This window comes from Conger conger, chromosome 10 (assembly GCF_963514075.1).
Source record: "Conger conger chromosome 10, fConCon1.1, whole genome shotgun sequence".
Lineage (NCBI taxonomy): Eukaryota > Metazoa > Chordata > Actinopteri > Anguilliformes > Congridae > Conger > Conger conger.
The window spans coordinates 32,304,179-32,443,920 of record NC_083769.1 but is presented as its reverse complement, the minus strand read 5'-3'; the positions used below and the strand labels follow the sequence as shown (position 1 = coordinate 32,443,920).

Genomic DNA, 139,742 nt, shown 5'->3' with positions numbered 1-139,742 from the left:
CTTGAAAATGTAGCTTTTATTTATTGTCAATCTTATATCTTTTACATTTTTAGGTAACCTAATGGCCAACCAACAGGATATTTGTATTCTAATTATGTTTTTATATCATGGTTGAACACTTAGATTAAATGAGTGAACCCTTTGAAGAAATATATTACTCACTTTTCCCTGCTTGTAAGTTTCATAACAGAGTTCCCTGTGTGCCTGGAGAAACTGCAGGTTGAAACATATTTGGATTTCTAGAGTATTTCTGATCTCTCTCTCTCTCACACACACACACACACACACACACACACACACAGTCTTCTTTGACTTATAAAGCATTGTCTCAGTTCTTCAAGGAATTATTTAGAGCACCACTAAGGTTAGCCAACAGTCAACAATGCATTCTCAAATTGCACCCCTTGGAACAACTTGTACAGGTAGAAAACATCCTACCAATACCAATACTTATTACATATTATAGGTTACTTTGGTTGTGAAATCAATATCTATTTCATTTGAGTTATACCATAAACCCTTTCAGTCCCAAGAGTGTCATATGACACCCAAGCATGCCTACCGTAAAATCCCATGCCATATGGCTTTTCAACCAATCAAAATTAGTGCTATACTACTGTTTTGAGCCCCTATTAAAACCCTACTAAACTCAACCAAAGAAAACCACCTTGGGATTTGTGTGGAGCCACTTCATATTGGGCTTGTGTCTGAAAGGGTTAAAGGGAATACACTTGTTTTAACTTTTGTAATAAAATCATAGGATATGCAGTGGGCATGTTCCATTCAGTGACTGAGGTTATTTGATTTAGTTCACTATAATGATTTGTTGTCTGTGTAATTTATTGATACATTTATCTATTGTAGCCTATTGGTGGTCAGTGTGCTGACATGCCTTGGCAAAATGCAGTTGGGTCAAGTTTACCATCTGTTTAAAAAACTATCTTACATAACTTTGTAGAATCTGTCCATGGCACTTTTTATTTTATAATGATGATGATGATGATGATGATTATAATAATAATATTATTATAAATTAATATGCTCTCCACCATGTGACCTGTATGGATTTAAGCATATGTTATCCTCCGGTTCAGCACAAAGACACTCCATTCCATGATTAGTTAATTAGTTGAATAATGATTTTAAAAATAAAAACTTCTTTATGCGAGTTAAATGTTATATAGCTGCTCTCATTTTCAATGCATTTCCTACTGCTTCTGACAAATCCTATCATGCCCCTGTACAACATTTAAAAATACTGCAGCATCATGTCCATGGTGAGTGTTGCTTGAAAACATCACTGTCAATCACCACTGTCAATCATCGTCTGTGCTTAATTAATGCAATTCATCAACTTGGATTATTGAAGTGGTGCAAATGGGATAATTGTTTGAGAGGCACGGCAGAGAGACTTTAGCAACCTCTAGCTGCTGGAGGACTGAAGTACAATGCAAGAAAACAAGGGGAGATCAACCGGTTGCCCTACCTATAATCAATTACAAGATCAGGGCTATTCCCAGGGGGATAATCCATTTGTCCAATTCCCAGGGGGATAATCCACAAGCTCACATTCCTCTAGTGGGCAGTATCCAGTCCTGCTAAATGAGCATGATATACTTGACAGATCCTAGATCATTAACATTATTAGATAACATGCATTTCAAATAACTGAAATTGTTACATCCTGCTGAAATACTGAGAAAGTGGATTAACACTTCTTGTGAATTAAGAATTTCTAAAGTAACAGTACATTTTAGAAAGTCTGTTCTCCTGCTGAAAGCCCAGGGAAATATAACATTATTTTCACTCATACTATACATTTCTTGCAAATTTTTAGTAAAAAAAACCAAAAACAAAAAACTTCTGCTGCTGTAGAATCCACTTAGTTATGATGCATTGTGCGTTGAAAGATGCTCTTCTGCATACCACTGTCGTAATATATGGTCATTTGCGTTACTGTCACCTTCCTGTCATCTTTGACCAGTCTGGCCATTCTCCTCTGATGTCCCTCTTTAACAAGGTGTTTCTGTCTGCAGGACTGCTGCTCACTGGATTTTTTTGTTTGTTTTTTGCACCATTCTTTGCAAACTCTAGAGATTAGTGTGTGCGAAAATCTAAAAGAGCCTAAAAGAGATCAGCAGTTTTTGAGATACTCAAAGCACCCTGTCTGCCACCAACAATCATTCCATGGTCAAAGCCACTAAGATCCCATTTTTTCCCCATTCTGATGGTTGTTGTGAACATTAACTGAAGCTTCTGACCCGTGTCTACATGATTGCATGTACTGCACTGCTGCCACACAATTGGCTGATTAGATAATCAAATGAAAAGTAGGTGGAATACATTTCAATATTTTTTTTATTAATGTTTACTAATGTTCCTAATGTTTTTACTAATGTTTTTTTTCTTCTTTTTTTTTAACTTAATATCTATATTTTTGTTTTGCTAAAATGGGATATGATATTGGCATCTCCTGTGAAATAATAGGCTTTATTCTCTCACAATAAACCTTGTTGTTTAGGAGACAGGCATTGAATTTCCAGTAGCCTGATCTCTATTACAACATTTTGATGTTTCAGATATGATCCAAAGATACAATGTCTGTGAGATGGGCAGCAGAAATATTGGACTTTGAGACTTTATGTCTTAAAGCATCGATGATTAACCAATAATCTATCCTGGATTTGACAGAGGGATCAGGTTTGAACCAAGAGTATTGCTTCTGTGGTGAATTAGCTTCATGATCTAAGAGGTTTAAATATTCAGCGGTTATCAACACTATCTGTAGTTGCGAACAACTCCCTTTGGCATTAGGAAAAAAGAGCGACCCCTGTTGAGTGCACAGTAACTTGTGCGATTTCCCCCCATCAGTTCCTCGTTCGCTAGTCACTATTTCCTGGAACGTCACGAATGACACGTGTATTCAAGATGGTGGCCGCGATGGTAAGTGTAAACGAAAAAAGCTCCTTTTATTTGTCCTCTTTCGCTAATAATTTGTTTGTATTGTGTTATATATTACTTATTAAGTAATTTACCTCTAGGTCAAAATCAAGTTAATTGAAGGTGCTCAGATGCTATTTTTATGTTGTCCTTTGACGACTTGGGGAGTCATTTTTTGCGACGGAGCTTTAACGTCAGCTAATAATATATTGCTAGCTAATTGTACCTCTTCAATAATTCCGGGTTAGTTCGTATTCTATGCAGCTAGATCACAAGTTTGTCAATTCACAATGATTTGTAGATTAGCAGCTATATGATATTTGGTTGAACTTGTGTATATATGTTTGTACTACTGCCGACTTAATTGCAGCTCATTTTATGCTAGCAGACGTTGGCTAGCTTGCTAGCTAAACCTTAAGATGGCCAGTTGTGCAGTGTCTGCTACTGTGGTCGTCAAATGCTGCAGTGTTTAGTTTAGGTAACAGTATGCCGTGGATGGCTGTTTATCTGTCCGATTATCCATTATAATTGTTTTAAGGTAGTGAGCTATCTAAATCTTTATTTCCAGCTGATGGCTAACTAGCTAGCTGTTGGCTAAGTTTGATGAGTTACGGTGCAGATAGGAAGCTAACCTTAGCTACTCCCTTTCTTCCTAGACGTTACGTTTTGTTTGAAAGTTGCAAGCTTGCTCAAATTGTGACACTGCCAGGTCATCTGCCAGGTTAGGTGTCTGGAAACGAGCACACGTTCTCCGAGAGTGACAAATTAAGGAGCAATCAAATACTTCTCAATTAGTAGTTGTCCTAAATAGTGTTTCCAGTTAGTACGGATCCATTTTCAGGAGCAAATGTTCCTCAAATTGGAACACTGTAGAGCCCAGTGTGAACCGCACATGATGTATTTGTGCGTCCAGATGTCATGGTTCAATATTAATATTCGTGTTTAAAAAAAAATATATATATATATTAAACTGATTTACTGCAATCCCATTAAAGGCAGCCAGCAAGCAAGCTAATTTCCGACTAATACTAGTGACTAGCGAGCAGGTTAGCTGGTGAGTGTGTTCTATAATAGCTTCCAAGCAAGCTAGCAAGTCCATGTACTTATTTACCTGAGTCGCATCTTAATGTCTACAGCAGATGTAAACGGAAATGTTAAGGACTAAGGTTGCATTCCCTCGAATAACAGGGCACGCACTCATCCCATCCCACTCTACTGATGACTAGGTTGTATCAGCGTGACAAATAATGTTTTAGGAATGGGAATGCTGAATGGAAAACTGAATCCTCTTGTGCTGGTGTTGTCAAGCTAGTAATGTGTGATTGTCATATGTGACACAAAGTCACACTCTACATTGCAGTGCTGAATGGATCAGGCAATGGAACCACAAGGTCCAAGTGCCACAATAGGGTATCTAGACCGAAATGGCATTAGAAACACTGCATTTCTTTGACCACTCATCTTCATGAACTAGATAATACCTAGCTATTTGTCTTTTTACTCGAGGGCTAACTGTAGACCATTGTACTTGCATGGCTTTAAGTGGTGCTTATAGTCCACCCACAGTACACTGATTTCTGCCTTACTCTACACAATGTTCAAGCCAGAGTACACATTCACTCAGGGATAAGGCATTTTCTTCAATTTACAGAAAGAGGCCAGAATGCAACAATTAAGCAACAAATCTAGATTGTTGGCAATTAAGAAAATGATGCACAATTATAATTTTGTTTACATTGAAAACCTGCATGACTAAAATGCAGGAGATAAATAACTGGTTGTGGAATATTCATGACTCTACAAATGGGTAAACATACATAAATGCTATTTATTCAGACCTCAGTCTGACCTGCTAGGAAAAAAAAAAAGGTATAAGAATATTTTAAAGGTATAAGTTTAGAAAATGTTGGTTTATGGCTTCTTTCTAAAAAGATAAATAATTGCAGTTTGTATTTATAGACTAGTTTATAAACACTTGTGCTCTAGACATTGCAAACATGGCTAATAAATACAGTGCTTTGACTTTTTTCTTATGTTTTCATGCACTGTGAGCAAGGTAACTCATAATTCAATATTTAAATTTTTAATCAAGGAGTGAATGCCTGTTTCTCATTTGCCCCCTTTCTTTTCTGGTATTTTGAGCTTGTTCCCTTGGCCTGTTTTGTTCTGAGGAAAATGGCTTGCATAAAATAGCTCATGGAGAATTTGTATGGTCAGATTTTAATTTGGGTCTAAAGTTGAAATGTGGATACTCTGCTTCACAATAATTGTTAGAATTACAGTGGATTTAGTCTTCAGTATTCAGACCCCATCACTTTTGCAGACTTTATTGTGTTTAAAAGGATAAAATTGCCATTTTTGCCCATCAATCTACACTCAGTAACTCATAATGACAGTGAAAACATGTCTTTAGAAATCTTTTCAAATGTATTACAAATCAAAAACTGAAAAATTTAATTTACAAAAGTATTCAGCCCCTTTTCTGCGGCACTCCAAATTGTGGTCAGGTACATCCTGTTTGCTTTAATTATCCTTGATGTGTCCAGAAATAGATTGGAGTCCACCTGTGGCAAACTGAATTGATTCGACATGGTTTACAAAGGCACACATCTGTGTATATAAGGTCCCGCAATTCACACTGCATGTCAGAACCAAAACAAAGCCATGAAGTTCAAGTAACTTTCTGAAGACCTCCGCAATAAAATTGAGGGTGAGGTATAGATCAGTGCAGGGGTATAAAACCATTTCTAAAGAGTTGAGTGTTCCCAGGAACTCAGTGGCCACAATAACTGTGGAAAAAGTTTGGAACCAAATGGAAGAAGATTGGAACCATCAAGACTAGAGTTGGCTTCTGGCCAAACTGAGTAGCCAGGCAAGAAGGGCATTGGTGAGGGAGCTGACCAGGAACCAAACAGTCACTCTAATAGAGCTTTGGAAGTCCATGGGAGAACCTGCCTGAAGGATGACTTTCTCCACAGCTCTCCATCAATCAGGCCTTTATGCTAGACAGAAGCCTGAGTAAAAGGCATATGACAGCCTACTTGGAGTTTGCTAAATGGCATTTAAAGGACTCAGAGCATGATGAAAAAGATTCTCTGGAGATGGCAAATCCCATCTGATGGAGCTTGCGAGGGTCTGAAAAAATATATAAATGCAAGATTTAAATTTTAGATTTGGAAAAAAGGCCAAAAAACGTGTTTTCGTTTGTCATTATGGGGTATTGAGTGTAGATTGATGGGCAAAATGGCAATGTTATCCATTTAAAATGAAATCTACAACACAATAAAGTCTGAAGCCACTGTAGACCCAACTTGTCTGACCAGTATTCTGTCAACTGTGATGGCTTGGGAAATGTGTTAATGCAGCTTTGAAAAATGTCACCTAACCTGATTATGATGTGTAAAAGTGAAATGGGGAGCTGTATGAAAAGATAAAGCCGACATTGTTTGCCCAAGGATTGATGCATTGCTGGTAATATGCATTGTTCGGGCACTTGCTTGATTATTAACCTTGTGGACACTAATAAACCGTATTTACATTAATTGCTTATGAAATTTGCATTTTCTCTGATATGACAGTCTAATAATATGTCTGACTGTACATTTAGTCATCACTAAAGCAAATCTATTTTACCAGTAGGCTATTTTATTTCTTTGTGCAGAAATTACAACTGACTAGATGCGACCTTTTTGGTGTTGATTACATCCATGTCCATGGACACACTGCAAGTAGACTGAGATTGTGTGCACGTTTATGCATTTCAGGAGACGTGGGGCCTCTTGCTGCTGTCCGTGCTGCATGTGGCCCAGCCTTTTTATGTGCCTGGAGTTGCTCCCATCAATTTTCACGAGAATGACCTGGTGGAGATCAAGGTAAGGGATAGGTGACGTGACCAGAGGTGACCATAGGCTTGTTGCTTTGTAATTCTTATCACAGTTCCATTACATAGCAAAGCAAGGACTGCCTGGATATACAAGTCACTCTCTGACCATTCTTCTGTTGGCAGGGTGTGGTTAAGGAAGCCAGCTTGTCTACTCCCTCACTCTAGTGTCACCAAGCCTGTTTCTTCACTCAGATGTTGAATTGAAATAATGCCCTTTGGCATTTTAACTAAGTTAACATTGTTTTGCCCATGTTTACTGAAAGAGGGCATGTACAGTTAGAAAAATGACAAGAATGTCAGTTATCTTGTGCATTGTAGAGCCTCACATTTTTCTAAAGTAGTTATATTTCTGACATTGCTCGTGAGTGATCTTTAACCTTCGTTGACTATGAATAGGCAGTGAAGCTGACCAGCTCACGGACCCAGCTGCCCTATGAGTATTACTCCTTGCCGTTCTGTCAGCCCGATAAGGTGGTCTACAAGGGTGAGAACTTGGGTGAGTATTCCTGCCCTCGCAAACATATTTTAGGAGCACAAATTTGACAATAAATCCTGATAACTGCAATAAAAACATTCATTGAGCAGTGAAACCTGTATTTGTCTGATGGGAGAACAAGAGTCTCCATACCTGGGCAACTTTACAGGGGCTAGCCCGAAAAAACAAGATTAAGAGTACGGCCACATTTACTCTAATACATCCGCCTTGGTATCCTTTTCATGAATTTTCTCTTTGTGCGTTTGTGTGTACAATGTGTAGGAGAGGTACTCCGGGGTGACCGCATTGTGAACACTCCGTACTCGGTCCTGATGAACCAGAAGCGAGCGTGTGAGGTGGTCTGTGAGAAGCCCAACAAGCCCCTCCGGCTCAGCGTGGAGAAGAGCAAGCTGATGGCCGAGCGAATCCAGGAGGAGTACTATGTGCATCTGTGAGTTTGCTTCTGGATCTGAGCCTGCATTCAATCAACTAATCAAACAGTTAGTCATCTACTTAACCAGTCAATCATTCAATTAAATGGCCAGGAATAGTGAAAGATTGCAGAAAATCATTTGGGGAAAGTTTTTACATTGGCTGTAGACTGTTATGGGATCGACAGACTGAATCAAAATGATAGTGATAATGCATAACTCGCCGAACTGCAAACTTTGCCACAGGATTGCCGACAACCTCCCGGTGGCCACACGACTGGTATTCTCCCCAAACCAGGCGGGGGGTGATGAGGAGCAGAAGAAAGACACGCCGCCCGATGTGCAGTTTGAGCACGGCTACAGGCTTGGCTTCACTGACAACAACAAGGTACCAGCTCCCATCGTACTCACTCACTCCACAAAACTGAACATTGCTTTACACAAGTACCTCAGGTTCTTCTGTGCAGTAATGGGCCCCAGGGTAGTTATATGGCCAGCTGGTGAATTATAGATGGGGGGGGGTGGGGGGGGGGTGTAAATGTTTCTTTGGTATGAAAGCTCTTTGAAAAAAAAAAAAAAAAAGGTGGTTTAGTCATGGTTCCGTAGCTCTGGGTATACACAACAGCCCAGGCTATGCACTGCCTGATGGTGTTTGACTCTCTTCATCCCTCAGTTCTACCTCCACAACCACCTCACCTTCATCCTGTACTACCACAAGGAGATAGTGGAGCAGGGCGAGGAGCACACCTTCAGAGTGGTGCGGTTTGAAGTGGTTCCCCAGAGTGTGAAGGTCGAGGGTGAGTTAAGACCTCTTCTATAGATGTGTCTCTTGCTATAATGGTCTCCTTAAGTTAAAGGGGTTGTAGTTTACTTGTAGTGGCATACTCATTTCCTGATCTGTGTACTGTTGGAGAATGACTCCTAACATTCCACGCTTATCCCATCAGATACTCTGTGCCTCCTATAACAAATCACTGGGGTGATGAGATCATAGCTCAGTGTGCAGTAAGGCTAAATGTGGTGTGTACACATTTTTATGTGTGTCCTCACAAACCTGTTCCAGAGTTTATTGTCCCTGAAAATGTGCACATACTTGTGTCACAGTACAATCTTAGTGCGGTTGCACTGACAGATGGCACATGTATGTGCTCTAACAGAAAGGCCTTTTAACATTTTAGGGATTTAGCAGATGCACTTATCCAGATCGACTTTCTGAAGTACCAGGTTAAGTACCTGGCTTAGTGGTACTGCTGCAGTGCCTCACCCATAGCCTGATTGATTCTCTAGCCATTATGCTACACTACAGCACACGTGGGCCCCAGTCTTTGGCGCTTCTGTAGTGGTGCTGAGATGAAGATGAGCCCCTGTCTCTCACAGACCTGAAGGCGAATGAGAAGGGTCTGTGTGACCTGCCAGACGCCAGCGCCTCTGCACCCCAGGAGATCGACCCCAGCAAAGAGAACGATGTGCTCTTCACCTACTCCGTCCATTGGAAGGTGAGATGAGAGCGTGGTGGAGTACAGTCCTGCACAGGACAGGTTTATTTGGCCTGGGTTTAACCACATTTACCCCTGCTCTGTGACCTTTCCACCCCTGCCTGCCTGGTGTCACCGTTTCTCCCATTCCTACCCACACCAGTACTGCTTTCCTCAGTCCGACCCAGGCCTGCACTGGTTTGTGATATAAGCATGGATAAATTTGTATGTTATGAATGCATTCATTTACATGACAAATAAAGGCTTCTACAGGTCAGTCTACCAACTCCAGACAGGTGGTTTACAGTAATTAAATGATGAAATAACGGCCCTACTCCTCTGAATGTATAAATATTAAATAGTCACAGGTTTTTAATTGGTATGCTCTAACAAATAATGAATGAATGCACCTGTAGGAGTTTAAAGTATTACATTGGGAAATATATCCACTTTGCAAAGCAGTGCCAATAAGGAAGGGCCAAAGTTAAGTGGTCATTGCTTGGTATTCAACATTGTGTGATATTTAATGATGCCTCCTCAAATGCTGTAGGAGAGCGAAGTGAAGTGGGCATCACGCTGGGACACCTACCTCACCATGAGCGACGTGCAGATCCACTGGTTCTCCATTGTCAACTCTGTGGTTGTGGTCTTCTTCCTGTCAGGTAATTCCCCAGCTTCCTTATGTCAATCCCCCAGGCAATGCATCACTACCAGAGCTACTCTACACACGTAGGCAGGTGAAATGAAGCGTAAAGGTGGATTGGTAAAATATTTGAAAAAAACTACCCACCCCCCAGCCATTTTGATTCCTGTTTGTGGAGAATGTAAAAAGTGCTGTTTTTTACCGTCCATTCTGCATTTTCTTTTCTGTGTTCCTGAATCTGTAGGCATTCTGAGTATGATCATCATCAGGACCCTGAGAAAGGACATTGCTAACTACAATAGAGAGGACGACATCGTAAGTGGCTCGCTTTAACTCTACAGAAAGTATGAGCAGGAAACCTTTATTGACGACGGGGGTCATCCGTTTCACGATGTTAAGCAAACCTTTTTTTATTTTTTTTATTAGCTCTATAATGGAGGTTTTTAAAGAAATATGCACCAAAGCTGAAAACTGAAGTATGTGACATCTAGAAAGAGGAAGGCATCCTCATGTCTGTCTGTGTCTGTGCTTGTCCCTGGCAGGAGGACACCATGGAGGAGTCCGGATGGAAGAACGTCCATGGAGATGTGTTCCGCCCCCCTCAGTATCCCATGATCCTCAGCTCCCTGCTTGGCTCTGGCATACAGCTCTTCTGCATGATCCTCATTGTCATCTGTGAGTTTTCTGACTGCATACTTATTGGAGTGTGATGAAAACATCAAATTGGTAGTAGTTTGTGTGGCACACTGGTGTAGTGATTAGCACTGTTGTCTTGCAAGAAGGATTTTTTCCACTCATTCTCTACGAGGATTTATCTTCACAGTCACGCTAAGTAATATAGTGGAGATTTGTTGCCATAAATTCTCAGAACTACACCCAGGTGGCCATGGCCATCCCCTGAGCTGTGCATGCCTGTTTTGGAAGCCATTTTGTATGAAATTGAATGTTTGACTTATCTTATGACTGAGTTTCTGTGTACCTCTTTCTGACAGTTGTGGCCATGCTGGGAATGCTGTCTCCTTCAAGCCGTGGTGCTCTGATGACCACAGCCTGCTTCCTGTTCATGTTCATGGGGTAAGTCTCACTGCCACATTGCGGCATGAGCAGTATTCTGCTCCAGACTGTTTCATTCCACTTGTTAGATCCAGGAACAATGCAAATATCAACCTTCCCAAGCACTGACCCTTGGTCTGTTCTAGTGTGTTTATAGTAGCTGGAATTACAATTTAGTTGGATAAAGTAGCCTAATTCTGGATCTTTGTTTTGGACAGCAATAACCCAAACTAGTCTTCTGTTCGGACTAGTTCTTTTCTCTCAGCCCTGTGCTGTAAATGTGGATTTTTTAAAAACCTGTTCTAGAGCATATCTCTCTTTTAGTGGAGTTATTTGAGAGTGTCTCAGGCTCAGTTTACCAGAAGTGTTAAACCCACAGATGTAATGGTAGGTGATAAGCCTGGTATTCCTTGGTAGTTCATTGCGCTGTAGAGTGGCTGATAAAGCATGTCTGTGCATGCTCTTTTCTCCCTGCAGTGTGTTTGGGGGTTACTTCGCTGGCAGGCTGTACCGCACTCTGAAAGGCCACCGGTGGAAGAAGGGAGCATTTTGTGTGAGTGTGGCAGAGGGTTTTCTCCAAAGAGCTGGGGGGTGGGTCAGGTTATACATTTTTCACATTGTCCATGCCAGGCTAAGGTGAGCCGGAGTCACTCAAAGTTGGGTCAAAGTTGGGTCACCTCAGCTTGCTTTCTTTTCACACTGTCCATCAGCACATCCCGGCTGAGGCGCTACAGTGAGTACACTTTTGATGGCGTGGTTAAATCAATATTTAGCAAAGGTAGATCAAACACTGCAGTTATATATATATATATGTTGTTAACACGCAGCTATATGCTTCAAACAAGTAAAGGTACAGAGCTAACATTACACATAAATGATCCAGTATTAGCCACTATTAGTTATTCTGGGTATGTAGTTATTCACCTTTATATTATTTTATATTACATTACAGTCATTTAGCAGACGCTCTTATCCAGAGCGAGGAACAATTTGGTGCAAATTGAACCCAGGGTCAAGTGCATTGAGGACCCTAGAGGAAAGTATAGTGAAAAGTAGTTGAAATACTTTAAATTAGTTTACTAGCGAGCTAGCTAGTTACTGATTGTGCTAAGCATTGCTGTAACAGGTTTGGGCATAGCCATCTGCTTGATTAGTTTGTGAAGTTGTTTACAGTGAAGTTGCTTGTGCTTAATGTAAATGTAGCTCAATCTGGCTTGCTTAGTGAGCTTGCTAGTTCGGTCCTACTGGTTTCTCTAGTTAGATTACATGTGATCTGAAGTGGTCTGAACGCTAATGTCCAAGGACAGCCGAAAATCCTTGTTTAATTCTGGCCCGCCATTCTTCGCCTACATTTAACTAACATTACTCAATGCCTCTGTTTCTGAACCTTACTGTTATTTAATCTAACACAGTGGATAGCACAGCATACCATTTTAGCTAGCTCTAGACTACAGCTGTAGCGAACTATCTGAACTGGTGGTATTTCACAAAGTTGGTTTGCTGCACTGAATAAATCTGTAACAGCTTTTTACTTCCATGCTCCTGATTTGGGAGAGTTCAGGGTTTTGTTCAGTGCAGTTATCTAGCTATCCCCCTAATCCCGCTTTGCAAAATACCCCCTGAATGCTCCTGTTGGCTGATTGTTATCAAGCCTATACAATGATAGATTGTTGCTTCTATGGCAACAAAATGGCAGCAGCATGTCTATTATGTCATTCTAATCCTAGAATGAGGTTTGGCTTTGGGTAAGTTTTATGTCTTCACATTTGAAGTTCTCCTGATATCCTAAACAAACTATATTTATTGAATTGTTGTATTTGTGTGCATGTGCATTGTGTCCTATTCCAATGGGGAAAACTGTTGGAATAGGTTACAATGTGACTGTTGTAGCATTTGACTTTGACTCTGTTTTTACGCTTGAGTGCATTTTATTCTGTTCTCCCAGGCTGTACAGTAATTTAGGACTCCATTTTGACTCTTTGTTTTGTGTGCTGGTGTATGTGTTTTCCTGCAGACGGCCACCCTCTACCCCGCTGTGGTCTTTAAAATCTGCTTCATTCTAAACTGCTTCATCTGGGGAGAGCATTCCTCTGGCGCGGTAAGCACAGCGCCATTAATGACTGTAGTCTTGGCTCGCATCTTCAGTGGTGCTGCTGGTATTTACAGTAACCTCAATAGCTAGTGTGTGGGAGTAGTGGCGTTGCTGTTAGAACGCTTGACTGAGACCAGTGGGGTGTGTCACTACTGCGGTAAACCTGACACGGTACGTAATTAGAATTGTGAGCTTTGTTAGGCACCTCATGGAAGGGTGAGTGACGCATTCTAGAAATCAGTAGCATTTTCCCTCCATTCAGAAACAACAGTGGTCATTAATAGGCGATACTGACAAGCTATAATTTTAACATAAAAGCATAAAGCTATTGCCGTATTATTCTGGCTGTTTTCATTTGTCCAGTTCTTTGAGTTCAAATGGTCGGTGCACAACAGTCAGCATGTCAGCAGTTACATCGATGGGGTGCCAGGGTTAGCTAAACAGCTTATTCACTCCTGTAGTTCCATGGCAGATGAACAAAATTTATACAGTGCTTATAATGTCATGATGAAAAACATTCACCTCTGGGTGTTGGTAGGTCTAGTTCTGTGCTCCTGTTTGATGTTGCGGTGTGTGACTGGTGTCCTCTAGGTGCCGTTTGCAACCATGGTGGCACTGCTCTGCATGTGGTTCGGCATCTCCATGCCCCTGGTCTACCTTGGCTACTATTTTGGATTCCGCAAGCAGCCCTATGACAACCCTGTCCGTACCAACCAGATCCCTCGGCAGGTCCCAGAACAGCGCTGGTATATGAACAAGTTTGTTGGGTGAGTGGCTGTGCTCCCTTGTGAATCACCCCCTCCCGAATATTCACCGCTCAATATGTTCGGATTTCTGTTCTGAAAGCGACCTTTCAACTGTTTGTGTCAATCACAATGCGTGTTCACATGTAATAGGTTCTATTGGGGATATTATTTGTAAAATAAATTAAAATAATAACCAAAATTGTTTAGTACAATGAACAGTGTTGTGAATTCACTGACATCACTGATTTGCTATCAAAGCGCACAATCTATGCTGTCACAGATTGAGGGCAGTAGTTTATAAAACATAAACATCTCAACCTTTCACAGAGTTCTTTTACAAGGTTATTAATTTCCAAGTGAAGCTTTGAAAAATAAGTGATATTATTTAATTATGGACAAGAAATATTTTAGGGCTTTATAACATGAAATATTGTCCTTTTCCAGCAAAGGTTACAAAGTGTTCTTTTCTTAACTTCTTTTGTTGTTGTTTTTGAGCAGAATCCTGATGGCGGGGATCCTCCCATTTGGCGCCATGTTCATCGAGCTCTTCTTTATCTTCAGTGTGAGTGTCCACGCCGTCCTTGGTGACGGAGATCCTGAAAGGTCATGGCTCCCGCCAGTCCAGCTTTTAAATCAGGAATGGCTGCAGTCACAAGGACAGCTTCTGTTGCTTGGTGTATTTAAGTCTGTTATTTGTCTATATCTCCTGGTGTTGTGTATCAGGTTCAAAATTATTATAGCAAGTAAGGCTCTAGCAATCAAAATTATTAAATCAATGGTGTGTTATCAGCAGTGACTGGCTTTTTTTGAGCTCAGAGACTTGACATAGTGAGCAAAGTATTTTGATTGGTTCACACTAGCTAGTGATTGAAGGCTAGTTATACCCTTTGTTTTACTATTTAAATATTGTGGACACAAGTTTGTTTCCTAGATAAATTAGGTGCTACATATCTGCCTTTGAATGAGTAATTTTGAAGAACTCAAACAATTAGTTTATCAGGACTAATGAAGTTAATATGCTTTTTCTTGGCAGTTTTGATGCTTAGTCTGAAGTGGTACGGTGGTACGGTATGAATGTTGTGTGAATTAATGTTATGAATTTTCCTTCCAGGCCATATGGGAAAATCAGTTCTACTACCTGTTTGGCTTCTTGTTCCTGGTCTTCATCATCCTCGTGGTGTCCTGTTCCCAGATCAGCATCGTCATGGTCTACTTCCAGCTGTGTGCAGAGGTGAGTGGAACTGTAGAACACAATTACATTCATACTAACATTGTATTAGAGACAATGTGATATACAGTCATTTTGATATGGCATTTGCCATTTTGGAAATTGTAAATTATGTGCTGACTGAAACACTAAACACATCCGGTAATACTGACTTTGTGTTCTGCAAGCAACTTGATATGCATCCAGGGGAGGTAAAACGTTTGTTAAAAAAATAAATGAATAAAACACAGATAACTTTAGTCTTATTGTTTAATAGGGCCTATATTTAGTCAATTAGTAAGTAGAGTAGCTATTCAGCTATGTAGCTATGAATAAAGTGAATGTCTTTCTCTGTCTCTCTCTCTAATAGGATTACCGATGGTGGTGGCGAACCTTCCTTGTCTCAGGCGGTTCTGCCTTCTATGTACTCGTATATGCCATATTCTACTTTGTCAACAAGGTAACATCTCATGTGCCCATGAATTTCAAATATATCTGCACTAATTTGTACATGCAAACATATATTTTTGGCTGAATCCTAACTCATTCTAATTGAGTTTTGAGCTCCAAACTATCCAGAACATTGACATGACATTCTACCAAAATATGCTGTTGTATGCGCATCCAGTGGTACAACATTTTTATTTTATTTTTATGTCGCCTTAATTAAACCAGGAATACCTCATTGTGATAGAAATATCTTTTACCCCATCAACAAGATGGTTGCCAAGCAAGCATGAAATAGGGAGTGGGTCCATATTAAAACAAAAAATAAAGACTAGCGCAAAGGTTAAAAGACTCAGCATACTCAGTCACTGAGTCATGCACTACATTGTTAAATCAGCAATTTAAATGAATTTGTCTAGTTTTAATATTTTTGAACACTATTGCCAATGATAAGGTGCAGAATAATTGACACCCACCTTTCCAAATTCAGTAGAGGGATTTGAAAAAGCAACACATCCCTCGAGCAGAGGTGATGACTGTGAATTTCTAGTAAGCAGACGGTTGTTATGCAAAACAAAGACGAGATGCTATCTCAGCAGCGGTGACCTTACTTTAATGAGCCTTTGCTATTGTTGGTCAGTGTTTGCATCTAGGAATTTCAGTATGTGATGCATCTCTTGGAAATGGCAATACCTTAAAGGATCAGTCGGTAATTTGAAACCCTATCTAGTCCACATGAGAACTGCAGTCCCATCCCAAGTGGTTGCCGGGTTCTCTCTCTTGCGCTATTAGGGACTAGGGTGTCTCCCCTGTCCATTAAACAGTGTGCATTGCTCTGAGCTCTATGTGCTCCACTGTCTCTTATTTCAGGCTCGTCCCTGTCAAGTTGTCCACGTACGGAGTCTCATACATGTACATACATATTGCCAAAGCATGAAAAATGCACAAACAGAATAAACATTAAGGCTGTCAGAATTGCAGAATAGGCTTCCTGGCCTAGGTGTGACAATGAACTATGATTCAGAAACTAATATTGAAGTAGATTAATTGGGCTAGATTTGGGTAAGTCTTGGGACATATATATTCGATTTTGCCATGTGCTCCACAATTTTACAGTAGATTTGCAGTCAATTCACATGTGGTTAAAGAGCTAATGTTAACAACTGTCAACAATGGCTTCACCTCTCTCTCTCTCTCTCTCTCTCTCTCTCTCTCTCTCTCTCTCTCTCTCTCTCTCTCTCTCTCTCTCTCTCTCTCTCTCTCTCTCTCTCTCTCTCTCTCTCTCTCTCTCTCTCTCTCTCTCTCTCTCTCTCTCTCTCTCTCTCTCTCTCTCTCTCTCTCTCTCTCTCTCTCTCACTCAGTTGGACATTGTAGAGTTCATCCCATCGCTGCTGTATTTTGGATACACAGCCCTCATGGTCCTGTCATTCTGGCTCCTGACTGGGACGATCGGGTTTTATGCTGCGTACATGTTCATACGGAAGATCTATGCTGCCGTCAAAATCGACTGAGATGCTGGAAGGCGACGAGGGGTTGTCTTTTTTCCCTTTTTAAAAAATATCTTTTTATGTTTTGTTTTTTTTTGTTTGTTTTTTTTTGTTTTGTTTTTTGCAAGCACTGATTTTTGTGTGGGAGGAGCGTGGGGGATAGGCGTTAAGGAGGACCCCTGGCGGGAGAAGATGGACATGAACACTACACGGCTCCAAATTATCTTCAGTCGGGAAATAACAAGAAACAAGCTCCTCCTAGACTAGTTCACAGTGTTCAGCAAACCAAGGGCCAAAGCTTGTGCGATGAGATTTTCCTTTTTCCCTATTTTTAATGATGATTTTGGAATTTGGCGGGGCAGGTTTTTGGAGCCGTAACATTTGACATCCATGCAGTTTCACATCTGTTGTACCTGTTGATATTTTTCTTTTTTGTTACAGGGAATATGTATGTAAAGACTTTGGAGTGAGGGGCACTAGGCACTGTATCTATGGACACGATAGTATGATAATGTACATGAAAATGATGAAGAGCTAGTATTTGTCCGAGGAGCAGTAAATGATGAATAATACTGTATTTAAGCCCAACCCTCTGAAGATCTGCCCCAGCATCAGGCCTCTGTGTCAGTGAGCTTTCACCTGTCAAGACTAAATAGGGCTCTGTCATTTCATTGGGTGGGGAAAAGAACCTGTTGATATCCTTTTGTCTATTTGTCCGTTTACTTTCTGCTCCTTTTCTGAACAAATTTACTGAAAGAGGCCCCAAGGCCATGCTATACCAGCTGAACATGTTCTACTGGGCAGTGCTATTTCATAAAGAATCTTCACTCAAGTGGCTGTATGAATCCTCACAATTTGCTTTAAAAAAAAAAAATTGATGCAATGCTGAATTTAGATGCTGATAATGTTTTTATTTTATTTTTAACAAGCCTGGCGGCTTTCTCTCATTTTGTACTTTTGTTAATTGTTGCATACAGAACATTGATATGTAATTATTGATAAACATACTTCATTCTGTGGGTGGATGAAGGATGGCCCTTTGGACTGTCTTTAAGATAAACCAGCATACACATGTTTCCGGTAAACATGTAAAATGATGCTCTGGGTACATCAGGTGGTCGACATTGTGATTTTTATCAGTACCATTAGTACAAGCTGGGATGTAATACAGAGAAGTATACTATTCATAGCTATCACTCACTCTTGCTGGTATTATAAATAGTGACATGGATACTGATTGTTAGATCAACAACTAATGCCAAAAAATGAATGGACTGGCTGCTCTAATATTCTGGTGCAGACATGCATGTTGTTTTCAGCTTTGTATGCTGTTATTCAGAGCTCATGGTAAAGGCTAACATCAAGTAGCACAGCATTATTTGTAGAACCAAGAGTATTGTAGTATTATGAGGTGTACTTTTTAAAGTTTTTGATATAACTTATTTTTTTCTTTTTTTTAGTCTTAGCAGGTGCAACATCAAGGCAAGTTGGTAATCAGTTGGGCACGAATCTATGTACCTGATATGCCAGAATTGGTTTCATAGGCATAATGACTCAGAACCTTGATAGAACCAATATGCCAGTTTTGTTTGCATCAACCTGTTCTGCACAGTGCACAATCAAACATTTGATTAATTTACATTATCATTACTGTTAAACATATTTGTGTTGCCTTTTTTAAGGATGGCGTTGCATAGTTCAACAGTACATTGTAAGATAAAATGTGAATAGTTTATGCTCAGATTTTTCAGGAGAGCTTATCCTGGACCGAAATGTCATTTCTTCCTTCTACTTTTCTGAAGTAATTTCTGAATGATTGTTGGTGTGAAGAACCATCTGGATTTTTTCCATGCAGAAGCAGGCAAAAGTATACTGTAATTCCTGTCAATTATCCCTGCAGCTATTCTGGGTTGAGCCCATTCTAAATATGGGGCTTGTTGCTTACTTTTTGTACATGACTACATTACTCGGTTGGCCGACTTTGTTTCTTTACATCTTTACATTATTTGTTTGCCATTTGTTTTCTAATCCTTCTCCAATGTTTAAACCTCCATGTTCTTTCAATCTTGTACTCAAAATAAGTTGAGTAAGTGTAATTGAGAGGGGAAGCTCAGAGCTAGTCAGTGCATCTTCCATCTGTGATGTGGTAACACCTTCAGTAAATGTCTTATCAGATGCACACCTGCTGCATTAACTGTAGGAATTGAGAATGGATGTGGGCATTGTGTGGAAAGGTGTGCCCATGGTGACCCAGCTCTAGATGGGTCTGTCCAACCCCCCAAAAAATATCCTCTGGGGGAAAAAAGAAATCAATAAAAATATGTCTTGGCACAAGTGTCATTCTAGCCCATTGTAGCCCCGAAGCAGTCCCTTCTTTGTGCATCTGAAAAGTTAGGCCTTTTCAGAGCAATTCCCCTTTTTAGAAGATCATTAGTTGTCAGCCTGTAACAGCCTCAGCAGGCTTTTCCACACTGCTAGGAATGCTGGGTCCATCTGCAGGTGGCGTAGCCTTTTATCAGAGTGGGTTGTGCTCCTGATGAGCCTGTCTTCCAGGTGCTCATTGTGGAATTCTTTCTGCATGGTTTCTGAGGTATGGCCAGGCAGAGACTTTTTAACCTGTCAATCAGGTTAAATCTAGGTGTGCGTCCTTTGAAATGCAAAAAGGCCATCTGACAGTTGGCAGGAGGCAAAGAGGGACTTTCAAGACAACCTGAAACGGCAGCCTTTTGTGGTTACATTTTTGGGCATGGCCTATTTTGGTGAAAGTTGAAAACCACTACTGGGGTGCCTAGGTTGGGGTTGGCGAAAGGCAGGGCAAATCGGTAGCAGAGATTTCAGAACACGCTGCTTCAGAAGCCCTTGTTCTAGCCTCCAAACATGTTTGTAGAACTTTGATCAAGCAACAGCATCTGGGCCAAATAATACGACGACAAACATAATTTCTACAGATGTACTTTTCCTGCCCTGTATGTATGTTTGTGTGTATGGGTGTGCGTGTGTACTGTATGTGTGCATTTCTGTATATAATGCTTTGTGTTGTTGCATTTAAACTCTTCCTAGGCTCTGTATGTTCACAATCATGTCGTCCTTTATGGCAGACCGCATGTTTTTAATCTTTTTTTTTTTTTTGTTCTTAATTCAAAGAATGTCCAGTTATATGATGTATGAAACAATAAAAGTGCCCATAAATTCAATTTTGAAATGCTATCACCTTGGTTTCCAATCACAGTATTTAGTATGCTTGTCACTGAGCAGACTTCAGGGGTAAAAACGCTAGTTAATGGTGGACCAGTCGTGTGTATACAGGGTTGAGGGTCAGTGGTACTTTGATGTAAGCATGCAGTAGTGTGAGTGACTGGCTTATGTCCAGTTAAAATTCCCCCCACCAGTTTGGACAAATTTGGAACAAAATGGAAGCAACCTGGCATGTTCGTCATTGCCTCCTCCTTCTCCTCCCTAAAAATAATCGCTTTATTTTTAAACTACATCATAATGCAACTATTCATAATGTAAATGTAGCTGTGAGTGGAATGGGATGGAATAGGGCCATAGTACGTGTCACTAAGTATAGGTTGGCAATGTTGTAGTGTAATTGGAGGCATTTGCAAACCCAGCTGTCTGTGCTTTTTATCACTTTAGAGCATATCTAGCCCACAGCAATTTCTTTTCATTTGCAGGCTGTTGTTTTTCCTGCCTTTAGGAATGTAGACTACTATTTTCAATCTGATTGGGGCTGGACATTTATTTCAGCTTTGGGTGTGACATTTAAACGATGAAGAAGTATGAAACCGTGGGTTTGTCTTTTAATCATTTAACATGACACATTACAAGTCAAAAAGTACATTGTACTGTACAATAAGTAAATAGGTTTGTTGTAATGTCTTTTCTTTGGATCAACCAATATACACATCTGTCATTTTACATTGCAGCAACTGATTGCATGTGAAATGTGTCACAAGAAAGGCAGACAATTTGTAACTGAAGCATTTTTGTACAATTCTCCCTGTAGTCAAACTCCATGCTATATAAAATAGTGTAGGATGAATTCAAATATTCCTTTTATGTTTATTTCACCTTCTTTGCAGGTGCCGGTAATAAGAGAATACTAAAAATAAAATGTCTATGACTAAACAAGATACATAAAGAGCTTGGAATGCAGGACTTACATTTAGCTAAAATATATGAAACTACATGTGGATTTTGTCTTTACTAGACAGTACCCAGTTTCTCATCATAAAGCAACAAAAATGTATTTCATCAGATTTATATCTTCCTGGATGTATTTATTCCCTTAACTTTGTGTCTTGTACCTACTAGCACAGAAACATGTACTAGTATAGTACATTTGAGGATAAGTGCAGCACTAGTAGGTACAAAGGAGGTAAAATCAGACAGAACCATGACAAGGTGTAGCTACAGTTAGTTACAGCTCAGTCAAACCACAGATGGCCAAGAGCAGGAACGGGCTCAATAAACATGATTGACGATTTCACTACAGTGCTGCTGGAAGGTTACGTCCCCAGGTCTGTGTATTTAAACCATGTCAGGACTTCATTTCCGATCAGACCAATGAAAAATGAGATGCTCTGCCTGTTAAAATGCCCTGTCCCCGAGAGCTACACACGCTTTTCCCATCCCCATGAAGGAGAGCCGCATGTGAGATTCAATGGCATCCCACGCCAAATCACACTGGTGCCCATCTGTTACGACCCAAACTGTCTCACAGTGTCAAGCTATGGCCCGCTCTGGTCTTATTCTGAAGGGCATCTCCACTTGACTGAAGCTGGAGGATGTCACAGGTGCTATTTAAGTAGTTATTCCACTTAAATAACAGTACACTTTTAAGTTTCACTTAACTTCATCAGCACTGGAGACAACCAGGAGAGATCCTTGGTGCTTTTGTACCATTGACTGGACAAAGCATATCTCAGTGTGCAAAGTTAGCTCAGCAAAGGCTACCTGACCTGCATTCAGTTAGCATTACTTGCCACACAGCCCTTGCCTGACACATCAAGACAACCTAAAAGTGCTTTCAAAATAAAAACTATATATATGCAGTGTTATATTTCAGCTCAACCTGTAACCAAAAACTATTGTTTTTAACGAGAAAAAAAAATCGAATCAAATTGGATTTGAATCCAATAATATAGTTTGTTCTGTTTTTACAGAAAATGGTTCTGGAATTTTTGCTTCCAGTTTCTAATGCTTTAGACTGCAGGAGTTCTAAAGGCATGAGTTATATCTGATCGGAGATGGGCACATTTTGGCAACACACCCTAGAGTTTGAAGAGCTGTAACAATGCTGCTGTAGTTCTTTTTTCTGCTTTTCTTAAATTCACAAAATGGAAAATTGAGAAAAGCAGCCTTCTTCTCCAGGAAGGGGGCATGTACGATATTAGTCAGTCTATCAAAAATACTGTTATTCTTAAAAAAAGAAAAACATACACAAAGATTAATAAAATCTACACATCCAACTAATGGCACTTACATGTACATGATCAAGTACAAAATTAAAAACATACAAACAAACAAGGCTGAATTAAAAGGAAAAAAATACTCTTTTTAAAGGTTTGAAAGTGCTAGAATTCAGATAAGCTCACAGAAACCCGGAGAGAAAAAACTGAAGAGATGACAAGAGCCTTTTTTTTTCTTTCTTAAAATGAATCTGCTCAGAAAATTCACACTAAATGTATCAGTTAAAATCAATGTGATAATTTAAATTGAAATGGTTTGACTTTTACATGACTAATTTTTAAAATGCATCTGGTCACCCACTGCCTTCCTTGTCTCCAAAGGGAAAGACAAAATTTCTGGTTTAATATAATATGGTTTTGGGAATAATTTGAAAATTAAATTAAGGGAAATGTGTTTTGTCAGATTTGCAATGCAGTGAGCATCATTGCATTACATTGCATTGCAACATTTAACAGATACTCTTATCCAAAATACATGCATTTTTTTCTGACATAAAACTGTAACCATGGATCAGATTTTTAGTTTTCCCCCTCACAATAGTCATTGGCAGTGAAGGTTGGGGTCAGATGATCCTGGACCAGAAAAAATGACCTTAAACAACAGATGAGAGAAGTTTTATAAATGTAACCATCTGTCAAAATAATTTCCCAGGTTTTCAGTTACAAATAGACCATTTATGATTATTTAAAACTGACTGATTCAAGCTCAAACTGTAACATACTACAAAGAGAACAGGGAAGACAATTATTTGTATCCATTGGTAAATACCGTTGGTGACCTAAAATTTCACATGTACAGTATCAATATCAAATGTTTGTCATAATATTTGAATAAGCAATTGTGCAAATTGTAGTTCCTTCTCCCCAGGTTTTTGGTAAGAAAAATAAAATGAGGTGATGTGTTGTGTTGTTTCGAGGTCCTGTTTCAATAACAGAAAAATATTTCATATGACAACAAAAATAATAAGCAATATCCCTACTGGGTGTCCCATACTTTGAATGTCAAAGACCACACTGATGGCATTTTGTCCTGGATATTGTAATAATTTGCAATGCCTATAACCTTTATTCTATGTTTAATCTAAGAAGCAGCCATACACATTATAGAAAACAGGAAAAGAATGTATAAATGAGTATTGCTGGGCACAATTGCTTTGACCTAGCAGTTTGAAATAGTTTATAGTGGTCTACAGTTACTGAGAACCATAGCTTGAAGCAGCAGCTGAAATGTACTGTGAAATATTTCTCATCTTTCATAGACTACATGCAGTTTCACAACACAAACAAAGAGGGAAGTGGTTCAGCAAATGGTCTACTCTTTTAGTTTTAGCATTTTGAAGGTGAATCGATGTGTTGTGCACACATAATGTAGTCAAACCGACTCATGTTGTGGGAATAGTTGTGGAAATAGCTTTTTGGACTTTCCCTTTCTCTTTTTTAAAAAGTACTTTAAAAGCAATAAACCATCATTGACAATCCAAACTGTCAACCAGGAAAAGGCTTTAGATGGTGAAGTAAAGGTTTTTAGTGTAGTGTCTTATGTGAGTTAGCGGCCTGAGGAGAAGTGTGGAACTGCCAATGGTGGCTGCCATTTTGTGGTTCTGGATAACTGAACACACTCTGTTTGTGGTGAATTTGATGTCTGTACACAAGTACTGAACCGAGCTAGGGATACACAGCTGTCCACATTCTCTTAGCAAGGGCTTTGTTTGGTTTGATATGACACCATGCACTACAATTTAGAACTCAAATCAAAAACTTACATTTTCTTCCCACAACATAAGTCAGCAATGACTTGCCATAGTATTTTTCTTTCTTTTTTAATTAACCCTGTTGATATCAAAAACGAACTTATTGTGGTGCTCTAGTTCTGACAGCAAAGTTGTGGAGGATATTAACAAGGTTCAACTGACCTTTGTAAAAATAATCATCTCCAGAGTATAATTGTTTTCTGTTAAAATAGAGGTATAATTACTTTGAATTTGTTTCACATGAGAACTTCAAGGTGAAATTATGTCCAAGGCTAACATAGGGCAAAAAATATATTCTGATACTGCTGAGGTTTTCATGTTGTGAGAAAGTTGCGAATTCTTTATCTGTTTTTTGCATGTATGGATGTCTTATGTCCTTTAATAGAGGCAGAGTATAATGTAAAACACTAAGCCCTTTCTAATTTGGTATGTTGCCATATTTTACTTCTGTCTGTCTACAGTTGAGGTTCTTGGTTTTTCTTTCTCACATACATGAAAGGGGAAAATAACATAAAATAATTCTAATAGAGAAAGCTAATACTTCATCCATGTTTTGATCAATAAAATGCAAGATACACACACATGTAAACCTGCCAGACAATAAGAAAACCATCAGCAATTTGTTTTTTTAATAATCTATCTATCTACCATACACTTTACTGAAATAAAAGCAATTATAATATATATTTTTGATGTATTTTGTACACTGCAAAAATATTCTTATACAAGTTTTAATTGTCATTGTTATTTTTGTTTACTATTCACATATGTCAGGGTTATTATTACCATGAATTTCTAGAAAAAATAAACTGCCTAAGATATATATGATTCTTCTCAAGATTTTTAACACAAAGCGGGTTGGAGCAGAAGCTCTCTCACTGCCTCAAGACGACCCATCAAAATGAGTGCCAGAAGGAAGATGGCGTAAAGGATAAAAACCAAATCACTTTATGGGAGCATTAGGGCTATAGGCCTCTTTCGGTTTCCCTTCCATGTTAAAAAGTTGCTAGTCTTGTTTATTTGGTTTGGTCATGTTTGTTGTTAATTGGTTTGGCTGGGGAATCACAGGGGAAGGGCTTGCCACACAAGTTTTTGGAGTTGCTCATCCAACTCCAACAGGTGAAGTGCCATCTGCTGAAAAAAGTGCTTTACTTAACAAAGCCACATTCTGTCTCATTTTCCCAGGACTGCCATATCACACTGGATGACAGCAGAGAAACTGACATTAATATAGTTTTTTTTCTATTAAAATAATTTATCCTCTCTCGTTCGCTCTCTGTAACATGCACTTCTGCAAACATGTTCATTAATGTCACTTCATTGACTAAACTGTATTCAGTGTTGCAATGTTTTGCAATGATATAGCTTCAGAAAAATGGCAAAATGTTCTCTCTGTGTCAGCCAAACAGCAGAATAGAAAACAGAGACTTGGACACTTCACACTATTACTGTGGCATCTTTGCGTGCATGTCAGATTTTAAAGGACTCTTTTGCTCCTTCGTGTATCTTTCAGATCTCAATAGAGTAATACCTGTTACCATATGAACAATCCTCAAATGTGTCTTACAAGAACAGACACGTTTGCTTTTTGTTTCTTATACTTTCTATAATTTGGTTTAAACAAAAACATTGTTAGGTTCTAATGATAAAGAGAAGCACTGCTCTTTTTATGCATGGTTGAGTCTTGTCTGTCTGTGAGATACTCTAACGTGACTCTTCCCTTTCAAGTGTGACCTTTGGGCTCGATGTGATTACTTCACTCCTACACTCATTTTTCACTCTTTTCTGTGAGTTTGTGTTCAAGAATAATTACTTCAAGATCTTACTGGTAAGAGAGAAAGGAGAGACAATGTAGCTGGTTACATCTCACATTTGGAAAAGCAAAAGTATCGTAATCCACTTCAAGCTAGTCTTTCTGAATAATAACACAGATTATCTTCTCTAAATTAATCTTTGTAATTTTTTTATCAATATTATTACTTTATAAAGACTGCAGTACCATGCCTTCTGGCTCATTGATGCTGCCTCTAACTACAGAAACGGGAAGGGTTGGAGAAAGGGGGGTTAACAAAAAAACAATAGCTAAAGTATTGAACGCAAGCCTAAATAAAAGCTTCTTAGTCTTTTTTTTTTATAATAAAGGGTTTTAGCTTCCTCCGGGCTCAATCAAAAGCTTTTGTGCGCTTTAATTAAGGCTTCTAAGTGTTCAAGTGTTTTGACCCCTGACCCTTGAACCCTGGACCCTGGGCGGCAGGGCAGAGTGGGGGGCGGCCCTCACTGGAAGGCCTGGTGGAAGCGAGGCAGGGTGGTCGTGCTGAGGCTGGTGCTGAACACTGGAGGGAGCGAGTGCAGGGGCCCCAGGCTGAGGCCCCCGCTGGAGCCCGGGAGCTCCTGAGGTTGCGGTTGCAAAGAGGTAAGAGGCGCTGCGTGGGGCTCGGCTGTGTGGGAGGATGAGGAGGATGAGGAGGAGGAGTACCCCATCACCAGGCCACTGGCGCTCATGGGGGGGTTGTACGGGGGCAGGTTGAGAGGCAGGAAACCCAGCAGGTGGGAGAAGTCCATGTTAGCAGCACACAGAGACTCAGCAATGACGGCTGGGCTCTTGGACAGGAGGTGCTCCCCACAAAGGTCATCCTGCAGGGCCTGAGTGTGCTCCAGCCCCTCCTTAGGCGAGGAGGTGCCGTGGGGCTCCACCGGGGGCGGCACCGGCAGGCCACTCTGCAGATCCATCAGGAAGCTCTCCATCTCCACCTTCAGGGGCTTCTCCAGCAGGTATGAGGTAGATCCGAGCTGGTACTTGGGCGGTGGCGGGGGGTGCTGCTGCTGCTGTGGAGGCTGCTGGAGGGATGGGGGAGAGTGGTGGTGGTGATGGTGGGGGTGGGGATGGTGGAGGGGGGAGGGGGACTCCATGTGGCAGCCCATTCCCATGGCTGCAGACAGCGACCCGGACACCAGGGAGTGATGGGACACCCCTGAGTTGGACATAGCCTGCAGGTGAGGGTTGTACATGCCCATGGGGAAGGCACCGGGGAAGGGCTTGCCCATCAGGGAGTCCTTGGAGGGGCCCATACACATCATGGGGCTGAGCTCTTCCTTTATGGGGCAGGGCGGGGAGCCGGACCCCAGCAGACCCAGCATGTCCGGCGGCTCGGTCTTGATCTTCAGCAGCTCCTGCGAGTGGCTCTTCTTCACGTGCCGGGTCAGGTGGTCCTTGCGGCCGAAGCGCTGGGCGCAGTACTGGCACAGGAAGTCCTTGCGGCCGGTGTGCACCACCATGTGACGCCGTACATCCTTGCGTGTGTAGAAGCGGCGGTCGCAGTGGTCACAGGGGTGCTTCTTCTCCTTGGCCCCGCCGGAGGACTTCCCCGAGTGGCTCTTCAGGTGCTCCAGCAGCACGGGCGTGCTCTCATAGCTCTGCAGGCACACCTTGCAGGTGAGGTCGCCGCTGGTGGCCGCGTGCATGGCCATGTGCCGCTTGTAGCCCAGCTTGGTGTTGTAGTTCTTGCCGCACTCCTCGCACTTGAAGGCCTCTTTGTTGGGGTCGTGGGTCTGCAGGTGGTTTTTCAGGTGATCCTTGCGGTGGAACATCTTCTCACAGAATGAGCACTGGTGGGTTTTCTGTGGAGAGTGTGTGGCCATATGCCTGTGGAGACAGGGATCTATGGTCAGCATTGTCTGTGTGAAAGCTCACACGTTGAGCAATATTGACTACCAAGAGCACAATGACTTGCTAGCTGGGAAGTAATACAAAACATCAAACACTTACGCCAAGTCTACTCATTTTGATTTTGTTGATGCCCTGGTGTAAAACCAGTCAACCAGCTACCAGCTGTTTCAAAACCTAGCTTGAGCTGTTTTTTCACGCGGCTGCTAAGAATCTTAAAGAAATTTGATACATGCACAATGAAAGTGTACAGCAGCTTAGAGCAATGTGCTCACTGCCTTTCTAGTGATCTTAAATTTTACAAGAATTCCTGTTCCCTTTTTGGTTCAGGAGATGAAAAAGGACGTAACCAAAGACAAGTAACCAGTCTTTTAGAACTAAAGCAGAAGCCAAAAGCAGGGCCATATAAGAATGCAATGCAAAACATTATTGACAACAGTGCCAAAAAGGCATGCTGCATCACTGAGTGTCTTTATCATATAATCGAAATCATATACAGGTTTGTCATCTTGTTAGTTGTCAAAGTGCTGTGAACAGTAAGACAGGTCATGGTGCAAAGTGGACCACTGTATTCTGTCTCCTCTCCTGTCCCTTGCTATGATATTTACCTGAAAAGCTTGTACTTTGAGACAAAGGCCTTGATGCAGTGTGGCTGGGAACAGCGGAAGGGCTTCTCTCCCGTGTGACAGTAGGCGTGGAGGCGGAGCTTGTCCTGCGAGCCAAAGAAAACGCCGCACGCTGGACACACAATCCCGCTCGTTCTTCCCGCACTCTCCCTTTCCCTCTCTCTGCGTCTCTCCCTCTCCCACTCCCTCTCTCTCTCCCTCTCTTGCTCTCTCTCTCTCTCTAGTCGCGGCGTGCCTCCGAACAGCTTGGCGGTGGCTCGTCGTTCCTCGTCCTGCGGGCTCAGTGCGGTAATCTGACGTGGGGCATCGGTGGCAGCAGCTGCCATGGCAGCCCTAGGGTGCCGGGGCCATGAGAAAATGGCGGTGGCTCCCCTGCCTTCCAGGCTCTGCTTGGGTGGTGGCTGTGTAGTGCGGGGTATCGGTCAGAGCTGGGAGCTGGAGAGGATTCAGCTAGGGCTCTTGTCTGTAGCTGCACATAAACAGAAATGTAAAGGTAAATGTTTACTGATTCAATATACTTCTACATTCTCAATTTTACTACACACACACACACACACGCTCAAAGTTAAAAGTGTTAACTGTGTCAAAGTCTTAAAAGAGTTAATAGTTGTATGTGCTGTACGGAATAACACAAATCATCTCATTAAAAAATGACCTTCTGTGTGTCTGCAGGTCTGAAATCTCTTGGGGCGATTGGTGTGTGGATTCCCCTTTCTCACCCAGTTCCAACAGCAGTGGTTGGGGGTGACTTAATGGTTTCGCTTTGCATCTTCACTGTCCTGCAGGGAAAGAAACATCAGCGTTTCAGTCCATCATTCCCCTATATAGCACAGAACTGTTTACATTTTAAAACCCTCTGTATAGATCAGTTCCTCTGACATTACTGAAGGGCCTTTGATCCCCAACAGCAATTTACAGTTATTTAAATAAATAATTAATAATATATAATTTATCAGGAACTAAATCAAATATTAGATAATGCTTTTATATATTTTGTGATTAAATAATGCTTGATGCAAGTCCCACTAATATTTATTGCAATAGGAACAAACATACTGGCTGGACGGCATGTGCTATCAACTGTTTATTCAAAGTCTCGTGTTTTTTTGTGGGTTCTGTGGGCAGGAACTGTAGGTAGGTAGGCGGGTCCTTTATCAACAGTCAAAAGCGTGTACACTTGACTGCCTTTCTATTGAGGTTTTCTGCTCAATTATAGCCTCTGCATGTGCATATTTCCCTGGAAAAAGGTTGGCAAATTTCCACCAATTGCTTTTATTCAAGCAAAAAACAGGCCATGTACAATCTGTTGCACAGGCTGGAGATTTTTGGAGGCCCATAATTCCACACAGTAGTGAGTAGCTGTTAGAACAAATTAGGCTCTGCCTAGAGTCAATGATATTTTGAGAAAGTGGATTTCAAACAAAGCACAAAATCAAAATAAGCACAAAAAATGAAACCACTGTACATACAGAACATTGGTCTGTTCGCAACCTTTTTTTCACAAGGGGGCACTGTTGGGTGATATGATATTTAAAAGTCATCTTAATCTTTTAAATTCTTTCATTAGACTGCATACTTAACAGTATGCTTAACACTTAGGTCAATCCAAATCCAAACCACTTTCTAGTAGCTTTATGTTCACATAGTACCTTTACGTTAAAGTGATGTCCAGTTTATTTAGTTCTGTCTTTCAATTACTTTTTAATGTGCAGCATTCAGATCTGACAAGCCTTGCTTCCTTAGATTTCACAAAGTACAAAGTGGGCTTTGTGTGCATGTATGTACATGTATGCACATGTTATGAAATAGGATCAGGCTCCCATAATCCTAAAGAAAGCAGTGAAACACAAACAGTCCCTGGGGAAAATGGTTTGAAACACAAGAGTACATATCGAAGAACTTGTTGTTCCTGTCTCACAAACTCCATATATTTGAGCTTACTGTATGCTCAAATGTTTAATTATGTAAAACAGCACTCCCCTAAAACATTTGAAATATATATAGTATAGAATATCTTGTATCATTAGAAATGTGCCATCATAGTTGTACTGATTTCATAAGGCTATTAATCAGCAGTTTAGGACATAAGGGCCACTAGATTTTATATACCACTACATCAGACTCCATGCTAGGCATTGTACATAGTTGCTCTACTTTCACCTTTAACCCCAGTACCCAGTGATAGACCAGAATACAACTGAGCATGTGCCCATATAGAGTGCAGTCTTGGCTTCTGGCTACATAAAACCACTATATTAAGTCCAGACGCCTTGTGGGCAGTTAGGATCCCATAGCACTTAAGCCAAAGAGTAAGGCAGTTACACTAGTGTCTTGGCCTAATCTTTTAATCTTTTAGCATAGCCACTTATTATCTTCAACATCATTTGTCTCACCATTATAAGCTTGGGTGCAAAATGGTGCCTCTGATTAGGTAACGTATATAATTCTATACAGCACTTATTGGCTGAAACAGACTATATCCATGCATGATCATATCCATGGAAATACATAAACAAGAGAGGTACTGTCACAAAAAACATCTGGGCGAATGTCTCCAGCAGAGGACACACAGACACACTCACAGACAGTTTTCATATTCATAAAAGCACCTAATATACATATTTGAACTGTTAGTTCCCTAATAACTATCTGTTGCTAGATCATTTATTTGACTGCCAATTGTTTTTTACTACCCCATGCCTGCAATGCAGAATGAATATCAGTATAATCTCTGTGCAGGACTGTGTGTGTGTGTGTGTTTGTGTGTGTGTCATAGAAGCGAACAGAGTGAATATGAATGTGTGTATGAGTATAATCTCTGTGCAGGACTGTGTGTGTGTGTGTGTGTGTGTGTGTGTGTAACAGAAGCGAACAGTGAATATAATGTGTGTATGAGTATAATCTCTGTGCAGGACTGTGTGTGTGTGTGTGTGTGTGTGTAACAGAAGCGAAACAAGTGAATATGAATGTGTGCATGAGTATAATCTCTGTGCAGGACTGTGTGTGTGTGTGTGTGTGTGTAACAGAAGCGAACAAGTGAATATGAATGTGTGCATGAGTATAATCTCTGTGCAGGACTGTGTGTGTGTGTGTGTGTGTGTCTAACAGAAGCGAACAGTGAATATGAATGTGTGTATGAGAATGAATGAGGGCACAGATTCACTTGGGCAGGCATGTGTGTGGAGCTAAGAGGAGCTGACAGCTGCTGCATGGTGACAGGGCCGTCACACAGCAGGGCCGGTGAAGGGGGGTGACACTCTGCGCTTTGAGTGGCGTCAGGGAACCCTGCTCCATTGTTGAGCTCCACCACGATGCACATTCCACGCCTTGGCAAGATCCCTATCTCGCCCCTCCACACCACTGAACCTCCTCATATCTCCTACACGCACCCCTCCAATCCCCCACCAGCAGAACTACTGTAAACCTCCACCACAGCACTGTCTCCAGCTTAACTGCTGTTTAAACTCCCCTTAGTCTTTTACTGTGATGCTGGGAGAAAGCCTCCCAAACGGATAAACTATTTATTTAATATGCTAGTGCACACATCTCTTCAGTTATGTACATTAAATAACACGGGCAGTTAGTCTATATCATTCTTAAGTTATACTTGGATCAGGACTATAATTCTTCAAAACGAAACAAGTTCACTCAGAATTATTGAGTGAGAGAGCTATACATTGCAGCAGATCCAGTGAAGTACATGGACAGGATATCCCCAGACACAGGCCAGGCAGATCAGTTCATTTCCTGGGTCAGAATCGATTCAGAAATCTACATCCAAAAGAAGAGTGAACCGGGCATGAAACCCTGGACTGATTTGGTATTCGGCGCGTTTGCTTCACAAAGACATGCTGCAGCAGTGCTGCCTCTGTTCCCTCACGTGAGGGATTTACCTGACAGTTCCACATATTTCCATCCAGGGTAAATAAACAGCATTATTTAGGTGACTAACAGCACTGGCTGTACATTGTGAATGTCTCTTTTGACCTTGCAGACATGTAGGTGTTTAATTATTTTTGTGCAACTGACTGAACAGCATCTGAATATGGCTTCTCTTCGGGTCACTCAAAAAGTACAATGTATGGACAGTGGTCATTTTATTAAGTACACTGGTAATGCAATTAGTCATCTCCTCCAAACATCAAGTTGTGTGGCTGCAACAGTATATAACGGATAAAGACATAATAATGAGGTTTCGTTCGACCTAAGTGACTGTGATAGGATTGCCGGTGTCTGGTATGGTAGCTCCAGTATCTCAGAAACAGCTTGGGATGTTCACACACTACAGTCTCTACACTTAACAGTGAATGGTGCGAAACACCTTCAAGCCCATGGGCTACAGCACCACAAGTGCAAACCGTATTCCATTCCTGTCAGCTAAGAACAGGAAGATGAGGCTACAGTGGACAAAGGATTAGCCGACTCAAACCAGCCCAACAAGCTCTAGCCAAACCCAATCACTGAAATAACAGTGTGTCGATAATATTGAGTCAGCATGGGCCAAAATGGCTAAGGAATGTTTCCAGCACCTTTTTGAATCCATGCGGCTGTCCAATCAGGTTGTTCTGGAGGCAAAAGCTCCTACCCGATACTAGATAAGGTGTGCCTGATCTCCTTGGAAGAGCATTGAGAAAGCCTACTAGCTTCAGCTTGTATGTGTAGTACACTGGAGGGCCAAATCTTTCTGCAAGATTGCTAGGGCCTTTAAATAGAAATTGTGTTCTCCATACTTGGCTTAGGTGACAACAGTCCTGTGAGAGAGAGAGAGAGAGAGAGAGAGAGAGTGTGTGTAAGAGAGAGAGAGTAAGAGAGAGAGAGAGTGTAAGAGAGAGAGAGGGAGTGTAAGAGAGAGAGAGAAAGAGAGGAAGGAAGAACAGAAGCCGAAAGGAGGATAGCAATGGGGGGAGGGGGTTCAAAGCTTGCCTTTAGTAATAGTTGAGTGACTCCACAGGGAGGCATGGCAAGTCATGCTTTACTGACCACACTGACAAGGAGTGACACGAGAGGAAGGGAAGGACACTGTTACAGGCAGTGTTAACATTGACACTGGAGTAGGGGAGGGGGTGCTGTGTGTGTGTGTGTGTGTGTGTGTATGTGCGCTCGTGGGTGTGCGTGTGTGTGCGTGCGCAGACGGGAGGAGTATTGTATTATCTTGTCTTCTCTAACTGAAGAGGTAAGTTACTTGTGTGCACAGACTCCAGACTGACTGTGTCTTCTTGGAGAAAGAAACTGCAGTTAAGGTTAAGTGATGTGGCATAATGATCACCATGATTCTAATAGTACAGATAAGGTTTCTAAAGGTATCATTACACATAGTTCTTAGTGACACATAGTCCTGTTTCTGGAAGTAGTTACATTTAGAGACTTACATCTGGCCTCATAAGCAGTCTGAAAATTGCAGCAGATATGTAATATCTGTTGGAACTGTGGGCAGATTGTTTACTTGACACAAGTTGAGTTCTGGTGGTGTATTTTCATACTTGTGAATTATACACTCAGGGAACACTTTATTCAATATGTATTAGACTTATTTTTAGACTTATTGATCTTCTGCTGCTGTAGCCTATCCACTTAAGACGAGTTGTGTGTTCAGAGATGGTCTTCTGCATACCACTGTTGTAATGTGCGGTTATTTGCATTACTGTCCCCTTCCTGCCTGCCTTGCCCTTATGCTCTGTCCTCTCTCATTAACAAGCCTTTTTTGCCCGCAGAACTGCTGCTCACTGAATGTTTTTTTGTTTTTGGCACCATTTTCCGCAAACTCCAGTGACTAGTATGCATGGAAATCCCAGGAGATCAGTTTCTGAGATACGCAAATCAAGTCTGGCATAACATTTGCATTAACAAGCTGGTGTACAGGTCTACCTAATAAAGTGCTCACTGAGTGTATTTCTTAACTGTCCTATTATGTTTGGGGTCAATTTGACCACATTTAGTGTTTGACATCTCGTAAAAATCAGCTAACCATGTTTCATATTGATACTGTATGATTTTTCAAATTTTTCAATTTGGTGGGATTAAATGGTGAACATGCAATAAACATACCTGTACCAACTTTGCATACAAATGTGTTCTGTAACTGTATAAAATGTAAGAAAATATACATACATAATATACTTTTTGATTTTTATTTCAGATTTCTTGGCGGATGATTCTGGTGGCACTTTTCCATACAGCTGCCACTTTTCACTTACTGTGCCTTAGGCTCTAAAATTAGATGTTTCTCATAGATTTTTCATATTTATGGATAAAAGGCTAGTTGTTTTGGAAACAATAAGAAGGTGACAACCGAAATATTAATATTATAATAATTGGCTCAATTAGACCCCAAACATAAAAGCGGTCATGAAATCTAAACATAATAGGAGGGTTAATGAAAAGCTAAGGGTCAAAAGCATATGAATCCACAAAAATACAAATAGGATATCTACGGAAGTCACCTATCAATAAAAGTTCTAAGAGGACCTCCTCTTAGCTTATGTGTCGGTGTGGCAGTTCGGAAACACACTGCAGTCTTTCACCATATACTGATCCTAGGTCAGCAATAACCACTGAATTAAAAAAGGGAATGCTTAATTTACACAGTAGTTCATGCCTTGCAAATCAAATATGAATCTTGACTTAAAGCTTTTTGAAAAAGGATTCTGTTTTTTCCTCCATAGCTAATGTGTTTTTCACCATGCCTGAAAATGTTTTTTTGGCAAGAGAGTGCTGTCCACCTGTTGACAGAATGGAATGGATGTGTTTCACTTCCTGCATTGTGGGCTAATGAATCATACGGTCAGAGCCGAAAGCTGAATTTGGAAATAGGAAACCAATACACAGTCTCTCCTTCTACAGCGAGAAACCATCTCGTCAGCCCTCAGCCTCAGTGACAGTTACGCAGGACTGGGCAACAACTCGGGATGTGGCTAAACAACCAGCATCTTTATCCATTTTTAACAACACTTGTGGTTAAGGGACTCTCCTGACAGTTGGAAGAGAATTGTTTTTTGGGGGGTTTTTTGTTTGCATTGATGAACTCATTGCTTTGTTCATTTAATACCACCATTTCTCTTTTTTGCTCACAGAACTTTGCCATCTCTAACTGGCTAAATAAATGCACATTAATCTGACAGGAGCTTGTGAAGTATTTTTTTTTTTATCTTTCATAACATAAAAAAAGGTCAGAGTGTTCCTCCTACTAACAGTAAGGTCAGTTTGTCTGAAGGGAGAAGGCACAGTGGGTTGTATGTGATGTGTGCCATCTATTAAAAGTAGAAATTATATTAGGGATCTGTCAATCTGACTCATTACATTACATTACATTAATGGCATTCGGCAAACACTCTTATCCAGAGCGACGCACAACAAACTCTTTGCTTCCATTTACTATGTGTTCGTCATAAAATTTGATCGTGTCCCAAAAAAAAAACACGATTGACAGAAATAAGAAATAGCGTACACCAAATTCTGGGAGTCAGACCAGTGTTACATTAGCATGGCTGGTTCTGGTCTGGGTCTGGTAAAGCTCTTATTTTACTTTCATTGAACCCCACATTGTTTTTTAATGACTGGTTAGGAAAAACTTTTCTTCCTGCGGAGTAAGACCTGACCCTTTAGTCACTTCTGGCTTCCCAGCAGCATGGCTGAGGGGTTGGGCTCCAGGCCAGAGGTGGTACCAGTGGTTAAAATAAAACACCATGCTATGCTGTTAAAGCATTAAAAGCTGAAAAACATCCATTTTAAGTGCACCCTCCCTTCACTATAGTTGGCAATGTCAACTGTATGGGGACTGGTTTAAAGATCACCACACTGCTAGTAATATGTATAAGCAATGTCTTCCAACATTATTTTATAGATTTAGGTATATACATACAGCATATCTCAAGACTCCTTTCTAATACACTGCATCACATCACCCACATAGACTGAAAGTAAAAGAAGCAAACATTTGTCACAACACCCCATGTGCCATTCTCATGTGTAATTCCCACCTCCCTGCTGGCAGCTGGCAGTGCTGCTTCTCTATACACCCCCTCACCCACCTTCCCCATCTATCAGAGCACCAACAGAGACACGGCCTGTTCAATTAACCTTCAGCCAAAAGCAAGACAAAGACAAAAGATAGAAACAATTCCCACAAACAACTGGAGCAACAGAATGGCATGTGTTGCTGCAATTACAGAACAAGAATAAGAATAATCAAATGCTGCCCTCCCCCCTCACAACCCCATGCCCCTCCTAGCTCTCGTCCTTGCCAACCCAAACACCCAGAACTCAGAATGAGCTTGTTCTGCTTCTGTAGTTGCTGTAGCAGTGCTACACAAGATCTCTCCTGGTTTAGGAGCACAACCAAAAAGAGCATGCAAGATTAAATGTAGCCCTGTGGGATCCTCCAGGTTCTACAACAGAACTTCCACTCTACTCTTACCTGCGCTATGTTCATGAAATACCCAAAAACATATACATCTATCTTCTTCTGTCATTCTTACTGTGGATTATCACCTGTCTCTGCATCTTCATCACCGTCTTCATTACACTCTCCACTCTTTTTAGATACTTGGCGGAGAACGGTAGAGGCTGAGCTGTCAGAGACGGGTCTCTCGTGGGGCGAGGCACAACTGGCTGCTAAAGACTGTGATAGGTGGAGGAACATTATCGATGCCTTATGCCCCATAGGGGGCAAAGAGGATAACTAACTAATTAAGTAACTTTTTAGATGTGATAAAGTACCTCCATACACAGCTGAGTACATTCCTAGCTACTTATTAGGTCATAGCCACATTTTCTCTTGTATTCTAACTAGCATTTGGCGGCACGGATGGTGCAGTGGGTAGCACTGCCACCTCACAGCAAGGAGGTCCTGGGTTCAAATACCCGGTCGGGTATTTCCTCCGGGTACTCCGGTTTCCTCCCACAGTCCAAAGACATGCAGGTTAGGCTGATTGGAGAGTCTAAATTGCCCATAGGTATGAGTGTGTGAGTGAATGGTGTGTGTGCCCTGTGATGGACTGGTGACCTGTCCAGGGTGTATTCCTGCCTTTCGCTCAATGTATGCTAGGATAGGCTCCAGCCCCCCTGCGACCCTGTTCAGGATAAGCGGATTAAGATAATGGATGGATGGATGGATGGATGTAGCATTATCAGCACAGGTTGTTGTGATGAACTGAGAGAGAACAAGGCCTCTACATATTTTGTATTGCACCAGAAAAGGGAATAAACAATAAATAAACAATGCTTCCTGTTGTGAGCAACTTTTAACTATTGCTTTTGCAGCGCTACCTCCTTCCTGTTTACCATATAAATTCTGGGTAAATATCAAAATACAACTGCTGTCAACACATGTCATCCAAAAAGAAGTATAAAGACTGCTGACTATGTAATGAATGGTGGTATAGGCTATATTTCCTCAGCTCAAGGAGCACAAACTCAACCACATGCCACATAGTTTGGGACACACCTAAGCACCAATCACTGCAGTGGGAACACACCTACTATGCCCTCATTATTGCTCTTTCCTTCACACTGAAAATATGAATATATCTTTAGACTAGCCATATATGCCATTGACATAAGTCAATATACATTTACACAAACTTACCTGCACATGAAACAATGTGCAATTACCCCACTTTCATTTACGTACGTAAATTAAATCAAATAAATGGACCTGGCCATCCCAAACAGTGACGGGTAAGGTTTTACAGGCCTTTAATCATTATAGATCTGTTCTAATTATTGCACTATAAATGTCCACTGCTTTTTTTTCTTACGCATAAACGCCACTCTCAATATGTTTCCCGGCAACGACATCTGGGTGGCACACGACCCCAGACTTCAATGGTGTAGGAGGAAAAAGAACTAATTAGAAAATTAACAGGCTCAACAAACAAAAGGCAATTAAATGAGGGTTTCCTCCCTGAACTCATTTGTGGGAGAACAATGTGCAGGGAAGAGAGGGGTGGGTGGTGTGTGTGTGTGTGTGTTTGTGGATGTGGGGAGGGGGGGGGGATATGTGGATATGTCTCCATTACAGGAATGTTTTGTATATCATGATTTCTTGTCAGAGCTCAAAACAGAGCTCATTTTAAATCTGTGCAGCCAATCATTTTATTTTCAAAACCTAGACTTGCCAATAATGAAGACAAGTGTAAGAAATCTTTGGCAAAGCCATCTTATTATGTGAACTTAAAGAGTGAACGGTAAGAGAATACTGTGTGTGTGTGTGTGTGTGTTTCAGTATATGAATTGTACCTGCATGAGTGCATATGTGCCCTGGACCTCTCCGGCTCTGTCGTGTGTACAATGCGTGCGCGTGTGTGCGTGCGTGTGTGTGTGTGTTGAGTGTGTGTATGTGTGTGAGTGTGCATGTGCATGTGTGTGTGTGTGTCAGTATATGAATTGTACCTGTATGAGTGCATATGTGCCCTGGATCTCTCCGGTTCTGTCGTGTGTAAAATGCGTGCGCGTGTGCTATCCTGCCCTATAGGATGGGAAGATGAGTTCGGGGAAAGCCCTGCTGGCAGGGAGTCCTGGCTGTGTGACGGAGCTCTGCAGCAGCCAGCACAATGGGCATCCTGCCAGCGGGCAGCCAGCCAACCTCCCTCCCCCGGCCTCCCCGTCTTCCAGCACACCTACAAATCCTCCCATAAACAGATTGCAAATATGTACACGTTTTTACACACAAATGCACGGACACACACAGACAGTGGTTACAGGCTGAGGAGGAGTTACCAACTCCAAAAAGTTACAAACTAGATGATTGGGGATTCATAATATTGTCTTATTCGCAGCAAAATGTTCAGTGTGCAATCAACTCAGCTGGATACATTTAAACTGTATATGTTACCTGCTCTACAAAAATCAGTCATATTGAGCCCAAAGTATATTTTTACAAAATGAAAGCCTAAAACAGCCAAAAATTATCATGATTTATGTGAAATTGGCCTTTGCAACATACAAATGATTATGATAGAACGGGTCACATATTACAGTTCATTTATCACTGAACATTTCTTTGATATTCACTTCCACTAAAATCGCAAAGAAAATGCATTGACATTGTAAACAAAGCTCAACAAGGCATTGTTCATTAAAAAAATATTTTGGTACCAGGCCTGAAGAAATTTTTACAGCAATAAATGTTTGCAGGTTTTGACTGTTAAATAATGATTTAACCATTTTGTCATTTTAAAAAAAACTTCAGTATCCTGTAGGTTATGCTGCAAACTGTTTTTGTTAGCTAAAAAACAATGTGGTGTTTCAAATATAAACAAATGAAAATGTAAAACAAGGACTTCAAGCAATCACTTAATTGCAGTTTTCTTGGTGTACTGTAGCTAAGAGATGACACACATTTGACCAACATTAACAGGTCAAAGTATTTACATTAAAGGGTCAATGAAATAAAGTAAATGCAAGGCTTTGCAGCATGTCCTTAAGGTAAGGACAGGTTTGTCATGGATGCAGATTTCATCCACACATTTAAATAAATCAATATATTTTTACCTTAGAAACTACACTCTTCATACAAATATTTAGCCATCAATCTCTACTCACGCATTTTATCAAGAAAATTAACTCCTCTTAACCAATGCTGTGATTACTCTATCAGTGAGCAATCACTTAGCAATGAGCAATTCTGTTTAGGAGCAGCATAACAGTACAAAATATGGTGGTGCAATACACATTTAATGTAGGTATTTACTTTCCTTTTTTACATATTAGAAATTGTTCATACTAGCTCGGCATTTGGGTTATGTCTCTTGTCTGTTCTATTATCCAGCAAAGCATGAATAACTTTTTCAACTTTATTGTCATTCCTGCTTTCCATGTTGTTCAGTTTTCTCTGAATAATATATTCACTCCACACTACGGCTTTTGATATTTTCCCGCAAGCTGCATTTTCATGGAATATGCCAGTTTGCAATCCTAACTGGGACACTGATAACCGTATTCAACAAAAATACTAAATGTGTTTTCAGCCGCCCCCACTTTCTGCCAAATGACCTGGGTACATTCCACATAAATCTATCATCAATTTGCATCACAGCTCCTTGCAGGATTGTATCTACAACCTCTGTACATTAGTTGTGCTGATATTTTTATGAGCAGGTTCTACTGATGTAGAAACAAGAGTTTGGCCATTCTTTTTGTCACTTCCTCTAACTACCTTTAGACTTCCTTCCAAATGTATGGTGTCTGGCAGCCGGAAAGATAACATTATCAGTCATGGACTGCTTTATGCTTGTAATTGTCTTTCTTGAAGCTGACCCTTGCCTCTTGGTTTGTTAGAAGGCTCTCAGACCTTACGTACCATAATAATATTTTGAGTATGATTGTACTGACTATTTTTATTAGACAAGTTATAGTGCAAAGCCCCAAAAGCCCATTGCATTCAATAAGTATTGTGGTGCACCAAGACTAGCAATGGTGGTTTATACAGTTTTGCAATACAAGAGGGCCTCTTGCTCTGTTGCTTTACAGAACGCTTAGTTCCATCGTATCATCAGGATGTGCAGATTTGGACAATATTTCTGTCCTTTCTTTCCTCTCCCATGCTTCTTTCTGATACATGCTGGAATGTCTACTCAGGTCGGGGTTCAGCTGATTCATGAGGAGTTATTACCCCACCCTGCTCTGTGCCCAGAGTAGCCATATCCCATGGACAATGGTTCACTTCCTGTAACAGGATCCTGCTCCTCATCAGTCACACACACACTCATCTCTTCACTCATGGATCACATATAATTACACTACGATACGCGCTAAAACATGCCATGTACTTTTTTATTTACATTTTCATGTTTTCTGCATTTAGCATATTATTTGCTTGGTATGTGCTAGCAGTACTGTCAAAAAACTAATTTGATTATACTGATGCATAGTTTTAAATGTAACAAGTCCATTGCATTGATTACTGCAACTGGGTCCTGCTTCTTCTGTTGGATTTACTTATATGCATACAGTATAGAAAAAAAGAGAACTCACTTGGACTGTGTTCAAACTCGTCTCTACACTCCATTACTGCTCCTGACACCCATTCTATCCCAGCCCTGCCTGCCCATGTGTGGCACTGAATGGAATCACTTGGGAGTGAGAAATCATGGCTGACCCACTGTCTCCTGGCAAAGGGAGAATACAGTATATGCTCCCCCACACCTGCCGTCTGCAATTATAATTCCACATGCTCAAGAGGTGACTTCTGCAATTCATACATTTATTAGCAAAATCATCCAACTATATTAGGTGGAGAATGACGTTTCATGATGTAATTCAAGTACAGTGTTGCGAACTTGAGCCATTTCACATCTAGCTATTTCTTTCAGAAAAAAAAAAGAGTTGGCCTGGTGTCTACATTTTGCACTCACTATGATTTTAGTGTACACACTTGTTTATGCCATCACTGTCAAAAGTGCCCTGATTATCACCAATGATTGCATGTGGACAGAGCACAATGAAATGAACCTGTCATTGTGTCAGGGTAATGGCAGCCACTACTAGCTATATGGCTAACTAAGCAGCTTTTTCCGTCATAGAAAACATACAAAAATGGAAAATTGGCAGCAGAACAATAAAACCGGCCAACATGCCGGGGGAGGAAAATCCAGACCTGAAATTCCAAAACCCACAGGAACACAACACAGTTAATACGGTAAACAAGGTCAGCTCCTTACTTGTCCAGTATTATCAAACTCGCAAGTAGAACAGAGATTGTGTTCAGAATAGTGTGTTGCCATCACCACAGGTTGGTGGCTCTCATGTTCAACTGTAGCCTATGTCCCATCAAATGCTCCAGACTAGACCATGCAAAATAAGTCCTCCAAACAGGGTTTAATCTCCATGAAAATGTACCTACATATAGGTTTCTTCCCAAGTAGATCCCTTTATCCGGGAAAATATCATAACTTATATACAGTACTGTACATTCATAAACGTGCAAATGCATTGAAGTGATTCAGGTTTTGGACATTAATCAAGCATGCAACGGCAATGGTCCACCTGGGACCTGGAAACACACTCTCCTGGTAAAGAGCTAAGCTCCTCAACCACCGTACCGCATTCCTACCTATATATACTCCCAATGTTCACACAAGTCATGTGCAAACTACAGTGCTTGAATACCACTGACCAGTGGGAAGTTTTTCTATTCCTTGGCTTATTCATGTCAAAGGGAGGATTTATATTTCTTGGCACACCACTGAATCCCAAGGGACAAGGGATTTTTTCATATCATAATGCATACTCTCAAATATGTAAGCATACTATGTATGCCATACACTTCACTTCAGAACTCATAATGATAATGATAAAGTTTTTACACAATAATTAAATTCTGTTTGTAAGATGACTACAAAAAACTACGGATATACTAAGTGAGGAATTACTTACACTCTCTTCATAAACTCTGTAAAATATAATTTGGCTAACTCAACTTCCAAAACCACTACATTATTGGCATTTGGCAGACGCTCTTATCCAGAGCGACGTACAACAAAGTGCATACCCATAGGCCTATATACATTAATAAACAACAGTTTTTACCTTCCACTTAAATTCACCAAGCCAGAATGTAAAGAGATTACTTTCTCATGTTTCTAATGAGCGAGAGATGCATTTTATGACAAAAAGTTTTTTCAAAAGCTTTATTATTAAAATGCAACCTTAATCTATGAAAGTATACGTCAAAATAAACAGTAAAAGAAGAAGCCACTTCCACCACTGATGATATAAATTGCATGGAAATGTAAAGCTCAAAAGTAGCCTACTCATAGTCATAATTATTTTGAATTTGTAATTTTTCACGGTCAGATTCACAGGCTATATGATAAAGATTTACACCCAGCAACTATCATGGTCTCTGCTTAATAAAAGTAAAATATTTTTATACAAATATCATGTGTTACATTTTCCCTTCATGCGTTGACAGCTCATGTGCTTCATCCACGAAGAATGCCTAAACTGTAGAAGAATGTACAAACTGGGTTGCAGTTTGCATTTTGGCAAATATGGATTAGTGATATTGATCCCTGAAATGACACATCATGCACCCCTAGTTACAGAGGAAAACACCAAAATGACCGAAGCTAGTCTCCCACAACAGTGATGCTCGCACAGCGGCTGGCTCTGAATTCAGAGTGAAATGTCACCATTGCTCGCTCTTTGCTGTGACCTTACTGCAGCCCTGATAAAGCCGGTGATATAGCAGATAATTAAACATTCAGCCTATGAAGAGACAGAAGGGATGTCCTTTCCCACAGCTGCTGTAGGAGATGCTATGTCTTTCATGCTGTCCTTTTTTTCAGATGGAGTCAGCAACAAACAATCTCTAAGTTTGCCAATGTCAGCACGGCTTAAAACAACAGCCATTGTTCGGGGGCTTTGTTTACAGAAATCTACAACAAGTGCCAATAGAGGGCTATTTTCTGACCTTGTCAATCAAGAAATAACTTTTTAAGGGTGCACATACACACATGCGCGCATACACAAACACACCTGCGCATGTTCCTTGTTTATCACGGAAGAAAATTTGTGGAAAGGAATACAATTGTAAAGGTTGTAAAAATAACATTCCTGCATAAAGAGGATGTGAAAATAGGCACAGGACAGCTACTGTTCCTCACATGAAATTTGAGCAGCTACAGGCCGCAGTGACAGCAGTGAAGGCAGGGTTATGAAGGAAGTCAAATTGCCCTGTAACATCTAACACAGGAAACTGAGCCTGACACAGAAGAAGATACGAGGGGAAACAGAAAGTGAAAATGAAGATGAGGAACAATTTACAACGACTGTTACTATACTTCTCAGATGAAATCTTAGCCATTTTGAAGCTTGCTTCTTTACTAATGCAGAGATTCAAAAAATACCACGCGATACGATGGTAAACTGGAATGCATTCTATTTGATCACACTAAAGCCATGTATAGGTACCTACAGATGTAACAGAAAGTGAACTTCCAATTAGTAATACTACGTAAAGGCTCCACTGATGGCCTTTAACAAACAGGCAATAATAACAAGGGAAAGCACTGCTTTCTCAGATTGGAATCACCACAACCTTTAAGTGTCTACTTAGCTATTTTGTAACGGGGGAAGCACTGCTTTGTGACCGCACTGAGCCCCCCGCCCTGTGTCCGGCACCGTGCGATAGAAAGCCGGAGTCCGACGACATCAGCATTCTACTCCGCCATCAGGGAGAGAGCTCACAGTGGAACCTCCTGAGGAAGGAAGACCCCCAGTAGCTTGGGAGTCATTCATTAGCACCTGTTAACACTCCACCTTTCTCCTCCCTCCATCCGCACTGAGGCACACGCTTGCTAGGGTGACAGTGCACGCAGCTGGAGGTCAGTGCATTCTCACTGTGTGTGCCCGCATTCACAGCTGTTTGTGTGTCTGTGTCTGTCTGTGTGTGTGCAAGTCTTTGCATTTGTATGTTTCTACGTGTAGATGATGGCTTGCATGTCTGTGTGAGGATGTGTTGTGTGTCTACATGCATGCAAGTGTGCTGTGCATGCGTGCGTACATATGTGAGAGAAAAAAAAATTGCCCATTTACAGTAATCTTGGAAAAGGTATTAGGTTTCAAATGATGGACTAAAATAGTTAACAGATTGCCAGCTTTGCCAACAGCTTGGTCTAAGATACTGCCGGATCAACTCAGTTCTTTGGTTCCAGATGCAACTCCTTTCCTCTCCCTGTGTCTCTACCCTACAATTTTGGTCAGACATAGAACAACAAGATGCAGCTGACCTGATAAATCATGGGTACACAAAGACTTGTGTTGGCACTGTTGGATAAAGAATATTTGCACTAACATGCAATAAGAAAGACAGTTGTAGGAAACACACTGACAGCCCAATCTTTTACAGATCCAAACATAGGCCATTATGTGGCACAAACACAAAAACTGTCTTACAGAACACAATTCAATGTATGTAGTCAAAAGCATTTTTCTCACGTACTACAGAGTACAAGTGTCCTGCTGACTGCACAGAACAGCACAGAACACATTTATTCTGACCCAAAGTACGACCATGTCATTACATGTCACTGATCTGTGACTTTACACAGTATCCTTTAATAAATGGCACTGCCTGTGTGAGACATAATATCTTTTCAAAAACGGTTGTACAATATCAAACTAAAATTTTACTGAACCCCATTAAAAGATTATGACTGAGATACAATTCAGATTATGAAAATAGGGCAGAATGGCTTAACATCAGCTTCATTTTTTCAATATTTGTTCTGTTTTCTGGTGCAATAATAGAAACCAAACAGGTATCTGAAAAATGATCCTGCTTTATAAATATTTGAGGAAATGTATTTGTCATAGAAAAATCATTAAATTGGTCAAAGGTTCTACTTGATTGTAAAAAATCTATCCAAAATGCCTCAACACACAAACACTCACAAACATGCACATACATGCAAGCAAGAACACACACAAACAAACACACACACATACAGTATAGACATTACAGTTTTACAGTAGGTAAAGAATACTTTTCAATTTGAACAAAAATTTGTGTATTTTGAGATTGAGCAGTATTTATGGTAGATGAAGAATTTTCTATTTGAACAAAAAATATGGTTTAATCCTATCTGCCACCTGTGTCTGCCTTATATCTGATGCTTAGATTTCATGAGCACAGCCATTCTAGTCATTCTGCTTCTATGGTTGAATGAGAGTTTTTTTACTCTCCCAGCCTGCAGTGAACAGCTAGCTGCTGAAAGTCAGTTGCTTGCAAAATGAGGCCATTGAACCACATGAGCAGAGTGAACGGGAGCTGATGCCTGTGATTGGCTGGGCCAGGGTGGTGGTAGTGGGGGGAGGGCGGGCGAGAGAGGGTTGTCACGTGATCGAGTCCAGCAGAGAGGGTTATAATAGACCCCCTCTCGGAGTGGAGAGGCAAAGGCTGGACCTGAACCAAAATCCCCCTACCACACACAGGCTGCGCATTGTTACCCATTCACCAGGCTCCATCCCAGGGCACTTTATCATTCAATTAGGACAGCTTTCACACCACACACCACAGAAAAGGGGCCTTCAATCAAACTGAAAACTTCACACTGGCCCTGGAGGGGATGCAGAAAGGGACTCACAGTTGTCATTCCACTTTCATTTTTTTTGTCCTGGTGTTTGAGGAGAAGAGAGAGCACAGCCATTTGTTAATGTTTGGTGTCTCTCTCTCCCTCTTTCCCTCTCTCCCTCTCTTTCCTTCTTTTATTTCCTCTCCTCCATGAGGGGGAACCTGCCTCTGGTGATCTACTTGAACTGTGCTCAGCAACAGGGGTGAGCTGTGGCTGGTAGCAGAGTACTGTCCATGAGAGTGGGAGAGAGAGAGAGAGAGAGAGAGAGAGAGAGGAGGAGGGGGTGCTTGTACAGGGAGGGGGGTATAGAGAGTCACAGGGGCAATACCAAAGCACTATGGCATGCTGGGGTTTTGTGTGTGTGTGTGTGTGTGTGTTATGTTGTGTGTGCGTGCATGTGTGTGTCCATGAGGGAGAGAAAGAGAGAGAGTAAGTGTGTTTTAGAATAGGATAGTGAATAAGGCAGAGAAACACAAGGATGTGGTGGAATCACCAGAGCAGCAGTGTAAAATCACCCTCTAAAGTTAACAGATGAATAAACCACAATGCAGGAAACAAGTATTTGTCGCAACAAAAAATGATGGCAAACAGACAAAAACGAAAACATGTATACAATGCATTATTAGTTTTAAGCTGTACATAGTTTTTATTTGATTACTCAAAAACTAACAAATATGCTAGTCTTATGCCAGGTATTCTAGAAAGGCCAGAGCCGTCACCACAAGGCGTTACTAATTCAAATGAATCCAACCCTGTAAATACAATGTTCTTCTCCTTTCATGACTTCTCATAAATATTTGCGCACAAAGAAAATTCAAATTTTTGAGAAAAAAAAAATCAACTCAGTAAAGCACACAGGCAGTTTGATTCATTCTTGGCAAAAATCTCCCCACCAAGCAGGTACAGGTACACGTGTGTGTCGCTCTGCTCCAACACACTATCAAGAGCGACCAAAACTAATGCTGAGCATATAATCAAACAATACTAATTCACTACAATCATTTGTTGAAGACAATGAAGACTATAGGTGGGGATGAATAATTGTGGGCATTGTAACTATAGAAATTATAGGCTTCGCCTATAACTTCGCCTCTGACATAAGGAACTGAAACTTTGAACATACTCTGAATAGACCACTTCATGGTGATAAATAAAGATAACTCACACAAAAGGAAAGATCTGTTTTTTTTCAGTGGAATTGATGAGCAAGAGCAGAGAGACAGTGTGTGTAATTGCAGGAGCACGGGAAGGAAAAAACATGCTGAATTCATTATGAATTAATAATGAATTACTCTTTAAACATAAAACATATTGCATATTGCATGTATTTTTTCAGCTACTTTTTCCATTTTGTGTTTTGTCTTGCGTTGCGCATTTTACTGCTTTTCTCAATGCACCTGTAATAGCCTATGCCTTGATACATTTTTCTCTTAGCCTACATTTTGTTTCATAATCTTGATGAAATGACATTGCTGAAATGCTGTAAAATCCTGATGATGGGCATCAGGCTTGGCAGTTCTAGGTAGTAAAAAACCTGGCTTTTCAAGTATGCACCAAACTAGCAAATACATATATATTATGTAAACCTTTATATGCTTATTTGCTATGCATGATTTCTACCTTTAATTTTGTACCTCTAAACTAAATAATTATGCTAAGGCATATCCATGATGCACTGGCAATCTCTGCCTTTGCGCGCCTTTGCCAAATTCATGCGCCTTTACCTGTCTTTGTTATATGAAAATGTGTTTGGGGTGTGGTGCTCTTGTCTGTGTATGGAGGGGTGGTTGTGGCTCCTGAGCCTGTAGGGTGGGATCTGGTTTCAGTGGAGCGTTTGTAGCTAGCTACAGCAGTGGCGGAACTGAAAGCGTAAAAACACAGTGGAGTGAAACCACAATCCAACGAGGCTCATTCAACCAAATCAACAGATAAACTGAGTATGAAATACAAAAACAAGCGGGCTGGGTTGAGGATGGAGGAAGTCTCGTACATCTTTGATTAAACACAGGACCATAGCAAGGCTAAGAAATTCTGGATAGTATGTTAATATACACTTTGTACTCATGGCACAAGTGTCCACTACTCATGACACCAAAAGTTAGTTTGAAAGTTTAGAACACCTTCTATCTGCAGCAGTGGTGGGACTGTTGGATGGATCCTTCAGTTAAGGCACCATGCTGAGGTGCATGGCTGAGCCTCATGGTCTCAGATGGAATCTAGACAGTCCCACTGATGACACTGCAGCCAGTAGCTCCATTGGGGAACGCATAATTGGATCACCCAGTGAAAGGAACAGTTCAATAATACAGGATTCCACATTCATCTGTGTCACCCGATGGTCAAAGAATGCAATCAAAGACGCGTATGAAAGTTGTTCATATGAAAGGTCTCCAACTCCTCTCTATGCAGGCTAGCTGTAGGCAGCAATGTGGAGAGAAGTAGGTGGAGACAGCACATGGATGTCAACACGGATCAGCAGTGGGGTTCAGCACAAATGTGCCGGCAGTTACAAACCGATTCCAAATCGGACCAGAAACCAGATGGGTTTTTTGGGGGGTTTTTTTAAAGCAGTGACGGTAAAATTATTCTCCATTGTCTGTCTCAATTCCTACCGATGGCAGGTACTCTCTGAGAGACCCTTCCTGAAACATAAGACACCGACTCACCTCAGCGACTCCACTCCCCCTCTACCCTCGCTGCCCCTGTCGCCCCCCACCCCCCCACCCCCTCTCTGCTGGGCTCACTGGGCCATTGTGGATCGGTAAATTAGCTGATCAAAGCCTGTCCAAATGCTGGAGGAATCCAGTGGCGAAAGAGCCGATGCTGAAAAGCCCTTTCATGCGGCCCAGCCCTGCATGCCTCCCTGTCATAGTCCAGCAGAGGAGGCTGGAAGAAACTTGCTTCTCAGGGACCATCCTGCTAGACAAACTGCACTTTGAGCATGAGCGTGTGTAGTGTGTGTGTGTGTGTGTGTGTGTGTGTGCGCGCTTTTGGTGGAGGGGGCAGTTCTTTCTATGATGAGCCAGAATGGAGGAACATCTTTGACTGGTGGGGGAAGGAAAACTGTGGCAGAGAATACACGCGACACAGGCAGCATCCTCAGAGAACTGGGAACAGCTCCAGACCTCTGCACAGCACTGAGGTTCTTTCTGGATCTGAGTAGAAAAACAACGGTTCCAGGACCAGTGCAGGGCTTTTATTTTAGGTCAAAATATTACTGTGCATGCGGTGTGTGTGTTGTTCTCTTTATTCTTTCTCTTTTTCTCTCTCCTTCTCAGGCTGCTGGTGGGTAGACATATTTTTCTGTGTGTCTAGCCCACATCATCTGCCGGATAACAACTACAAAACAAGCTAATGATTCGCCCTGGTGAAAAAGCTTACTTGCCTACTTCGATAACAGAACGTCCCATCCGTAGGTACACTTCAGTTAAATTCTGGGTAAACAGACGGCTGGACCACCTAGTCTTGCATCATCAAACGCCAAGTCTCACAGACATAGTAGCTAGTCTAGAGACCAATTCACAAGAAAATGTCTTTATGTCCCCCAAACCAATGCATATGGTCACAGTACTTCTTCTGTATTTTTCAGCATGCTTTGTGCTTAACCCCGCCATCATGAGGATGCTACTCTGTTTTTTCCTGACATGCCAGGCACAGAGATGCTGGAAAGATTACAAATCACTTTACAAGGTAGAGGAGATGTGTCATCACTGCTTTATGCATGAACCATGAGCTATTAAAAGAGGGAGATTTCAATTAGTTTTCATCTGCTAACTCATGAAATAGATTTTTTCTACTTCAACTCATTGTCCAAAAAAGAAATTCACAATAATTCTAATTTTCCACTCTGATACAATGATGTTGTAGCATCAACATACCTGCTGCCAGGCACAATTACCTGTTTATTATTATTATTATTATTATTATTATTATTATTATTATTATGTTTTATAATAATAATAATAATAATAATAATAATAATAATAATAGGGATTGGATTTATTTCCAAACCTGCAATTCAAAACTAAGAATTAGGGTTGATGGCTGAATCAAAGCTCTTGAATCAAAGCCCTCGAACAGCTCCAATTAAAGAACATTTTAAGTTGCCTTGAAATGTTGCCTCTTTGTTGTTTTATTATTGCATTTCATTGTTCTAAAAACTAACTGAGGCTACTTACAGATCAAAAACACAAAGCCAACAAAGTGGCATTTCAAAGCAGAATGCATAATCAAGTGTGCCTTTGAACAAAACAGTGCTCAGCTGTCGCTTTCAAAACACTGCTATGGACAATAAAACTTTGCCTTTGGAAAGGGCTGTACTTTCATTGTCTTGAGGTAATGTGATAAAACAAATACTTAGATCAATATAAGCTGTTATTTGATACTTTCCCAAAATAGCTGTATAACTGGACTGAAAAAGCCACACAAAACATTCCTTGAGTTACCGCACTGACCACACTATTTAACAATAACAAGAAAAAAGATCTACTGAGCTTTTTATGACATAATAATGGAAATGTCAAGTCTATCTACATTTTGGTTTCACTATGCATACCACTGTTGTAATGCATGGTTATTCGCGTTACTGTCTCCTTCCCATCTGTTTCGACCTTCCTCTGACCTCTCTCATTAACAACGCGTTTCTGCTCGCAGAACTGCTGCTCACTGGATGTTATTTGTTTTTCACACTATTCTCTGCAAACTCTAGAGACTATTGTGCATGAAAATCCCAGGAGATCAGCAGTTTCTGAGATACTCAAACCACCCTGTCTCGCACCAACAATCATTCCACGGTCAAAGTCACTTAGATCACATTTCTTCCCCATTCTGACATTTGGTCTGAAAAACAGCTGAACCTCTTGACCACATCTGCATGCTTTTATGCATATAGTTGCTGCCACATGATTGGCTGATTACATATTTGCATTAACAAGCTGGTATACAGGTCTACCTAATAAAGTAGTTACTGAGTATATATGGTGCCTTATGTAAGACCCCTATGATCACTATTTGATCATTAGATTACTCCTGTGCGTATTTCTATATTCAGGGCTATATTGTTCATCCCAAGACCCCTAATTCATTTTAAATAACAATGCGCAATACTACTTCTGAGCAATTCAGTAAATCTGCAGTATGTAAGCATGCAAATACTTCACAACATGACATGATGTGTATTTGAAATACATGTGTATGGAAATCTCACTACACTTAATCTGAACAGGTCAGGAAAACAAACTGTAACGGAAATTATGTAAATCACTTCTTAAAATGGATGGGCCTTTCACCATCCGGGATAACACCTAACATCTCCCCAGTTATGTTCCTTTTCTTTCATCCTGGGTCAAAAGGTCAGGGACACTGACAACATACCTTAACATGTGTTCCTTTTTAATCGCTTAGCTGTACGTCTGAGCACTTATGAATTTCTCTCAGCATTCAGCACTGATGACAGCAGTATTTTTTTGCTAAGCCAGGGTTCCGGAAGAACATGACACCTTTACAACTTGTACAAAAAAATGTGTATGTCACCTTTAACAACAACAGTTACAGTTTAAAAACAATGTATGCATTGTTACTTAATGAAGTTATTGCTGGAATGAAAATATCTCCATATCTATGCCTGCATCATGGTTGCAACTTATATGCCGTATTTAAAAATAAATCCTTATTGTCTTGAACCTACTGTTTTTTGCTGGTGACACAATTACATTGACAGGTGGATTTTGTAGGAGCACACAGAGTGTGGAATTATGTGGGCATTTCTTATGTTCATACCATAAGCATCCACATGCAATTCACAATCACATGGGGCATAAACATGCAGCTTGTCCTTGCTTTATTCAAATACACAAACAAATAAACTATAAATGTACAAAAGAGTTACCAACATTTATTTTTGTTCAGGGTTGTTCAAGATTGTTACTAATGTAACTTTCAACTAAATTGTTGAAATAATGCTTAAGTAAGGTTATTTGCCAATTACTTGAAAATTATTTGGAAATATGAATACTAAACTTACCTCAGAAGAGGTATATAGTTCGCAATCCAACTATAACATATCTGAGTACTTGCATTTACTTCAACGTATTTCATACATTGTAATCCAGCCATGCAAAAATGTACAGCTGTGCCACAAATTAAACAAAGCATTTATACTGTACAGCCTAATGTGACTAAGCACTGACAATAGGCACATATTCCATTACAATGGAGCAGCACTGTGGCATAATGCTTAGAAAACTGGGCTTTTAGAGCTGATGTTGTTGGTTTGATTGCCAGGTAGGACACTTTGAGTACAATATCTGACCTGAACTGCTATATAAATGTACTGTGTGTAGATAATGTAAACAGCGTAAGCCACATACGTTTCTCTGCTAAATGCTTAAAATGTTGATGTATTTTTCACTAACACTTCATTGGCACTGTATTTTTCTGAAAATGATCTTTTCATGTAACACAAATAATATTTTGACTCATGTCATGCATCAGCAATAGTCACACGTTATATATTCTATTTTGCCAGTAGGCAGGCTAATATGAATGTTAATGCTTGACAGTCTTTAACATTCAGCCCTGCCACCATAAAAATGTGGAAGGTTATTGTCTGAACTTTCACTGCATTTCTCTACACATTTCACAGGGGACTTCACCCTATGCCATGCCTCCATATTATTTCCTAAATTTCAAAGTAATAAAATCAATTTTCATACAAAAAAACTGCTTTATCTATTTCCTTTTTTCAGAACCTTCTGTTCCCCAAACATATCTAGTTTTAGAAATTGAATTCAATCAAATTTACAGACTGCGCATTGGCACATCCCAATTCTATATCTCTAAAACATAAATACTGAATGGACATTTGCATGTATGCATATGGGGACAGTATGTGCACAAATACACACACAAATGTATGTACAGTATGTATAGGGATAGAAGACCTATGAGCATCATTTTGTAGAGTTGGAGGACACAATATGTGAAGAAAGTAATCTGTGAGCCTTCCATGATGGATGGAACCCTCATCTGAAATCCCCAGCTGCATGACTGTTCTCAGAAAAAAGATCCAGAAGAATGATGTCAGTATGTGGTTCAAGCATCTAGCGTCCTCTTACGATTTCAGATGCTGCATACTGCAAGTGTAGTCAGAATGCATATGGCCGGTCATGCTGTCTGGTATGGTGAGCAAGGACTGTTACTACCCTTACCTATGGCAGTCTGTGGCAGGAATACACACATGGCTCTTAGAAGACCATTACAAATGAGTAATAAAGAGTAATTTCATTTTATATTTCTGACTATTGCTTCAAACAAAAAAAGTTATCTTGGTGGCATATTTAAGATACCACTGTTTTTTCCCCCTACATCTTATCGGCACTTGGATTTTATATGTCAGTGTTTTACAAAGCTGCCCATAATTTCAAGAACCACTCATACTCAATGTTTTCAGGTGGTGTGTATGGGGACTTCAGCTGTAACATCTAATAAAGTAAGAGTCACACAATGAACTTGACCAGTTTTCCAAACATTTTTAGAGGCAGGTATACTTGGTGTTTTTAAAATTAGAAAGTTGTCCTGGCTACTTTCTCTGCCACACTGCACAACATACATAAATCTATTTCAAAATGGCACACATCAACACAGATAGATCTCTGATCTCTTGTCCATTTATTTCTGGCAGCAGATATAATTATTTTCTCATAGTTCACTTACAGACAAACAGATGATTCAACTTTCTTAGCTCTGTTTTGTTAACATCCATTTTTAAAAATTGCACAGAAATAGAATGTATAGGGGAAAAAAACTCCCATACAACGGTTTCTGGTTATTAACTGCCGTTTGTCCTCTCCAGGGGTTGTCCTTCCGATTAACCTAACTGATGGTCTTTTATAATGGTAATCAGAATACTACCCACAGAGGTAAAGAGGATTGTGGGACATTTTCACAGAAAATCCCTCCTCACACTCCCAGGCAGGCATGCATATTACTGCCAGTTAAATGAACAGATGAGTTACAAAACAGAACTAGTAATGAAATTGTAGCTGTGTAGTTTTCTTTTTTCTAAAATTAAAAACTGCAGTATGAACGCATGTCTCTTACACAATAGCCTATTTAAAGAAATATGTCATGTGTCACACCTAAGATGCCTTATAAACAGGCTAGGCCTAGTACAGCAAAAAAGAGACCTTCTTAAAAGAAGAATGATATGATATGGTGTTTTTCTGTAGGCCCATTCATTTCTCTTATCTATATGCAAATATGCAAAAAAAAAGTTATTGAAAAGTTGTGACTATTCATGTAGTTAAACTAATGCAAATCAACAACAAACACAAGACTGATTCACATATTTTCCAGGATTGATAAACATATAATCTGTATCATTTTTAAATGGTTCTCTTCCTTCCTAGGAACACGTCGTGTAGAAAGTCATTTTAACATATAACTTATAACAAACCTTTTGGCAGTGGCGTTTAAACAAAACTACACACATAAACAAAAAAATTACATTACATCGAAAAATGTAACCGTACAATCTAAAATGAAAATTAATGAGAGGATGTAAAACAGCTAACTCAGGAGTGGCTCGTCAAGTTGGCGGTTAAATGGAACAGAAAAATAGAACTAACATCTTCATATGTGTTTCAACTTGCACTGCAACGACAATAACACAAGCATTGTCTCGTGACGATCTCACTTCCATTTCCTTATTATGTAGCTCGAGGCTGTGGAAATGGGGTCTTGCTGGGCTGCACTCGTCACAGTTTCATAGAATATAATGACATACCAATGTAGACGTTTGGTACTGAATAAGAACTGGCCCTGGAGTAGACATTTTAAGAGGTTTATTTGGCGCTAGTCACATTGCGTTACTTGACGCATTCTTCTGTCTTTGATACCATTGCCTATGCAATTTTGTTCTTCCACTAGCTTTCCATAACAAAACGTGGATGTTTTTATTTTTCTTTATTTTTGGTCTTACCACGATGTTACCTAGTGTTGTTGACAGAACATAGCCTAGGGCATATGATAAAATATTGGCATCAGAGAGGAACAAAAGTTAACCTATTTAAATGTTTTCCAACGACAAAGTAAAACTTTTAAACGTTTTGACACTGCACACATTTATTCAGGCCACAGCATAAGCTGTTGCAGTTACAGGCGGCAGTGTTACAGGTGTTTTACCAGAGAGAACATATCCTACAGAACAAACTTCCGCGCACGAGATGAGAGAACATAGTGACAATGTAAAAACGTTTAAACGATCAGTCAATACATTTTAAATACCATGCGCGTGTATGCTGCGTTTCTGATGATAAATTAAGGAAAGGGGAACAAGATATTAATACACGTGTGCTCGTCTTAACCCAAAAAATGTATCGTCTTCCTAGTGAAAGAGAAAGCGATTGTAAGATGACACCTGAGGTTTAGGGGCTGTTGTCCTAATCCAAGTAAAACAAGTGAATTTATCGAACAATATCTGACTATTACAAGTATTTGTATAAACTGCTATATTTTAAAGAATGTAGCTATCTGAAACTAATAATGCGCATTATTTGGTACATCCTTCAAAATCATACCAACTATGCAAAACCTACGATATCTCACAAAGATTTCAAAACAACAACAACAAATGCATTTGATGGATTCAGCTCCGCATCCAAAGTACCCCCCGCCCCCCCTAAAAAACACAGGCAAGTTATTTACCTCTTCAAAATCACACACAGCTACACTGATAGAAAAGTCACATCGCAACACAGTTCACCCAGAAACATCCGATTACTGAAAAACAAATGACGATCACTAGGTAAACCACTATAGCGCTGGAGAACTCTGCAGCAAAGATATTCGAAGGAAAGTAGCTATTACAAATAGTCAACTTGCCTATGCGCTGTGGTGTTTTGCTTTTTATTCCACATCTATCGAATATAACATGACTGTTTACAGTAATACAAATAAAGAAAACAACACCGAACCGAATTCGATTTATTTCCAATTTATTTTCAACTACCTAGCCATTTCCCAACGTAACAAGGACGTCCCCCCTACTTCTATCTCTCTCCATGTATTGGCATGCTCACTTTGATAAATATACAAAAATTGCGTAAAATTCAACAATACAAGCAAAACTCGCATAGAACATCAATCAGTCAAGCAAAAGTCCCTATAAATGAAATGCATTTTGTTTGCAGCTTAAATAAACTGAAACCGTAACATATTTATCGACAAAGCTTCGGGCGAGCAGGCGATCACGTAATTAAAAATTAAATACCCCGATGCTTGTACATGCTCCCACAAAATAGGTTAAAAAAAATAGAAGACACCCGATAACCGAGAAGGCAGACTATTCAACGCGTTTATGGACATATTAACAGCAATCTATCGGCCACCGATGTAAATAGTAACAGTTATTATTGATATCCTATTAAAAAAAATAAACATGCATACATCAGAAAGTGCAGCCACATTAGGAGGACTTGCAAAAAATGAGCAGTTACCCACCAAAAAGTTTCCAGCACCGCACTAGTCAATTTCAGAAGGAACCCCGGTAACATTCCAGCCCCGACCCGACGCAAACCTACCGTGGGAGCCCCCACATCACCTTTCCCGGTCTTTCTCTCCTCGATCTGTTGTTTTATTATTTTTTCCAAATTTTTAAAATTATTTTTCTTTTTTCGGGGCCTGAGTGTGTCTCGCTCTCCTCAGGCTGCAGCAGCAGAGTTATGGGGCGCGAGCATTGTGGGAGTGTGACGTCAGTCCACTTTCACAAACTTTTTTTACAGGGGTTGGTAAACTTTTTTTTAGTTCTCGTTGACTGTACATAATAGTTACATATATATTTTAAATTATACATTACACATTACGCGAAGTGCATAAACATAAACTTTACGACAAAGATTTTGGAGTTGCAGAAATGTATGTATCCAATAAGTGGACAAGCGAATAATAGCGTACGTGTAGGCTACACATTATTCCTTCTTACAACATCTAAAGCGCGACATTATTTGATTACCCTTTTTCTGACGGTTTGCAGCAAAACAGATTTTTTAAAAGTACAAATAAATAAGTATTTTTGCCTACATAGCTATTTTAGGCTATTTGAAATGTAACATGTATGTTTCCAATATTTAATAAAAATGTTTGGATGTCTATAGGCTAAGTAAAGGTTTATCAAGCCAATGTATACTATTTAATTTCGTAATTTATTTATATAGCACATATACATTAGCACATACTTATTTCACATTAATGCGTTGTCTGATTAGTTTATTGTCTCATGTGTGCTGGAATGTTCCATTTAGTTATAAATATACATTTAAATTTTGAGTTAAAATCCTTGCAGCATAGTGTAGTAATCCATTGTATAATAGGACAATAATAATAGACACCATTTCAATGTATTGGGTTTTCTTTTTGAAAATTACAACAGCTTTGATGTTTACAATGGTGTTGTAATAAAGTATTTAGATGGTTTAACATGTGTTGTATTACAGCCTTAAATCGTTGGATCTATATAACTCTTATGTCAGGTTTATTCCCTTTCACCAAATCTACCAATTAACGATTTGGAAATGAGAGTGACCAGAACTAAATGTGTTTAGTATAATGCTTAAATAATAAAAACTAGTTCAGCAGTAAACTGACCCATAGTAATCATATGTATGCAAATACAACTTATAAGGATAGTGTGTTTACTGGTGTTCATTTATTATCAAGCCTAAAAGATTCGAAAGGCTCAGACTGCTACATATTCCCAGAGATGTCATCAGTAGCCTCCTGGTATGGGGAAAGCAGGCGGGACCCACGTGTGGTGTTTTGGTGGTCTCGTTTCACCTTGTGTTTTGGGGCGAAAGAATTACTTCCAGGGCATATCAGCCAGTTTCCTCACAACCCCCAACCCCCTCCTCATTCCCTCCTTACGCACTCTCCTCGCGGGTTGATGTGTTTGTGAGTGAGTGAGAGAGTGTGAGTTGGGAGTGGGGGAGGTCGGGGTCTTCAATGATCTTTTTGGCTTCCTCTTTGAAAGGGGAAAACACATTCAGGTTTTTGAAAAAATCTGAAAAAAATATTCCAGTGAAACAAAAGTGTTATTTCTTTATTACTGGTCAAATATTTTGTTATCAAAAACATTTTTCGTTCAAATGTTTTTAATGTTTAAAGTTTAAAAGCTTGTTTTTCATCAAGACTGATAACTATCAAGCGGTGTAGGCTACTATTTATCTATTTCTGCTTGGAGACAAAATGCGAAGTAAGTAGGCTACAACTATACATGAAACATGAACGTTTATGTAGGCTATATGTATATTATCTACAGCTTATAAAAACTGAATGTTTTTTTATTTATTCTTAAATACCAATGATTATTTATTTGAAAGTATTTATGTGTTTGTCTCATTATTTTACCACCTTACATGTAAATAATACAATAATAAAAAATCTTACTTTTCAAAGTCATTTCCTGCGAAGTTATTACTGTTTAACGAATTACATTTACATTACTTGTATCCAGCTGGCAAAAATACGTGTTCATTTCAGAACTGTGTTCCTACGAAGTTTTTATATACACACTGTTTATACAAATCTTATATATACACATACAAATCACTATTTCTGCTTTAATTAACTTTTGGTTTTGGGTAAAGGAAATCTTTCATTTTAAGCATTATTCGTACAATAACTAGTTAGTGTCCTTAGATTAGTTCCTAGAATAGGATTCTTATTCATGAAATGTATTTGAATAAAAAAAGTGTGAACATTATTTTCGTGTTTGCCCGGATGTGTGATGTACACACATTTTCTTACATATTTATGTTTTACGTTTTGTCAGTTATCATTTGTAAATGTATTGAATATATCCGAATGTGTTTTTACCTACGTTGTAAATGATTTTTAGAAGTAATCTGTAAATCATCTGATAAAATCTTATCAGTCAGAATTCAAACCAAGTTCACATTATAAGATTGAAAAAGACATTTATTTCTCTGAATAATCCCATTATAATATTAAAGAATCATCTCTTGCTACATTGAGGGGATATGACTGGAAGGTTATTTCTCACCCCCCTGTGAGCCTTCAAACATGATTACAAGTTATCAGGGATTTTATTAAACAAGGGTTTATTGGACAAATGATGCTTGCTTTCCTAACAAAGATATGGAAAAGGTATTTCTCCATATGTTTGTTTGTTTTATAGCCAATTTTATATTTGTAAAATATCATTCTTATAGTGGAATTTAAACCTTGCTAATGCCCTTTTAATCTAGACCTCATTAAACTCCAATTAAACAGTAATAAAGATTGACATTCATACTATAGTGATTCTAAATCCTGGTTTTAGACATACAATCATGAAAAAAACAGGCCAGATTAAGCAAAGATGCCAATTTAAAGACAATTGGTAACAGTATTTATATAAATATGATGTGGAACAAAAAAGTATTGATTTTGCCAATATATTATTTTCAGCAGTTATAATTGGTGTTTAGTTGTGAGCTAACCACACACATATCTGGAATGATGGACAATAAGAACAAAAAAAATGGATATTTATGGTATGTTTTAACTTAAGTTATTTAAGACTTCACTTTTTGTTTTCATTATATCAAACATATGTTCCACAGTAAATTTCATGTTCACAATGCTAGATGAAGATACACTTCTTGATTCTGTGTTAACAAGGAGATTTTTCATCTTGTCACAAATGTTTCATCTCAAGTTAATGCCAGTTGTGCTCTTCATAACCTAAGTTATAAACAAGGTCTGACACAACAAACAAAAACCATTCATGTTGAACATGTTACAAACATCTCAGTTTAATAGTTACAAAGCTATACATTTGTTCAAAAATATTTGACAACATTCCCAAACCTTCTTGCATAGTTGTTAATTTTCTGCACTTTGTGGTTTGGGGGCTTCTTTCAGAATGATTGCGATAATGTGGTATTGTGATATTGAGGTTTATTTTTGGCAGGTTGCAGTGCTGCAGAAACTTTGTGACACTTCCCCACCTCATTCTAAACTCAGCTTTAACACCATAAATGAAAAAAGAATGGGCAAACATTCTACTGCACGACACATACATGTTCAGTGTTAAATCAACTCTTGGTTGTTGTTGGACTCATATGTATTCTGTTGGAGTTTAATTAACACTGTATACCCACTCTGAATAAGTTTGATTAACTTCATAAACCCAGTTTTGACAGAAAGAAAAATAAGAAACACTCTAATAAACTCAGGGAGTAGGAACATCTGCTTCTGTTTATCAGTAAGTAGCTATTAGCCTAATTTCAACTGTTGTGTCATCCAAAATTGCCTCTGCTCATCCACCTGGCCTTGGAAACTATCAAGGCCAGGTGGGGGAAACAAAGTCTTTAAATGTAAAATATAGCCGTTTATAACAGGAACAATCAGCAAAAGAAGATTTGTACACATCTGGCCTGTATTTCCTTAACAGCAGAATAATGTTGTGTGTGATGCTCGGTGCCAGATTATAAGTGTGTTGATGTGTTTTCTTTAAAGCAGATGGTAGTTTAGGTTACTGGGACTGGTGATGAACAGCTGTGAAAAGAAAAAATCAGAAAGACTCATCACATGAATATACTGTCCAGCACTTAAAAACAGCAAGACTTGGATTTTTACAATCCTGAAAGAGTCATTGTCACTCTTTATCCCTGTTTTTTTATTAATTGTGTGTGTCTGTGTGTGTGTGTGAGAGAGAGTGAGAGAGAGAGAGAGAGAGAGAGAGAGAGAGCATGCCTGTGTGCCTGTCTGTATTTCATTTGTTTCTCAAAAGTGAACAAAATGCTTTCCCATCAGTCCAAGGCCCAGTGAATCCACAGTACCTGGTGGTCTTCACTTTCTTATACAATATATTTATGTCTATTGCCTTTCCATGTTATTAACAGGTCTTGAAAACAATTACTTGGAAGTGGAAGTGGAAGATGATGTGGAATACTGTATCTTAGGGTGGCCTGTAGTGTAGTGGTTAAGGTACATGACTGGGACTCACAAGGTCAGTGGTTCAATCCCCGGTGTAGCCACAATAAGATCCACACAGCCGTTGGGCCCTTGAGCAACCCTGCATTGCTCCAGGAGAGAATTGTTTCCTGCTTACTCTAATCAACTGTACGTCGCTCTTGATAAGAGCATCTGCCAAATGCCATTAATGTAATATGAGTCACTAAATAACTACAATTGAAAGGCAGTGCATCATCAGCAGCAGCACTTTTTCTCACTCAAGTATTTTCCTTTTCTCACCCTTTTTTCTTTGATCTGTTTGTCACTGCACAGTGAATCTGGTAGCATTGCAGTGGCAGTGTGGCTGGACAATAGTGATGATTATGCAAGTGACAAATAATTTAGTTGCAAACTATAATTTAGAGTTGAACAACTAATTATGAGAAAGACCCATATTTAGCTCTGGCTGTAAAGAGGCTAAACTATTCTAAAAGAGAAAAGGTGTGTGTGTGTCTGTATGTGTATTTTGAGAGACAATTTTTAAGTCACTGTACATACACTCACCAAGCACTTTAATTAGGTATTCATTAGACTTATTTTGTAGACTTCTACTGCTGTAGCCTATCCACTTAGAGTTATGATGCTTTGTGCGTTCAGAGATCCTCTTCTGCATACCACTGTTGTAATATGTGGTTTTTTGCGTTACTGTCACCTTCAGCTTGTCAGCTTTAAACAGTCTAGCTATTCTCCTCTGATGTCTTTCATTAACAATGTGTTTTTCTGTCAGCAGAACTGCTGCTCACTGGATTTTATTTTGTTTTTTTCATCATTCTTTGCTAACTCTAGAGACTAGTGTGCTTGAAAATCCCAGGAGATCAGCAGTTTCTGAGATAATCAAACCACACTGTCTGCCACCAACAATCATTCCACAGTCAAAGTCACTTAGATCACATTTTTTCCCCATTCTGATGGTTGATGTGAACATTAACTGAACCTCCTGTATCTACATGATTGTATGCATTGCACTGCTGCCACACAATTGGCTGATTAGATAATTGCATGAATAAGTAGGTGTAATAAAGTCCCAATAAAGTGCTTTGTGAGTGTATATACACAGAGCAAAGCAAAACAAATAAACAGCGGCTGTAATGGACAGCCATTCAAAACACATGAATGTATCTGATAGGCAAAAACAGGCAATGTCTTTGAACCCATAAGCATTAATGCTGTAGATAGAAGACATACAGAGGGGCAGAGGCAGCTGAGATCAAGACGAGAGTGTGACGGTGCATAGAATGGGTGGGGAAGAGAATGGACGGAAGAGGGGAAGAGGGGAAGAGACATAGTATTGGTAATGCGGGTATCGTATGTGTGTCATTAGTGCAGAGAGTCTGTTCTGAGCTGATAAGGCCAATGGGTGGACCTGTGGTTGCCATGCAGACCAAGGGTCATGGTTTCTAATGCTGTTTCCCTTGCTGTTACATTATGCTCTTGAGCTGGAGTTAATGATAATTTAAAAAGGATTTAACTTTGGCTTGGATACTTTGCTCTACTTGATGTGTTCATTTTCATTAGTTGCTGTGAATGTCAGATTGACACCACTGCTCCTACTTCTGTTTAAATATATTTTGAGAAAACTAAACAATATGAACTCAGTAATAGCAAAGCATTTTATACATAATATATATTTTTCAACTATTGTAAAATAAACCTTACATTTTTCATTTCAACTCACTTAAGGTTGTTGAATGTTATCTGTGTAGTAAAGATGAAATAATAGTTTATATTTATATAACACTGCTAGTATATTTGTGATACTACAAATTGCCACAGCTATCATGTGTGCAATTGTATACTTCATATAAACTGTTAAGAGTTTAATTAGCACATTTTACTGAACAGGTGCACTGTGGGTGTGGGGGGGACACTGACGACTGCTGCTTCCTTCACATTGTCATGATCTGAAGCCCTGATCAGGTGTCCTCCTGTCGTCTGAAAGAGAGAGAGAGAGACAGAGAGACAGAGAGAGAGAGAGAGAGAGAGAGAGAGAGAGCAAGCATGCATGCATTGTCTGACTGTGTCCCTCTGTGACCTTGCGTAAGAGTAACAGCTCTGGAAGTGTATTTGTGGAAGGAAAATAAAACAGAATACAACAGAACCACAACAGGACTGGTTGGTATCTAGTCACCACAAATACTCCTTCAGCAAAGCTAATGATATTAACCTTAGAATATCCTTTAATTGACTGCTGAAATTTTCAAGTAGTTTTTTCCAGATCTCATGATCACAAATATGAAATACAAAGAATACATTTTATAATTAAAAGCCAAATAATATCTTAGCTGCAGTACAGACACAAATCTGCATTCAGTTATAATGTTCCATGCTCTGATTGTGCTTTTTGGTGCATGCTTCCTCCATGTGTTTGAGGAGACAGTAGGGAAAGGCAAAAGAGATGGGAAGATTAAAACAAATATATATATATATATATATATATATCAATACAAATGTCTGTGAACAAACAGACAGGTGAGCTTAGAACTAAAAAAAAAAAAAACCTATGATTTATTGGTATGATTAATAGTCCGCTACCTCTACAACCTGGTGGTAGCAATTGACCAAGAACCAGCAGACCCCATTCTAGTAAGAGTTAACATGCTTCATAAAGTATTCCGTATGGCTGTAGCTAAGTGAACTTGATCACAGGGAAGTCAGGCTGGAGAGAGGAAAATAACTTAGTAGGGGCTTGGATTTTTTTTTGTCTACCTACCAGGGTGATCTATGTTTTCATGAGTCTGCTTTCAGTTAACACTGAGTGAAGTGGTGTGTCAGTGGGATCTCGGTCTTCTGCTCTCTTATACAGCTCTACAGTTCATTTGCATCAGCTTCTGTTCATATATTCTCCCATTTGCTGGGCCTCTGATCAACATTATTATAGTCATAGCAGAGCACAATAATAATTACTGTAATACCTACTAATTAAGTCATCTTCACCAAATTAGCACACTCCAGACATCTGTATAACTGAACTGGAGAACAGCTGCTGTGACTTGCATTTACACAGATATGCAAGCATGAATACAAATGTGCAGGTCTTGATTCTAACAGCAAATGTTACTGTTTGTTGAAAATAGGATAATCATGCTTTTTTTTTGGTTGTCACCCAATATTAGTTACTAAATATATGTCTGACAGTCACTGCTATTCACTGAATATGTCTTGTGTTCAATTTGCACTTTGCTGTACGTCGCTCTGGATAAGAGCGTCTGCTAAATGCCATGTAATGTAACGTAATGTAATATGTAATAGTCTAGGACTCTTTGAGATAGTAATCTTATATTAATTGTAAAGTTGTTCCTTCCTAAAACCATTAATTCAGTCTTAGTTATAATCACGTTGTTACTCTATCATAATTAACTGATTGAGGTTGAATACCAGCTCAAGGATTATATGCTATATGCTCTTTCTCACCCCTAGATTAAAATAATTTAGTAACTACATTCAGAAAAGACCCGCACTCAACAGCTTTAGTTACGATGAGACTAAATGATTTTTTGGCATGTTGTCTTCCTCACACACTATTTCATTGAAGGCAATATGCCAAAATGTTTAAATTGAATTGTTTAAAATGTTGAGTGTGGGTCTTTCCTGAATGTAGTGGCTGTCCATCCATGCCCTTCTTTCCTCTTTCACTGACCCACTGCAGATGTGCAGCTCACTAGCTTCTCATCACCTAGCACTGAGCCTGTAAATAAAAGCCAGGATCTGGGTGAAGGAGGTTGGGATAGTGAGAGCACATTGCACACATATGTTCCTTTTAATGACGGATTTAATAGAGTTTGGGATTGACTGTTAGCCTGACTTAATATAGCTCCGCTCATTGAAATAACATTTGTTACCTCTATTGGAGCCCAGGAAACGAAATAAGCCATAACTCACATTTTATTCTTATTCAGTTGAGTTGTTTTTTAAGAAAATGTATTGTAATAGAAAAATGTGTTTGTTTTTTAATTTAAATGCATATTGGGATTTATTATCGACATAGTTCCATTGATAAAGGCTAAATTGAAGCTATGATAAACTAAATGAATCAAATATTTGGATATGACAATACAGTGATTACGTGCCAAAGTTCTAAAATGTAATTTTTCAATAAATTGCGTTCATGCAGCCCAATGTGTAACACGTGTAAACAGTTCAGGTCACGCGCAAATAACACGTTTTTAAAACTAAAAAGCACAGCTTTCTTTGGTTAACAATTAGTATTTCATCAAGAAATTTGTTAAGACGTACCGCACTGCATCTTTATTTTCTATCAACCGTAGAACTGTGTGCTTGTGCGTAAGATCGTAGCACCTACTCTAGGTTTCGTAGATTCCTTCACAACATTCATCATAGACGTGCATATCTAACTAGGCAGGAAAGCGTACGCCTACAGCTAACTAAGCTTGTGAAGTTCCGGAAGTAAGCCTTACTGTGCATGCTGAGTCCAAAACATTGGAGATCCCATCAAGGTGGATGGGGAATATCAGACTTTTGAGGGCAAACTAAAACCTCTCCGATGGTGCTTTGAAACTCTCGTTACGTTTAACTATCGTTACGTTTCATATGAAGAGCTGATTGTGAAAAATGTAGCGTATTAACCTTACTAACCGAATACAATAAGCATATATTTGATAGCCTAAATATTTTTCCAAAAGGTTTGGACCAAAACAGGTGTTTCATAAACTGTAAGAAAATGACATAATTTTGATCACAAAAATTAGTGATGACGTGTTAAATGACCATGGTTTTCTACATTGGATTCAACCGCAGCAGAGGCTGTTTCCAGTTACTCGGAATCGCCGCATGGCTCCTCCTATCCCACTCCAGTTTTTTTTTTTTGTGTGTGCAATATTCAATAACAATACAATAACAATGACATAACATATGCCCGGGGGAGTACAAATGTATATTGTATATACATTGCTAAATAGGCTACATTATAGGATCTATATAGCACAACAGTTTTTCATGTGTTTAGTACAAAGGTACTTCTTTGGTACTAAGGTACTTCTTGATTCAATTTGAAAGTCCTGTAAAGCTATGTTTCTTTTAGCCATATTTGCATTTATGAATATGAAGTTTCGCTAAAATACCCCTCTCCAGTTCTTTTGTACGCTCTATGCATAGCATGAGTTAAGTTTTGAGAGTTGCGCTAAATGCATTGTGGGCCATTGGATGAATTGTAATGGCGGCGAAAACGAAGGGCTTGAACTTTTTCACGGTTTTTTGGTTACATCTTCTGCTTGCACCTTCGTTATTATTTTGCAATGCAGTAAAGTTAGTGTGGGATGAAAATGGATACATACTGTATTGTCCTTGCATGGGTAACGTAGCCACGTTCATTAATTGTGACGGCATTTTATAGGTTACACATCGGGTTTTGCCTCTTAGAATGTTACAGTGGTACTTTTGGACATCGATTTATTGGAGTATTAATAGCCTATCTCGCTATTTGGCGAATAATTAGTATAGTTTAATGTTGAGCATTCTCTAGTCAATGTGCATTTTCTATTCCAACGTGCTATATCCTCTGATTATTCCGCCTCCATTTCCCGTTTTCCTTTCATTTTTAGGTCGATTTGGGAACCAGGCAGATCACTTCTTGGGATCATTAGCCTTTGCAAAAATGCTGAATAGAACACTTGCAGTTCCGCCCTGGATCGTTTACCGACATCACGCGCCCCCCTATACAAATGTAAGCATGTAAACATTTGTAGTAACTACAGTATTACTCTGATTATTTCTGTCTCAGACTGGTATGGTGACGATTCAGAAAGTAAACATCTGCTCTGTTTAATATTATCTCCTTTACAGGACCTGTAGCCTAATGCAATATTTTTATACTTATGCAGCATAACACTGATCTAGTGAACATACAAATCAACTCTCAACTGACCTATCTGATACATATTTCGAAGCGATTATATATTAAAGAAAGACGTTCCACCATATGAACCTGACTTTGTCAAATTTGATTTTTTTTTGTCGAATTGGATAGATATTGTCCTTAAATTGTACAAATTCCTACTGCATCTTGAGAGAACCCCTGCCCTCTTTGTCAGAATTACTGTAAAGCTGAAGCAAATTTGCTTAACAAATGGTAATTAAGCAAACAGCACAGAAGATGCACACGTCTCCATTCCATTTTCCTCCCCGATACAGATGCATGTTCCCTACAGGGAGTTTTTTCAGTTGGAGGCTTTGGCTCAATACCACCGGGTAGTGAGTCTGGAAGACTTCATGGAACAACTAGCCCCCACTCACTGGCCTCAGGGAGTGAGGGTGGCCTACTGCTTTGAGACAGCTGCCCATCGCAGTGCTGACAAGAAGACCTGTCCCATGAAGGTGAGGCATGTAATGCTCTGTATCTGGAAAAAGAAGGAACAATAGTCAAAGTCATGAGTGCAGCAACTGACCTAAGAGTAAATGGTTGCTTAATTAGATTTTTCAATATTTGAATCTTTTACATAATTGATGCTGTGTCTACACTGTTTGCACATATATATTTTAAACTGCTAATCCAGCTGCGGATTTACTCAAATTGAACCCTGCACTTTTGAAATTACGCTTTGTGTGTCACCCACTTTGTTACCTCACGTTAAAGAAAAGCTTAGGCTTAAACACATTGCTATTAGATGAAATGCATTCCATGGTTTATTATCTGATCTTTGTAATATATTTTACTTTATCACTATTTCTAGTTCTTCAATTGCTATCCTTTCAGGCTTCTTCTGTTTGGTTCCAGTGTGTTATTTTTTATGTTGCCCATAATTACTTTTGCCACCCCCCTTTGTGAGAACGTTATAAAAGATGGAGATCGTGGTCACAGCTCCAATCCTCCACAAGGCCACTCTGTTTCTCTCTAGACTATTGAGGCTGTTAGCAAAACAGAAATTGGTAAGAGTATATGCTCTAAATTAATTTATCTCTGTAGGAGTAGGCCTATTGCAAAAAGTCAATGAGTGGGATTCAAGGCAAAACTCCTGACTTCAAGGCAAAACGAATATCTGACAAGATGGCTAATGTTATCTGTTAACTTACTTCCCTTTTGTTGTACTAGTAATATGCTTGCATCTGGATTATGGATAGTTTGCAGGCTGTTTGAACTTCTGCGTCTCTTTCTACACATGGTGGGCACCAGCCACATTGGCAAGCAAACCACTGACCTTTGTGATGCCCCCCACCTCCCCTTGTCCTGACATGTACATTTTTACAAATTGTATTGTCATTGGCTGTATGTTGACCCCAGGAAGAATAACTGTTGCTATACCTTCACTAATGGGGATCCTATTAAACTATTCTAAACTTCATGGAGAACAGGCTAATTATTTTGTTAGAATTAATGCCAATCAATTGAATTTCCTGTTTTTTGAGGTTTTTGTCAAGCCTAGTCCTTGACTAACATCTATTTTGAATGGAGAATCTCCATAGGAAACTCATTTTAGTCCAGGAATAAGCTTAATCTGTGTCTGTGAAGTTGGCCCTTTTGTCAATACTAGTATCTAGGTTGGAGCATATTTTACAGTCTCCGACCCTCAGTAATAATCTGAAGGTGAGTTTTTACATCATGAGCTTTGAGAGGGAAGTAAGATTCACATTTTTATATTTGTCATAATCTTACCATAATCAGGAGAGAAGCAAGAGTGAGACAGACAACCGGAGGGAGAGAGACGGACACCAGCAGAGAGAAAGATAGAAATCCAGAGAGTGAGAGATGGGAGAGAGACAGATATCACAAGAGAGAGGCAGGCAGAGTAACAGACAAAAGGAGAGAAACACCCAACAGGAGGTTAGACCTTAAAGTTGTATATGTCAATGTAATATTTTATAAATGTTAACATAAAACAAGTTATGTAAAAGAGGGTAATAAAAGTGGCATACCACAATGTAACAATATTAAGGCATTAAAATGCTACAATAAACTGAAATACATCAAAAATATGATGAATAAAAAGGTGATGTCAATTAAAAGCTAGGTTTAAATTTTTATATATATATATATATATATATATATATATATATATATATATATATATATAAAAAATGTTCAGCTGTTGTTCCACTGTCACTGACCAGACCTTTATGTACTCCCAGCGTTGGGTGAGAGTGAATTTCATCGGGTGGTGGACAATTATTGCAGTGTGTTTTGTAGAGAATAAAATATACTAAACATAGAATGTGTATATATTAATTTTTCACCTGTATGGTAGCTCTTTTGAAAATGGCTTTCATGAAAGATGAAAGGTTGGCATTTTATTAATAGACAAAACATTTGTGATTATAATTTGTGTGCTCACTGCTTTCTTTATGATATTAACACCATCTGTACTCTCATACTTCGGGGAAGAATTTTAAAAAGCCGTCAATTTCAGATGGCACATTGCGGCTGTAGTCTGTGACATGCTAGCACAATAACCACTCTCAACTGACCTATCTGATGCCTTGCATTTGTATACTTTTAGGACGGAAATCCTTTTGGTCCATTTTGGGACCACTTGGGTGTGGAGTTTGACAGCTCTGTGCTCTTTGGAAGCATATCGTTCAGTGCCTACTATCAGCCACACTGGATAAAGAAGTAAGTGTGCTTCGTGCAATGAGAAATAAGATCCCTCAGCTTATATGAAACAGTCAGACAATTGCAAGTCACTAGGCATGTATTCCACCTGCATATGCTAATGCTTGGTAGATTTTATTATGATTTTATCTCACAAGACTGATCCAAAGGCAATCCATGGTGTATATGAACCTCCTCCTTCACCTGCCCTTAGGTTCCCCCCCTCTGAGCACCCTGTCCTGGCTCTCCCAGGGGCTCCGGCCCAGTTTCCTGTGCTGGAGGAGCATGTTGGCCTGCAGCAGTACGTGGTGTGGGCAGAAGGGATAGTGGAGCAAGGGGAGCAGTACATCCAGGCTCTGTTGATTAGGCCCTATGTGGGCATTCACCTGAGGATCGGTTCTGACTGGGTGAGTCCTGTAGTATGTGGTGTATTCGCCCACTAGGGAACTGTTGAACTAAGCCATTTCGCCAACAAATGTGTTCCATACTGTATCAGCATAATAAAGCTGAATCTAGTCCCACCCCCAATTCCTATAGAGATCCATTCCAATGCCAAAGAGTTTTAGTATTGCTTGTCGGACAACCTGAAAATAAGATTCCAGACTCTGATGATGTTGATGCATCACAGACATCAGGAAGTCTTGGCATGCAAAGGCTATGCAACAAAATGACCACTTTCATTTACATAACATTGCTGTGTCCCAAACATTATGGTGCCCTGAAATGGGGGAAATATGCATAAGCACTGCTGCTGCTTCTACATGGTGAAACCAAAATGTATAAAATGCCATTTTTTTAATCTCACAATGTGCACTTTAACCACATGTGATTTGTTTTAGATTTGTGAAGTACACAGGCAAATAAATAAATAATGGTTCTTTGTCTCAAACATCTTGGAGGGCATTGTATATCTTATTCAATTATAAATTATGAAAAATGACCTGAACCTCTTTTTTGCCCGAAACCAAGATTATTTTAAGGGCCCTTGTAAGATTATGGCTGATTTTGTAGTTTAAACTCACTGATTAAAGATGCAGTGTATTTAATTGAGATATAGTTCACTGTAGAAGGACTTGGATATCTTCTTTTTTTGAAAATCTTCGCTTGCTTCCTTTCTCCATAATTTTTTATTATTTCTATTTTCTATATCTAAAGTTCTTCATTCAGCACAAAATAAGCTAAATACAGTATTTTCACCAAAAAATGTGTGCCTTCTCTTTCTCTTCCTTCTTGTGGTCCTGTTTTTCTAAATGCCTGCTTTCCTCCCTTCAGCAAAACGCATGTAAGCTGTTGCAGAACGGGGAGACGGGGCCTCACTTCATGGCATCTCCACAGTGCGTGGGTTACAACCGTCAAAACGCCCTGCCCCTCACAATGACAATGTGCCTACCGGACCTGGCGGAGATCCGTCGAGCAGTGAAACTCTGGGTCAAGAAGACCAGTGCCCGCTCTGTCTACATTGCTACTGATTCTCAGTCCCACAGTGGTGAAATCCAGAAGCTCTTTAATGGCAATGTGAGCTGCCTCTCATTAGCATTTTAAAATATTAATTGCAGCATTTATTCTGTATTTTCCAGTTTGAATTATTTGGCCATGTCCTTTGTTTTGTAGCGCTATTGCAATCATTGTACTGAAACACACCCCTGGTGTAGCTAATTTAACCCACCATATTTCAATTTTATCATTTACTGAGAATGCACTGTGTTCATGGAAGTGTATTGATGGCCTTGTTCAACTTAAATGGCTGCAGACTGCTGTTTTGCTCCCTTCTCCCATGACATTCTTGGGTATGATCAGATGTCAGAAGGAATTGAGAGCATGTAGTTAAGATTGCAATCCTATGAAGTAAGGTGTAATTCTTAACCATTATGACTGCTCAACTTCTAGCCTGTCAATGAATACTGTCAAACAGGCTGCTCTTGTCTTTTCTTGTCTGTACAGGTGAAAGTAGTTAGCCTACAGCCAGATACCGCACAAGTTGACCTGTACATTCTGGGCCAGTCAAACCATTTCATCGGGAACTGTGCTTCCTCCTTTTCTGCTTTCGTCAAGAGAGAACGCGATGTCAATGGGCGACCCTCATCGTTCTTTGGCATGGACTACCCTGGGAAGAGGAAGGATGAACTTTAAAGATCTCGTTATGGAGGTCTGAGCTGTGGAATTGAGGAAACTGGTCAGTTTGTTTACAGACTAGTACCTGTAGACTGGATAGGAGAATAGCACTTGTAGAGGGGTAGGTTTACAAAGCACATATTCCAAGTTCATCTGGGATGTTTTATTATTATTATGAAACTTAGCTCAAAACTAGTATGCAGAAGCATTTTACGATGTAAGCACCAAGTATATATATGCAGCCTGTATGCTTACACATCAAGAGGTTTCTAATTTCCACAATACAGTTGTGGCTATATATGTTGCAATTTGCATACCGGTCAAGGTGAAGGGAGCTCAGGTCTCTTCATTAAGTCATACTGCCTGTGTATAATGTTGCCTGCTCATGTGCTGTGAGGCCCACCCTTCCTGTGTATGATATACAGTAAAGGGAACATGGGAGGGGTGGGGTCATAGGGGGAGCAGGATCCTTCTTTTTTTTCCAGGAGCTGGAAACTGACACACGTTCATGCACAGTAACCGATCCTGGCAGATACTAATTATAGGGGTGGTCCTGTCAGTCTTGCTTCTCCCTGCTACTGACTGGCTAATGGTCTTTTGTAAAGAATTACTTAACTGGTTAGTCGCTGCTGCTCTTCAGCAGGATGAGCATTTATCAAGCCCTTTGCCATACCTGCAGGCCAAACATCAAATGGCATAAAAGCTTAAAACTAAAGTGACTAAACTGAGTGGCCATTATTGCTTACCAATGCACAACTGCAACACTTTATGCTGATCATTTCTTAAATTCTTTTTCTGGATTATGTGGGGGGAAAGTAAGTTTTTCTTTATGAAAAGATTATGATTTCAACCTGGAAAAGGGTGGAGATCCTGACACCCCCTACTCCCATGAAAAAACTTTTCTTATTTTTGGTGACTGCTTGCATAATGCATATCCAGAAAATAAGACTCAAGACCAAGCAATATAACTGAAATCCAGCTGCACTTGAGTCTGCTCTAGTTTTAATTTAAACTTTTTCTTTATTTCCAATGAAACTCTTGGGTTTAACAGGAAAAACATGCTTCTCACCATTTCACATCATTGTTGGTAGGATATAAAGCTTGCGGCCACTGTAAACATACTCCACTACTTTTAGCTTCTGAGCCACTATTGCCCTCTGATTTGCACCGTTGACATTGTGCAACATTTTGCTGGTCTGACTCGCCTCTAGTGTATGGGGCTACAAACGTGCTTTGCTCAGGTTACAACAGTATTGTGATATGAATTTGTAACAACATGATCAGCTCACCGGGCTTGAAATAAGACATGTTGGATTTAAATATTGAATGACATGTCAATGGAGGTGGTTTGTTAATAAACCAGAAAAAAGGGGCTTGTAAAAGCTTGTTTGCCTTCTTTCTCTCATTGCCCTTTGCTTTGTTCTGTGTATTTGTGCAAAATCCTACAGTTCAGTGGTGCAATTTACTGAGTGGTCTCAAAAGGTCTATCTGCTTGGTATGTTGAGGCATAACCGAAGTTTAACCAGCTGCAGATAATGTATGTGATTATTTTCAGTTGGTCGAATAACATGTTTAATAAGTCGTCAGAACAATCTTAAGTACCCTCCCCCTTGATACATGTGTGCATTGTTTCAGACTGTTTTGAAGTGTGCTGATTGGAATCTTTGGGTGATTTCTAGTAAATGGTAAAACAGTATTAATTAATTGTGCGGTTTACATGTCATTCCTTTCTATTGCCTATTCCAAATGCAACTATTTCTATACGGTGCATTTTTGACATTGTTATTGAGTATTTCATGAAATTAAAATGTGTGGGTTACTGAATATCAGGGGTGCACGACCAGGGCTGATACGTTTCAGGATTTTGTGCCAACTTCTTTTAATTAGCTCAATTATATCTTGACCTAACTTTGGAATAATCACCAACTACAACCACAGGCTGCAAGTGTATCTTAGATATTTGACTGTGCTCTAGTACTGGAGTGTATCAGTGTAGTTCATAGAGCTGTCAGAAAAATGTAACTAAGGTAACAGATTGGAACAAAAGCAACACAGACTAACTCTCCAGGACTGGTGTTGTGCACCCCTGCTGTATACTACCTTTGTGAACCTATTTTGCATAATCAGAACCAAATTATTTTGAATACTGGGAGAAAAAAAATTAAAAAAATTCGCAAATTTCTCTTTTCATTGTACCCACCTAGTTAATCCGCATATAGCAAGCTTCTTCCGATAAATTAACTGTGTGTGTGTGTGTTTGATTTAGTTAAACATTTAGAATTCATAAATTAAATTAAAATCAAAGTATGTCTGATATAACTCATTGGCGCATCTTAGCAGTTGGTGCTTTGGGACCATGGATACAGCCCTATGTTTGGGACCGTACTAGCTCCTGACTCCGTTGTTAAATGTTCACTCCTGAATGATTTGGCTGGCTGCAGCCTGCCTGTCCATTCCATCCGGGATACAGTAACTAACAGCAGGGATGAAGCGCAGTGTGTGGTAATGGCTGACGACAGAGCCGGGCAGTCGGGTGCTGGTACTACCTAGCTAGATGTGTCTTATTCAGGTATGTGTGTTAATATTCGCAGGGATTTTAGCCTTTGTATTGATTATGCTAATTAGATCACAGTGTTGCATGTTTTTACCGTGCGGCGAGAGGCAGACAATGGATGCAAATTAGCTTGCACTGGACACCTAGCTAGCTAGCTAGCTAACGTTGTTCAGCCAAATTCCTTCTTGAAACTGAATTGTTTTGCCGTTGCTAGGCCGCCCATACAAGGTTACAAGAATAGAGACTGTACAGATTGTTTATATCACCAAGGCGTTTCTTTTTGGCTCTTTCTAAAACGGCCTTTAAAAACTCTTCTAGGTATTGGTTTGTTTGACGGCAGTGAAGGGTAACTTATTTACCCATAGTTTGTTTAATGTTCAGTAAAACCATTTAGCTTGGAGGAAGCTAAATGGCAATTCTAGGCACCTAGGCTATCTTAGCTCGATGGGATTTGATGTGAATAGCAGCTAGCTAGGTTTGCTAGCCAGCGTTGTAACGTAGATGACTAGCTCCAACTACCAAAAAATTAGGCAAACATTGACGTTAATGATAATGGGAAACGCCACTGTAATACACGGTAGTCATTTTGAGGTTTTGCTCAATAGATAGCCAACTTGGCTAGGCAGACTATTAGTCGGTTGCTAAGATAGTCTAAAGCCGGCTACGAAATTTGCTAATTAACGTTTGCTGGTTGCATTGCAAAAACAATGTTAATCGTGTACTTAAGACGTTAAGTTACCTTGTGTCAATAACGGTTACTTTGTCTCTAACGTTAACCAACAAACGCTGGTCAAAGTTAGCTGGATGTGTAAATAGCTTAAAAGTTAATTGTGAGATCTTTTGTTCGTCTGTTTATCAACGAAACAAGATTACTGCCGGTCTAGCATAGCATGCATCAGTGCAGAAAGGTCCACTAACTTGCCTAGTGGTTAATGGGAGCAAACTAAGTCAACCCACATGACACTGCCTCATTAAGGTAACTTGCATACTTACCTACCATGACATGGCACCTATTGTTTTTGCTTCTGTTGCATTAAAATCGGTTTAATCCGTTAAGGTTGAAAACATTAGCCGTTATCCGCATTTGTGGCAGGGAGGTTACGTTAGCGAACAACATGTTCAAGACCAGGCATTATGATGTGAGATCACATATGTCATTGGAGTATTCGTAACGTTAAAATCACTACCGGTAAATCAAAGCAATGGAGTCAGAGGACACTGACAAAAACATTCTAGAAAACCTACTCTTTGAAGTAAATCTAACGACATTAGTAACGTTAGCGATGCTGTTCGTTCCACCACCCATTTGAAATCGCTAGCTAATGCTGATAAGTGTGGTTTAACGTCAGGCAGGTTATTATGCATGTTAGTTGGCTAGCTAGCTAGCTAATTGGCTAGCTCGGATCTTTTTCACTTAATTTTTATTATCGGCATACAAAAATGTTGACGTTAGTTAATGTCAGCGTCAGAAGATGTTGGTGATGCGCCATGAACTGCGTGGCAGTGTAAATGTTCCTGTTTGGTCCTATTTGTCTTGCTTTAGGCTCAGGATGACTAACATACTGTTAAAGAGTCCCTGCTTTGTTTCAAGCCCGGTCTGAATTGAATGGGCTTGAAACAAAGCAGAGACTCGTTGCATATTCATAATATGCCGTTACTGAAATTCGGTTGTGAGTAACTCCATTATCTTTCTATTTAGGCTTTGATGGGAATACAACATTGTGAATATAAGCAACAAATAAAACTAGACACTGTGAAGTACTCACAATGTCTAAAAGCAAGAGCTCAGAGTCTGTGAAAGTGGTAGTGCGCTGCCGACCTATGAATGAAAAGGAGAAGGCGGCTAACTTTCAGAGGGTAGTGTCTGTGGACGTAAAGCTGGGACAAGTGGCTGTGAAGAACCCCAGGGGTACTGCCCATGAGCACCCAAAGGTGTTCACCTTTGACTCAGTCTATGACTCAAACTCAAAGCAGGTAGATCTTTACGATGAAACCTTCAGGCCGCTGGTGGACTCTGTCCTGCTAGGGTTCAACGGCACCATTTTTGCTTACGGTCAAACGGGCACTGGTAAGACCTACACCATGGAAGGTGTGCGCAATGATCCGGAGAGGAGAGGTGTAATCCCCAACTCATTTGAGCATATTTTCACGCACATATCTCGGTCTCAGAACCAGCAATACCTAGTGAGAGCATCGTACTTGGAGATCTACCAGGAAGAGATCAGAGACCTGCTGTCCAAGGACCAGGCCAGGCGGCTGGAGTTGAAGGAAAGGCCTGACACTGGCGTGTATGTCAAGGATCTGTCCTCCTTTGTCACCAAGAGTGTAAAGGAGATTGAGCATGTCATGAATGTGGGCAACCAGAACCGGTCGGTCGGATCAACGAACATGAATGAGCACAGCTCCCGCTCCCATGCCATTTTCGTCATCACTATTGAGTGCAGTGAGCTGGGCCTGGATGGGGAGAACCACATACGGGTAGGCAAGCTTAACCTGGTTGATCTGGCAGGCAGCGAAAGACAGGCTAAGACCGGGGCCCAGGGGGAACGTCTGAAGGAGGCCACCAAAATCAACCTGTCCCTCTCTGCCCTTGGCAATGTCATCTCTGCGCTTGTGGATGGCAGGAGCACCCATATCCCCTACCGTGACTCAAAGCTTACTCGACTGCTACAGGACTCTTTAGGTGGCAATGCCAGGACTGTGATGGTGGCCAACATAGGCCCTGCCTCCTATAATGTGGAGGAGACGCTGACTACCTTGCGCTATTCAAATCGTGCGAAAAACATCAAGAACAAGCCCCGTGTCAATGAGGACCCCAAGGATGCTCTCCTGCGGGAGTTCCAGGAGGAGATTGCCCGCCTAAAGGAGCAGCTGGAGAAACGCTCAGGAAAGGGGAAGAGGAGGAAGAGGAGGAAGTGGAAGCCTGGGGACAGTGGAGACGAGCCAGAGGAGGGAGACGAGGACGACGAAGAGGAAGATGATGGTGAAGAAGGGCCGGGGGGAGAAGAGAAGGAGGATGCGGATTACTGGCGGGAGCAGCAGGAGAAGCTGGAGAAGGAGAGGAAGGCCATCATGGATGATCACAGCCTAGTGGCCGACGAAAAGCTGAAGCTGCTGACGGCCAAGGAGAAGAAGATGGATGACCTCAAGAGGGAGCGGGAGGCTGGGGAAATGCTGGCTGCTAAAGTCAAGGTAAGAGTGGCTTTCACCTTTCAACCTGTATTTTTTTATATATTGCTTTATTTTCTTTAGTCAGTCAGCTCTTGCAATGCCACCCCATTGCAATGTTCACTGCCTTCATTTACGGTTGACTTTGTTTATGCATGAATCTTGGTGTTGATGCTCGCACTTTGTCTTCTTCTTCCTCCTTTTTTTATGTCTTAGGCCATGGAGAGCAAGCTTTTGGTTGGAGGAAAAAATATTGTTGATCACACCAACGAACAGCAGAAGGTTCTGGAACAGAAACGACAGGAAATTGCTGAACAGGTATGATGGAGAAAATCAAGAGTGGATACTGTGTGATGTATGGACCACTGTATTTCATCCTAAAGTGCTGGCTTGTTGGACCTTATAAAGGGGAGCATGGCTGGATGTGTCGAGATCTGATAGTGTAGTTTTTGCTTTTGTAGTGCATGCCTATATTTATGAAAATAGAGAACATATGCCTGTCATATGACATATAACCTATTGTGATTCGTAGTCCTGGCTTCAAAGAACGATGTATTATAGTATTCACCTACTGATGAGCATCTTTTTTCTCCCATCTCTGCTCGGTACGTTCCTTGTCTTCTCTGCCGGACTGCCCAGAAACGCAGGGAGCGGGAGATGCAGCAGCAGATGGAGTGCCGGGATGAGGAGACCCTGGAGCTGAAGGAGACCTATAGCTCCCTCCAGCAGGAAGTGGACATTAAAACCAAAAAGCTGAAAAAGGTGTGTGCACTTGGGTCAGAGAGCGTGTGAGTGGTCACATTGCGGTCAGTATGCTGACCGTTAACATCTTGATGGTACTTTTCCCCCCTCTTCCCCTGCCCTCCAGTTGTTTGCCAAGCTGCAGGCAGTGAAAGCAGAGATCAGTGATGTCCAGGATGCACACATACAGGAGCGGCAGGAGCTGGAGCAGACGCAGAACGAGCTGACCCGGGAACTTAAACTCAAGTACACAGCTCATTATTCTCTAGTCGTGACTGCGGCTGCTCTGTCCTTATTCAGCCCACGATCACAATTCATATCTGTTTTTCTGCTCCTTCAGCACTAACTGGATTCAGTATGGATTTATTGCCTGAAATCTCCCATGCCCAATTCGTTAAAATCCAGAGTTGGTACGTGACTGCCAATTTTTTTTATGTACTGCAGGCACCTTATCATTGAAAACTTCATTCCCATGGAGGAGAAAAACAAAATAATGAACCGAACATTCTTGGATGAGGAGGATGATCATCACTGGAAGCTGCGACCCATTACCCGACTTGAGGAGTAAGAATGGATTCCACCACATGTGCCCTTTCGTTCTGTTGGCTGCTTTCTGCAAAAGTATTCTTTCTTTCTTGGACTGTATGAGCAGAGCCCATTGAAAATACACAACCGTGAGGCTAGCGTCAGCCGCACCCCTCTCCTGTGTATGACAGTGCGAGTACAGAATTTACATCTTGCATATTGCACTCTGATTTGCTAGTGAAACATTATGAAAAGTCCAGCCTAAAACACTTCATATGGTTAGAATTTGAATATTCATGTTGTAAAACTATTTTCTTATCTAATGTAGTATTTATGTTTTTTTGCAGTTAAACGGAAGTTCTGTTTGCAACATGATCCCACACAATGATAGCAGCCTCAATAGGACAGAAAGCAAACTCACTTTGCTTTTAGTCTTTTAGTTAAGTATCCCTGTATCATGAAGGGGACGACGAAAGTAATTCTGCATAACACTGGAGCTAATCTGGTGGAAGCCTTACTGGATAGAAACTGAAATTGTTGATGAAGTAAATATGACAATTATCAGATAATATACACTGGAATGAATTTCACATTGCTGCTACACATTTAATTGGTAAATTACACTCATGAAATGGTAAGCTTTTTGTTGTGAAGTTTAAGTTGGTATTCAAATGATGAGTGAGGGAAAAAAAAACAAAAAACGGTGAGCTATTTGACGGCAAGGATGAACCATTTGAGATTCTTTTTCATTCTGATCGAGGGGAATTTGTGCTAGCACTTGTAGGCCCCTGGCTAGTAGGTGGGGTTGCTTATGCCACAGCAACCTTCTAAAACCTGACCAATTTAATGAAGACCACCTTACCCTGCCATTTGTGCATTGTTACTCTGGATTCCCTGTGGTCATAGTTAGCTAAGAGCTGGTGATTAAACTTGGAGGGCTCAGCTGGTGCCATGTTTATGAGTTATTTGCATTTCTTTTCTCACGTCTGTAGAGACGGGAGGTCGGGAGTGGTAGTTCTACCATATGGCACTATTGTAGAGTTGCTTTCCTTTTTATATCACGTTTGTTGTGGGTCTCTGTACATTATCTTTCTTTATGACGATGTGGTTGGGTTTGGCTGGTGATGGGTGTCCTGTCAAAAACGCATCATAGCATGTCAGTTAATTTCAGGACAATAGACAAAAATGACCAGATTATTGAAAACAAAAAAAGGTTTGTTTCAAAGTCACTTAAGTCACAAATTCAATATTTGTGATTTCAATCCAAGGGAAAGCCTGGATGAATTTGTTTGAAATCTGTTAAACTGAAGGCTTACGCCAGATTACATTTTCAAATACATTTTAGGGGATTTTTTAAATGCTGATTAGCCCTGATCTAGGATTAAATCACATTGGCCTAATATGCGATTAATCTCTTCAGGCTTTTAACAGCAAGTGTTTAGGTATGAGATGTCCTTCCATCCAATCAACCAGGGCCCTGTTTCACAAAGCAGGATTACTGAATTAGCTGGATAACTGCACCCGGAACCCTCCAACATCTGGAATATGGACTGAAGTAAAAAGAGCTGTTTCCCCCTATCTGCTCCCATATCTGTTTCCATCTCTCCCTCTGCAGTGACCAGCAGATGATGACTCGGCCTGTGTCTGCCGTAGGCTACAAGCGCCCCCTAAGCCAGCACGCCCGTACAGCCATGCTGATGCGGCCAGATGTCAGATACAGGGTATGCCTTCGCCAGCCCCCATTGACATACAGTGATACTCTGGTTATGTTCCATTTCCTCTGTTTAGTAGTTAAACTGCTGCCCTTGAGCCTCTCCTCCTGGCTGACTCATCGTGTCTCACCCCTCATTACCCCCCCCCCCCCACCCCATGCTGGCTATGCCGCTGTTACAGTCTCTCCCGTCTCACATGTCCAGGCTGAGAACATCCTGCTCCTAGAGCTGGACCTGCCCACAAGAACCACCAAGGAGTACGAGGAGCCTGTCATTGCCCCTAAAGTGGCTGCGGCGCTGGAAGATGCCCTGCGGGATGAGGATGAGATCCAGGTGGACGCCTCAAACTTTCACAGTAGCCTCCCCACCCCTCCAGGTGCCAGTGTTGGCATCACCAAAAAGCCAAAGTCCAGGTGAGATGCCCAAATGGAGTACCTACTTCACTCTAAAATGCAATAAATTCACCTTATACAAAAAACATTTGAGGAAACCTTCTGCCTTATACTAATTGAGTAAAGCAAATTGAGTCAAGCCAATTCTCAATTGAGCAAATGGATGATATTTCAGAAATGGAACTTGACTGATGCAAGTCAGTGATGAAAATGGTAAAATGAGATGCCCTCATTCATTCAGCACATGTCCTTATTTATTTATTATTATTTTTATTTTATTGATATTTATATATATTTTTTTTTTGCTTCAACCCAGTAGCCGGCCTAAGACTGGAAAAAAGGTGAGCACCCCAACCTCTGCAACAAGCCCCTCAAGCTCAGGACACCCCCTCTACCCACAGTCCCGTGGGCTTGTCCCCAAGTGATGGCCTCCCTTCTGAAAATTCCAGCTTTAACACACCTAAACTGGTCACTCTGGTTTAAGCTGTTTTCAACACTTTTAGCTTGTCAACCAGGTGATCACTAGCTGACCAGCCTTTATAGTCAGGTAGTAAACCTGCTTACCATCAGCTTGCATCTTCACCAGCTTTGACCAGCTTTGTTCAGCTAGATACCAGCTACGACCAGCCACAGACCAACTGTGACCTGCTGGAAGTGTCAAACACAGCTTAAACCATCTTAAAGCAGCTTAGAATTCCAGCTGGTCCTAGATTTTCAGCAGTGCTGGCTCTCTGGTCTCCAGATGAGTCAGTGGAAGGTCTGCTTGACAGCCAGGGCGAAGACGCGCTGGTATGCACTTTCCAATTTTCTGAACAATGTAGCCGACTTTCCCAGTGTGAGGGGAACCTCCAGCTTTTCTACTTTTCATCATGTGGCCATTAGTTATTTGACCTCCTAAGCATGGTTCCAAGGACCACAGTGACTAAATGCCAGTGCCCACAGTGACATTGAATATTGCTAATATTCTGTTAAAAAAAAAAAAAACTGAAAAATGCATTTCAATGGTTGTTCACTCTTTTAATTGATGGAACAGACATTGGCAATGTAGACCAAGAGTCTCATCTACAGTGCAACAATTCAGATGTCATTGGCCCTCCTGCACTATTTGCTTTCATAACATCTGAATCTTCATTTTGCCACAATGTGTGTTCTTAGTCACAAAGGAAAGAGTTTGCTGAAATAATTTTCTCTTGATGAGGAATGAAGTTGTGGCATTCAGGGCTGGACTACTTATACAAAAGTATACGTATTATACTTATACATGGTAGCCCCACACATGCTCTGCATGCTGTTTTGCATTTGGTTTCAAGTCATTTTTTTCCATTTGAGGAAAAGGAGAGCATGTTCTTGTATGGGGTTTCAATTAAACTCCTTTAAATCTGAATTCCAACTTCAAGTCGAATTGTCATGAGATTTTAGGGTGAACGTTCATCTGTGTGATGAACTGCAGAGCTCCATTTGAATATCTGTTTTGCCACCCAAAGCCGTAGATTGAGGAGAACTAAAGCACTTTTGGGCAGTTGTGGGGCAGACTAACTCCACTGCATACAGTACATCCAGACTTCAGGTTGCCTTAGACCCACTCCTGGCCCTCAGGTCACCATGCAGTAAGCTTGGTAATGTCAGGAGGTCACAATGGAAAGAAATGGGAGAAAATGGTTACGGCTACAATTTTATCACTGGAATGATGGATCCTATTCATTTGAGATGCCTGTGAAATCTTACAATTGTGAACAAAAGAAAACATGTGACCACATTTAAAAAAATGTATTGCCTGCTTCATTGCATATGCAAAAAGTAAAAATGCATATGCAATGAAAATATCAAAATGGAAGCACTACACCACTTGCACATGCTATCAATAAACTTGTGCATCCAAAATTTATTAACCCTCATTTTAGTGTCCAGTATGTCTCTGAAAGTTACTCTTAAAGCATTGTATAAAGTATACAACTTCATTGTTTCTTGTTTCATCATATAAGAATTGCACCAAGTGTATTTAATAAAACTAATGCTGGAATAAGTGATTGCATGGCTCCCAAGATGTTTTAAAGTGAAGGAAGGGTGATTCGCCTCAGCATTAATTTGTGGCACCCATAGTCTGTAATGCCATGACCTATTAGTTTATATTTTTGTCTTGTTGCATATTGCACATTACTATTTGTGAAATCATAGTCATACCAAATTTTTGGTTATTTATTGGTCCTTTAAAGCAGGTGAAGTGACCTGGTTTCTGACAATGTAAGCAAATGAGTTACCATACAATAAATAAACAATGCACACATTCAGAAGGTCCTACCCTGAAATGGGACCAACAGTCAGGTGGCTGATTGACATCTGACTTGGCTTTGTGCTGTCACTGACCCATTTTAATGCTGTCACCCAACGCTCCTCACAACTGTGTCCTTTGTGGTTTGCCTGTGTTAAAAACAACACCCAAAAAAAAAAAAAAAATAGCTTGGGCTATTATTAATACATTTTTTTATTTAATTAATTTTTTCTTTTTTGGTGGGGGGTTTGTTCTTGGATATGCATAAAGCCCAGTTGACTTGTCACCTCTGCAACTTTTGGTAAAACTGCCTCCAAACCTTCTTACCCTCTAGGGTAGTGCCACTGCTTGCTGCTGCTATATGATACTATTCCTCTAATAAGGTACAGTGTGATTGTTTATAAGAGCCTACCAATAGATTCTCCTCAATTGAATTTGCAGTTGTATAAAAAAAATGAATGAATACATAAATAATAAAGAAACATACAACTATAGATATTAAAAAAACTTGAAATTTGAACTTGTACCTTTTTCCCAAGTTTGTCTTTTATATGGGGATGTACTTTTTTTATTTTAGTTTCTTGGAATAGAATTTATTTGGAATTTATATAATTTAAAGTTATGTAAAATTATTTTGTGTATATTTTGCATTTCTGAAATATTTTATAAATGCTTGCACGATGAAACATTGTCTTTTTATTTCAGATAGCTTTAATTTATATAGTGTACCAGATATTTTAGGATGGTACTCAAATGCTTGAACTAACTGCTGTATGACATTGACCTTGAAGCTGCTGAACAGGGTAGGCTGTGAATGGCATCAGCATTATATGTTTAATTGGTCATGTGGACAACATTGGTTGTGCACACTTAGTGGCAAAATGTTGTTCAAAAATACACCTGCCCACTCACTGCATGAGTTAGCGACAGCAATAGCATTCATTGGTAAATTTGCGCAACTTCGGTTAAATGGTGCACCCTGATCTATGATGGACAATATTATGGCATGATTAGACAAGGTTATGAAATGTAATATCATAAATTAGTAACTATAATGTTATTATTTTCAAATGCTACTGTAATACTTTGTCCTAGCTTCTTCTCCGCTGTGCGTGTGCGAGAGTGAGAGAGTGAGAGAGTGAGAGAGTGAGAGAGGGGGGGGGTCAGGTACTGAGGTTATCTACAGTGATTCGGTCAGTAAATGGACTGTCAGATGTCTTTTTTTTTTTGGCTACCATCAAGACAAATAATGGGCTTTATAATAGAAAATGTGTACCCATACATACATTTGTACAGTTGGCTGCTGGACTGAGACATCTCAGTCTGTGATATTGTGCAGTTATGCAGTTGAACATGGGCTGGGTTGGTAAAGCAAGTGGATGAATACTTAGTAATTTTCTTGTTTCCTTTTATTATTTTTTGTAATTCCGGGCAAATCTAAATACTTCAATGTTGACATTATAGAATTGATTAAAGAAAATCACATTAAAATATGTGTCAATTTGACTTTGCAGCACAGCAAAATGAGGACTGTTAAGAAACATTGAAACCTAACTTTCGCTCTGCTTGGCCTTAACACAGGATAATCTGCTCTAAAAAAAAATACTGTTGCTGTTGTATTTTACGCTGGGTCATTGTAACTGATTTAATATGGATTTGAAATAGTTGGTAATATTAGTGCTCATTGGTAAATGAAACCATGCAAAGAAGATGGCCATTACCATACACTCTGCCTCCTTGCTGGTGATTGAACATTTATTCACTGTAATTGGACTTCTGATAGATCTACATATCTCAAGGTGAAGATGGGCTTGCAGTTTGTATTTAGAAGTAAGGTGAAAGAAGGGGGATGAAATTATTGATTATTTCTGTACACCTGAGTGATTTATTAACCTCGTTAGAAGGACAAACTAAAGGGGAAGGAGATGATTATTTTGTAGTACAATACCATGCCAATCATGAACAATGAACGGGGATGTGTGTAAACCAAGAGGTATAAACTATTACCGATTTCAACACCTGGAGCTAGTGTGTCCTGGACTCAGTCCAGGCTTTTTCTCACAGTCCTGAGGAGTGATTTTATTTTCAAGTTGACGTGTAAAAATTCTAAACCTTAGAAACCAATGCGTTTCCATTTGCATATACTTTAAAACTTGCAGTGTATGTACAAAAGCCATGGTGTGGATGAGTCCGCAAATTAAGTATCGTGTTCGACTACATATTTTACAAGCTCAGTAACATTTGCTAATGCACTCATTACCTACTGTCAGTGATATGCAGTGATAAGCAGCACACAACGAGGCGTGGCCTTCATGTAGTGCAATAAATTCAGTGGCAGGCAGGTGGCAGAAATGTGCATAAAGTTTTTCATCGTGAAATGTGTGTAACAGCACATACTTAATTCTTTGAAACGTGTTTTTGGTGAAGATTCGCTTGTATTCTAAAAAGTGAGCCAGGTTGTACATGTTCTCTGAACTGAATACACAGCCCACAGAGTAACACATATTTTGTGTAACCTAGAGCCACTTGTGCAGGTGCTGAAATGCATTCTATGCAGTCTTAGATGTAGCAAAAGATTGCACTGTTTAGTGAAGATCTAAGAACTTGCTAAAAACAAATGTACCATTTATTTCCCAGTAGGAGATTCAAAAGCTTTGATTAGCCCATTTTGATAGCAGTATTTTTTGACAATCTAATTATAAACCAACCTGGAGGCCCACATGTTTTCAAAATAATTTGATTTACATAATGAAAGGCAACTAAGATCAAATTACGAAATCTATGGAAGATGCTTGCACAGACAGGCGTGTTGACATTCCTTCAGTATTCTAGATTTAGTTGGTTTCGCAAACCCCTGGAGGGTTTTTTTTTAATTATTTGTTTTATTTCAGGGTGCAATTTTCAATCACTATGGTAACAGGATATACCGTTTTAAAGTGTTAAAACTCACAGTTCTCTGTATAACCTATTTTAAGATGCCATTGCTTTAACAAAAGGGTTCCTTATTTTGTAACGTGGGTGGTAAAACAAGTGTAGGGGTGTCAGTGTCCCTTTGATGACAGCGGACCAAGTGCATAACATTTCTCAGAGAAACATTGATAGTGTCCATTGTTTACTTTTAATTTCTCTGGTGCAGTTATCATTGTCCGTTTCACCGTTGTATACTTGTACATATAAAAGCTATTATCTACATTTTGTACAGGCACTCTTGAATACGATGAGCCCAAAACGTCAATTAATTGACCTCAATTAATATATTAGTATACAAAATGGTATAATTTGCCATTAATTGAACATCAAGATAATTGTTTAATTCAGCTGTTGTCTCCACATCCACACAAACACTGATAACTCGTAATACTTTGAAATTGGCAAGGTTAACATAATGAAATGACACCGTTAAGTTGACTTTTGCTCATCATGCATGAGTAAGTGAGGGAATAACATAGTCACATACTAAGTCCTAGGAAATTAGTACAGCAATGAATTGGAAGACTGGCTGGCCTACAGTTCCAAAGGCTGCACAGATGTATTTATTTTGGGAAGGATTTCCATTTGCTGCACCAACTGGTACCAAATGAACCATGCACACCTGACAATGTTTTATTTTAATGCAGGCAATGTGCAGTAGTCAGGGAATGCACGACTACTGTTGCTGGTGACCAAAGGGATTTCAAAGTAAAAACTCTTGTAATGCAAAAAGTTCTTACTGTTCAGTGGGAGGAATATTGGATCTTGCTGGTCTCAGCAGGTGTGCAGTGAATAAATGTAATCACTTCCAATCCAGTCCAGCACCAATTAGGGCAGATTTTTATTTTCACTGGGTAAAAAAACTAAAGCAAACCATGAACTGCTCAAATGTACCACATTTGAGAACAATGGTATGTGTGGGTCAACAATTTAGTTTTTAGTTTTGTTCATCTTTAATATCAGCGCTCTGTACAGGGCCATGTAAACCATGACATACATATCTTGAATATTCTGAACAATGTAAAACACAGATTCAATTTTTTCCACATTTATTTAACTCTGTCAACAGCAGCCAGTAAAACATCTTCTATTACACATCATATGTGCAAAAAGTACAACAAATTTACAATTGCCAAAAATGCTGAAACTTATGAAAACCCTAAAGATACAGTACAAACTGAAACATCGTAAGAACGATTCTTTTAGAAATGCAGGGTCCACGCAGGTAACATTTGGCACTGACATCACACTTATTAGAACTGCTTATTTGTAAATGAAAAAAGGTTTGGTGGTCAGTATCAAAATGAACTAATTATATTCCCAAACCCAACTGCACTGTCACTCAGTTACTAAACTAAACAAAGATGTATGCATTAGACCCCACCAATGAGGAAAATATAGTTGTAGATGCACAAAATAAACTATTGAATCTCTAGTTTTAGAAAATGAAACAAAACAAAAAGACCATCTGCCTATAAATTGTTCAGTCATTGATCAGCATTTTTACTATATTTCCCCTTTTTCATATTATTAATAATGCTGGTCAGGCAAAACAACTTGAGAAAAAGCTATCAAGTAGTAAATCCATTCCATGAATATAACAAAACAATATTCAGTTGAGGGGTGGGGGATGTTTGTGTATGTGGAATCAAAATGGAAACAAAAAAGTTTTAAACTATTAATGCACGTCATAATCAAATGAGCTCATGTGCTCACTATTCCATGTAGTGGATTAGGCTACGCTCAGTAAACAGAATGAATAGCAGTAATGAGAGGAAATATTTCATCTCTGAAAGGAACCAGCCAATATCGGTTATAAGCCTCCTGCTTTCATGACCACATATGAGCTAGAGAAAGAGCTCAGGCACGCACAGGAGGAGGACAGGGCAGAAGCAGTGCAGGGCTGGGCTGGATGGGTCCAGTCAGCATGCACAGTGGCCCCTGTCACATGTCAGCAGAAGTTCCAGGAATATTGGGGCCAATAAAATGATCTCACTTTTGGGCCCCACCACACCAGATACTACCACGTTCTAATATTCTTTGAGGGCCCCTTTCAGTCAGGGCCCTTGGAATCATCCTAAACTACCCCCCCCTCTACAGCACCCATGCTGGAGCTGCAGGTTCTTTCTTGAGAAGAGGAAGATACACCCTACTACTCCCTACAATGTTCCAAACACTTCCTTCTTTCAGATAATATTCATATTTCCAGTTTATATTTTCAATCTCAAATAAACCACTCTGAAGACAAAATAAAGGGCCAATAAACTTGTGTGAAAGCAACAAATCTGTGAATGGCCCTGTATATAACCCTTTTCTGTGTTGCAGCAGACACCGTTGATGCGTTCACTGTTTCGTGTGATGTTAGCAAGCTTAAACGAATAATGGATTTGAAGGAATGTGACAGACTTGCCAAAATAGCAAGACCAATGGTATTTAAGCTCAGTTGTGATGGCCAAGGAGGCACATTTGGCACAGAATATCAAGGTCCATGTGCCCAATTATGTTATTAATTTGCTACATTTTGTCTATCAATAAATATATGTATATTTACAGCAAGGTAATTTTGCCTCGCTGATTTGATTTTCAGGAAATGTAAAACCACCTTTGGTTTTCAGATACTTCAACTAGCTTTATGAGACATTCAAATAAACACATACATAACCATACGTACATCAGCCATTGTGCTCTTCCCAACAATCCAGTACCGCTGGCCATCATCCCAAAACCATCAAACCACACTGTCTGGTGCTGCAATAAACTCCACTCTTACTCTAATGATGAATGCAAAATCCATACTTTAAACAAGCAAATTAGATCCAGATTAAGGTGCCAAAAAAGCATTTCTACAATCTTTTTACATACCAGAAACTTGTCTTATTAGCTACATTATCCTTTGACAAAATTATTTTACAAAATAATTTTCTTCCACAAGGCCACACTACAGCCATAACTTTTCACTGGTACAGCTGTTACAACGCTTATCTCCCCAAGTTACAACTTTTATGAAAATGCGAATGAATGAAATAATTTAGGTCAGTTTAACCAAGTCCAAAACTTGGAGCAAATTATAACATCAGTAGTCAGAAGTGACTATACCTTTCAAAAAGTCTACAGACAGATAATGAGCAGCCAGCTTCCTTATTATTTTCTCCATTACGTCGCAACAGGTCAACAGGCAGCACTGCAACTACAGGTGCCCCACTACAAAAAATGATTTGCCCACAGCAAACTCTTGGAGTTTAAATAGTATGGAACATGACCAGTGTTCAGATTAGTATAGAATATGCTATCAAAAAGAAACTCCCAATCAGAGAGGAGGAAGGTGGGAGGTCAGAATCCATCACTGTACAATTTCCACCAGCTATTAGTCAACACCATGCAGCCCCCATAGTTACAGTGTCATAATTAAACTGAAATTTGCACGGCAGACCAAGTATTACATTGCACAAATAGAGGAGTTAGTGAAAAGTACAGTAAAGCAAACAATAATACTTTCCATCTATCGCCGCAAGAACCACCCACTTTCCTCAAAACCAATGTTCCTTCTGCTTCCAGCAGCAAGAGCAAACCGAGACACAGGGGGCTCATTTGGAAAAAAAGAAAGTGGCTTATTTGCCTACAAAGGTTGCCACACCTGTCGAAGGAGGAGGATGCTGAATGTCGTCTTGTTCTTCTCTGCTTCTGGAATAAAACCCGTCTGGATGGGTGGTGCTGGGAGTATCTTATTTCTCACGGTAGTAGAGCAGGTACATTTTGAGGGGCTCGGGCAGAGGTAAACCCAGGATCCTCTCTCGCAGTACATTGACAGCAGGTTCAGACCTGAGCTCTCTGCCCTCCCTCTCCTCCTCCTCTTCCTCATCCTCCTCCTCGGCCTCTCCGCCCATCCTGCTCTCCTCTGGCCGCTCCCCCTCGGTGTCGTCGCAGTTGTTGTTGTCGTCCATGGGTCCGGGGAGCATGCGGTTGAGGAACATGTGCTTGTTGGCCAGGAGCACGGAGTCCATGCGTCGCCGGTGCACACGCCTGCGCTTAAAGCGCGGGCCGCTCTTAGGGGCCCCTCCGGCCCCGCCCCGGGCCACTCCCCCGCCCCGCCCATGCTCCTGCCCCGTGCTCTTCTTCAGGGTGTGCCGGATGGAAATGCGTGCCAGATCCTGCAGAGTTCGCACCTCGAACATGGCTGCTTCAAGGGTTTAAAGGATCGAGAGCATCCAAACACACAGAGAGACGGAGAGAGAGAGACAGAGAGAGAGAGAAAATAACTGTTATTCATCAGGATTTGAGTATGAAATTTATCCATTAAAAATAATAATAATAATATAAATATTATTTCCTTTGACAGATTATTAAAATAATAATAATAATAATAATAATTATAATAAAGAAATTTAATCAGGCTCTGACTGAATACCAATGCTATGCCATTTCATCACCTTTTGGCAACATTCTATGATGCAATTTCAATTTAGGCAAAGCATATGCATTTATGACAGGCTTTAGTTCCAAAACATTTAACTGAATCAAATTTTCATGAAAACAGCAGCCTGCTCTGATGGTGACTGGTTCTACACTTGATGGAGACTATGATATGACATACACTCAGTGATGACTTTGTTAGGAAGACCTGTACACCAGCTTGTTAATGCAAATATCAGCCAATCACGTGACTACTAAATGCATAAAAGTATGCAGACATGGTCAAGAGGTTCAGCCGTTTATCAGACCAAATGTCAGAATGAGGAAGACATGTGATCTAAGTGACTTTGACCGTGGAATGATTGTTGGTGCCAGACAGGGTGGTTTGAGTATCTCCTGGTATTTTCACACACAACAGTCTTTAGAATTTGTAGAAAATGGTGCAAAAAACAAAAAAACATCAGCAGCAGTTCTTAACACATTGTTAATGAGAGAGGTCAGAGGAGAATGGCCAGACTGGTCGAAGCTGACAGGAAGGTGACAGTAATGCAAATAACCATGTATTACAACAGTGGTATGCAGAAGAGCACCTTGTTTCAAACCTCTAGGTGGATAGGGTACAGCAGCAGAAGACTTAAGTGTAACTACCTAATAAAGTGCTCACTGAGTGTATGTCCAGAAGGTAACTGTTTTCAACATTTAAATACTTACGTAGTGGAACCATTTTGGTTTTGCCATTATCCTTGTTCTTTGGCAGCACCAGGGGAGCGAAGGAAACTGCAATGATTTTCTTGGTCTCCCAGGTATTGTAACCTGTGCGAGTGATCTTGGTCAGCTAGAGAAAAGAAAGTTGGTTCACAGTTAATCAATGTGCTCTACAAGGAACACTATGGATATATTTGACAGGACTTTACTTCTTTCGCTTGTGCACTGCGAAAAACAATAAAGAAGTCTGTCTCAACAGGTATTTTAGTCATATATTTACACCTAATATCTTGCTTCTATTATTAAGTCTAAAATATTGCTAATGAGGGGAGACAGTTCATCTAATTTAAAGATTTTCCAGTGGGATGAGAAAATTTAACTTGTAACTTAGCAAGGTAATATTTTCCCCAAGAAATTACAAGACTAAAACACTTGTTGAGACAGACATTTTTTGCAGTTTGTAGGCAGGCCATAGACATGTGTGACAGTGATTTTCCTTTTTTTTTGTAACTCACCTTCTCCTCCAGGGGCAGGACCAGGATTCCCCCCACCTTCAGTAGGTTCTTCATGTAGTCCTCGTGCTCCCTCTGCACCCCTGCTCCACAGTACACCCTGTCATACTGCCTGCTCTCCGGCGTGATCTCCAGACAGTTTCCCACCACAAAGGAGGGCTCGCAAAACTCAAACCTGCGTGCCCCACCCACACATGAGCCCATTAATGTACACCTACATACAACACGGTCAGACACAACACATGCATTCACACCATTGATACATGCTCATAACACATCTGTGTGAATTTGGCTGGTAGGATTGTCTGCCTGTGGCGTGGGACGTGGATGAACCTCAGTAGAATGAGCACTCATTGGACAAGGGAAATACAATATTGGTTGTCAGTGTTGTGACACAAAATGTCTCCACTGGAGGTTTGATCTGGTCAGGGATGCGTCAAATCAGCCACTGAAAGGAGGCTTGACTTAAATATGTTTCAGACACCTGGTCTCTCTGAATCAACTACTCTACTACCACTGGGCAGTGAATGTCAGGCTCTGTGCCCAGGACAACTGCAGCTTTCCTAAAATCAGACTAACTGGCAGGAAGCAGTCAATGTGCCACCACTGTTCTACACAATAGCTCTTCAGCAGCAATCACATCAATGCACCAATCCTATCATACGGCCACACCGTGTACGGAAAGTGATCATTTGCTATTTATTTTGAAATGGCAATCTTTTTGCAGTTAGAATTCGTGGCAACATATGCATCACCTACAGAATTGTTTTCATACTGTAGCTTAGCCATTTCCTGTTACGCATGATGCAATATTAAAATCATTTGACTGGTTGAAACATTGTGTAATATACTACATACAATTGCATTGGTCGACTGGTTGATTTGTACTTTGTACTTAAGCTGATGGACTGAATTAATTGAAAGGTTCAGACTACCACATATCACAGCAAGAAATGAAAGCGTGGAGGGTCTCACTTGTCAAAGCTGTCACTGGTTTTGATGAAGAACTCCAGTCTTTGGTAGGCATACTCTATCACATCACCATGCAGCTCGACTCCATGGTTCACGCCAAATGGACCTGGGCACACAAAGAGTTCAGGTCAGACAATCATGGGACTGCAGTCTACATCACCGCTCAGCATCTGTTACAATTCACACTGACATTTTGTGGCTGATTCCAATTAAAATGTGATGGGGATTGCAGATTAGAATTTGACAAGATAAAATGAATGGACTTATTCAAAGCACTTCCTGGAGTGATTGTTGTTCTACAGGGTTTCTCCACTTAATTGCTCTAAATCTTCTGATATTACAATCATCTACTTGGTAGATTGAAAACACAAATGTAATTACTCTCACGTGTCTTAAGAGACAAAAATGATAAAATTCTGCAACATTTTGCATTTTTAACTGGTACAGCCATTGTATTTATGAAGCTGTACAATTCTGTTGAAATTCAAATTAAATAGAAGTGGTATACAGTGGCTTCAGAAAGGATTCAGACACCATCACTTTTTGCAGACTTTATTGTGTTGCAGATTTAATTTTAAATGGAAACAATTGCCATTTTTGCCCATCAATCTACACTCAATAAACCATAATGCACATTGCGATTGCACATTGAGTTGCACCTGCTATAGGAAATGTGCTTTATAAATAAAGTTTGATTGATAATAACAAAGTGAAAATGTTTTTTTGATTTTTTTTCTACAAATTTATTAAACATCAAAAACTGAAATCTGTAATTTACATAAGTATTCAGACATTTTGTGTGGCACTCCACATTGTGGTCAGGTGCATCCTGTTTGCTTTAATTATCTTGAAGCATGGTGGTGGCAGCATCATGCTATGAGGGTGCTTCTCAGCAGCAGGGACAGGGAGACTGGTCAGAATTAAGGGAAGGATGAATGCAGCCAAATACAGGGAGGTCCTGGAAGAAAACCTGCTCCAGAGTGCACCTGACCTCAGACTGGGGTGACTGTTCACCTTTCCGCAAGACAATGACCTGAAATATACAGCCAAGACAATGCTGGAGTAGATTTGGGACAAGTCTCTGACAGTCCTTGAGTGGCCCAGCCAAAGCCCAGAGCTAAACCCCATAGAACATCTGTGGAGAGACATGAAGATGGCAGTTCACAGACGCTTCCCATCCATCAGATGGAGCTTGAGAGGATCTACCAGGACGAATGGGATAAACTGCCCAAATCCAGAGAATTACCCGTGAAGACTCAAAGCTGTAATTTGTGCTTCTACAAAGGGAAGCAGCAACAAAGGGGCTTCTACAAAGTGCTGAATTAAGGGCCTGAATGCTTATGTAAATGAGAGATTTCATTTATTATTATTTTTAAAATAGTTTTCAGTAATCTTTTAAAAATTATAATAAACATGTTTTCACTTTGTCATTATAGGTTATTGAGTGTAGATTGATGGGTAAAAATGGCAATTGAATCCATTTAAAATTAAATCTACAACATAAAGTGTGCAAAAAGTGAAGGGGTTTGAATACTTTCTGAAACCACTGTACAGACACTCACTGAGCACTTTATTAGGATACCTACAAGTATACCTACTTGATGCGATTATCTAATCAGCCAATCGTGTGGAAGCAATGCAATGCATACATTCATGCAGGTACAGGTGAGGAGCTTCATGCTAATATTCACATCATCCATCAGAATGGGGAGAAAATGTGATCTAAGTGACTTTGACCGTGGAATAATTGTTGGTGCCAGTGGTTTGAGTATCTCAGAAACTGCTGATCTCCTGGGATTTTCACGCACAACAGAGCGTCTCTAGAGTTTGCAGAGAATGGTGCGAAAAACAAAAAACATCCAATGAGCAGCAGTTCTGGGGCAGAAATGCCTTGTTAATGAGACAGGTCAGAGATTAAGGGTCAAACAGACAGGAAGGTGACAGTAATGCAAATAACTACACATTACAACAGTGGTATGCAGGAGAGCATCTCTGAACACACAACGCATCATAACTCTAAGTGGATAGGCTACAGCAGTCTAAAAAAAGTCTAAGTAATAAATACCAAATAAAGTGCTTGCTGAGTGTACATTTCATTAGAATTGATAAATATGGGAACAGAAAAAGCAGAACAGAAATAATTCTGAATAAAACGGGAAAAAAACTTTTTGGAAGAACTTCACAGAAACTTTAAAGAAAAAGTATGGTTCTGACTTATTCAGCCAATCACTGAGATATGCATCACTGTGCGTAAGATCCTCTGCAATCCTGGACTGGGTGGACAAATACTGAGACACAGAAATGGACTATAGCTGCACTATATTTTTCAACATAAATGCGTATTAAAAGCATAAATGCAGCTCAGAGCCTTGCAGCTTTCCTTTGGGTCATAAGTTGATGTTCCTACAGTGTCGCTTACCCAAAATGAGGCCCACCATGGTACTCAGGTAGCCAGTGCCGCTGCCCAAGTTAAGGAAGGAGAGGCCTGGCTGCAGGTCCAGGGCCTCCATCACCTCCGAGTAGATGCAGGGGGCAGAAAGGTGGATGTTGCCATGCCTCCAGGCCAGGTCTTTGTAGGCATTGTCACGGAATTCCTCCAGGTAATAGTCTGCACGGTCGATGGCACGGAAGGCCTGCTCCACCAGCTCTGAGCGGATGTAATGCGCCTCCTTCAGGTTATCGATCAACTCATCGTTATCCTCCCCAGCACTCACGGCTCCACCCATTTTGGCTGGAGTGAGAGGTGGACCAGGAGGAATCTCTGCTTGGAGGAAAGACAAGCCTGAAGATCACAGCGATAAAAACAAACTTCTGAAAAACAAACTGAATCAACACCACAACAACCAAGAACTGTACAGTCTGAACTTTTAAATATTCAGGGCCGGCCATTCAGAAACAAACTATCCAAAACTAATGAACGGAGACCCATAGCCAAAAATGCACCCATTAGCAATGGTAAAAGTTGTATTGTATGATGAGTAGTCTTTTACTCTTTTGTCATTCATATGGACAGATTTATATTCGGAGAAAGCTAGAGGTATGAATGATCGCCTCATGTCCCTGAAGCCATTACTAATAGGCAAGAAGCAAGGATCAATCATCAGTAAGGCTGGGTGTTTGTCACAGAAGACACAGGTGTAATGTATTCTGTGATTTTTGCTAGTTTTCTTCACAGTTCCAAGACTTTCCCTATTTTCCCCCCATTTCTGCATTTTTCTCAGTTTTCAGTGCTATGATTTAATGCCATGATCTATTAGTATTTCTGAATGATAACTCAAATTTAATGTAGCCTACTGTGTTATTTAAATATCTATACACATTTTAACAATATTGCCAATTGGTACAAGAAACAAAGTGCAACAATGTATACAGTATCTGCAATGCTCTGGGATTATGATGTCATTTGCTGCAATCCAATGTTTCATGGTCCCCGTCAACAATGTTGATGCCCAGCTCTCCTTCCCATGTTATGGTAACATTCAGTAATAAGAGGCACTCAATCAAACACCAAACCTAGCAATGTACAATGTGTATTACACCAATACAACAAACTTTCAATTGATACAAATGGACACACGGTAACCATGTTTTTATTCCATGATGCTCCGAATTAAGCAATTAAATGCACCAGCCTATCAATGTATTTTACTCATAGGCTAATTGTTCCTAACAGCTGGTTACTGTTCGTTCATTTTTGGAAACTTCAAGGACTTGTTACTGTTGCTACAGTTGCACATGTTATCTCAGTCTTTTCCTATTGTTGCACATTAGATCTATTAATAAACTTTTTAAACTCTGTGATTTGTTCTGCCTTTTTATGTTTTTCCGTGACTTACTTAAATAAAAATAAATTGTGGAGAATAGAGCCAAAACAAGAAAAACATATTTGCCACAACACATAATGGAGTTCACTACATACAGTGCCATCCAAAATGTTTGGTACAAAGACATATCATTTATTTATTCGCCTCTGTACTCCACAATTTGAGATTTGTCATAAAAAAGCACACGTGGTTAAAGTGCACACTGTCAGATTTTAATAAAGTATACATGAACGTGAGAATTGTTTGCATTTTTGATGGCGCACATATTTAGTAGATGAATGACAATTTACAACAACATATATTTGTTATAAGAACAGGTTCACTGTTGATCTTTAAAACTGTTTGCTTTCTATTTAATCAAATAACTTTGTTCTATTTTATTTCTTGATTTTAATATAAAGCACATTGAGCTTTAAAACAAAATATGTAGCTACTGTATACGGTATATACGCTAACATAAGGTATTTGCACCCTAGACCAGGGGTTGGCGCTACAGACCCGATCGAACTACCATTACAGCAGCTGGAGAAAAACACTTCCTGCAAGTGGTCCACTGTGTTTAGTGTACTGCACACCAAACAGCCCTAAAATACTGCTGCGACATCTGAAAATAAAATATTCCTGTCGTAAATTAGTCACCATGGTATTCTTTAAACGCACAACTTCCATACATTTACGAAAGCAGCGCAAATGACCTTGGGAACAAACATAATTGTTGTTGTTGCCTTCACAAGCTTAACGCACTTCATTTTGATCTCTTTTTTTCATTATTTAGAAAATTACCACAGCAACGAGAACTGCGCAATAAACGATTTACAATCCAGGTGTGAATTACGAAAATGTTCTCACCGTTGTCTCTACCACCAACAGCTACGTAGACTAATCGAATCGAAAATCTGAGGAAGAAGCACAAACAGGAGAAAACACAATCGTAAATGGAAGTCTCGCCCCAACGAACAAAGAAACTCTTCATGCAAAGAGAGCACAAAAACCACATTTAGAAATTAACCACTGGTTACCAAAGACGTGTTGATTTAAGCGTCTTTGACTAATAATAATAATATCCCCTTCTGCGTTTTGTCTCTTCCCAAGCTTTTTTCCAGAAACATTCAGGGCCAGCAAGCACAATGCTGGATGTAAACATTGACCAGCTGACGCTCTGACGTCACGCGCAGTAACGCAGAAAATTCAGGCGAAGTAGCCGATAAACTGTGAACTGTTCAGCGCCTACGTCAAGATGTCAGTTCAACCGGTTTTCCCTCGCTGCTTACATACATTGGGCTACGGTTTGCGTTATATATAGCCATAATACATCATTTAAGTTTCCATTTCCTAAATCATTTTCATAAGTAGCCTATAGCCTAACCACTTTCCAGAGCAGTAATGCGCAGGTTTGGGGCCTGGAGAGAACATTAATGCGAATTTCACTACCTGGAAACGCAGTCTTCTGTTTTAAAAGTATTTGTCGAGTATGTTTTCATAATTTTCCACCAGATCTAATAAAAGTGCCCAAAGTGTGGAGCCAAAGCTCCTGTTTTATGAATCGTATAGCTCATCAATTCATGCATCCAGTTACTTCTTTATGCTAGCCATCGAGAAAGTAAAATAAATTAAAAAAATACAGATCCACGCACCAATTACATATTTAGCCTATTCTGGGTTACGGTGAGAAAAAACGTAAAACCTAAAAATAATAATAAATACGCTGTGTCGGAGAATATGGATTTAATTTCCATGACAATGTCGGATTGCTCATGGTAGACTAAAATTAGAAATGTAGCCTATGGATTGCACTATTCCCCTGGAGTCCATACACCCTGCCCCTGGTGACCGCTGGGAAATGCTAATAGTCATTATATAGGCGTGATATTGCCAACTGACCTCACGGAAGCAGATGGTCGGCTGCGACTCTAAATTTCATTTCTGAATCATCAAACAGCTGTGAATGCATTTTACTTTTCCCAAAGGAACTCTGCGGACTACACTGCGTTACCCCTTGTTCTATGTTGGAAAGAAAAGCCTAGAGTGAAAGCATTCTGTCGTGTTTAATATTTATTAGCCTAAATATGCGCACATAGTATCGTATAATCGTATGTAGGCTCGAACATTTGAGACGGTTGACGAAATTGTTTTCCCCAACAGAACATTGCATTGGCGTCAGTGTTGAACCCGATTACTCAAGGGCAGAATGACTCGTCTCCTAAAAGCGTGGTTTCATTGTCGACTAGAGCGGTGATTTGATGCTGTAGCCTATTTTTCCGCAGTGTTTTGGCTGCAGTTTCTGAAATATATTTTTTATGTTATTCTGTTATGTTGATAAATGGTATTTATCAATCCACCAGGTGGCAGCATTTATGTATAAAATATTCAGAGTGAAAGAATTTGAAGGCACCCATTTTGTAGAGCTTACTGAAGTAAGAGTCATGGGCAAGATAAATGCCTCTGATAATGCATGCTCAAAACGTCCATCACTGGGATTCAATAATTTGAAGAAATTCAGTGCTTTGGTAACAAAACAATTCTCATGTGATTAAAGTACATATTCTCTGATTTTATTAAAAGGGTATTTTTAATTTCACCATGTTAGGTTAGGTGTGGTCCTGCAGTCAAAGACATCCGCCAAACCATAGGCTTACAAACATCAGCTGTGTGAGCACCATTAATAAGAAAGAGCACTGGTAAGCGCTGTAATCACACAGGGCCAGAGAAGACCTCTACAGCTGAGGACTGATGAATTGTCACCATAATGAAGAACAAACCCATAACTCCTGTCTTACAGATCAGAAACACTCTTCAGGAGGTAGGTGTGGATGTGTTAGCGGCTACTGTCAGAAAATAACTGCAGAGGCTACATTGCAATAAGCAAACTACTAATAAGCTGCAAAAAGAGGATGGCCAGGTCACAGTTGGCTAAGAAGTACCTAAAGGTACCTCAAGAGTTCTGGAAAAAGGTCTTGTGGATAGATGAGACCAAGATTGACTTTTATCAGGGTGCTGGCAAGAGTAGAGTGTGGAGGCCAAAAGTCAAAAAGTGGAAAATTCTTCACTAGCCAAATCATTGAATCAGACAAGCTTTGTGTTGTGCTTTATGTTCGTGATGCATTTCTCCCATGCTTTCATTTCAGTCTTTGTAAAGTGCCATCTTCATAATAATGCACACACACATGCATGCGCGAGCGCACACGCACACGCACACACGCACACGCACACGCACACGCACACCCACACCCACACACACACACACAATATTTAACCTGAATGGCTTTGCCTAAATCATTCTGTGTCGATAGTACACACCTTGCTCTAGATTAAAAAAAAGAATAATAAAATCACATAATCAAAGAATAACAGCCTGGTTCTGCAAGAATGGAAGCATTACATACATACTACTAATACTGATAATATATCTCAGATGATATTATAATGCAGTGTGAAATACAAGAAAAAATGAATTCACAAATCATTGAAACATAAATCACACTTTCTTTCTTTTTTTATTATTATTTATTAATGTTTCCATAGATAACATTAAAATGGATCATACTCTGACAATAACAGACATCACTTCTCTTGTTCATAACACTGACACTGGTACGAAAGTCCACAGGTTCACAGACACGACTTCACAATCCTGGAGGATTCACAGAGTTCACTTCCAAAAAAAAAAATCCACAAAACAGACAGTCAAGGCTTGACCTGCTTTAGAAAATGGTAGGAAAGCAACACTGCCTTTGAAAAAAACCCTAGAGTTCATCATTTTGGAAGTGCTTGGCATTCTGGAAGTACCCTTGTAATTTCAAAAGGATATCAATATCAGTACCTAAAAAATCACCAGTAAAAATAGTTCCTCTCTGTAAAAATGTGTTAGCAGGGCAAACCTTGACCAGATAATTTCACATACTGTTTGCACTATTTTTTTTCTTTTTTTCTTTTTATTTTATTCAGTACAACGACAACACTGTCATTTAATACAAATTTGTACAGAGAATTCCATTTGTTTCAAAATAATGCCCTGAACTTATGCATTATCTATCTGTTAGTGTTTATTCATATCTTTCCTCTAAAATAATTGAAATATTAATGCAGTTTGGTACCTGAATCATCTTATCAAATCACAGTTTTGCTTTATTTTATGTATTATTATCCTTTCTCTCTCTGAAACAGAATGAAAGCGCCGCCATTTTGCAATCTATATATGCTTTTTTTTTCATGTTCTCTGGCAGTGACACGTTTCACATGGTTTCCCATCATCCTTTTCATTTTATCAGCCCCCATGGGGACCATGCCATGCACTCTTTAATAACATCCTGAGCAAGATTTGAACCCAGTTCCAAATGTAAACATACCCTTTCCTGCAATGAATGGAGCCAGAAAGGCACAAATGATAAGACCTACACAGCTTTAAGCTACAGTACCTACAAGGGAATTTTGGTTATATTAGCTTAATAGAAAGTTCCATTCTACCAAACATGCCTTTCTGTACTGTGTGTGTGTGTGCATGCCTATTCGTTTACGTGTCTAAATATGTATTTGTAAGTTGTCCTTTGAATTGAAATTTTCGGAGGGTGTACGTCTTTCAAGTATAGGCAAGTACCTCCTCACCTATTTTCCAACTGAGAACAACTGTTTGTGTATGAGTGGCATGAAACAGCTGGGGAAGTCTTGAGCTAGCACTATGTGTGAGTGGGTGTATGTTTTCATGTGATGACAAAGCCAACACAAAGATATTCCCCAAGAACTTTATGGCCCTCACAGTACTTTAACTGGTAGAACTGGATTTAAGACCATGAGGAGAGGATACCAGAGTTAAGTTAAGTTATATCTTATTTATAGAGTTGGTCTGTCTCTGGGGCAGGAGGTTACAGTTACATTGCATTTACTGAAAAGTTATTATGCAATTACATTATCCTGACTAGCCAGTTACCATATAGGTGCTAATTGCTTAGTTGTTATAAAGAAGTACCGTACTATTTTTTAACAAGGTCACAAAAATAATCAATACTAATATGAATATCAAAGAATACTGAAATCTTTCTGCCATTCATAAGGAAATGCAAACATGCTCTGTGTCACCATTAAATTACCAGACACCCAATCATTTTGGTTGTAATGCCTCACTGTAGACCATCATGGTTGTCATGCAAATCTTTGTTTCACTGTTCCGCTTCAATCAGTGAAGCAAACATTGTCATAGGTTTGAATTTGATATGTCAAAAATTAAAAGGGAGTATCTCTATTCAATAACTTACTCAATGAGAATATAAATATGATTTGTATTTTATATCAATATGAAAATATAATCATGTTTATTGGGGGAAAATATATTCTCCCAGATTCAAGCTCCAAAGGAAGAAAACAGAAAATAAATAAATACATAAATAAAATCTGAATTTTGTTTTTGATGTCAATACCAGTTTATGCTTCAAACGGCACTTTGTTTTTCTGGTACAGGGCCACAGTACAATAATCTCTTTCCCCATGTTTTCATTCTCTTTTTTAAGACAATGACTTGATCCAATCAAAGCTATCATTTGAGCTAGGCTACAATGGATACTGTACAAATGGTAGTTCTATTATTCAAATGAATGATTATATGAGTGTCAATTCAAACTAAATAAAATTTGTGCAAATTAGAACAAAATAATACTGTCCTGCTTTTCAATACAATTGTTGTGTGGTATTCTATTAAAATTATTATTTGCCATTTAAGAGAAAACCCAGATTGGATTAAGTCCCTTGTCTTTGAACCAAAACATTCAGCAATTGAAACAGGACAGAGATTTACATTTAGTAACAACAAACAAAAACATTTGCAGTACATATTTTGGTGCACTGAATGAATTACTGGCTGACAATCAATCAATGCCAAATTCTCAGGGTCAAGGCTAAAAGCTTTTGTTGGCATGCCTGGTCATTTTCAAGAGGGCACTGCATTTTGTTGTGTATTATTGTCTATATGAGTCATTTCATTTCAGAGTCTCTCTTTGAATTGTATGAGCTTCCACATTAGCGAAATGCTGCAGCTAGCTACCACATAACATTTCCACAACGTCACATATTAGCTTGGTGACACTGACTGAGCCTGTAGTATATAGACAGTACCTGTCTGTAGCTTCACAAGCTAGCAAGTTAATTTACATTTTCATATTCATATCTTCATGAATTCACTTAAATAAGTTGACTTAACTACTCTTACCAAAGTTATTACCTGACTACAGTACATGTGACTGAGCAAATGGAACATCCACAATTAACAGCTTGTGCAAAGTACAGTGTCAGAATGGTTACTTCAGTGGTATTTTGAAAATGATAAAATTGTGATTTCTTTGTCTCCAAAGACTATGATTTAGTCAAGATTACCAACAGTTATCTACAATATATATAGATATACTTAACACAGGTGTATAGGTAATGACAGCATTTGTTGAAGAAGATCAAAATGATCAGCTTTCAGCTTTGAAAAACGTCATTAACCAAGCATTTATATTTTTTAAGAGCCACCTAAAGCCACAGTCAACCTGGTCTGTAATCAGGATTAACCACTTCAAAATTATACAGTTCATCACAGAGTCATTTAGACAAATATCAACTTTTTGATAAGCTACAAGTGAAAGAGCAGAGTTAACAATTACACTGGAAAAATATATGTATATTTATATAGTTTTTGCTTTTTTTGTTTTTATTTTTATTTTTCATTTTTTTTTTACAGAATGTATATATAGTGTATTTATGGCCTTCCTGGCAAGAAATAAAGGCATTTATAACAATCACAACTCTATTGTAAGCCACGTACGAGTGACCAGAGGGTAGCATCATTGCTGAATGAGAATACAGAAAGTAAGAGTTAGTGGCACTTTGTGCATTGAAAATAAAAAACAAGAATAAGGCTACAAGGGTATATGCTTATCTGTAATAAGTTGTCTTAGGATTCAGCCATCCCTAAAAGAGAAATTTCTTTCAGCGTGTGTTTTCAGACCCATATCTGAGCAGAAACACATTTTGGAGACAGTGTTCTACGTTTCAGTATGTCAACATGACAGACCGATAAAATAATGCAATGAAAATAAAATAAGCACAAGGCAGTCATGATATTAAGAATGTTTCAGGAGAGCCAACTATGGCTGCTACAGAGTGCTCAGAGGTAAGAGACGGTAAGGTTAACTCTTTTCTTCTTCTTTGTGGTCTACATTGCCCTGTATAATTCAACAGGGGCATAGACTACACAAAAACTCAGGGACCTACAGCAAATGTTTCATTTTACAATCTGATAGGAAGAACTGCTGGTATATCATGGAAACATTATTAGTCAGGGTGTTGTGCAATCTTTTTTTCTGAACATGATTTTTCTTTTATTTAAATGTCAACGGAGGTGTAGACTGTTCATACTCAGCCATCACAAACACACAGACAGAACAAAATAAATATACAATATTACTATTCATGATTTCTTAAATATTAAATAAATAATAAATACATCCTTTTCATCTTATTTCACTATCAGTTGCAGATGTTCACAGATACTTTGTGGGAAACAAAAAATAATATTAATAAAACAAAAACCTTAAAAAAATTATCAAAACCTGTCAGTTATAAAATACTTGCACTTAAAAAAAGTTTAAAAAATCTCATCCTTCAAAATAAATACAAGATATAAAATAATTAATTGTGGTTGATATTCTATTTTTTCTTTTTTAAACACTAATGAAGGAGACTTCTCTCTTCCCTCTTGGCCATTTAAAAACATGAAAAGTTTGAGTTGCATTTTGTCTTACAAAACAATAAATGTAATCAATAGGCAAGGTTAAATAAATAGGCAAAATCAACATAACATATAATTAATAAATTACAAATTCATCCTTCACAGATTCAATTTAAATAAGTTATATAACAATAAGTCAACTACAAACTACTCATTCAAATGAAGTGCAATTTCTATGCTCATAAATACTATCAATATTACTAGATGGAATTGGAATTTATTTACAGAATATATTATAGTAGTTTCTTTTCAGGAGAAGGAGGCTGCGATTGCTGCGATTTGAACAGGTTTTCGGCGGCCATTTTCCTCGACAGACGTGCTACTGGGGGCTTTGTCCATATAACGGCTGTGACAGAGGACTGCTTGCTGTACTGGTAACACTATCCTTCACCATGTGTGCATGCTTCTACTCCTTGACACAAGGCTGTGTCTGCGAAGGTTCTGGCTTGTCTTCTGCTCTGGTTTGTTCGATTCATTCCTCTCTTTGCTATGGTGGGACACTGCGAGTGACACCTCAGTCCCACCCCTTCTCAAAAAAAGTGAGACAAGACAATGTGCAATTCAAGGCCCTAATGCACACCACTGAGTTCATTAAGGATTAAGGAGTCTCTTCTCACAAAGGCTGAGATTTGGAGCATAGGGCCACGGTAGTTCCTGCTAACTGCTATATACACATAAATAACTTTTTTTGATGGGCCAATTGCAATTTTGTCGAATACAGCGTGCTGAGCAAACACGCAGGGTATGAGTAGACATTCAATTCATTTTCTTTCCTTTGTTCATTTTTGCAGAGGCAGGTGCTGGCATCCAATCTGACATCAGCTTGTTTGATCCTGATTTTATTTTTTATTTTTTTAACGGCAGACTGCAGTATGCTGAGTATGAAAATCCGGGACAGCCAAACATGTCAACAACAGAAAAACAAAAAAGTTAAAAAAGGAAAGAATTTGGTTCTGATCCACTTGTCCTTACAATCCCAGTGGCAGCAGCATGGTTGGATTTGGTCCTGTTATTTTTATTTATTTATTAAATTATTCATTTTATAATTTTTGTTATGGAATGCTCCCTGGAAAGACGTTCATTGCAGCTGAAAAACCTGAATGCCCTTTTTTGTATTGTTTGATTATTTACATATAACAATATGTATTTTTCCTTAAATTCCTCAGATTTTCTTTTCAGACCTTGATGCCTTTTACTGCTTGGTTAATGGTTTCTAGCAGGGCTTTGTTCTCTGGGTTCTGGTAGCATTCCTTATTGGAGTACATGTCAGTCAGGATATTCACGTAGGCGTCGAAATTCTGCTCAGTTATTGGCTCCTGCTGAAGTAAAAAATGTCAAACATTCAAGAACAGAACAAATTAAACGAATAGTAGAACCTAGAATGGTAGAATTTCCTTGTGACAATTTGCATGGCTGAATGCATGGATAAAATACACCAGCTCTGGTTCTGTGCCTCCAAACAGGATTTGACTTGAACCAAGATTCATGAACAGAAATATACGTATTTTCCACATGTGAATGTGCATAGGCAGTAGCTAGTTGACTACTTGAAACAGAAAGTCCCTTAGAATCTTACTTTAAAAAATGACCATGCAGGGATGATGTTATTATTATTATTTAAAATAAATATTTAGACATATTTGTGGACTCAAATAAGTATGTATGATTGTGGCCAAATCTAAAATAAACATTAAAAGTTAAATTTACAAGATACAGTACAACCCCTCTTCTGTGGTGGTTTGTTTATTGAACTCACTGCACTGACAGAACTGGCCTGACATACACTATATTCAAAATGTACATTTAAACAGTGTTAATTCAATACATATACACACACTGAGCACTTTATTAGGTATATATCCAAAAATTGTTTTTACTTATTGGTGTTCTGCTGCTGTAGCCTAGCCACTTAAGAGGTTTGATGCATTGTGTGCTCTTCTGTCCACCACTGTTATAATGTGTGGCTATTTGCGTTACTGTGACCTTACTGTCAGCTTTGACCAGTCTGGGACTTTTCCACTGACCTCTCTCATTAACAAGGCATTTTTGCCCGCAGAACTTGCCGCTCACTGGATATTTTTGGTTTTTCGCACCATTCTCTGCAAACTCTGTTGTGAGTGAAAATCCCAGGAGATGAGCAGTTTCTAAGGTACTCAAACCACCCTGTCTGGCACCAACAATCATTCCACGTTCAAGGTCACTTAGATCACATTTCTGCCCCTTTCTGACATTTGGTCTGAAAAATAGCTGAACCTCTTGACCATGTCTGCATGCTTTTAAGCATTTAGTTGCTGCCACACAATTTGCTGATATTTGCATTAACAAGCTGGTGTACAGGCCTACCTAATAAAGTATTCAGTGAGTGTAAGTCCAAGCGGCACCATAAGTACTTTTAACATACTACAACAGTAAATGTTGCTTTAACACTGAGCATGTATATGCAGTGGTATAAATGAGCTGGGCTTACCATGTGCGGAAGGCGGATGTTGGCCAGGCTGTGGATCAGGGCCTGGCTTAGACCCGACAGCTCCATGAACAGGGCCTCGTTCTGCTCTTCAATGATTTTGTTCTCCTCCTCAATGTTCTTCAAGTTCTTCTCCATGGATGAGATCTGTGAACACCAAAACCAAACCTGAGTGTTTTCACAAATAGTTATGTCTTCATAGGACTGATCTCACTTATTTATCTGAAAAGCGGATGGTTTTCATCTCTTCCACAAGACATAGAAGCTACATCCAAAAGTTACCCTCTGCAACATCCCAAACCATGCTTCCACTCAACTTAAGCCTAAATAGTGAGGCTAAATAGAGCTAATCGAGGCTTCAATGTATAAAAGGCTAATGAACATACCTGTGTCTGAAGGTTGACCATGTCAGCCTCCATCTCAGAGTTGGACTCATTCAGTTCACTGATCTCCTTATTCAGTTGCTTGATGTCTTCATCATTGTCAAGAACTAAGGGGAAAACAAAAAACATTTTTAACCTGAGAGTAAGTGGAACAATTGAAAGACTAAAGAGTCCCTTAACCCCTGATCCCCTAACTTCCTCCCAGTCTCACCATCACTGGCCCGGAATTTGGTGCTGAGATATTCATCCCCAGGAAGCTTGGCCTTCTTCTTGGCGAAGGAAGCTCTGGGGCAGCCGGAGAGACTGTGAACGTAAGTGGAAGCACAATTTAAGGCCTTTTTCACACGTTACTTCTGTACATCTGGGAGCACATCCCAGATGTGCTCCCAAGTGAGGTCTTAACATGAGTATATGTGCCTCAATGGTGAAATGCAGCTTTGAGGGTTTGGCACTTTTCAGGGGTGGACTTTTGGCAATCCCAAGTGCTGTCATTCAGAATAGTGTTTTTATTGTCTGAGCGTAAAATGGTTTTACTCCATTATTATTTGGGGTTCAGACACACTGTAGGACCCCAAATATGACAAGACCCATGTGGGTAAAACTATGAAAACCTCATGTATGGATTGCTCATATTGTCAGTATATTGTCCCTGTAGACCTGGCTGTTCCTTGGATTACCTCCTGTGTGTGAGGAAACTGCCATTTGCATGGCCTGAGCCGTCACAGCCAGGGGTGGGGCAGGTGGGGCCCTCGGTCTTGAAGGACTTCCAGGAGAACGGAGAGCCATTGAGAAGCCCCTCTTTCTGTCTGCGGGCAGCCAGTGGGCACCCGTAGGCACTGCGGTGGGTGGCATACTTCCCACTGATGTGACCCAGACTGTCGCACCCTGGAACTGGGCATCTGAAAGGCATCGGGAGGAGGGGGGGAGGGGGGCGGTATCGAGGGGAGAGAGGAAGGAGGAGATGACGTTAGTAGGCAGCAGACAGAAAAAACGTGATCGAAAGGCCAGTGATGAGGGCAAGGGAACCTGGTTGAAATACCACCTTGTAACAGTCATTTTGCCAGTCACCTGTTATGATCATGTCTTTGCATCAGGGGTTATCTATTTATTTGTTATGTTATCATTACCTCGTGGCTTTGAAAGTTGAAATACCAGCAATACCCCCTCAATTTGAACCCAACCAGCACTCCACTTTGTAATTTCCCATAAAACCTTTCAAATCTAAATTTGCAGAGAGGGTTTCCAGAAAAGAGGCACTTACAAATGTCTGCGAGATGTTATCATGATAATAAGCCTCCATCAACTTACTCCTCCAGCAGAGACAGGAGCAATCCCTTCCCGATTGTACAAGGTAGTATTTTACCAGAGAGGTTTTCTCATTGACATTTTCATGACAAAATACAAACATTCAGCACAGGGAGAAAAAAAGCACAATGGACAGTTTGCATCTTCCTACAAGTAGCATGCTACGAGCAGTCACAATCATTTCAGAAGTGATCTGAAATGTTGTCCTATTTTAAAACTTTACGATTAGTACACATAACCTACACTGGTTTACTCTACCATGAGCTGCAGCAGTATAACTCTGAGGTACCAGAGCACCTCAGGATGGGATGGGTATAGGATAACATGGCGTGGCGGCACTTAAGAGAACAAGCTGGATGGGACACACGTCTCTCCACCACACGGCTGGGGACGGGAGCGGCTGTCTGACCGTTTTTTTACCAAGGAGTATTAGCATAAAAAGACAAAAGGTGTGGCTCTCTTTCCAGTACGAACTTTAGGAGCTCGGAGTCCTCCTTGTCGTCCTTGGTGGGAGTTGTTTTTATTCCACCTTTCTTGGCACGCGGGCACCCAGACAAACTGAAAAAAGAAAGCGTGAAGCCGATAAAAAAAGGTGGGAAACACCTTCCAACAATTTTTTTGTTTGTTTTTTTGTTTGTTTTTTTTGGTGTGGATGTTGCTGTTGAACAAAGGGATGGAAGGATGGACAAAAATATAAAAATATAAATCAAAGCAAAAAAATAACGGAATAACTGAGGAAATTAATGAAAACAAAAGAACTAAAAAATAAAACACGTGAAATAAAAAAAGGTTAAAAAAAAATGTTTCAAACGTGTTATATATGCGAGTGTCCTGTCTAAAGATGTGTCTCTCTGTGAATTTCAAACAGGGGAGACTGACTATAACTCTAAAACTGTCCTTCCAATGAAATGGCAAGCAAGAGAATGATGGTGATGATAATGGGTGCCTACCTTCTGTGGGAGGCGTAGTTTCCAGTGATATGACCAGACCCATCACATCCTGGAGTGGGGCACCTGGGAGAAGGGAAGACAACAGGAAGGACATCAGCAAGGCCAGCATGGCACAGCAGAGTGCGATCTTCATATAAATACACTTTATTTCATGCCAGATCACTAGCAGCACTACTTCAATGCCACATTCCATTAAACACATGCTGGGCAAATGACGGCAGACTCTTTTTTTGCTTTATTCAACAGCCCATACATCAAATAACAGCAGCAGGACTTTAATCAAAACTGGGGGCTGGCTAAAGGTACAGAAAGTTAAACAGGCACGGCACTCCAGGGAAAATACTGCCCCTCAGTATGTAAATTGATGTTTTAGAGACCTTATTACACTTTTTTGTAGTTTGCACGCCCCGCTGACAATATTGGTTCAGCTGTACTCTTTGAACAGCCGATTGTAAGGCAACAACACAGCTAAGCACGAAAACATTCCTTCCACAAAATGTTATATAAAATTGTATGCTCAATAAGATGATTACTAATTAGTTTCAAAACCATGCAAAAAGTAAGGTGTTTCCATTGGTTAAACAAACATGATCAAAGACATTGATTGGAATTTGAGGCCCTGGGAGGGCTAAGTCTGCAGAGAGAGAGGGTTCAGTGGCAGACACAGCGGTAAACAGGGCAGCCATAGTGCAGTCAGGTGGGGAAAGCAGCACAGTTGGGAACAGACATACTTGAGCTCAGCAGAGTGGGCTGCCATGAGGGACCGCAGGCTCTTATCAGCAAGAGGACACCCAGACAAACTGGAGGAGGAGGAGTGAAGGAGAGAGAAGGAGGGAGAAGGAATAAGAAAATGTGAGACAGGTCAGAGTAGAAGGTGGAAACAGAAGTGAAGCCTTTCTATAAATTAACCAGTCAAAAAAACGAATTAGCTAAGTATAATAACGCGCATTACATAGACCTTTATCCAAGCCTGAGTGAAAAGAGACAACCTGACTCCATGAGAGTTTAAGTATTTCTGGGCACCGCATATCTTTTAGTAATATACCTGCGATGGGATGCATAGTTTCCAGTGATGTGGCCACTTCCGTCACAGCCAGGAGTAGGGCACCTGGAGGAAAAACAGCAGGAGAGAGACACCTCAGTCAACTGGACTGACATATCACAGACTGATTTTCCAAGCTAATTTAGCTTTCCATTACAAATTGTCCAACTGAAATATTTCATGTTAGACTTCTTCCAACATAACTGCAGCTTGCACAATGGGTTATGCAAATGAGATGCTTAATTCCTGTAATTAACATTTCACATAACTGTGTTCCGTACATACAAAAATATGTCAACCTTGAGCAAAACAAACTTCCTGTAGGAACTCCATTGTTAATGCAGTGGTTTAGTATTCCTGGCACGGTGCTTCATTCCTTGTAAACAAAGAATTTAAAGACCTGCGACAGATGTTAATTTGTTTTAGATTCTATCATCACAGATATTAGCTTTGTGATTGGGTTCTAGTAGGCGCAGGTGCCCGTAGCCACATTGAGGCTGCAGGGGGCGGTACTTACAGCAGTAGCTCTTTCTTGCAGTCCTTTGTCTGGAATTTGACTTTGAAGCTGGGGGTCGTGACCTCTCCAGGGTACTTCCTGTCTTCCAGGCAGTCCTGCATCATCTCACAGTCCTCAGCATCAGATGAGGCAAATGATTGCGTGGTCTGCTCCATCTGGGCAAATAAGCCAAGATATTCCATTTATTTCTGTCTTTGCAGCATCATGTGAGATCTGGGCAATATTCATTTACCGTCATAAAGACAATTTTTTGTTTTGCCCGTTTTGTTTTATGTAAAGTAAAAAACAGAAAAATGCTGACCTCCTCCAGGTCTTCCTCCCGCTGGCGGTTGGGTTTGGTGTAGTCCAGAGGCCCCTCCCACTCCTCCTGTTTGTAGGCGTGGCTGGGATGGGGTGAGGTCATGTCACTGCTGCCCGGGTGCTGGGAGGAAGAGGAGGAGGAAGGGTCGGGCGAACGCACGCCAGGACTGACGCCGGACAGACTGCCTTCTCGCTTGACGGGTTTCTTCATGCTGAGGTCCAGCGTGCCGTTCTCGTCTACTTCGATGTCCATGCTCTGGAGGAGGGGGGAGGTCACCGATAATCACGCCGTGACACCATCATACATCGCAGCTGAAAATGCATTTCCTTACACCTGTCCACACCATCATTCTTTGGTGGTTACTGCATCCATCCATAGCCTGGACTCCATTCATGAAACCCAGTGCAGCGTTTAAAAGCAGTGATAAGAGCTCGGGAAAGCGAGTGAACACCGAGAGAAATAGGTCTGCCCCCAAATTGCTCGATTCCCCAATTACTCCAGCCATTTATCATCCTTTTTTATCCCAATCCCAGGAAAAAAATAATATCAGGAAATCGAAAAGTGATGAAGTAGTCACTCTCCAAGGAGCTGAAAGCTTTTAAAAATCACTCTGAGGAAAGTGCTGGTACAATTATACCACCATCACAGGCAAAAAAAAAATCATTTTTACTCACAGAATGTGTGATTGGACTTATTGTGGCAAGGGGAAAAAGAGAAAAGCCACCTGACCACCTTAATGGACAGCCTGGCAGCAAACAAAATGTAAAAATAATAAGAAAACACGAGCATACCGGTGCAGAATGATGCAATTTCAACTCAATATTTTTCTCCTTCCACGTTCCAGCATTCTACCACTACTGCTGCAGCAATAATACAACGACTATCACTATGACTACTGCCACAACTGCTGCAACTCTGTGCAAAATTCCTTTTTGAAAGGATTGAGCATACTGTATGCAAAGCACTTTACTGGGTTCTACTTCTCAATACTATTGTTATAATTATTATTATTATGAAATGGTAAATGGTTGGCATTTATATAGTACCTTTATCCAAAGCGCTGTACAATTGATGCTTCTCATTCACCCATTCATACACACACTCACACACCAAGGGCGATTGGCTGCCATGCAAGGCACCAACCAGCTCGTCAGGAGCATTTGGGGGTTAGGTGCAATAATATTATTATTACTACTATTATTAATATTATTATTACTACCACTGGCACTACTACTGATGCTGCTTCAACAGCCTCTACGACAGCTACTACTGTTAGCACTAAATGTTTTATTAACCTCTTTAGAAATTCCTGAAATAAGAATCAGAGGACTAGAAAGAGAGGTGGAGGGGGCTAGGGCTTTCATGTTTGGAGGGTGTGGAGAAGGAGAGGGCTTTCATGTTTGGAGGGTGTGGAGAGGGGAGGGCTCTTTATGTTTGGAGGGTGTGGAGAAGGGGAGGGCTTTCATGTTTGGAGGGTGTGGGGAGGGGAGGGCTCCTCATGTTTGGAGGGTGTGGGGAGGGGAGGGCTCTTCATGTTTGGAGGGTGTGGGGAGGGGAGGGCTCTTCATGTTTGGAGGGTGTGGGGAGGGGAGGGCTCTTCATGTTTGGAGGGTGTGGGGAGGGGAGGGCTCTTCATGTTTGGAGGGTGTGGGGAGGGGAGGGCTCTTCATGTTTGGAGGGTGTGGAGAAGGGGAGGGCTCTTCATGTTTGGAGGGTGTGAGGAGGGGAGGGGAGAGGCCTACCTTGCTGGCCAGGTCCTGCTGTTTGGTGCTCAGGTTCTCCGGCCTCTCCCAGCAGCGGGTGGAGAGGTTGAGAATGGCGGTGGCGGCCATGTGGGCGGCCTCAGCGTCGTGGGAGTAGTCATATCCGCTGGAGGAGGAGGAGGAGGAGGAGGCGTTCTTGGCGTAGCCCCCTGGCATGCTGCAGTTGGGGGACGAGGCCTTGGGGAATGGTTTGGCTGCTGGGCGGAGAGGGACAGATTAATTCACTGTGTCTCATTATCCTGCGCAGCCTGTGACACCAACACGTTTACACTTCACAAAGACTGCCATTCATCTCTTCAGCTGAATGTATGGAGGGAATATATTTTGGAGAAAAGTACAAAACATTTTCAACTATTAGGAATATTCCCACCCAGCCCAGATGCCCCATATCAGTCTCCCTATAAGCCATACCCCTGTGCATGGTTACTGTACAGGCCTACCCTTACTTTGTGAGCCATAGTATACAAGATATCTAAAGAAAACCACACTTTGAACAATGGCAGAAAATGTTAAACTCTACAGGCACAGTGCAGACATCAGGATCCTTACGTTTAAAGGCTTTTGGTGAGGTTTCACTGGTGTGTATCTTTGGCGCAAGCATGCGTTTTCCAAAGACCTGAACGTCGAAGCTTGCATAATCAAAGGAGACCTTGGAGTACTTTTCCAGCTCCTTAGCCAGGTTGGCGCGGGGTGTGGTGGGGAGCACGTTGGGTCTGTAGCTACCGTACTGAGGGATCTCCAGCTGCTTCACAAAACACATGGGCCTGCGGGCAGGCGGGAAAGAGGAGACAGAGCTGTGAGAGGAGAGGAAAACAGGAGAGAGAGAGAGAGAGAGAGAGAGAGAGGAGAGGTGAGGTGTGGGCAATGGAGACAATGACAAAAAAGGGAGTCGAGAGAGATGGGAGGGTTCAGTGACGGCCAAAACTGAGAAATCACAGCATTAAAAAATTTCTGTATTTGTTTTGGAGGGAGGACAGCAGAAAGGGGAGACAGAGAGATGAGAAGAAAAGGGGAGAGGAGATAAAAGAGAAGGAGAACAGCGAGAGAGGAGAGTGTGGAAAAGGAAACAGGAAAGCAGCTGGGAGGGGGGGAGTGAGGGGAAAACTTGGTAAGGGAGTTTAGCGAAGGTAGAAAGATGAGAGAGAGAGCGTGAATACAGCAGAGTTGAGAGGGACAAGAGAGGGGAAGAGATATTTGCCTTGGGAGTAAGAGGTGTGGGGTTTAAAGCTGTCTTATCAGCAGAGGGCACATTTACATATTGTACTGTGAGGAATTTAAGAGCTTAAACCCTCTCATTTTCTCCCAGAGCGGAGTGTCCTGTCAGACGTGCTTGGGTAAATCCAGCAGCAAACGAGTGCGTCGGAACAGATTCCATGCTCTTTTTTATCAGGAACCGGGCAAATTAAAGCGCGAAAGGTTGGAAAGCACCCTGGTAAGATAACACAGAGCTCCCTCCTGTCTCATCCCAGGCACAGAGAGGCAGCAACTGATTCCATTCACAACAAGAGCTTCCTTAAAGTCACCCGTGCGGTGTAGTGCTAACCCAGGGCTTACAGCTGGAGGAGGCCGCCTTCTCCTCAATAACACACTTCGCAATGTAGAACAAAGACTGCAGGATTAGTATGACTAATCAGTTGTATTTCCACAACCTAATAAGAACAGTCCATTAACGGACGGAATGTGAATTTCTCAAAGTCTCTTTTATGTTGTGCATGTTTTGTTCACAAGGTTTCACACCATATAAATGCTCATTTGAATTTTAAAAAGAAGCTTAGGTTTGTTATGGTTTAATCCTGCATGCTTTGCCTGGCCATAGATGAGGTCCCTCAAAGGAAGCCATTTTTTTTCTAGACTCAGAATGCTCTATAACTTGCATAATTAGCTTATTTGCCGCATAATTAAAATACCCAGAATGGAACATGCACTCAGCATAAAACCACACAAGTCATTAATTATAATTCTTGCAGATGAGAGGAGGGAAGGTAGTGCACAGATGCTAGGAGTGTGTGCTGGTGCACAGATGCTAGGATTCAACTGTATTTTTAAGAACTGACCAATCATGTAGTACTTTCTGGAACTGACATTTCATTGACAAAAGCAGTAAGCAATCAAATTGTTTCCTGGACTTTCCATCTGATTACTTGGTCCCAGGCAACTAGAAGCACCACCAGTGCATTGTGTGAGTGAGCTCTCAATGAGCTTTCACCATGTTTTAGTGTCTGTTCATACTGAATAAGATTCAGCGAGTATTCAGTGGGGCTGAACCACCAGTAGCCACTCACCTGAGTACTCTATCAGAGTTAGGGCTCCCTTTGGGGTGTTCACTTATAGGCTGAGGGAGCTGTTGCTTGTCGTGAGTTTTGGACAGCTTCTCTGCTGCTGCGATGGGGCACCCTGATAAACTGGGAAAACAGACAAAAAGAGTAACATTAGAGAACGGAAGTTGCCATTGTTTCAGCTAATTTCCAAAAGGACCCACATACTGTACCATGCAGGTGGATGTGTATCTGCGTATCTTACCTTCTGTGGGTGTTACGGTTGCTGTTGACATGACCCTGTCCTGTGCAGCCGGGGGTCGGGCACTTCAGCACATTCTCGTGCATGGCCAGGACTGTGTATGTGACAGAAAGAGAGGCTTTAGATCACACAAACTGATGAGTGCAATTTAGACCAGGAGGAAGGTAATAAACCATCCTAATGAAGCTTTTTCTCTGTTTGTTATAATTATGCTTTGTGAGTTTTGTCTCTTTAGTGTGGCATTTTAATGTGCGTATTTTCCTAATGACACAGTAAAAATGCACTATCCAAGATTAAATGTGCCTTAAAATTTGCTAATGGGTCCATTGCTTGTTATTCTTGGAGCCATATGGGTCTCTGGAGAAAGTTTCACCACAAACCCATCCTCGATTAAATTTATACAGATAAATCTATTACTGAGGGGCTGGACAGGCTGGGTTATTAATCGAAAATCAGTTAAGCTATTTCATCTCATAATAGAGTACTTTAAAAGTGATTGATTGGTGCATCACACCATTTGTCCAGACATACGATAATCCCATTAAGTCAGTTGAATTTGCTCAGTCTATACACACATACTGAAACTGAAGAAAAAAACTTAACCCTTTTCCACTTTGCCCCCAACCCCCCAGAGGGCAATTCCTACCTATTTTGTACTATAAAATTGTCAATATCTCAAAAACTATTTGCTGCACACACATGGATGTACTTAAATTAAAGAAGAGGCTTACACCATTTCGAACTTTCTGAACAAATGAACTGAGCATGTACGTACAGTGTATACAAAAGTTACACTAAAATACAAAACAATTACAAAAAGCCTTGTTTTTATAGTTTAGCACTGAATATCTCAATTTCTAAGTCAAGGACGAACCCAAAACGACTTCATATTTGTGCACGAATTTGATGTCAACTTACAAACCATGTACAAAATATGGTAAAGATATCGACAGAAATTCTAATTCCACACCAGTTTTCCAAAAACTGCAAAAAAAAAAAAAAAACTGTGTTTATTCATGCAACTTCTGAATTGTATATCTTTGTTCCTATATTGGAACAGGATTTTTTTGGACATAGAGAAATAGTATCAAAGATTGTCAGAATATGCCTTTTATTGTCTTGAGTCTGTGACTGAGTCAGGGCTGTAAACCATTAGCGTGGCATGGGGGAGCCTGCTGTTTCATTGCCCTGCATTGCAATTAAGAAACTGATAAGAAACTAAACTGCTGTTCTTGTTAGCGGAGAGTCTTTTTAACAATCTGGCATTGTCGTTTTGCGGTTTTATTACGTTGCAGTTTTTTGTATGATACAAATATGAAAGCAACAATAATTTGAGACTTCAATGACTCAACCACAAGGGGGCAGAGTGGATGGAGTTAAACCAAATTTGTGCCCAGCAATTAACGGGTGGTTCACCATTAAGAAAGACTCTGTGTCTATTGCTAATTTTTGGGTGCAGATTCTATCCAGAGGTGGACTGACAGACAGACAGAAAAGGGCAGTACTCACTCTCTGGAGGGATCCTGTCCTTGTGCGGGCAGCCAGACAGACTGCGGTGGTGTGGGTACAACCCTGTCACATGACCTGTCCCATCACATCCAGGGGTGGGGCATTTGATTTCCCGTTTCTCTGGTCTAGAGCTCTCTGTGAGGGCAGAAGTGGGAAGCACAAATCTATAAATTCTAACTCTAATCCTTCTCAAATACCTTTCCCACTGAAAAAAAAAAGAATAAATAAATGATATATATATATATATATATATATATATATATATATAACTACATACACATTTATTATTGCAATTATTGTCATTATTTATGAAGATATGATGTGATTTTAATATGCACCAATTATCACAGGCAAGAAAATGGAAAGCCTGTGGCCATCTTGGGCTCATTGAAACAAAAAATGGCTCTCATTAAGCTGCTCTCAGGGCCCTGCTATCCTTATACACACAGAATGAGAGCGAGAGAGTGAGAGAGCGAGAGAGAGGGAGAGAGAGAGAGAGAGATGTGGCGCTCCAGTGGCCTGCAAATTGAATGTTAACAAGACATGCACCTTCTAATTAAAACTGGGCAGAGTGTGAGCTGCTACACGGCAGGAGAGGACTCCCTTCACTGCACCCACATGAGCGAATGGAAGGGAGAGCGGGCACTGAGCCAGCTCACAGGAGCCAGGTAATAGCACCAGAAAACAAACAAGGAATCAATCTAATCATGTTACATCATTCCCGCTCCTCTCCGCACTTCCTTATGTAATTGGTAGTTATCCTGTCTATCTTTACGAACCAATCCGTGGAGAGATACTTCACGAGGAGAGCTCATGCACATACATGTGTGTACTGTATCAGTGTGTTTATTTCATGCATACCTTTGAAATAGCCCTTGCGAATGGCGTCCATGGGCTTGCTGGTACGGTCCTCCATTGTGAAGTACCTGAGGTGGTCTGGGGCTCGGCCGAGCTCGCGTGGGCCCTTCACCTGCTCGGCCTTCAGAGCGATGGCCTGCTCCAGCAGCCCCAGGTTCCCCCGCGTCATGTCGTACATCTCGGACTCGTCTGTCACCACCGACTTCTGAGAGAGGCTGTCGTCATCTTCGTCCTCCTCCTCGTCGTCCCCGTCCTCGTCCTCATCCTCGTCTTTCTCCGACTCCTCCGACCGCACCTCGATGACCACGGAGGCTCCGGCCTTATGGGAAGTGTAGTCCTCTGGGGGTGTGGGCCTGTGGGCCTCGCTCTGTGACTCAATGTCCAATCCCTGAGCTGGGCTGCCAGTGGTGATGGCGCTGGAGGTGTCGCGCATAGTGCAGGCTCCCTCTTCCTCTTCATTTTCATCTTCAACCTCATCCTCCTCTTCTTCCTCCTCCTCTTCCTCATCCTCCTCCACCTCCTCCTCCACCTCCTCCTCCTCTTCCTCTTCCTCTGGGGTCTCCTCACTCTGTCTCTCTGGGATGGCCTCTTCCTCCACCTCCTCCTTGCCTCGAAGCACCTGGAGCTGCTGGAACTCCCCACTGAAGTACTGGTGGTCTGAGTTGTCTTTCTGGCTGTGTTGTCTCTGCTTCCCATCCTCTTCCTCTTCTTCATCTTCTTCCTCCTCTTCCTCATCATCCTCCTCCTCTTCCATGGTTTGCCCCTCTGCTAGCTGCTCCACAGTTACTCTTCCTTTCTCCTGTGCTTCTCCTGTGCTTTCTCTTTCATCTTCATCCTCCTCCTCTTCCATGTCGGCCTGCTCCTCCACGGTGTCGCGCTCTGCTACCTCCTGACTGTCCGCCTCTGGATCCACGGCAGGCTGCTGTTGGGTAGGTGTGGCTTCGGCCGGGCTGATCTGGCCTAGGTTGAGCAGGGAGCTGGCCACCATCTCATGGTAGCTGGTGTAGTCCTCCTTCTGAGTGGCAGGAATAGGCATGGATTTGGGCGACGGCTCGCCTTCTTTTGATCTTACAGTGCTTCCCGAGTCCACTACCAAACATTCTTCTGTAGGAGAAAACAAGTCAAAGACTGGTTAGATACCTACTAGAAGCATCTGCCCAACCAGACTTAATATCAGTTAAACATCATTGATATCATATAATGAATAAATAGGCTTGGATGCGCTATTTTAAGTGACATTAAAATCACAAAGACTGTTTCTACTATTATTAATTTATCTGGTGTGAAGCCATACCATCTGCAGGCTCGGCTGTACTCTGTGTCTCTCTGGTCTTCTCCTTCTCCTCTGGCACCTCCTGCTGCTCCTCCTGAGCCTCCTCCGACTCCTCGGCAGAGTCCTCCTTGGCTTCCGTCTCCTCGCTGCTGCCGTCGCTGTCCATGTTGTATCCCTCATCCAGAGCCAGCTTCAGCGGGTAGGACTTCCTCTTCGACGTGGGCTGGTCCTGCTCCGTCTCCGTCTCCTGGAGCTTCCTCTTCCGGGCCAAGGGGCAGCTCAGCGCGCTGTGGGCAGGAGCAGAGCGGGGTCAGGAGGGAGGCAGAGGAGAAAGCGGCAGGGGACAGCTCCTGTTCCGTCCGAGCCGCACAGCACAAACCCCTTCATCTGGCATATTGATCGCGGCCCAAACAATGCAACAACAAATAAACAACAATGTGGCCATTCATGAGTAAATGACAGGGGATTTGATGCGAATAATGGAAAGATGCTGACAATATTCTCAACATGGAGCAATGTGTTAGCACACAAATAATAATATGCAATTGACTGGAAAGTTTAATTAACAAAAAAAGGCAGTGGAGGGCATAATTCAGTGAATAATTTGGCTAGAAACAAGCATAAAGGGAAGGGAGGGTGGGATCCATAATATGTATAGTCTAAAATTGGTTCTACAATAAATACACTTGTAAACAGGGAGGCAATAAACCTGTGACACATTCCAAAGCACTGCCTCCCGGCCTGTGACAAACATTGCCTTGGCTCAACCGTTGAGCTGCCTGGGGAGAATAGTTTACCCGTCTCGGGTCTGTTCTACATTGCAGAGCCATAGGGGCTGGGTTGTGTCTGCCCTACCTTCTGTGTCTTGCATATTTTCCACTGTTATGACCTGAGCCATTGCATCCTGGGGTTGGGCAGCTGAATGGAGTCAGAGATAAATTGGTTCAAATTAGATACTTTTAGAACTTTTCCCCCCACTGGAGAATGCAGGTGTCTTGAACACACACTGACCCAGAGAAGTCAGAGGACACACACACAAATGCACACACACACCCCCACACACACACGCACACGCACACACACACACACACACATACAGCTAAAGCTGCTAGTTGCAAACACTACAACTCTTCTGTTCCTTCCTGAACTAACTGCACTGTCACCCATTTTTCACATGTCAAATATCCTCAGCCCTCAGAGTGCTCATGCGAGTTCTCATTAACTTCTCTTGGCATTTGCCATTATTGTTTTAATCAATATTATTAGTTTTATTTATTACATGCTTCATTAGCATTTCTAATTTGACAGTGCACCCACTCCAATGCCCTGAGGTGTGAATGCTCAATGTTGATCCTTGCTGAGAGGTGAGGCATGACAAACAAGGAATTAGTCAGAAAATGACTGCGGGATCAGAAGCAATGGGTTCGGGAAAACAGATGCAACCATGCTGAAGCAAAGTACAGTTGTGTGGATTCATAAAGGGAGATGGCTTCTGCTACAACTGCCTAATAAATCTGAATAAAAGAGCAGTCACTGCAGATTCACGCCTGACCAAAACAGTTCAAGCAGAAAGTGGCCCTCCAGAAAGTGACAAATCCTGTGAGTAATAATTTGACCTTTGACCTTTGAAATGGAAATTCTCAAAAATGCTATTGCTGGTAATGACCATTGGCTTCAGGGTGTATCAGAACTTTACATTTTCCCCCTGGTAGAGTGCTGATAGCGACCATTTTCATTTCACATCTCTTCCACGGTGTTGTACTACTCTCACAATACACCTCAAGCTAAATTCAGTGGTTATCACAGAGAGCTTGAATCAATCTGAGTTCCAGCCAGAAAACCAGAAATTTTAATTCCACAGCTTAAACATTTCTTAGTATGAACTAATTAGATATAGCGGTTATCTCAGCTTTTTATAATGGGGCCATGAAATGTTTTTTAAATAGAAGGAAAACATTAAAATAAACAAACATTAACATGACTCAGATAATGCCAATGACTGCCTATTATGTAATTAAACAAGTAATAAAAGCAGTTGTATAAAAGGCATTTCTCATTTAAATATTTCAGTGAAAATAATTCTCAGATAGTTTTCAATTAATTGCAGTATTAGTAATGTAATGGTAAACCCTGGCCGACTTGACCCCACTCTGCACTCAGTGTCCTAGGCAGTCAGTAAATGGCATAACCCAGGCTTAAACCAACAATTTCTTGGGTATTTGGCCCAGTCAGTGCATGTAGGATTTTCTGAAGGAACTATTTGGGAGCGCTATGATTTTTTTTTCCTGGAAAACTTAGGAAGTAGGTATAACATTATAGAAAGCATGCCCCACATAGTACACAGTAAAGACAGCTGTACTGAAAGCAACAGAAAGTGCATTGCATCTGCCTTTGCAATGATATTATCTGAATCCATTTCTGAGTACTCATATCGAAGTATAAAATTTTAATTAATCTGGACTTCATTTTAAAGTTTTTCCCATTGTCATTAGGTCAATTAAAAATGGTGAAGTTGATGTTCGTGATGTTTTGGCACATACACAATGCACATGGAAACATGTTAAGTATTTATCTTACCTTAAATCTTGTCCTACAAGCTCTGTTGGTACTGAGGGATAGAGAAAATGAAACATTGATATAACTCTCAAACAATCCACAATAAGATCTATGCTTGTTAAATCACAAATTAATATAAATCCTATACACCGTAACTTTTACAGACACATATGTGAAATCATTAGGGGCAAACTGCCTGGCTGAATCAGCAAAACCACAATGAATCAAGAGGAAACAATTATGCCCGGACTACTGAACTGTATCACAACATGATTAATTGTGGCAATTCATTTTTTTCTGATGACAAGAATGAAATTAAAATAAAATTGCACGCATTGGTGAAAATACACCCTATACATTAAAAACAAAAATCACTTACTATGTGTGCACTAGAAACAAAGGTCACAGCAATCAATAGATTAAAGGGGGCAGCTTTGAATTTGAGAAAAAAGCTTTTAATTTGAATGTTCTGACTGTTCTATGAAAAGTGCAATAGAGAGCACTGAAACAATAATCCCCAATGTCCTTTTTAATGTCAGCAATGTGTAATAGAAATATATGTGAAAGTAAAAGACCATCAGAAAAGAAAACAATGCTAAAGTGTGAATGTGGGTATTAAAGTTAGCCATATGATTAACTGTATGATTCACTTGGAAGTATACTGCCCAGTATCATAACATTTCAGGTCCATTTTACTGTATAATCAAGTATTACAGTACAGACATAATCTAAAACGTATAGTTGACTGATATACTGTACCCGTAACACTGATAATTATAATCTTGTGGTAGATTTCCCATCCATCAGTAACACTTTTTTTAAACTATAATCACACATGGTCTCAGAGACATCCCAAATACACACAGCAGTGTCTGGGCTGGGTCTCACACCACATTTGCACTCACAGTCTTACTAGGCAGTTTGAAAAGAGCTGAGTCTTCCAGCGGGAAGAAAAAAAAACTGCTGACGAGAAAATGATACTTGATGTTGAAAAAGAGCTACAGTACAGCACCTTTTAATGAGCGACGTGCTCCAGGAATACAGGAAAAGAGCTGTCACTGTTAACTCACCTTTCACTCCCTTGGATCTTGTGCGTGTTCTCTTCTCATCAGTGTCAAGGCTCATCTGTCCCAAAGCAGAACAGACGCACAGGGTCAGGAGGGGATCTCTCTTTGGGAAGCAAACATTTATGTCCACAAACACGTGCACAAAATGATGCTCTCTCTCTCTCTCACACACACACACACACACACACAGGCACACATACAGAAAGGCACATACAGAGACATATATATACACACACAAACACACATATACACACGCACAATAAACTCCAATATTTCCTGAGCTACATTTTGGCTGAGCTTACATCGCTACGTTGCATTCACTGCAATGCCCATCCTTTCAACCCCCGTTTAGTATTGAGAGAGCGCAGGACGAAAATAACAACATAAGCGCACATGGAACAAAGAGTGTAGATGGAGCTCTGCGTCTCTTAAACTGTTCAGAAACGGGAGGAAAGGGCACAAAAGGAAAGTTGAAAGATTGCAGTGGTGAAAATGAAAGCGGAATGAGCTTCTATTAATCTCAGCACCGCTGTGTTTGTGCTATACTTTAATCCTCCCCTCATCCTGTAATTTACTGCACCTGAAGAACTGCAAGCATCGCACGCTTCCGCACCACTGAAGACCATTCAACATCTCTGCCTCACGGTGCTAAAACTACCACTACTGCTTCTACTACCATTGTTACTACCATTGCTACTACTACTACTTCTACTACTACTAATGATAATAATAATAATAATAATAGTAATGATAATAATACGACTAATAATAATAATGAGCACACACGCACACACTCCAGACGCCCTGCCTGGTCGCAGGTCTGCACTCGGGTACAAAAGAGCAGGTGTCACCCCAGCGCCTCCATCCCATTTACTGTGCTTTTGAAACATTCCACTCTCTCCGCTATCGGATGCTTTTTTTTCACAATGAGGCTATTAGTTTTGATTACTAGGGGCTCCACGTTCATCGCAAGCCCTGCACTTAGGGGCTTTGTTCCAGGCAGTGCTGAAGTTGGCAGGGATATAGTTGATTTAAACACAGTCTCTGGCAATTGCCACTTCCTGCTGATAAATGATTTTAAAAGGGGGAGAGGCGGATGAAAAGTGCAGTGTGCGTGAGCCGGCTCTGAGTGACTGGGGCGTACAGGTGCAAGCCAAGGCTCCTTTCAACACACACTTTTGATCCATCTAGATGAATGTTCATGTGCACAACAAGCCGGCTTTGTGTACTCAACCAAGAGGGCTTGAAAGGAGCAATCTCACACTTAGTTCATAGTTTGCAGAGTGAAAAGTTGCAGGGATCAAATACCCAGCACAGGCTATTGAACTCAGCTCTGAAGCTTCAGCGAGGACACTGTGTTGGTTTTCATTACAATCATTAGATTTTGCACATTTGGAAGGAACACAATACAAGGCAGGTGACAATATCCTGTTTCCTCCTAAGTGTCATTTTACAGATTACAAAATGGCTATTGATCACGAGTAGCTTGTATATGTTTCCCTTAAACTCGTATTAAGCTAATTTTGATTCCTGGCAGCATGGTGATCCACCACGTCTACAAGCGGCTCTTTGAAATTTGAACTAATACAAAAAATACCTCTCCTTTCAAACAAGCTGCAATCGACAAATATAATGAAATGAGTTCACCTTATTTTCATAACGAGCTACGTGGGACTTTTAACGAGTGCGCAGAGATGTCTTCCACCTTGTTTTTAATTACATTGTTTAAATGAAAAATGTATATGGTTCCCCAGTTGAAAGCGGAGAGGAGGGAGAGTGTAAGTTTTACTGGAAAGCGAGCGTAAGAAGGTCTGAGTTTCCCTGCAGGCGATGGTGTACATTATTAATAATGTCCCTCTTTGTGCTCCATACTGGCAGGAAGGCTTTCTGCATTCTGACAGCTATATGTAAATTTCTAGCTGGGGGCAATGACTTCATAGAGAAGGTCACCCTTCTTCCCCGCGTGCATAAATGAGCCTTTTATTCATTTTCACTTTTACAAGGGAGACCAGGAGCACCACACCACATTCACTGAGCAACATGAGCCGAGCTAGGGAGAGAGGCTGACGTCTCCAAAATTACCTACGTACAATGACTGCCAATTAGGAGCGCGTCCATTTCGGCGTACCAGCACAGAGGTGGCACAGTGCGCTGTTTCCCTGAGATGCAGCTTTTTTAGCTGGAGAGGTTGCGACTCATTGAAGTAGTGTTTGAAAAAATTTCATCGCATGCTTTAAAGGCAATGTCACTTTTTACAGGAGACATTAAACCAGAGGCTGGAAACTTTACTGTCCAGGAGGACCACTCCTCCACACACACCTGCGGCCTACTGACAGATACCAGCAGATCCCAGGTCAAAAATATGAGTGAAGCCTTTTCCATTTACTCAAAACAAAAAGAGCTATTCTCAATGAGAGGTCGGAACAAACGGAAAAAGTTTTTCTCGCCGAACATAACAAGGAAAGTATTTTGAAGACTCTCGAGCTTTAATGCCGGGAAGCACTCTTCACCGAGCCCTTAAAATAAAGCTGAACAAGTAGCGTTTGATTTGTCATGTTTTAGGGGCTGAGGTGCGCAGCTTCACTCTGCATATCGACTGCCTCAGCACCCTCCCCCCCCCTCCCCCCACACTCTCTTCCCATCTCACACTCCACCCGCTGCCAGCCGGGAAGTGCTCGGAAAGCAGAAATGAAGTGCAGTGTCACTTACTTTGATATGTCTGCTCTGGCCCAGGCTCTTTGCCGTTTCACAACTGCTGATCCTCTCTCCCCTAGTCCACCTCTGATTCAGCAGCTCTCCTCGGAATTCATTTTCTGTCCCAACCAAGATGGTGGGGGATGGGTGGGGTAAGAGGGGATAGGAGAGAGGGAAATAAAAAATAGACATCAAGCAGCAGCATTAGTGGAAGACCATCCAGACCAGGAGATAGATATAGAGAGAGGGTGTAGGGGAGGGGAGTGGGTGGGAGGGGGGTCAGCCCCCAGGTGCAGCGCACTATGGGAGTGCGCACGCACATGCCAAATGTCCCAGCTGGAACTCTGTCAGTCTGCTATTAGGATCAATCAAATTTGCACATTTTATTGTCCTGTTAGTGGTTCCAAGGGTATGAAAAGGGGGGGAGGGATGGGGGGGACGGGGGGAGATTGGGCAGTAAATAATGAATCTTCCATAAATCAAGCCTTTTTTTTTCATCGCAGTAATGGCTCAGCCCAGCTCCCCCTCTCCTTGGTAAAGCACAGAAACCTGCGTTTCAAAGCATGCTATCAAGTTACAACCAAAACCTAATAAATAGAAAATATAACATACGCACTAAAATCAGTAGCATGACAATCTAGGCAGAAACAGGCAAGATGAATAACTTTTTACTTCCAGTGTCTCGTATGCCTTCACAATTACTCCCTTTACTCCCCTCCCTTGTTCACATTGAAATGAATACAGCCAAGGGCGCAATTTCTCAAGACAATCATTTAGAAAATGGTTAGCAATGAGCATATAAATGCGTTCAGCTCTGAGCACATCCATAACTGTACTTAGCTTTTACTTTAGTAACATTTTCAAGGGATCTCTAAACACAGAATTGACCCATTTCTGTTTGCAAATAAAGAAAACACCCCTTTGAGGCTAACCTAATTGCACACAGTCGAACATATCAGAAATCACGCTTACCTGAACATATTCCTTGGAATCATATTAATATTATCACCTTTTTCCTATGTTTTTATTCATTAGGTAACAGAGTAAATGCTCATTTGAGTTTTCCTGTACATGCAGAGGAAAGAGCGATCATCCAGCAAGCCCCATCCACCCTCCTCCTCTTCTTCCAATCTGGTTAATTTCCTGAGAGTGAGTCCCCTCCTCAACCCCCATCTGTCTCTCACTCGGCACTGACCCAACAACCTGCAGTCACAGCCTCCCTGACTTCAGCACTGACCCAACAACCTGCAGTCACAGCCTCCCTGACTTCTGCACTGACCCAACAACCTGCAGTCACAGCCTCCCTGACTTCTGCACTGACCCAACAACCTGCAGTCACAGCCTCCCTGACTTCTGCACTGACCCAACAACCTGCAGTCACAGCCTCCCTGACTTCTGCACTGACCCAACAACCTGCAGTCTCCCTGACTTCTGCACTGACCCAACAACCTGCAGCCTCCCTGACTTCTGCACTGACACAACAACCTGCAGTCACAGCCTCCCTGACTTCTGCACTGACCCAACAACCTGCAGACACAGCCTCCCTGACTTCTGCACTGACCCAACAACCTGCAGCCTCCCTGACTTCTGCACTGACCCAACAACCTGCAGCCTCCCTGACTTCTGCACTGACCCAACAACCTGCAGCCTCCCTGACTTCTGCACTGACCCAACAACCTGCAGTCACAGCCTCCCTGACTTCTGCACTGACCCAACAACCTGCAGCCTCCCTGACTTCTGCACTGACCCAACAACCTGCAGCCTCCCTGACTTCTGCACTGACCCAACAACCTGCAGTCACAGCCTCCCTGACTTCTGCACTGACACAACAACCTGCAGTCACAGCCTCCCTGACTTCTGCACTGACACAACAACCTGCAGCCTCCCTGACTTCTGCACTGACACAACAACCTGCAGACACAACCTTCCTGACTTCTGCACTGACCCAACAACCTGCAGTCACAGCCTCCCTGACTTCTGCACTGACCCAACAACCTGCAGTCACAGCCTCCCTGACTTCTGCACTGACCCAACAACCTGCAGTCACAGCCTCCCTGACTTCTGCACTGACCCAACAACCTGCAGTCACAGCCTCCCTGACTTCTGCACTGACACAACAACCTGCAGTCTCCCTGACTTCTGCACTGACCCAACAACCTGCAGCCTCCCTGACTTCTGCACTGACACAACAACCTGCAGTCACAGCCTCCCTGACTTCTGCACTGACCCAACAACCTGCAGTCTCCCTGACTTCTGCACTGACCCAACAACCTGCAGCCTCCCTGACTTCGGCACTGACACAACAACCTGCAGACACAGCCTCCCTGACTTCTGCACTGACACAACAACCTGCAGTCACAGCCTCCCTGACTTCTGCACTGACCCAACAACCTGCAGTCACAGCCTCCCTGACTTCTGCACTGACCCAACAACCTGCAGTCACAGCCTCCCTGACTACACTGCACAGATGGGAACGCACATGGAGAAATTAAACAACCACATTCAGTATGCTGCAATTAAAACCAACAAACTCCTACTTTACCCGCCTCCTCTCTCTCTCTCTCTCTCTCTCTCTTTCTCTCTCTCTGTCTCTCTCGCATTCTCTCGCTGTCTATTTCTCACTCAGTCTTTCTCCTGCTTTCCCCTTCTCTCCTTACAAGATGCTCAGGGCAAGAGCAAGGCACATTCATGCACTGTTTCCATTTAAAAAAATGCATTTATTCAGTTCTACATTTACACCCCCCCCCCCCCCCCCACCCACACTCTCCACTCTCCTATCACCACTACAGAGATTTGAGCAGCAGTAAAATGCAAATGGTTCAAAGACACGGTGGGATGCTTGTGGGGGGAACTTGCCAAACTGGCTGGTGATGATGAACAAAAAGGCAACAAAAGCTTGGCAATGTCAGTCCTTTCCCTGGGGTTCCTGATCCAGTTCTGCACCCCCCTTCCCTCAAACAAGTGCACAAACACACTTAAAAGGATATGTTAGTTGCTCAGTTATAAACAGCCTTGCATCATTGCATCCTGCTTGTATATACAGTATGATCCATAATGCTTGGGACAAATTAATATTTTCCCCTTGATTTGGCTCTGTACTCCACAGTTTTAGATTTGTAATCAAACAATGCCCATTTGATTAAATAAAAAGCAGATTTTATTGTAGGGTATTTTTATCGCCATGTAGAAATGACATTACTTTTTATATGTAGTCCCCCTATTTCAGGGGACCATAATGTTTATTAATGTTAATTAATCAGGAGTATTCAATTGTTTCCTTCGTGCAGGTATGAGAGAGCTTTCAGTACCTAGCCTGGATTCTTGAGTTTTTATTGCCTTTTGAGATTGTTATTAGCTTTGTCAACATGAGGACCAGAGTTGCGATAATAAAAGCCAAGGTAGCCATTACAAATAGCCCAAATATGACGTGGACTTGCTAAAATCAACTGTTTGGAACATGATCTAGAGTGCTGGTGAGCTCAATTTTTGCATAGGGCCTGGTAGGCCAAGGAAGACCTCTGCAGATCACTGAACAATTCTCACCATAATGAAGAAAAAACCCCAAACACCTGTCCCAGAGATCAGAAACACTAGGAAGTGTTAGTATCTGCTGTCCAAGAAGAAATACAGAGGCAACGCTGAAAGATGCCAAGATGAAACTAGTAAGCTGCAAAAACTGGATGACCAGGTTACAGCTTGCTGAGAAATATAAAAGAGCTTGCAAGAAGGTACTGGTTGAATCTTTGTTTCACAAATGAAGGGGGATGCTTTGAACATAATCAATTACTTTCTTTCTCCACACTTTCATGTGTCCATCACTTTGTTACAGGTAATATTTGTCTCGTCAGTCCATAAAGATTTGCTTCAGAACTCATTACAATTAAAAGCATTCTTCGGTCGATCTCTACAGTGGTCTTCCGTGGTCAACCAGGCTGTTTACAAATGCTATGTCTCTGATCAATTTATTCAGATATTTAAGCCTTGTGATGGGCTGCTTTCGTGGCACTGACACATATTTGGTTGACATGATGAGACAACAGCATGTGCATATGTGTGTGCATGCGTCACATTTCAATTTGATATCAAACCGGCTCTGCAATGCACTTCATTTTGAAAGTTAAATGAAAATTAATATTTGAATGCCTCATAATCATTATTTAATTATTAATACATTTATTATTATTAGAACACTATGAAGTGGTGAATTCAATTAACTGGATTAATTTTTGTGAAGACTTACTCATTCAATTGTGTTTGGACAAAATTACAATTAGTTTATAGTTTAGTATTCATTTAAAATGTGTCAGACATTAATTCACTCCCACATTTTTCAGTCATCATGCATTACTATTTTCCTCATACTAACTTTAAAGAGAGGTACTAAAATTCGGCAAATTACTGTGAAACCAAATGGAGTTGTTGTATTCTGGCAAAACCTAGATATTTAGGCAAACACAAGCAACAATCCATAATTTAGATTAACCAGAAATGTATGGCTTTGCAATAATCAGTTTGTATGATTAATAGGACATTCTGAATTCAGGGGACTGAATTCTGTGAGCCAAGATATGCCTCAATTGACACTGAGAAAACCAAGACCACACTAAATATATTTACACATACTTATAATTATATCAAAATGCCATTGATAAGAACAACAACAACAATAATAATAACAACAACAGTAGCAATAATAATAATAATAATAATAATAATAATAATAATAATAACCATCATCATCATCATCATCATCAACATCTTTCACTCTGCTCCTTACTTGTTACTTTCAACTCAGACTTTATATTGCATAGCCTACACCATTTCTAAATCTGACAGACAGAGGTGTCCAAAGAGGAACACCATAGCAACTACAGTTTTGGGAAATCCTCACCAGGTGTTAAAGCTCACACATATAGATTTTCCCCACATAAATGTACATACACATTATACAGTGTAGCCTACTATTCAGGAACTTAAAAAGAAATCGGGGCTTTTGCTGCGCGTTTAGTTGATTTTAGCAGCTAACTGCTATGAATAAAAGCAGTACTATCATGTCTGACAAATCACAAATAACATTAAAGCTTCATATTATATTCACACATTATATTCATACAACGCAACAACGTTGCTTTCAATTCAAATATTCAACGAAAAGGGTGGTTTTCCTTAATATCTAACTATTATTTCCTACAACTGTTTCAAGGCCACTCGGCTATTCCCAGTGTCACGTTTTTATTGATGACATATGCTTTGAAAAGGGAAAAGCATATGAGTGCTTCCTTTTCAATGTGTATGGCAGCTTCCACTGTTGCATTCCTACAGCACCTGCTGTAGTTACTAAGGGCAGATAGCGATTCAAAGTACACTCCCACATACGCCTAGCATAACTTGCGTAGGCACAAATCCAGCAAAGTACCAATTTTAAAACATCGTGCAAATGCATGCAATGACACAACCATTCAAATACATATTGTAGCTTAAATACAACAGGACGATTACTGTGCTGGAGACGTTGATTGCCAAGGTGCTGATTTATATGCAGAAAAAGAATACCAGAGGCAACACGAACATCACGGCAAAAATGCCACTGGAGATAGCACTACACAACGAAATATTATTGTCGCCAGTCCTCTCCACAATCAACGTATTCATCCAGTAATTTTGACTACAGGCCAAAATACAACCGTACGCCGTTATCACAGTGCTTAAAACATGCTGATATAGCCCAGATTTCCGTGCGCTGATATCATTTTCACGAAGTTATGGCATTTCATTTCAAAGCAATACATGCGCATAAAATGCTGAAAATGTGAGACTGCGTTTTTTAATATTATGAATTTTAAAATTAAGAAAACATAATGTGTTGACATGGAGTTAACCAAGCAGTCGGCTCTAACCTTTTATCATAATTACTTTCTCAATCATCATAGGTAGTTTACTTTGGTCCTCCTCGACCAACAAAACCTGCAAACACGAACAGTAATGTAAGCTATAAGGTGTAAAACGTTTGACATTATATCTTCACTATTTCAGGGACTCTGCACCCTCCATTTTACGACAGGTGTGCTCTAGAACACTCGAGATGTAATGGCCTATGTACACGTACACAGAACAATAATGAAAAATAGGTGCGTATTTCGATGTAGGCCCCTATGTGCAGTGTTACTCCTTTAAATGAACCCAAGGCGTTTGCTTGTCAACTGTAGTGAGGTGGGGGAACGTATACAACTAAGTACTAGGCTATAGGCCTTCTACTTTGAACACTCAAAAGCTCGATTCGTTTTACGATTACACTGCGCCACACACTAGCAAAGGTTGACAGTGAACAGCGCATCCCCACTCTGTTTTCCGATGCAGAAAACCTAACGAACACCCGCCCCCTTCGTTTGTCTTTCCGTGGGCTGGGAATCCTATACTATGTCCATTGCTGGTCCACATTTAAAGAGAAGCAAATGGAACGCATTCCTCCAATGCACCCTCGATTCATACAGTTAAAGTTATAGGAGCTCTGGCGCTCAAGGTGCAACTTTCAATATATGTTTTATTAATGATTATTTAAAACAAATAATGAAATGTAATAAACAAAGTGGCATTTACACACATATGCATATGTACACATAATAAAACACACACTTAAGTGTTCATTGTAATCACTCTAAGTTAAGTTAGTCCCCCTTCCGTATTTCACCAAGACTATTGCCCACAGAGCGCAATGAAACATCCCTGCATTTGTACAATTTTGCCACAACTTTTCTCCTACATTTATGCATCGTCTTCATTTAACGTTATTAATTATGCAATACAAATGTTATTGTGCAAGTTACACACCCACAAACCCCACCCCGAAATAAGCTGATCATATCTTTGTTAGCATTATTTTATCCTACGTCATAGTTCACAGGAATCAGAAACATCCGATAGAACACCACGGTTATCATTACCAAAACTTTTCAATATAAATGAGCAAATATTCCAATAAACGAAACTAGACACATTATAAACAAAGTAGTAATAAAGTAATAAACGATAATTCTGACCATAATAGTTGTTAAGGTCTTTTGATGTTTACGCTATTGTCCATATTTTCAACCTATGTACTGTACACGTTTCGATAGTTGCACAGAATGATACTACAAAGAGATTAACATCAATAGAACTCGGTTTAATATGATTGTTCTTTGGAACACATTGCACCTACGTCTTTAAGAGAATATCAACCGGGCGTCCATTAAAGCAAACAAGAACAAGGGTATTTGTAAATGAAAAAAAAAATGCTTGCATGTTAATAATATGGTTAGATGGACTGTACTGCACGATTATGTATGGATTAAAACACATACAGATATCAGAGAAGACTGACATGCACAGTAGGCAGGACATAATAAACCGGCGTTAATCTACGAGAATTACCTGCGGACGAATATTTCCTTCTGTAACCCAGTCCTACGACAAACACGAAGGTTTTCCTCGTGTTATTTCAAGAACTTCAATTCGAAATAAAGTAGTTCTTCCGCGATGTCCCAGTTACTGCTTCAATAACCGTTATAATTATCCACTGATATCCAGTCGGTGAACAAAATAAGAACACATTGCTTCCATGTATTCAGAAGAGTGTTCCGCAAGCGGGGCGTTAAATGTTACTTATTTGTAAGCAAAAAACATGGCTTCATTTGCCTTTGTCAGCGAGAAAACGTAATATTGACTTACCTTTCCCTCATGAGCCATTGTCCCCCCTCCCTCCCCCCTGCATCATGACATCACGGAAAGCTGTAGTAAAACCTACAACATCAGATGGGCAGGGCTTTGGGTACCCCGCAATAATTAAACGGGCATGTGCATCTCTCACTCTCTCTATCTCTCTCGCATGCATACACAGACACGCACGCACATATACATATTTTATTCAAACATATAGATCATCCTCTATTTTAGGTCAATACTGGACTCGAAAATGCAACATAAATGAATCCACTAACCAGCTGGTTTCCATTTTTATGATTGTATGCAGAAGCGGATGAATTTCACTGAACGGCATATTTATAAGGGTGATACCATGTTTAATATTACATTTGCCAAACATAAATATTTAGATATAGATAACCACTGACTACCAAGATTCACATGGTGAGAAAGACAACAGAAGGTGCTTACTTTACGCAAAGTGATTAATTTTTAATGTCCCCGATCTGCCTCTACAGACGCTAGAATATGGCACTATCATCTGAGCCTCCCCCTACAATTCTTTGAAATGGCACTGCCCAATAATTCACACAATGGACACTCTCCTGAGCAAGGAATAGATGTATACTCCCAAGTTAGCCGGTGAAGCAAGAGATGGATATTTCATACTGTTAACACTCTTAGGAACGGGGTCTGAACAACATATAAACAAACATATTGTAATATTTTGTCAGAGAGCCGAAATTGAAACGTTAACAGTTTGTGGAATGGGCCACAAAAATATAGAGTGAAGTTATTATAATAATTATAAAATATCTTTCAATCCATGTCATAGAACACAATACCCACTAACTTAGCTAACGTACAGTAGCTAACTTAATTTTACAGGCTTACATTATGCAATAATCAAGATAATAACTGAACAACAGCCATCGATCCTGTGCCGATGAACACACATATTGGCCAACATAAAAAGGTCCTGGCATAGCGTATAACTTAACTTCACTAGTGAGCGAATAAATAAATAAATAAATAAATAAATAAATAAATAAATAAATACATATTAATGAAACTTTGAATTTCTCTAAAATGTTGCACATAGCATCAATTCCTTTGTTGTTTGGTAACCATTAGTGAAAATGACAACCATTCATTACAAGCCATTTGAGAATATTCTCAACAAATGCCATCCTTTATCTCGTTCCTCCACACTGTGCATGCAGAGAATATTCAAAAGCCAACCTTCGCCTTTCAGAAATTCTATTAAATTCTTATCTCCTTGCAGCAGGCGTTTTTTTGCGCTCCCATTGTTATGCATTCAAGCTGAAATCAATCACTGGTGTCCACGCCGCATCAGTATGATTTCACTTGGAACGCAGCGCAAAGCTGCATGCAAGGAGCCACAAGCCACAATTGAGTAAACAAAGGGGCAAAACAAACGAATCGGGCCGCCCTCTATACCCAGATGCGCTCGGGAGAGATAAAAGAAAGCAGTTGTAAAATGGAGTGCAGTACGTTGTTTAAACATAACATTAGTACAGAAAGCAACCTAAAATTCTGGTTGTACTCTATGTAAGGGGAAGCTGAACAGATGAAATATATCTCATTTCGTGTCAACTGTAAACTTCAGGACCAGGGACAGCGCCCTCCTTCGATATGCAGTACCACGGACAGCACCTTGGGGTTCGCAGCAGTATTGCAAGTGTCAGATGCTATTGTTTTTTAACTCCATCTTTTATATTTTCTCCTATACGTGTATTATTATTATTATTATTATTATTATTATTATTATTATTATTATTATCAATACTAATAGTAATACTAATACTGAAATAAATAAGAACAATAGGCTAATAATAATAATAATAATAATAATAATAAACATGACTACCACAACCACGACCACTACCACGACCACCACCACCACCACCACCACCACCACCACCACCACCAACAACAACAACAACAACAACAACAACAACAACAATAATAGTAATAATAATAATAATTTATACCAAAAGCCAGCATGTGAAAGAGGAGTGCACTCTTTAGAATGTGGCTGTGGCCTGCTGTAAATCAGCAAGACTCAATAATAATTCATTTAATAAATCATTTTGCGAAATACACTGGTTTCTGCTCAATGAACCTGCCAATCACGAGGTCTATATTAAATCACATAAAACGCCAAGAACGATTAAAAGCAGCAGCAACAATAGAAACAGAAATAACAATAAAAACATCACCAGTAATAATATTGCTAATCTATGCGTAATACTACAATAGTATTGTTATAACTTTGTGCATGAATATACGAGTTTTTGAGGACAAACGGGTACACAAAACAGTCAGTAATTACGCATAGACAGCTTTGAAATACATCAATACAGCTACAATTCGCTTCATAGTGGTAATCAGTTCCATTGTGTTTGAAATTCGTCTGTCGACAGACTGTAGCCTATTCAAACTGCTCAGAAGTTTCGAAGGACAACTCCGAAGTTTTTGCATATTTAATGAGTCTTCACTTCTTCGGTTACCAGCTGGGATAGTTTTTTTTCTCCTCTGAGCCAATTCTTAAAGCTTCGATGCAGATGGGCAGCCCCGTCGCAGCAGACTACAATTAGTGATGGGGCTATATTATGACGGCCGCCGGTCTATATAAATATTGCATACGGTGCCAGCTGAGCGGCCGTAGTATGGAAGCCCAGCCTTACAAAGTCCCTCGACAGATGGAACAAGCTGACAGACAAAAAAAAAAAAAAACTTTTAATAAGCCTGCGGGCTGGCATTGTCTCCATAGATCCCAGAGAACACAAACTTCCCTTTGTCTACACACTTTTGCGTGGCAGAAAAGCAAAAAAAAAAAAGAAGATAGAGAAATCTGAAGAGGTCAGTTGCAATAGCCTAATAGCGAACTTTTAACTAACAGCAGTTTTTGCTAAGGCCGCAAAACACTAAACGAAGGCATTCCCACGGAATAAGCAAAATAACAAGCTGACATATGATCAGATAAATAAGCACACTTGATTGGTGGAATTTAAATAACTAAATCTATTTCGTACAATGGATAGATCATTTATCCACAACTTGTTGTTTTTGCCTCGCACAACATTTAAAAAGCATTAGTTTTGAACTATCAACAAGTGTTCATGTTTCATTCTCATCTAGTTATAATCCTCGCATTCGATTCCAAATCCTAAATTCCCAGGTGGCATGTGCATGCGAACGTCATTACATTCGACCCCTTCAACCCACAGTGAAATATCTGTCTAAAAAATAACGTTTTGCCGATTATTAAATCACAGGCTCATTGGCAAACAAAACCAAACAATAGCACATAGATGCTCAATGATCAGAATACATGTTCAAAGAAATGCACACTGGAAGATAAACTAATAATTAAGTAGATGTAATTCCGTTAAATACATTCACACCAAATCAGATGCATCATCTCTACTTTCTTATACTGATAGTCTCAAAAGTATTAAGTAGGCTAGAGGAAGATATCACCGCGCACAGTAAAACAGAGTACTTAAAAACAGTTAAAACAAACCTAGAAAAGTTCCACAAAGCTTCATGTTTGCGACGTTTCTTGCCCCACGCACGACCATCAGTGCTGAAAAGTTATCTTAATTCTTGAAAAAGTTGCAGTCAACAGCATGCAACTTATCCATGCGGGGGGGGGGGGGGGGGGGGGGGGAGCTGGGTGGCGTCAGGGGTAGTGACTGTTCTGCGCCAAACCAATCAGAGGCAGTCGAGCAAGTAATTGTATCTGAATGCAGCCAATCCTGTTAGCCAATCACGGCTACGCATTCTCTGAACTTTTTACAATGGCCATTGAATACGAACACAAAAGGCATGTGGTGTCTTCCACAAGTCAAAGAGGAAGCCAAACTAGTTTCTTCATTCCAGCTTTTGTCAACTGCTTTCACATTTAATATAATACCTTCAATTTTGTGTTCTGTATGTATCTTAATAGACATTGACAAAAACATGCAATTACACAATGATTAAAAAAGTAATCGCATAAATAATAAAAACTAATAAAAAAGTAAATTAGTATTCACTAAAACATTCACTCTCTTCAAGTAAGGATATATTAAAAATTTTCTAATTTTTAGAAATTAAACATTTCTCAACAAACCAATATAAATACAAAAGTGATCAACAAGTAAATATAGACAATAACAACAAACAACATGTACAGACAAAGAGAACAATAGATAATATTTTTTTCAGTTTATTATATATTTCATAGAATCCACTGCGCACAATAACATGTTTAATGAACTCTGATAAAGTACATTTTGCTTGGACAGAGTTCAACAAACACTTTTCTTTAAAATATCCTTACTTGTGGTGTCTTGATATTGGCAATGCCCCACAAAATGACAAAATGAAAAAGATGACTTGAGTTCTAAAATGTTTATCAAGTAAGATTAAGTGCATGACCACTACAATAAGAACATATGGGAGTTACTTGTAAAATGCAGTGCCCACAGCCCCGCACTGACCTGGTGTCTTATTGATTGCAAGCAAAGAGGATACCACTCTGGGGTGAGGGGTGTTTTTTTAAATTGTATTTTTTTCTTTTTTATCCCGCCACCACCCCCCCACTTTGGAGGTTAACTTTATTAATTCAGTTATTACATATGTTTGTGCATGAATCCTTTTCTGGGATCTTTTGTGACTTCCTGCATGAGTTCACTGGATGAGTTCCCAGCAGCCTTGGAGAAATGTGGTGGGCTGGCCAGTCCTAGAAGATTGACCAGTGTTCCAGGTGTTCTCCACTTGTGTAGAATGCCTCTCACTGTGGTTCGGTGGAGTCCCAGAGCATTAAAATACCCACACTTACATGGCTATGAAAATAGCCAAGTCTTGACTTACCCAGACTTGACTTACCCAGTAGAGATACAGATACTGTGGCAGGACCTGAAACAGGCAGTTCATGCTCGAAAGCCAACCACTTTGTCTGAATTAATGCAGTACTGCAAAGAAGAGTGGGCTAAAATGACTCCATAGCACTGTGAAAGACCGATATGAAATTAAAGGAAGGATTTGGTTGCAGTTATTGCTGCTAAAGGTGGTGAAACCAGTTATTAAATTCAAGGGGGTAATTACATTTTCACAGGGGTGATCACTTTTTTAACTTTCTTTATTTAATAAATGACATAGTAAATGTTTTGTGTTTAATCAGGTTGCCTTTGTTTAATGGTACATTTTGTCTAAAGATCTGAAATTATTCAATGTGACAAATAAACACTCATTGAGCACTTTATTAGGAACACCTGTACACCTATTTAGTCATGTGATTATCTAATCAGACAATCGTGCGGCAGCAGTGCAATGCATACAATCACGCAGATATGGGTCAGGAGCTTCAGTTAATGTTCACATGAAACATCAAAACATCACAAAATGTGATCTCAGTGATTTAGACTATGGCATGATTGTTGGTGCCAGATGGACTGGTTTGAGTATTACTGTAGCTGCTGATCGCCGGGGATTTTCATGCACAACAGCCTCTAGAGTTTATTCAGAATGGTGGGATAAACAAAAAGTGAGCATGTGAGCATGCATTGTCAAAGAGAGAGGTCAGTGGAGAAGGACCAGGCTGGTTGAAGCTGACAGGAAGGTGACAGAAACAGAAATAACCACACATTACAATAGTGGTATACAGAAGAGCATCTCTGAACACACAACACGTCAAACCTCTAATTGGATAGGCTACAGCAGCATCTAATAAAGTGCCAACTGAGTGTGTAAGTTGCTTAATGTTAGAGAACTTTGGCCCACTGTACCATAAATTGTATTTTTCAGAGGTTTGCTGCCAGACCTCATTTAAAAAAATGTTTTTATTCCATTGTACTTTTTTTTATTTTGTCTTTCAGTGATGTACAACCGGCAGTATTAGTTTTAACAAGTTCACATGTGCAATTTATTTTCAAATACATACTGCAGATCTGGTTGAAAATGAAAAAATAAGTTTGTGCAATCTATTAAGCAAAGTGTAGCACTTTTAATCACACCTTAATGTCTTAATCATGGTGTATCAAACACTCGTGTTTTTTTGGAGTTTGGTTTGAGGTCCTTTGTATTTTGTGCTTTCCCAGAGCAGTAGATGTTCTTTGTTGATTGGGTTCTCTAGCTCATGAATGAACACTAAGGACTGAATCCCTCTCTCTCCCTTTCAGATAACTCATACCTCTCAGACCACTG

At 40.4% G+C, this 139,742-nt stretch overlaps 7 protein-coding genes across 12 annotated transcripts; 3 read left to right on the top strand and 4 right to left on the bottom strand.

Annotated features, from left to right (window-relative positions):
- The first annotated feature begins 2,873 nt into the window (after positions 1-2,873).
- On the top strand, positions 2,874-20,073 carry tm9sf4 (transmembrane 9 superfamily protein member 4). Its single transcript, XM_061256966.1, has 18 exons — positions 2,874-2,943; positions 6,705-6,812; positions 7,220-7,319; positions 7,581-7,749; positions 7,976-8,117; positions 8,403-8,526; positions 9,107-9,225; positions 9,755-9,866; positions 10,092-10,162; positions 10,390-10,522; positions 10,840-10,921; positions 11,378-11,453; positions 12,915-12,998; positions 13,584-13,759; positions 14,237-14,300; positions 14,850-14,969; positions 15,316-15,405; positions 16,754-20,073. Exons 1-18 carry the CDS (start codon positions 2,911-2,913, stop codon positions 16,901-16,903), a joined length of 1,953 nt encoding a protein of 650 aa, XP_061112950.1. The 5' UTR covers positions 2,874-2,910; the 3' UTR covers positions 16,904-20,073.
- A 4,413-nt stretch (positions 20,074-24,486) lies between these two features.
- Positions 24,487-57,184, bottom strand: plagl2 (pleiomorphic adenoma gene-like 2). The gene is made up of 4 exons (XM_061256967.1): positions 57,049-57,184; positions 29,050-29,173; positions 28,377-28,863; positions 24,487-27,747 (listed from the first exon to the last, which is right to left on the bottom strand). Exons 3-4 carry the CDS (start codon positions 28,718-28,720, stop codon positions 26,379-26,381), a joined length of 1,713 nt encoding a protein of 570 aa, XP_061112951.1. The 5' UTR covers positions 28,721-28,863; positions 29,050-29,173; positions 57,049-57,184; the 3' UTR covers positions 24,487-26,378.
- An 8,587-nt stretch (positions 57,185-65,771) lies between these two features.
- On the top strand, positions 65,772-74,314 carry pofut1 (protein O-fucosyltransferase 1). Of its 2 annotated transcripts, none has more exons than XM_061257000.1 (7): positions 65,772-65,887; positions 67,042-67,163; positions 67,631-67,813; positions 69,931-70,043; positions 70,237-70,429; positions 71,295-71,537; positions 71,964-74,314. In XM_061257000.1, exons 2-7 carry the CDS (start codon positions 67,095-67,097, stop codon positions 72,150-72,152), a joined length of 990 nt encoding a protein of 329 aa, XP_061112984.1. In that variant the 5' UTR covers positions 65,772-65,887; positions 67,042-67,094; the 3' UTR covers positions 72,153-74,314. The 2 variants fall into 2 exon arrangements, with proteins under 2 accessions (XP_061112984.1, XP_061112983.1); XM_061256999.1 differs by lacking the exon at positions 65,772-65,887 and adding an exon at positions 66,644-66,792.
- Positions 74,315-74,573: 259 nt separating this feature from the next.
- Positions 74,574-84,015, top strand: kif3b (kinesin family member 3B). 3 transcript variants are annotated; one of them, XM_061256997.1, is made up of 9 exons: positions 74,574-74,703; positions 76,388-77,880; positions 78,073-78,174; positions 78,496-78,618; positions 78,725-78,843; positions 79,042-79,161; positions 80,738-80,843; positions 81,039-81,247; positions 81,546-84,015. In XM_061256997.1, exons 2-9 carry the CDS (start codon positions 76,456-76,458, stop codon positions 81,649-81,651), a joined length of 2,310 nt encoding a protein of 769 aa, XP_061112981.1. In that variant the 5' UTR covers positions 74,574-74,703; positions 76,388-76,455; the 3' UTR covers positions 81,652-84,015. The 3 variants fall into 3 exon arrangements, with proteins under 3 accessions (XP_061112981.1, XP_061112979.1, XP_061112982.1); XM_061256995.1 differs by having other exon boundaries at positions 81,543-84,015; XM_061256998.1 differs by lacking the exons at positions 80,738-80,843; positions 81,039-81,247; positions 81,546-84,015 and adding an exon at positions 79,470-80,696.
- Positions 84,016-87,497: 3,482 nt separating this feature from the next.
- On the bottom strand, positions 87,498-98,047 carry LOC133139273 (protein-L-isoaspartate O-methyltransferase domain-containing protein 2). 3 transcript variants are annotated; one of them, XM_061258698.1, is made up of 7 exons: positions 97,908-98,047; positions 97,738-97,784; positions 95,484-95,846; positions 93,068-93,170; positions 92,096-92,267; positions 91,587-91,710; positions 87,498-90,642 (listed from the first exon to the last, which is right to left on the bottom strand). In XM_061258698.1, the coding sequence occupies exons 3-7, from the start codon at positions 95,788-95,790 to the stop codon at positions 90,188-90,190; spliced, it is 1,161 nt and encodes a 386-aa protein (XP_061114682.1). In that variant the 5' UTR covers positions 95,791-95,846; positions 97,738-97,784; positions 97,908-98,047; the 3' UTR covers positions 87,498-90,187. The 3 variants fall into 3 exon arrangements, with proteins under 3 accessions (XP_061114682.1, XP_061114681.1, XP_061114683.1); XM_061258697.1 differs by having other exon boundaries at positions 95,484-95,825; XM_061258699.1 differs by having other exon boundaries at positions 87,498-90,639; positions 95,484-95,825.
- Positions 98,048-105,617: 7,570 nt separating this feature from the next.
- Positions 105,618-118,380, bottom strand: LOC133138730 (myelin transcription factor 1-like). The gene is made up of 17 exons (XM_061257721.1): positions 118,260-118,380; positions 117,399-117,533; positions 115,893-115,983; positions 115,655-115,774; positions 113,922-114,136; positions 113,352-113,569; positions 111,610-111,864; positions 111,309-111,463; positions 110,795-110,857; positions 110,481-110,549; positions 109,750-109,812; positions 109,274-109,357; positions 108,172-108,393; positions 107,706-107,797; positions 107,498-107,601; positions 107,115-107,258; positions 105,618-105,963 (listed from the first exon to the last, which is right to left on the bottom strand). The coding sequence occupies exons 1-17, from the start codon at positions 118,312-118,314 to the stop codon at positions 105,823-105,825; spliced, it is 2,226 nt and encodes a 741-aa protein (XP_061113705.1). The 5' UTR covers positions 118,315-118,380; the 3' UTR covers positions 105,618-105,822.
- On the bottom strand, positions 118,365-126,168 carry LOC133139516 (myelin transcription factor 1-like). The gene is made up of 9 exons (XM_061259092.1): positions 126,072-126,168; positions 125,862-125,965; positions 123,156-123,210; positions 122,107-122,137; positions 120,385-120,447; positions 119,551-119,816; positions 119,018-119,360; positions 118,433-118,672; positions 118,365-118,377 (listed from the first exon to the last, which is right to left on the bottom strand). The coding sequence occupies exons 1-9, from the start codon at positions 126,166-126,168 to the stop codon at positions 118,365-118,367; spliced, it is 1,212 nt and encodes a 403-aa protein (XP_061115076.1).
- Positions 126,169-139,742: the final 13,574 nt, after the last annotated feature.

Coding starts and splice junctions, on each gene's coding strand:
- LOC133139273 (XM_061258698.1), bottom strand. CDS start 95,790: ATGGGTGGAGCCGTGAGTGCTGGGGAGGATAACGATGAGTTGATCGAT. Junction 93,171..95,483: donor CATGGTGGGCCTCATTTTGG/GTAAGCGACACT, acceptor TTGTGTGCCCAG/GTCCATTTGGCGTGAACCAT. Junction 90,643..91,586: donor AACCAAAATGGTTCCACTAC/GTAAGTATTTAA, acceptor AAACCCTTGAAG/CAGCCATGTTCGAGGTGCGA.
- plagl2 (XM_061256967.1), bottom strand. CDS start 28,720: ATGGCAGCTGCTGCCACCGATGCCCCACGTCAGATTACCGCACTGAGC. Junction 27,748..28,376: donor TCAAAGTACAAGCTTTTCAG/GTAAATATCATA, acceptor CTGTCTCCACAG/GCATATGGCCACACACTCTC.
- LOC133138730 (XM_061257721.1), bottom strand. CDS start 118,314: ATGGAGGACCGTACCAGCAAGCCCATGGACGCCATTCGCAAGGGCTAT. Junction 108,394..109,273: donor GAGGACTCCGAGCTCCTAAA/GTTCGTACTGGA, acceptor GATGCCTTTCAG/ATGCCCAGTTCCAGGGTGCG. Junction 107,259..107,497: donor TGGTCAACCTTCAGACACAG/GTATGTTCATTA, acceptor TGGTGTTCACAG/ATCTCATCCATGGAGAAGAA.
- tm9sf4 (XM_061256966.1), top strand. CDS start 2,911: ATGACACGTGTATTCAAGATGGTGGCCGCGATG. Junction 7,750..7,975: donor GAGGAGTACTATGTGCATCT/GTGAGTTTGCTT, acceptor ACTTTGCCACAG/GATTGCCGACAACCTCCCGG. Junction 15,406..16,753: donor TATTCTACTTTGTCAACAAG/GTAACATCTCAT, acceptor TCTCTCACTCAG/TTGGACATTGTAGAGTTCAT.
- LOC133139516 (XM_061259092.1), bottom strand. CDS start 126,168: ATGTGCGTGCGCACTCCCATAGTGCGCTGCACCTGGGGGCTGACCCCC. Junction 119,817..120,384: donor AAATATGCAAGACACAGAAG/GTAGGGCAGACA, acceptor TCCTGCCCACAG/CGCGCTGAGCTGCCCCTTGG. Junction 118,673..119,017: donor GTGGAGCAGCTAGCAGAGGG/GCAAACCATGGA, acceptor CGACACCTCCAG/CGCCATCACCACTGGCAGCC.
- pofut1 (XM_061256999.1), top strand. CDS start 66,654: ATGGCGGCGAAAACGAAGGGCTTGAACTTTTTCACGGTTTTTTGGTTA. Junction 70,044..70,236: donor CAGCCACACTGGATAAAGAA/GTAAGTGTGCTT, acceptor ACCTGCCCTTAG/GTTCCCCCCCTCTGAGCACC. Junction 70,430..71,294: donor TGAGGATCGGTTCTGACTGG/GTGAGTCCTGTA, acceptor TCCTCCCTTCAG/CAAAACGCATGTAAGCTGTT.
- kif3b (XM_061256995.1), top strand. CDS start 76,456: ATGTCTAAAAGCAAGAGCTCAGAGTCTGTGAAAGTGGTAGTGCGCTGC. Junction 78,619..78,724: donor AAACCAAAAAGCTGAAAAAG/GTGTGTGCACTT, acceptor CCTGCCCTCCAG/TTGTTTGCCAAGCTGCAGGC. Junction 79,162..80,737: donor CCCATTACCCGACTTGAGGA/GTAAGAATGGAT, acceptor CTCCCTCTGCAG/TGACCAGCAGATGATGACTC.